At 61.3% G+C, this 135,871-nt stretch overlaps 6 protein-coding genes and 1 long non-coding RNA gene across 10 annotated transcripts in view; 5 read left to right on the top strand and 2 right to left on the bottom strand.

The window, feature by feature from the left end:
* The window catches only part of CABP5 (calcium binding protein 5), a 3,652-nt gene extending 2,698 nt beyond the window's left edge, over nt 1-954 (bottom strand). The window contains exons 1-2 of the mRNA XM_048853095.2: nt 659-954; nt 358-388 (exon numbers count right to left, since the gene is read on the bottom strand). Coding sequence (XP_048709052.1) covers nt 358-388; nt 659-721 — 94 coding nt within the window. The 5' untranslated portion in view covers nt 722-954. The remainder of the gene's footprint in view (nt 1-357; nt 389-658) is intronic.
* A 2,059-nt stretch (nt 955-3,013) lies between these two features.
* Nucleotides 3,014-12,129, bottom strand: LOC125637966 (ADP-ribosylhydrolase ARH1-like). 2 transcript variants are annotated; one of them, XM_075129105.1, is made up of 8 exons: nt 12,011-12,129; nt 9,621-9,844; nt 8,476-8,574; nt 8,054-8,159; nt 7,742-7,821; nt 7,200-7,383; nt 6,606-6,820; nt 3,014-4,682 (listed from the first exon to the last, which is right to left on the bottom strand). In XM_075129105.1, exons 2-8 carry the CDS (start codon nt 9,811-9,813, stop codon nt 4,519-4,521), a joined length of 1,041 nt encoding a protein of 346 aa, XP_074985206.1. In that variant the 5' UTR covers nt 9,814-9,844; nt 12,011-12,129; the 3' UTR covers nt 3,014-4,518. The 2 variants fall into 2 exon arrangements, with proteins under 2 accessions (XP_074985206.1, XP_048709031.1); XM_048853074.2 differs by lacking the exon at nt 12,011-12,129 and adding an exon at nt 10,059-10,311.
* Nucleotides 4,614-12,171, top strand: LOC142072434 (uncharacterized). 2 transcript variants are annotated; one of them, XR_012668783.1, is made up of 3 exons: nt 4,614-4,702; nt 11,439-11,667; nt 12,055-12,171. It is a non-coding gene; the product is annotated as an uncharacterized LOC142072434 (long non-coding RNA). The 2 variants fall into 2 exon arrangements; XR_012668782.1 differs by lacking the exon at nt 4,614-4,702 and adding an exon at nt 8,557-9,000.
* Nucleotides 12,172-19,283: 7,112 nt separating this feature from the next.
* LOC125637976 (programmed cell death 1 ligand 1) lies at nt 19,284-22,121 on the top strand. Its single transcript, XM_075129106.1, has 4 exons — nt 19,284-19,412; nt 19,947-20,145; nt 20,490-20,822; nt 21,570-22,121. The coding sequence occupies exons 2-4, from the start codon at nt 20,091-20,093 to the stop codon at nt 21,734-21,736; spliced, it is 555 nt and encodes a 184-aa protein (XP_074985207.1). The 5' UTR covers nt 19,284-19,412; nt 19,947-20,090; the 3' UTR covers nt 21,737-22,121.
* A 16,828-nt stretch (nt 22,122-38,949) lies between these two features.
* On the top strand, nt 38,950-100,434 carry LOC125637961 (signal-regulatory protein beta-1). The gene is made up of 6 exons (XM_075129042.1): nt 38,950-38,998; nt 87,894-88,220; nt 92,132-92,431; nt 96,195-96,494; nt 97,187-97,291; nt 97,708-100,434. The coding sequence occupies exons 1-6, from the start codon at nt 38,950-38,952 to the stop codon at nt 97,749-97,751; spliced, it is 1,125 nt and encodes a 374-aa protein (XP_074985143.1). The 3' UTR covers nt 97,752-100,434.
* Nucleotides 41,215-63,757, top strand: LOC125637958 (uncharacterized). Its single transcript, XM_075129104.1, has 8 exons — nt 41,215-42,711; nt 49,056-49,172; nt 49,487-49,684; nt 50,131-50,556; nt 54,274-54,627; nt 60,776-61,087; nt 61,379-61,732; nt 63,244-63,757. The coding sequence occupies exons 1-8, from the start codon at nt 42,108-42,110 to the stop codon at nt 63,246-63,248; spliced, it is 2,370 nt and encodes a 789-aa protein (XP_074985205.1). The 5' UTR covers nt 41,215-42,107; the 3' UTR covers nt 63,249-63,757.
* A 19,270-nt stretch (nt 100,435-119,704) lies between the features above and the next one.
* LOC125637960 (CD276 antigen homolog) lies at nt 119,705-135,432 on the top strand. Of its 2 annotated transcripts, XM_048853063.2 has the most exons (7): nt 119,706-119,830; nt 121,067-121,396; nt 121,697-121,996; nt 122,730-123,020; nt 132,797-132,901; nt 133,232-133,585; nt 134,063-135,432. In XM_048853063.2, the coding sequence occupies exons 1-7, from the start codon at nt 119,773-119,775 to the stop codon at nt 134,095-134,097; spliced, it is 1,473 nt and encodes a 490-aa protein (XP_048709020.2). In that variant the 5' UTR covers nt 119,706-119,772; the 3' UTR covers nt 134,098-135,432. The 2 variants fall into 2 exon arrangements, with proteins under 2 accessions (XP_074985200.1, XP_048709020.2); XM_075129099.1 differs by lacking the exon at nt 122,730-123,020 and having other exon boundaries at nt 119,705-119,830.
* The last annotated feature ends 439 nt before the right edge of the window (nt 135,433-135,871 follow it).

Genomic DNA, 135,871 nt, shown 5'->3' with positions numbered 1-135,871 from the left:
GTCCTGAGCCCCCTCCATTGGGGGGAACCTGCAGTGCTGAGTCCCCCCTGCCATGCTGAGCCTGCTCCGTGGGGGGGAACCCGCCGCCCTGAGCCCCTGGGGGGGAGAACCCAGGAGTGCTGCCCACTCCCCACCGCAGCCCAGGACCCAGGAGACCTGGGATTCCTGCAGCACCTGTGTTCCTCTGGGGTTGGGGCTAGTACGGGGGGCTCCTGCGTCCCGGCACCTGTGTACCGACCTACTAGACCCCTCTCCCCTTTGCGCTGCAATGAGAACCCAGGCGTTCGGGCTCACAGCCCCACCCCTCCTTCCCTGCTTTAATCACTAGATCCCACTCCCCTCCCATGGGCGTCTTACCTTCAATTTCGTCTGCTCCCAGCTCCCGGTGCTGGAATAAAGAGACACACTCAGGGACCCAGCCCGGTCCTGCTGGGGAGAGAACTCAGGTGTCCGGACTCTCGGCCTCCTCCCCCAGATCTAACCCACCAGCCCCCCATTCCCCTCGCAGAGCCGGGGAGAGAACCCAGGTGTCCTGGCTCCCAGCACCCACCCAGCTCTAACCCACCAGCCCCCACTCCCCTCCCAGAGCTGGGGAGAGAACCCAGGCGTCCTGGCTCCCAGCCCCCCTGCTCCCCTCACAGAGAACCAGGTGTCTGACCCCATGCTTCTCGGCGATGCCCTTGCGCAGGAAGATGCAGGCGGGCCCCAGGGCGTTCTGCATGGTGCCGGCTGCCGCCCCGGAGCCGGAGCCGTGGCTAGAGGAGGGGGCGGCTGTGCCAGGCTGGGGTGGGGGTTTATGGTTGCTCCCACGTCAGGGGATTATCCTCACCCCCACGACCTATCACCATCCCAACCAGGACAGCTGCTGAATAAATCCGCCCTGCCAACATCTGCTAGCTGGCACAAGGGCTGGGAGCCCGGGCTCCTGGGTTCACTCCTGGCTCTGGGAGGGGAGTGGGGTCTGGTGGTTAGAGCAGGGAGGGCTGAGAGCCAGGACTCCTGGGTTCGCTCCCAGCCCTCAAGGACTTGGTGGGGTGGAGAGGAGTGGCGTTAGGAGTGTAATATAATATCACACTGAAAGGTGACAGGGCCAGAAAAAGTTAATTAACTCCCAGACTGACCTGACCCCTGGCCGAACTTTAGAGACTGGTTAGGAAGAGATGGCAATGGAGAGAGCTGTGAAATGCAGCCGGCCTTGTGAGAGAGAGAAGGGGGCTGTGTGCTCAGGCCTTGTGGTGTCAGCAAACGAGTCTTGTCTATTACCACGGCTTTGATTCATTGAGGAGGACGCTGGAGTGACCCGATGTGAGGCAGCAGGAAGGGGGGAGTGTTGACCTGGGACTGTGCCCTGGGGAGGGGAGACCTGAGAGCCTGTCCCCTGAGCCGGGAGGGGGAGGTAACACCTCTGCCCGGGAATGTGAACAGAGGCTGCAGGAGGGGGCCTGCTGGGGGGGTTTAGTTTCAGTTTGGGGCTGGGTGGAGGTGTCACGGAGTCCCTGGGCGATGCTCTGGAACTGCTCCCCATGAAGCCAGTCAGGACTCTGGGGTAGTCGCCTTTCTGTGAGCAGCCTGTCTTCAGGACACGCAGCTCACACAGCTTCCACCTTCCTGGGTCTGACCTCGGAGCATTCAGCATCCTCTGCCCCTCCGTGCGCTTCCCCCAGCGAGTCCGCTCAGGCGGGGCTCCTGGGGAAGCCAGAGGGTCCTGCACCCCAACTCCGCAGTCAGACGTGACTCTCAGCCAGCCAGTAAAACAGAAGGTTTATTAGACGACAGGAACATGGTCTAAAACAGAGCTTGCAGGTGCAGAGAACGGGACCCCTCAGCTGGGTCCATTCTGGGGGGCAGTGAGCCAGACAACCACGTCTGCACTTCACTCCATGTCCCAGCCAGCCTCAAACTGAAACCCCCTCCAGCCCCTCCTCCTCTGGGCTTTGTTCCTTTCCCGGGCCACAAGGTCACCTGATTCCTTTGTTCTCCAACCCTTCAGCTCTCACCTTGCAGGGGGGGAAGGGCCCAGGCCATCAGTTGCCAGGAAACAGGGTGTCGGCCATTCTCTGTGTCCAGACCCCTTCACACACCTGCCCTCTAGGGCTCTGCAATGATCAGACACCCTTACTCCACCCCCTAGATACTTAAGAACTGCCTAGGGGAAACTGAGGCACCCCCACACTATTCAGAGGAAACATTAAGAACAGTCCCACTTCGTCACAGGAGGAACGCAGGGAACCCCAGGGCTGGGGTCTGAGCTCCCTGCTCCCCCAGAAGGACTTGACTGAGAGGTCCTGGGGGTACGCACAAGCTCTGTTTTGGACTGTGTTCCTGTGGTGCAATAAACCTTCTGTTTTACTGGCTGGCTGAGAGTCTCAGGGAATCCCAGGAAGAGGGGTGCAGGGCCTGGACTCCCCCACACTCCATGACACCCAGGTCATTGTCTGGTCCCTGGGAGGGTTGTGGTGGCCTGTGTCCAGACTGGTGATGGGTAAGTGGCCCTGGGCTAATTGCCAGCCTGTTTGGGAGAAGGGAAGTCAAGCCGGGTGTTTCCTCAGGCCTCGAGGCTGCTGGAAATGTCTCCGGACCCTGGGACACGATCCTTCCTCAGCGCAGGTCTGCCTTGGGGCTCAGGAGGGGAGACCCTGAGCCGTAAGGATTGAGACCCCCAGCCGCTGACTGGAGTCGCCCTGAACGTGGACATTGGGCTGTAACCTCTGGACTGTTTCCAAACGGACTGCTCCAGGCTCGTCTCTGCTGGACCTCAAGAATTGAACTCAAGCCTGTCTGGGTATCGATCTTTTCTTTTTTAATAAATGTTAGTTTAGTTAGTAAGAATTTGGGGTAAGATCTAAGTTATCATTGGACCTGGGTGTGTGGCTGATCCTTTGGGATTGGGAGGACCTTCTCTTTTATATGATGAGAGAAGATTTTCTGTAATCGTCATCACATCCGACAGGTTTCCGAGGGGCAGCTGTGTTAGTCTGTATCAGCAAAAACAACGAGGCGTCCTTGTGGCACCTTGGAGACTAACGCATTTATTTGGGCATAAGCTTTCGTGGGCTAGAACCCACTTCATCGGATGCACGGAGTGAAAATACAGGAGCAGGTATAAATACACGATGGGGGTTGCTTTACCAAGTGGGAGGTCAGTCTAATGAGATAAATCAATTAACAGCAGGATTCCATGGGAGGAAAAATCACTTTTGAAGTGGTAAGAGAGTGGCCCATTACAGCCAGTTGACAAGAAGGAGTGAGTAACAGTAGGGGGAAATTAAGTTTAGGTTTTGTAATGACCCAGCCACTCCCAATCTCTATTCAGGCCTAATCTGATGGTGTCCAGTTTGCAAATTAATTCCAGTTCTGCAGTCTCTCGTTGGAGTCTGTTTTTGAAGTTTTTTCGTTGAAGAATTGCCACTTTCAGGTCTGTTACTGAATGACCAGGGAGGTTGAAGTGTTCTCCGACTGGTTTTTGAATGTTATGATTCCTGATGTCAAATTTGTGTCCATTTAGTCTTTGGCGTAGAGACTGTCCGGGATGTCTGGATGGAGGCCTGAGGCCGGGCACGTTACAAGAACTGTGGTGTTTGGACTCCTGAGTACCCGGGGAGGTCAGACAGAGGCTGGTTTGGGCTGGCTGGGGAAATCTAGGTCCTGGAATATCCCCCAGCGTGTGGGGTCTGTCTGCCCTGGTCTGTTCGCAGCTCACCCTGATTGAGTGACCTCAGCGGGCTCGTGTGCTGATCGGAGCCGGGTTAATGGCTGATGGGGCCCAGCCGGGTGGGGCGGGGCTGAGCACAACACTGGGGGTGGCAGGCCCCCCTGGGGAGGCTGTAACAGGTTTGGGAGCAGAGCCCTTGGAGCAGAGGGGGGCCTGGGTTCCCGGTGGGCTGGCCCCCAGCAGCCGGGACCTGGGGGCAAAAGGCCTGTGGGCAGGTGGCCCCAGGGGGGTTGCGGAGCCGGGCCAGGGGGGTACAGCACAGCAGGCAGCCGACGTGGGGGACTCGGGGGGCCCTTCCCTGGCAGGCAGTGCTGGGATCAGGGATGCGCTGCAGGGAGCAGGACTCCTGGGTTCCAGTCACTCCTCCCCTGCACGCCAGCCTCGCCCAGCCTCCGGGGGTGCCTGCTCCTTGGCATGGGCCCCGGACCCCCCCGAAATGACCCCTGCCGGCACGGGAAGGCAGGAGGCAGGAGGGTGACCCAGGAGACCCTGGAGGCAGGACCCTGAGGTCCTGGAGGCAGCAGTAGGAGGTGCTAGTGGTTGGGGCCCTGTGGCTCATGGGGGGCCAGGAGGGTGCACTGGGGGGGATGGGAATTTGTTGCCCCTCCCCCACATGTCTGGGGAATGGGGGACCCCCCAAATCCAGCCCTGGCCTGCAGTGGGGTTGGCTGTTGAGTGCAGGGTGAGAGGCTGGGGTGTCAGAGGCCGGGGGGGTGGAGGGTGGGGTTAAGAAAGAACCCAGGTGTCCGGGCTGAGAGCAGTAGCCAGTGCCGGGGGAGTGGGGCGCTCGGGGGGGGTCTCCCCGCTCACGGGGCGCTCTCCCCCCAGGCCAGGGTGTGGATCCGGTCGGCGGCTGCCTCCATGCGCTGCCGGTACTCCAGGTGTCGGTGATTCCCCTCGGGGACCCCGGCCATTCCATATGCCAGCCCCCAGCAGCACCCCGCAATGACGCCTGTCGAGTCGCTGTCTCCTGCAGGGAGATGGGCACAGGTGAGACGTGGCCCCCCTGGAGTGGGGCAGGGCACCCAGGGGCCCCCCTGGGGCGGGGCAGCTCCTCGCCCGGAGCTGGGATGGGGCCCCTCTGGGGTGGGGGCGGGACACCCAGGGATCCTGCAATGGGCTGTTTGCCCCACATGAGCCCTGCGTGGGTCAATGTGGGTCAGACGGGGCCAATTAACCTGCCATGCCCCAGCTGTGGGGGAGGTCTGGGGGGGTGCAGTCCCTGGAGGGGGCAGGGAGGTTGGCCGGGAAGGAGAATGAGGTCAGGGGGTTGCCCTGGGCCCTGCCCTGGCTGGGAGAGTCTGGCTGGGGTCAAGCGGGGTGAGAGAGCCAAGGGGAGTGGAGGAGTCTCTGGGGCCACGAGCTGTGTATACTGGCATCGGGATGCAGCTGGCTCTGGGGCAGGGTGCCGGGGGCTGTGTATACTGGGGCTGAGATGCGGCTGGCTGTGGGGCAGGGCACAGTGTATGGGGGGGGCTGTGGGGCAGGGAGCTGTGTATACCGGCATCGGGGCCAGGATGCGGCTGGCTCTGGGGCGGGACGCGGGGGGCTGTGTATACCGGCATCGGGGCCAGGATGCGGCTGGCTCTGGGGCGGGACGCGGGAGGCTGTGTTTACTGGCATGGGGGCCGGAATGTGGCTGGTTTGGGGCGGGGCGTCAGGAGCTCTGTATACTGGCCTTAGGGCTGGGATGCAGCTGAGTCTGGGGTGGGGCGGTGGGAGCTGTGTACACTTGGCATCAGGGTCAGGATGCGGCTGGCTCTGGGGCGGGGTGCTGGCAATGGTGTGTGCTGGGAGGTTCACTCCACCGCTCACCTCGTGGGTCAGGGTCGCTGGGCCGGGGGGACTGGCTGGCTTGGCCCAGGCTGGAGCCCCGTGCCCGCAGGGCAGGAGCAGGCGCAGGGTGAGCTGAGTGCGGGCGGCAGGGGCAGCCGCGGTCCCTCCCCAGCCGCAGGGCACCCCCAGAGGAAGCCGTGGGGAACCAGCAGCCCCCTGGCAGGGCGCCCCCAGAGGACGGGGTGGGGGAAAGCCTGATGCTGGCGAAGCAGGACCGAGGATTGGGACTGTGCAGGCCTGGGCGGGAGCCAGTTGGGTCCCGGGGCTCGGCCGGGTTCCCCACCAGCCCCGAGGCCGGATACTGCACGTCCGCCCGGGCCAGCAGCAGGAGGGGGCGTCGGACCTGGGGGGCGTCTGTCCCCGGAGCAGCCAGAGGGAGGCGCCCTCCCCATGGCCGCAGGGGCTGGTTTTATGAAGATCAGCATGTGAATGGCTCTGGGACAGGACAGAGGGGGCTGATTATACAGGGAGCAGAGTTTGGATGCAGCTGGCTCTGGGGCATGTCGGGGCCGGGGATGCGGCTGGCTCTGGGGCGTGGCAGAGCTCTGGGGCGCGGCGCCGGGGCCGGGGATGCGGCTGGCTCTGGGGCGTGGCAGAGCTCTGGGGCGCGGCGGGGCCGGGGATGCGGCTGGCTCTGGGGTGCGGCGCCGGGGCCGGGGATGCGGCTGGCTCTGGGGCGTGGCAGAGCTCTGGGGCGCGGCGGGGCCGGGGATGCGGCTGGCTCTGGGGCGCGGCGCCGGGGCCGGGGATGCGGCTGGCTCTGGGGCGTGGCAGAGCTCTGGGGCGCGGCGGGGCCGGGGATGCGGCTGGCTCTGGGGCGCGGCGCCGGGGCCGGGGATGCGGCTGGCTCTGGGGCGTGGCAGGGCTCTGGGGCGCGGCGCCGGGGCCGGGGATGTGGCTGGCTCTGGGGCATGTCGGGGCCGGGATGCGGCTGGCTCTGGGGCGTGGCAGAGCTCTGGGGCATGTCGGGGCCGGGAATGCGGCTGGCTCTGGGGCGTGGCAGGGCTCTGGGGCGCGGGGCCAGGGATGCGGCTGGCTCTGGGGTGGCCAGACTCACCCCCGTGGAACATGGCCCGGCTGCAGAGCTCGTCCCAGCGGTCGCCAGAGCCCAGCAGCGCGTCGTAGGCGATCATGGGGGCATCGTGCCCGCTGCGCCCCGCCCAGCCCTCCAGGCTGAAGGTCTGGTAGATGCCGTCGCGCTCCGCCGGGCCGTAGCGGGGGGGGAACCGCGGGGGGCCGTGTCCTTCGGCCAGGCCCCGCTCAGCCAGGTACCTGCGGGGGCAGGGATGAGACCAGGCCGCCGACCCCACCCCCGGCCTCGCCCCCCTTTCCCGTCCCCCACCCTGCGCCTGGTACCTCGCTTGGCCCCCCCCGGGGGTCTGCGCCCCCCTTTCCCATACACCATCCTGGGCTGGGCCCCCCAGACTCGCCCGGGGGTCTGCACCCCCCCTTTCCCATACACCATCCTGGCCTGGGACCCCCCAGACTCACCCGGGGGTCTGCGCCCCCCCTTTCCCATACACCATCCCGGCCTGGGACCCCCCAGACTCGCCAGGGGGTCTGTGCCCCCCCTTTTCCCATACACCATCCTGGGCTGGGCCCCCCCAGACTTGCCCGGGGGTCTGCGCCCCCCCTCGCCCCCCACACTCACCAGGCCCATTTCTGGGGGAAGTACCCCCAGGCGCCCAGGTTGGGCTCCGTCTCGACGCCCGCGTCCCGCACGTAGCTTTGGGCCAGGGGCAGCGTCTGCAGCAGGCCGGCCCCCCACTGCGCCAGGGGGAGCCCCCGCACCGCGTAGGCCGTGAACAGGGCCGAGGCCAGCGCCCCCAGGTACCCTGCAGCGGGGCAAGGGTCCGTCAGTGCCCCGCACGGAGCCCCCGGTACTCTACCCCCCATCCCCGCGCCTGGGGCCAGAGCCGCCGCTCAGAGCAGGACCCCCCCAGTTCCCCCCAGCGGGGCACGGCATCGGGGGCTGGGACCTCCCACAGCCCTTCCATAAACCCCAATGGGAGATGGGCGGGGGGATGGCCTCCCACACTGTGCCCCACCCCCCTGCAATGGGGCACAGCATTGGGGGCTGGGAGATGGGGGGGCTGCCCCCCTGCAAGGGGGAGGGGGATGCCAGGGGTGGGAGTGTGGGACTATTTTCCCCTCCAGCCCCCTGGCACAGTGCCAGCCCCTCGTGCCCCTTACCTGTGGGGTGATGGTGTGTCATGCGCCCACTCTCCACGCTGATCCGGATCAGGGTCGGTAGCTCTGTGGGGTGCGGGTACCTGGGGGGGCAGGGGCAGTGCAGGGTCATGCCCCCCAGCCCGGTGCCCCTCCGACACTGGACCCCCCCAGCGCCCCCCTGGCATGCAGCCGCCAGACCCCCGAGACCCAGGGCCCCCATCTTCCTGGACACTCTGTCCTCTGTCCTGACCCCCCCCAGTCTCCTCCTGGTGCCCCCAGCTCCGACCCCCTTCCCTGGGGTGCTCCATGGCCCCTGGGGGCCCCGGCCCCCACCTGAGCCCGATGGCCATGGAGCGCATGGCGGCCCCGCAGCCGGTGGCGTTGGGGTTGAAGGGGATCCGGTACCCGGCCGGCTCACCCGGGCGCAGCTGGGATGTCCCTGGAGGGAGAGAGGGTGGGGGTCACACGGGCACCCCGCAGAGTCCCTGAAATAGCACCCCCCAAGCCCGGCCCAGGTATGCACAGCCCATGACCCCCCCCCACGTGTCCTGGGGACCCCCCATGCTCCCCCCCATGTCACAGGCGTGTGGGGCTGGCGGGCTGCGGGGGCTGCTGGGCTCGGGGGGGCACATGGGGCAGCTGGGCGGGGCAGTGGAGGGGGCCCCAGGAGGCAGCTGCAGGCTGGGTGTTGGTGGGCATGGGGGGGGGCCAGTGCCCAGGGGGTGCCAGGCATGGGGGGGGCATCTCTACCCTACCCAGGATGCTGGTGGGGCCGGGTTTCCTGCCCTCCATGTCTCCCATGGCTGCCACGTAGCCTCGCGCCAACTCCTGCAGCAAGGGCTCCCCTTCCAGTCCTGGGGGGCAGAGAGAGGGGTCAGTCTGGGGCCCCCCCAGCCACCACAGGGACCCCCAGCCAGTCCCCTTCCTCCCCCAACACCCCAACTTCTCTGGGTCCAGCTAACCGGCCCAACCTGATCCCTGATTTATCCCCGCCCCGGTGCCCCCCATTGCCCCCGGGTCTGCGCCCCTGGGGCGTTCGGAGGGTAACGGAAGGCCCCCCGGCCAGGTGACCGGAGCCGTGCTCGGAAGGGACGGAGGTGAAGACGAGGGAGCGAGACGGGCTGAGCGCTCGGGGCTGGGGGTGGGAGCCGACGAGTCTCGGTGATGGCGGGGCTCGGATCCCAAGAGGGATATGGACACTGAGGAGGACGCTGGAGCGACCCGGGTCATTGTCTGGGCCCTGGGAGGGTTGTGGTGGCCTGTGTCCGGACTGGTGGTGGGTAAGTGGCCCCCAGCCTGTCTGGGAGAAGGGAAGTCAGGCCGCGAGGCTGCTGGAAATGTCTCCGGACCCTGGGACACGGTCCTTCCTCAGCGCAGGTCTGCCTTGGGGCTCAGGAGGGGAGACCCTGAGCCGTAAGGATTGAGACCCCCAGCCGCTGACTGGAGTCGCCCTGAGCGTGGACGCTGGGCTGTAACCTCCGGACTGTTTCCAAACGGACTTTTGGCCGCTCCAGGCTCGTCTCTGCCCTCAAGAAGGGAACTCGAGCCTGTCTGGGGATCGACCCCGTCCCCAGCTCTCCGGCTTTTCTTTGCCAACCCTCCTCCCCCTGACAGGGGTGTCTGGATGGAGGCCGGAGGCCCGGCAGGTCAGGGGGACGGTGTCGGTGCCCGGGGGGCCGGACAGAGGCTGCTTCGGGCTGGCTGGGGGACCCTAGGTCCTGGGATGTCCCCCGGCGTGTGGAGTCTGTCTGCCCCGGTCTGTTCGCAGCTCACCCTGATTGAGTGACCTCAGCGGGCTCCCACGGGCAGCCCCGTCACCCCCCCCTTTTCTCTCCCCCCCGGATCTGTGCCCCCCCATTTCCCCCTGGATCTGTGCCCCCCAGACCTGTGTCCCCCTCACCGGTGGCCAGGGCCTCGGCGGTTGCCAGGTGCAGGATGGTGTCGTCACTGACGGGCCAGTCGGGGAGCGCGGCCTGGATGCCCCCCAGCCCCCCCAGCTGGGCCAGCTCGGCGTGGATCTGGGGGCCCGAGGGGCAGTACTCCCAGCGCTGGTTCCGGTAGCCCAACGCGTCGCCCGCCCCGCTCAGCACCATGGCCGCTCGGTACGCTGCCCGGGGAGGGGCCCTGGGGGGAGACGGGGGTCAGGACTCCGGCCCCCCAAGCATCAGCCCCCCGCCGCTCCCCCCCGCCGCTCAGCGCCCTGCTGGCTGGGTAAAGGTGTGGGGTGGGTCAGGGGTCTGGCCCCCCAACCCCACCCCCCAACTCTTCACCCCCCCCCCCCACTCAGCTCCATGGCTGGGGCTGGGGACAGCCTGGGGTGGGGGAGGGGGGCACTTACGTCCCCTCCATGGAGCCTCCAGCTGGCCGGGGGCGTCTGGCCCACCTGCGTCCGTCTGTCCCTGCCGGCCCCTGCCCGTCCCTCTGTCTGTCTGTCTGGCCGTCAGTCTCTGCGGGGCCCTGCGTCCCTCCCTGCGTCCGTCTGTCCCTGCCGGCCCCTGCCCGCCCCTCTGCAAGGGCCTGGCCGGCCGGCCGTCCCCCCGTCTGTCTGTGCCCGTCCCTGCAGGCCCCTGTCCCTGGGTCCCCCTGTGTCGCCCCCCCCAATGCTGGCTCAGCGAGTCCTGTCTCTAAACGCGGCCTTGGCGCGGAGCCAGCTCCAGCCGGCCGCCCTTAAAGGGGCCAGAGAAACCAGAGCCCGCGAGGAGGGGGCTAGATGGGGGTGTGGGGCCGGGGAGCTGGCTTGGGGGGTGGGGGGCTGGGTAGATGGGGCTGTGGGGGTGGAGCTGGGAGTGTGGGGGCAGGTGGGAGCTGGGTAGATGGGGATGTGGGGTGGGGGCAGGGGGGCTGGCTGGGGCTGTGGGGGTGGGGAGCTGGGTGCCTGGGGGTGTGTGGGGCTGGCTAGATGGGGCTGTGTGGCTAGATGGGGCTGGGTAGATGGGGCCGGCTGGGGTTGTGGGGCTGGCTAGGTGGGGCTGTGTGGGGCTGTGTGGCTAGATGGGGCTGGGGGGTGGGGGGCTGGGTAGTTCTGCCTCCCCCCAGCTCTCGCTGCCATTTCCTGCCATGCGCCCATCTCCGCATCACAGCCCACAGCTCGTCCGCTGGTCACTGCCTCCCGCCCGTTTCCTGCCCCCGGGGGCCCCTGGGCTCAGAGCCGTGCGCGGGCCCCACTGGGTCAGCCGGGCAGGGGGCAGCGGGAGCCGGCCCCACGGGGGGAGCTGTCGGGCCAGGCTGGCTGCAGACTCAGGCAGGCGTCGCCGCTCCCCCGGCCGGGCGTCGCCAGGGCCGGGGCAGACCCTCCCCAGGGGCTGCGTGTGGGGCGGGCGCTCGGTTGCGATGCGCCTGGTGCTGTGGGTCGCCCTCCTGCGGCTGGCGGCCAGCTCCCGGCAGCGTGGTAAGGGCAGGGGGCGAGGCCTCCGTGTCAGACGCATGGAGCTGGCAAGATCCAGGGGGCAGCAGCTGGTCCTTGCTCTGTGTGTGGCTGCGTGTGCAGCACCTGGCACCCGGGCCCCGACCTCGGGTGGGGCGGGGGGGCTGGGTGGCGAGGGGGCCCAATCTCAGGCGGGGCGGGGGGGCTGGGCGGCGAGGGGGCCCGATCTCGGGCGGGGCGGGGGTCTGGGTGGCGAGGGGCCCGATCTCGGGCGGGGCGGGGGGCTGGGCGGCGAGGGGCCTGACAGGTCCCCGCGCGGGCGTCTCCCAGCTCTGACTCTCCTGCCCCTCCCAGGTCACTGCCTGGGGGGCTCCGAGTCCTGGGTGCCCGGCCCGAGGGGGCGTCCCTGGAGATGAGCTGCACCGTGGACCCCCCCCCCCGCTGCCCGGGGCCCTCCACCAGCGCCCTGAGCATCCGGGCCCTGCGAGGCCACGACTCGGGCGTCTGTCGCTGCCACCTCGTCCTGCTGCTCTTGGGGCAGCCCTGCCTGCTGCTGGGGCCTGGGACCCACTCGTCGTCACAGGTACCCTGCCCCCCGGCAGTCCTGCCCTGCCCCCGTCTTCCCCTTCCCTGCCCCCCAGCAGTCCTGCCCTGCCCCTGTCTTCCCCTTCCCTGCCCCCCAGTCCTGCCCTGCCCCGCCCCCGTCTTCCCCTTCCCTGCCCCCCAGTCCTGCCCTGCTCCTGTCTTGCCTTCCCCGGCCTGCCCCCCAGTCCTGCCCTGCCTCCATTTCCCCTTCCCCCAGCTCTGCCAGTGCCCCTCACTCCCGACCCGCAGCCCCCTGCTAGCCTGGCCCTGCCCGCCCCGGGTCTGCCGGTGCCCCTCACTCCCGACCCGCAGCCCCTCAGATTTGCCCAGACAGAGCTGACCGGGAGGAGATCTCAGGATGTCTCTCTCTTTCTCTCTCTCTCAGGTCCCTCTGCTCAGAACACGACCTGGCCCGGTCTGCAGGAGAACACAACCCGATCCGAGCCCAGACGTCGAGGACTGTCCCCACATCACTGGACCATCCGGCTGCTGGCGCTGGGAGCAGGACTCGTTCTCACGGCTGCCGTTGTGCTTTGCCTGCCCAGGAGGAGGGGAAGGGAGAACCGGGAATGAAACCCGCTCGACTCGGCTCCTCTGGGAGTTTGCCTCATTTCTGCTGGGCTGAGAGGAGCCTCGTTCAGAGCTGAAATGGCACTTTCAACCCGGGATCCCTCCTGCCCTATCACCTTCTACTCCTGGGGGGATTCTGCGCCACTGTGCGCATAATTCATGGGCCGCACATAATTTCCTGCCCCCCGCAGAAAATAACTTATGCCTGCAGTTCCGCCTTTTGCCCACCAGGGGCCCCTGTGGCGCTAGAACAGAGCAGCTGCCCGGAAGAGAATTGGCTGCCTGCCCATGGGGCCAGGTCAGGAGACGGGATACGGGGGGATGGACGGTGTGGGGCACATGGAGCTGCTGGGGGCGGGTGTCACAGACTGGGGTTCCTAAGGGTTATTGGGAGAGGACAGACTGGGGCAGGGGCTGAATGGGAGTGGAGGGGCAGGGCCATGTGGGGGAAGGGAGGTGGCTGAGTTGGGGCACAGAGACGTGGGGACAGCGGGGAGGGGCTGCAGGGACACAGACAACGTGGCGTGAGCTCTGCCTAGCCTGCTGGGTGGCCCATTAAGGACGCTCAGCCACACAACTGACCCACTGAGAGAAGGCAGAGACGCCTGGGGACTCAGCCAGGTGTGCAGGGCCCTGCCTAGGGACAGAGCTCTGAGCTGTTCCCAGGCCATGGGATGGGCAGCTTGTCCTTGGGACACAGAAAGCAGAGACCACACGGCAAGAGACTATAAAAGGCAGCTGCTGCTCCTCCATCTGGACTTCAGTCCTGCCTCTGGCCTCTGGAGGGACTTTGCTACAAACTGAAGCTCTGAACGAAGGACTGAAGGACCCGTCCCAGCTGGGGATGTTCTCCAGAGACAGGATTTGAACCTGCCGTTTATTCCATCCCTGCTGCAAGCCTGAGCCGAGAACTCTGACATCACTGGGTGTCATTGATTCCATTGAACCCATTCCAGCTCTCGTCTCTATTTCTTTCCTTTTATGAATAAACCTTTAGATTTTAGATTCTGAAGGACTGGCAACAGCGTGATTGGTGGGTAGGATCTGATTTGTACATTGTGTCACGGAGTGTGGGGGAGTCCAGGCCCTGCACCCCACTTCCTGGGATTCCCTGAGACTCTCAGCCAGCCAGTAAAACGGAAGGTTTATTGGACAACAGGAACACAGTCCAAAACAGAGCTTGTGGGTGCAACCAGGACCCCTCAGTCAAGTCCTTCTGGGGGGCAGGGAGCTCAGACCCCAGCCCTGGGGTTCCCTGCGTTCCTCCACCCAGCCCCAAACTGAAACTAAACCCCCCCAGCAGGCCCCCTCCTGCAACCTGTCTTCACATTCCCCGGCAGAGGTGTTACCTCCCCCTCCCCCTCCTGGCTCAGGTGACAGGCTCTCAGGTCTCCCATCCCCAGGGCACATTCCCAGGTCAACACTCCCCGATCCCTGCTGCCTCACATCCTCACATCTCTCCCCCCTTCGAGACTGAACTGAGCGGGGTCACTGTGACCAGTGACCTGGGGAAGTTCGGGGCCCCCTCTCCGGGACAGCGCGTCCGCTATCAGGTTGGCCCTTCCCTTCACATGACCACGTCCATGTCGTAATCCTGCAGGAGCAGGCTCCATCTCAGGAGCTTGGCGTTGGCTCCTCTGATCTGGTGCAGCCAGGTCAGGGGAGAGTGGTCGGTGTAGACGGTGAAGTGTCGCCCAAAAAGATAGGGCTGTAGTTTCTGAAGGGCCCACACCATGGCCAGGCACTCCTTCTCGATGGCCGCGTAGTGTTGCTCCCGGGGTAGCAACTTCTTGCTCAGGTACACGATGGGGTGTCTCTCCCCCTTTCCGTCCTCCTGCATTAACACCACCCCCAGTCCCGTGTCAGAGGCGTCGGTGAACACCACAAAGGGCTTGTCAAAGTCTGGGTTTGCCAGAACTGGGCCACGGACCAGAGCCTCCTGCCATATAACAGTTCGAAAGGCGAAAATCCGGTCGATTCCTGGGGCACCTCCCGGTACGCGAACAGCAGGTGAGGTAAGTACTTGTCCCAGTCCTGCGGGTGCTGGTTCATAAAGGTTTTCAGCATCATCTTTAGCGTCCCGTTAAACCTCTCCACCAGCCCATTGGACTGGGGGTGATAAGCTGAGGCCCAGTCGTGCCGGACCCCACATTTCTCCCACAAGCACCGGAGCGGGGCCGACATGAAGTTGGAGCCTTGGTCTGTCAAGACTTCCTTGGGGAACCCCACTCGGCTGAAAATGGTCAGGAGCGCATCGGCCACGGTGTCTGCTTCAATGGAAGCTGAGGGCACTGCCTCGGGGTAGCGGGTGGCAAAATCTACCACCCCCAGAATGTATTTCTTCCCCGACCGGGTCGTCTTGCTGAGAGCCCATTCTTGGTCCAGGAACCCCTTCTCCCACAGGAACCTCTCCTGGCAGCCTCTCCTCATGGTCCGTCCCACACCGAGGTCGGCCAGGTCCCTGAGCTTCCGCAAGGAGGGATCTTTCCTCACCTCGGCCTGGAACTCAGCGGCTGGGGAAGGGATGGGGCCCAGTTCCCCCTCAGTGGCCAGGTCTGAGGCCTCCTGTCTCTGAGCCGTGCCCCTCGGCCCTCCCTCCCCACCAGGGAAGGGTCCTGCACCTCCGGTGTGGTACCCTCCCCGAGGTCAGGGAGCAGTGCCCCTCGCCGGCTCTGGCTACGGGTCACAACCAGGGCGGTCTGGGGCTTGCTTGGCCAGTCCTCTAGGTCTCCCCCCATCAAAACTTCAGTGGGCAAAGGGTGGTGTACCCCCAAATCCTTGGGGTCCTCCTTCACCCCCCATTTCAGGTGTACCCTTGCCACGAGCACCTTAACTGGGGTCCCGCCCACCCCCGTCAGGGTCAGGTAGGTGTTGGGCACCACCCAATCTGGGGCCACCACCTCGGGCCGGGCCAGCGTCACCTCCGCGCCCGTATCCCAGTATCCATTGACCTTCCTCCCATCCACCTCCAGGGGAACAAGGCACTCTCTCCGGAGGGACAGCCCCGCGCCCACCCTGTAAACCGAGCACCCTGAGTCCAGAGCCTCCAGCCCTCTGGTGGAGCTGGCCGGGGGTACTCTTCCCTCCGGGGCAGGTGGTAAACTGGTAGCCCCCCTTTCCTGGGTCGTCTGCCCCTCGTCCAGCTGGGTCCCTACCCAGTTAACCCTGGGTAGGTTGGGTCTGCTCAGTCTGTCCCTGAGCCTGGGGCACTGGGTCCGTACGTGGCCTCTCTGGCCACAGTGATAGCAGCTCAGGTCACGTTGGTCCCCTCGAGCGGGTCGGAGGGGCCCGACGCCAGGCGTTCCCCTTGGGAGGGGGTTCTCCCTATTTCCCCGCTGGGGGGTCCCCTGGTGACTCTCTCTCTCTGAATCGGGGGGGGGCCTGTTGTTTTGGGACTCCTCCCGGCTACCCCCTGACCGACTGTTCACAAACTCGTCGGCCAGCTGCCCTGCGTGCTGGGGGTTCTCGAGCTTTTTGTCCACCAGCCACAGCCTCAGGTCGGAAGGGCACTGTTCATACAGCTGCTCCAGTACGATTAGGTCAAGCAGGTCCTCTTTAGCTTGGGCCCCAGCTGTCCACTTGCGGGCATACCCCTGCATCCGGTTGGCCTGTTGTAGGTAGGTGACCTCAGGCGTTTTACGCTGACTCCGGAACCTTCTCCGGTCAGGACTCTGGGGCAGTCGCCTTTCTGTGAGCAGCCTGTCTGCAGGACACACAGCTCACCCAGCTTCCCCCTTCCTGGGTCTGACCTCGGAGCATTCAGCATCCTCTGCCCCTCCGGGCGCTTCCCACAGCGAGTCCGCTCAGGCGGGGTCCTAGGGAAGCCAGAGGGTCCTGCACCCCAACTTCGCAGTCAGACGTGACTCTCAGCCAGCCAGTAAAACAAGGTTTATTTGACGACAGGAACATGGTCTAACACAGAGTTTGTAGGTGCAGAGAACAGGACCCCTCAGCTGGGTCCATTTTGGGGGGCAATGAGCCAGACAACCCCGTCTGCCCTTCACTCCATGTCCCCAGCCAGCCCCAAACTGAAACTCCCTCCAGCCCCCCCTCCTCTGGGCTTTGTCCCTTTCCCGGGCCAGGAGGTCACCGGATTCCTTTGTTCTCCAACCCTTCAGCTCTCACCTTGCAGGGGGGAAGGGCCCAGGCCATCAGTGGCCAGGAAACAGGGTGTCGGCCATTCTCTGTGTCCAGACCCCTGCACACACCTGCCCTCTAGGGCTCTGCAATGATCATACACCCTTACCCCACCCCCTAGATACTTAAGAACTGCCTAGGGGAAACTGAGGCACCCCCACACTATTCAGAGGAAACATTAAGAACAGTCCCACTTCGTTTCAAAGGGCCAGGGTACATAAATGGCCGACACCCTGTTTCCTGGCCACTGATGGCCTGGTCCTTCTGTGACGAAGTGGGACTGTTCTTAATGTTTCCTCTGAATAGTGTTGGGGTGCCTCAGTTTCCCCTAGGCAGTTCTTAAGTATCTAGGGGGTGGAGTAAGGGTGTATGATCATTGCAGAGCCCTAGAGGGCAGGTGTGTGCAGGAGTCTGGACACAGAGAATGGCCGACACCCTGTTTCCTGGCAACTGATGGCCTGGGCCCTTCCCCCCCTGCAAGGTGAGAGCTGAAGGGTTGGAGAACAAAGGAATCAGGTGACTACCTGGCCCGGGAAAGGAACAAAGCCCAGAAGAGGAGGGGCTGGAGGGAGGTTCAGTTTGGGGCTTGCTGGGACATGGAGTGAAGTGCAGACGGGGTTGTCTGGCTCACTGCCCCCCAAAATGGACCCAGCTGAGGGGTCCCGTTCTCTGCACCTGCAAGCTCTGTTTTAGACCATGTTCCTGTCGTCTAATAAACCTTCTGTTTTACTGGCTGGCTGAGAGTCACGTCTGACTGCGAAGTTGGGGTGCAGGACCCTCTGGCTTCCCCAGGAGCACCGCCTGAGCGGACTCGCGGTGGGAAGCGCACGGAGGGGCAGAGGATGCTGAATGCTCCGAGGTCAGACCCAGGAAGGTGGAAGCTGAGTGAGCTGTGTGTCCTGAAGACAGGCTGCTCACAGAAAGGCGACTGCCCCAGAGTCCTGACTGGCTTCATGGGGAGCAGTTCCAGAGCATCGCCCGGGGACTCCGTGACAACTGGTGGCAGCGGTGGGATGTACTGCACCCCGTGGATGGCGCTTCCTGCAGTAAGTGACTGGGGAGCAGTAACACGAAGGGGGATTGCCGAGGACCAGGCCTGCTGAAGGCTCAGAGAGGAGCGGTTTCGGGGGGCGGTTAACCCCTGGGAGTGTGTGACCAGTGAGAAGGACTGTGCAGTAGCAGGGTTCCCCTGGGGATTGCAGCGAGCAGTCCAAGGGGCGGAGGAGTCTGCAGCTCGACCCTGGCAAAGAGGTGGTGACCTCGAGAAGGGCTGGCACACTAGGGGTTCTCCCTGGAAACCGTGGGGAGCTGAGAACACATGGGCCTGTGAGTCCACGACAACTTGGGAGGAGCGGAGTGACGGCCTGTCACCGTCTCCTTAAGAAGGACATTGTAACCCTGTGCAAACAGAGAGGGTTGAGTGTTGGAAAGTTCACCAAAGCAGAGTTAATCGTGCAGCTGGAGGAGGATGACCGCTCTAAGGAAGGTTTCAGAGGAACAGCCGTGTTAGTCTGTATTCGCAAAAAGAAAAGGAGTACTTGTGGCACCTTAAGGTGCCACAAGTACTCCTTTTCTTTTCGCTCTAAGGAACAGATTTCTGACCCCAACTGGGGCTATAGCAGGATCTGGGAGCAGCTGAAGCGGGAGCCAGGCACCCCCAAGACTCCTGTCCCCGACCAGACGAGGGTCTTCACGATCGGGTTCCCCATCGGGGGATCGAGACGGACGGGATTGGAGCTGAGTCTGAGAGAGCAAGAGGACCCTGGGAGACAGCGAGAGCCCGAGAAAGAGCTGCAGAAGCAGCAGCAGCATGAACTGGCGTTGGGGGAGCGGAGAGGCCTAGGGGACCTCCCAGGGGTGAGTGGGGGATAGACCCCGGGGGGCCAGTTCCGCAGGGAACCTCGAGACTAAATTGCTGCCCCTGGTTAAGGAGGGGGGGTGTGTGGATGCCCACCTCACTGCCTTTGAGCAGGCTGGCGATTTGAACCAAGGGGACCCTGCGGAAAAGCCCCGGTGTCTAGCTCCCTTGCTGGGTCCCAAGGCCATAGACTCCGTCAGCCAGATGGGTGGGGAGGTGGACAGGCTCCCACTCCTGACCCCAACCTATATGTCTGTGTGGAGTTTCCTGGGGCCAGGCCCCTCGGACCTCCAGTGGGAGTAGAAAGTGATGGTCAATGGGGAGACATTCTTGGGGTGGCCAAAGGGCATGGGCTGCATAAACCTTCCCACATGCGGCCTGCGAGTGCTATCGACCACCCCTGACCTAAGGGAGGGCGTGAAACTGGAAGGGCCTGGTGTAACTCCTACCAAGGAATGGGAGAGATGCTGGGGCATCCATGGGAATGTTGGTGGCTTCGAACTTCCCCAGGTCACCGGCTAAAGTGACCCCGCTCAGTTCGATCTCGAAGGGGGGAGAGATGTGACGAAGTGGGACTGTTCTTAATGTTTCCTCTGAATAGTGTGGGGGTGCCTCAGTTTCCCCTAGGCAGTTCTTAAGTATCTAGGGGGTGGAGTAAGGGTGTATGATCATTGCAGAGCCCTAGAGGGCAGGGGTGCGCAGGGGTCTGGACACAGAGAATGGCCGACAACCTGTTTCCTGGCAACTGATGGCCTGGGCCCTTCCCCCCCTGCAAGGTGAGAGCTGAAGGGTTGGAGAACAAAGGAATCAGGTGACCTCCTGGCCCGGGAAAGGAACAAAGCCCAGAGGAGGAGGGGCTGGAGGGAGGTTCAGTTTGGGGCTGGCTGGGACATGGAGTGAAGTGCAGACGTGGTTGTCTGGCTCACTGCCCCCCAGAATGGACCCAGCTGAGGGGTCCCGTTCTCTGCACCTGCAAGCTCTGTGTTAGACCATGTTCCTGTCGTCTAATAAACCTTCTGTTTTACTGGCTGGCTGAGAGTCACGTCTGACTGCGGAGTTGGGGGGCAGGACCCTCTGGCTTCCCCAGGATAACGCCTGGGCAGACTCACTGTGGGAAGCGCACAGAGGGGCAGAGGAGGCTGAATGCTCCGAGGTCAGACCCAGGAAGGTGGAGCCGGGTGAGCTGTGTGTCCTGCAGACAGGCTGCTCACAGAAAGGAGACTTTCCCAGAGTCCTGCCCGGCTTCGTGGGGAGCAGGTCCAGAGCATCGCCCGGGGATCCCGTGACACCCCTGCCCTGGGGCACAGCTGGGGGGGAGGGGGTGCCCGGACCCTTCTCTGGCAGGGCTGGTGCTGCCCCAGAGAGGCCCCGGCTGCCCCCGGGTCAGCGGGAGCCCTGGGCTATGAGCCCTGTTGCCTCCCTGTGCCCGGGCCCTGGCCGGACGGGCACCGGCTTTGCACAGACCCGCCCGGTCCGGACAGTTTGGGGGAGCTGACAGACACTGCCCCAAACGGGGACTCGGCAGCCAGTGCAGGGGGCAGGGCAGACAGAGACCCAGGCTGGGGGGGGGCAGGGCGGACACAGATGCAGGTGGGGGGGCAGGGCTGACAGAGACCCCAGACTCTCTGGGGGGGATCAGCACAGTCCCAAGCCGGGTGCCGTGGGGCACGTGTCAGCGAACGATCAACACAAGCCTTATCTCCGGGGTCCAGCCGCGGCTGGGCCGCGTCTCCCGCCCATCACAGAGCCGTTGGCTGCTGCCCCCGATAACGCTGCCCCCGGCCGAGCTGGGGCCCGGGGGCTGCCAGTCGGAGCCGGACGCCCTGCGGAGCAGACACGGACCGCCCAGTGTCGCCATGAGCCGCTCCCCGCTGACCCTCCTCCTCGTCCTCGGCCTCCTCGGGGGCTGCGGTGAGTGGCTGGGAGCCCGCCCTGGACACGGGGAGCCCCGAGGGGTAACAGGTCCCCCAGCTGCAGGGCAGAGCCTCCTGGGCAGGGCGGGGAGGGCTCCATCGGGGGGCCTGGGGGACCCCCGTCGCCAGCCCCCGCTGGCTGGGCCGGGAGCTGGAGGGAGCAGGGCAGAGACAAACACCCCCCCGCCCCCCCTTCTGTCCCCGCCGCGGGTACCCCACGGCTTTACCGGGGCCGCTGCTCCCCGGCTGAGCGGCTGTCAGCGTCCCCCCCAGACCAAGCCAGCCGCCGGCTCACCCCCTCCCGGGCCGCTGACCCGCCCCTGCTCTCTGTGCCCGGTGCAGCCGGCAAGCTGGCGGTGGAGACGGACGCCTCCCCGGTGCGAGCCAAGGTGGGGGACGACGTGGTGCTGAAGTGTCAGTTCTCCGTGGCGCGGCCCCCCGTGGACCTGAGCCAGCTGGTGGTGCAGTGGTTCCACCGGGGCGGGCAGCTGGTGGAGTTCGACACCGTGGTGCGCGGGAGCCGGCCGGGCGCCAACCTGAGCGTGGAGGGGCTGCAGAGGGGCAACGCCGCGCTCTACCTGAGCCAGGTGACACCGGAGAGCGCCGGCAACTACCGCTGCTATGTCACCTACGTGCCCGACGTGCGCATCAAACAGGTCGTCCTCCAAGTCGAGGGTAAGGCGGCCGGCCTGCCGGGGCCTGCTATGGGTCCCGCCGTGGGCCCTGCCGGGGTCATGCCACGGGGCCTGCCTTGGGGCCTGCCACGGGTCCTGCTATGGGTCCCGCCGTGGGCCCAGCCGGGGTCATGCCACGGGGCCTGCCTTGGGGCCTGCCACGGGTCCTGCTATGGGTCCCGCCGGGGGCCCTGCCGGGGTCATGCCACGGGGCCTGCCTTGGGGCCTGCCACGGGTCCTGCTATGGGTCCCGCCGTGGGCCCTGCCGGGGTCATGCCACGGGGCCTGCCTTGGGGCCTGCCACGGGTCCTGCTATGGGTCCCGCCGTGGGCCCTGCCGGGGTCATGCCACGGGGCCTGCCTTGGGGCCTGCCATGGGTCCTGCTATGGGTCCCGCCGTGGGCCCTGCTGGGGTCATGCCACGGGTCTTGCTATGGGGCCTGCCTTGGGGCCTGCCATGGGTCGTGCTATGGGCCATGCATGGGGCCCTGCCCTGGGGCCCTGCCACAGGCCGGCCAACACTCCCCTTGCTCTCCAGAGAGCTGGGAACTCCCACCCACAGCCCCGCTCCCACCCCATTCCCGCCCGCCCCCGACAGAGCTCCTGCCCCCTGCCCACAGCGCCCCCTGCTGGCCGAGGTGGGGGCTGCAGCAGCTGCAGCTGCTGGCCTGCTGATGGAGGCGGCTGGGGCCGCCGGGGCAGACGTGCACCGGTCGTGGTGACGGGTGTCCCCGGTTTGTGCCCCGCAGACCCCTCGAAGCCGCCCACGGAGGAGCCGGAGGCCGTGGCCCCTCACGCCTGCACCCCCGACCCCGACCCCCTGGTGCTGAAGAAGCTGGACCAGGTGCTGAGCATCCTGCAGCAGATCAGCCGCAAGCTGGGAGCGGCGGGTGCCGGGGCTGGGGGGGACGCCTGAGCCCAGCCCCGACTCCAGGGGACACCCGGGCTGCACGGGGATGATCTCGGCGCTGTGGGGGCATCTATGGGGCCAGTTGCGGGGGGGGGGGGGGGAATGAAGAGAGCAGCAGGGGAGGCATCGTGGAGGGAAAGAGCCAGGGAGCTGCTGGGACAGGATAGGGGCCGGGGGGGCAGAGGGAGTAGGGGCTACACATTGGGCGAGGGGGAGAGGGCTTTGCTTGGTGCTGCATGTGGGGGGATGTAGCAGGAGGCTGTGCATTGGGGGGGATGCTGTGGGGGGCTGTGCACTGGGGGGAAGGGGGTTCAGCTTTAGGGTGGTCCCATTGGGCCGCACCGGGATGCAGATTGTGAGCTGTTGTCTGAATAAAGCCGGTGGTGATGCACGGTCCGTGTCCTCGTCCGTGATGTGGGGGTCGGGGGGGTGAACCCCGCCGCTGAGCCTCCATCCCGGCCCCACACTCTCTGTGTCTGGGGCAGTGGGACAGGCCCCCCAGAAGGGGAATGGGGGCTGCCCCATCCCAGGGGGTGCAGGGTCCGGCCCCTCTCCCTGATGGGACGCTGCCCTGGAGGGAGGAGAGGGTGTCCCGTGTCCAGGGCATTGACTGAGGCCTGGCTGGGCTCGGCCCGTGCTGCCCCCGGGAAGGGGCGACTATAATCCGAGGGGAGCGGAGCCCAGAGCCGGGTGGGGGGTGAACCACCCCCAGGCTGGGGTCCCCACGCCGACACAGAGCAGGCCTGGGGCAGGGAACCGCCCCCCATGCCTGGCTGGGACAGTCCGACACGGGTGCCACGGGAAGGGGACACGGGTGTCCTGGGGGTACTTGGGTCCTGGCCCCACGAGGCCACCGGCTGCCCCAGGATAAAAACAATCCAGGCAGACGGCACCGGCGTGCCTGGGGGGACGGGATGGGACGTCCCAGCCAATCAGGGGGCTGCTGGCCACGTTCGGGGCTTATCGGGGCCCTGCCCCATGCACGCACCCCCAGAGATGTGTCTGTGTGGGGCCGTGCTGGCCCTGTGCTGCATGGCAGCTGGTGAGTATGGGGCCAGTCCCGCCGCAGGTCCCCCGGGGTCTCCCCGAGACTGGCCCCTCGCTGCCCCGGGGTTCCCCTGTGACCTCCCCGAGACAGGGCCCCTTGCTGCCCCAGGGTCGCCCTGAGACTGGCCCTTCGCTGCCCCTGAGTCTCCCCGACACTGACCCCTCGCTGCCCCGGGATTCCCCTGTGACCTCCCTGAGACTGGCCCCTCGCTGCCCCTGGGTTTCCCCGAGACTGGCCCATCGCTGCCCCTGAGTCTCCCCGACACTGACCCCTCGCTGCCCCGGGATTCCCCTGTGACCTCCCCGAGACAGGGCCCCTCGCTGCCCTGGGTCTCCTCGAGACTGGGCCTCCACTGCCCATGGGGATTCCCCTGTGACGTCCCCAATACTGGCCCCCCACTGCCCCTGGATCTCCCTGAGACAGGCCTCTCATTGCCCTGGGGGGTTCCCCCTGGATCTGCCCAAGACAGGCAGGAGGGTGAGGGGGGCAGGAGCCAGCTCAGGGGGGAGATGAGAGCTACCCCTGCTTCCCCAAAGCGGAAGGGCCAAGCAGTTCCCCTCATCACTCCAGGGCAGGGTGTGGGGACCCCAACAGAGCTGGGGGGCAGGGCCAGGTGGCTGGAGAACGGCCCTGCCTGGGGAGATTCAAGGCCCATCCAAAGCTGTGGGGGCAGTGGGAAGTGTCCTGCAGGGAGCAGGGGTAACTCCACCCCAGGAGGGGTTCCCCCACCCCAGAGCATGCTGGGAGTCAAATGGGGTGCCCTCCTGTGACGAAGTGGGACTGTTCTTAATGTTTCCTCTGAATAGTGTGGGGGTGCCTCAGTTTCCCCTAGGCAGTTCTTAAGTATCTAGGGGGTGGAGTAAGGGTGTATGATCATTGCAGAGCCCTAGAGGGCATGTGTGTGCAGGGGTCTGGACACAGAGAATGGCCGACACCCTGTTTCCTGGCCACGGATGGCCTGGGCCCTTCCCCCCCTGCAAGGTGAGAGCTGAAGGGTTGGAGAACAAAGGAATCAGGTGACCACCTGGCCCGGGAAAGGAACAAAGTCCAGAGGAGGAGGGGCTGGAGGGGGGTTTTCAGTTTGGGGCTGGCTGGGACATGGAGTGAAGTGCAGACGTGGTTGTCTGGCTCACTGCCCCCCAAAATGGACCCAGCTGAGGGGTCCCGTTCTCTGCACCTGCAAGCTCTGTGTTAGACCATGTTCCTGTCGTCTAATAAACCTTCTGTTTTACTGGCTGGCTGAGAGTCACGTCTGACTGCAAAGTTGGGGTGCAGGACCCTCTGGCTTCCCCAGGACCCCGCCTGAGCGGACTCGCTGTGGGAAGCGCACGGAGGGGCAGAGGATGCTGAATGCTCCGAGGTCAGACCCAGGAAGGTGGAAGCTGTGTGAGCTGTGTGTCCTGCAGACAGGCTGCTCACAGAAAGGCGACTGCCCCAGAGTCCTGACTGGCTTCATGGGGAGCAGTTCCAGAGCATCGCCCAGGGACTCCGTGACAACTGGTGGCAGCGGTGGGATGTACTGCACCCCGTGGATGGTGCTTCCTGCAGTAAGTGACTGGGGAGCAGTAACACGAAGGGGGATTGCCGAGGACCAGGCCTGCTGAAGGCTCAGAGAGGAGCGGTTTCGGGGGGCGGTTAACCCCTGGGAGTGTGTGACCAGCGAGAAGGACTGTGCAGTAACAGGGTTCCCCTGGGGATTGCAGCGAGCAGTCCAAGGGGCGGAGGAGTCTGCAGCTCGACCCTGGCAAAGAGGTGGTGACCTCGAGAAGGGCTGGCACACTAGGGGTTCTCCCTGGAAACCGTGGGGAGCTGAGAACACACGGGCCTGTGAGTCCACAACAACTTGGGAGGAGCGGAGTGATGGCCTGTCACCGTCTCCTTAAGAAGGACATTGTAACCCTGTGCAAAAAGAGAGGGCTGAGCGTTGGAAAGTTCACCAAAGCAGAGCTAATCGTGCAGCTGGAGGAGGATGACCGCTCTAAGGAACAGATTCCTGACCCCAACTGGGGCTATAGCAGGAACTGGGAGCAGCTGGAGTGGGAGCCAGGCATCCCCAAGACTCCTGTCCCCGACCAGACGAGGGTCTTCACGATCGGGTTCCCCATCGGGGGATCGAGACGGACGGGATTGGAGCGGAGTCTGAGAGAGCAAGAGGACCGTGGGAGACAGCGAGAGCCCGAGAAAGAGCTGCAGAAGCAGCAGCAGCATGAACTGGCGGTGGGGGAGCGGAGAGGCCTAGGGGACCTCCCCGGGGTGAGTGGGGATAGATCCCGGGGTGCCAGTTCCGCAGGGAACCTCGAGACTAAATTGCTGCCCCTGGTTAAGGAGGGGGGTGTGGATGCCCACCTCACTGCCTTTGAGCAGGCTGGCGATTTGAACCAAGGGGACCCTGCGGAAAAGCCCCGGTGTCTAGCTCCCTTGCTGGGTCCCAAGGCCATAGACACCGTCAGCCAGATAGTTGGGGATGTGGACAGGCTCCCACTCCTGACCCCAACCTATATGTCTGTGTGGAGTTTCCTGGGGCCAGGCCCCCCGGACCTCCAGTGGGAGCAGAAGGTGATGGTCAATGGGGAGACATTCTTGGGGTGGCCAAAGGGCATGGGCTGCATAAACCTTCCCACATGCGGCCTGCGAGTGCTATTGACCACCCCTGACCTAAGGGAGGGCGTGAAACTGGAAGGGCCTGGTGTAACTCCTACCAAGGAATGGGAGAGATGCTGGGGCATCCATGGGAACGTTGGTGGCTTCGAACTTCCCCAGGTCACCGGCTAAAGTGACCCCGCTCAGTTCGATCTCGAAGGGGGGAGAGATGTGACGAAGTGGGACTGTTCTTAATGTTTCCTCTGAATAGTGTGGGGGTGCCTCAGTTTCCCCTAGGCAGTTCTTAAGTATCTAGGGGGTGGGGTAAGGGTGTATGATCATTGCAGAGCCCTAGAGGGCATGTGTGTGCAGGGGTCTGGACACAGAGAATGGCCGACACCCTGTTTCCTGGCAACTGATGGCCTGGGCCCTTCCCCCCCTGCAAGGTGAGAGCTGAAGGGTTGGAGAACAAAGGAATCAGGTGACCTCCTGGCCCGGGAAAGGAACAAAGCCCAGAGGAGGAGGGGCTGGAGGGGGTTTCAGTTGGGGGCTGGCTGGGACATGGAGTGAAGTGCAGACGTGGTTGTCTGGCTCACTGCCCCCCAAAATGGACCCAGCTGAGGGGTCCCGTTCTCTGCACCTGCAAGCTCTGTTTTAGACCATGTTCCTGTCGTCTAATAAACCTTCTGTTTTACTGGCTGGCTGAGAGTCACGTCTGACTGCGAAGTTGGGGTGCAGGACCCTCTGGCTTCCCCAGGAGCCCCGCCTGAGCGGACTCGCTGGGGGGAAGCGCACGGAGGGGCAGAGGATGCTGAATGCTCCGAGGTCAGACCCAGGAAGGTGGAAGCTGTGTGAGCTGTGTGTCCTGAAGACAGGCTGCTCACAGAAAGGCGACTGCCCCAGAGTCCTGACTGGCTTCATGGGGAGCAGTTCCAGAGCATCGCCCAGGGACTCCGTGACACCTCCCGCCCCAGAGGATGCTGGGAGTGAACGGGGCACCCCCCGCCCCAGAGGATGCTGGGAGTCAAATGGCTGCAGGTGTCCGTGGGCCCCTCGGCGGGGCGGGCGAGCCCCGGGCAGCGCGTGGTGCTGGAGGGCCTCTTCGGGGCCGGCGACCCGCCCCTGGACCCGGAGCAGCTGCAGGCGCCGTGGCGGCACGAGGGGCGCACGGTGCTGGAGCTCGCCGGGGCGGGGCGGGGCGGGCGGCGCGGGCGGGACTCAGCCTGGACGAGGACGAGGGAGGAGCGGGAACCTCTCGCGGGCGCTGCAGGGCGTCACCCCCACGACAGCCGGGCCTGGACCTGCTACGTCCTCTGCCCGCCGACCAGGCCCAGGGCAGCCCCACCCTGCGCGTGGCAGGTGAGCACGGGGCGGGGGGGAAACCGGCCACAGCGCCCCCTGCTGGGGGGCACCGACCCGCCCGCGCGGCCCGTTCTCCTGCCCCCACACGGCGCCCCCTGCTGGGGGGCACCGACCCGCGCGCGCGGCCCGTTCTCCTGCCCCCACACGGCGCCCCCTGCTGGGGGGCACCGACCTGCCCGCGCGGCCCGTTCTCCTGCCCCCACACAGAACACCCTGCTGGGGGGCACCGACCCGCCCGCGCGGCCCGTTCTCCTGCCCCCACACGGCGCCCCCTGCTGGGGGCACTGACCCGCCCGCGCGGCCCGTTCTCCTGCCCCCACACAGAACACCCTGCTGGGGGCACCGACCCGCCCGCGCAGCCCGTTCTCCTGCCCCCATGGCGCCCCCTGCTGGGGGGCACCGACCCGCGCGCGCGGCCCGTTCTCCTGCCCCCACACGGCGCCCCCTGCTGGGGGCACCGACCCGCCCGCGCGGCCCGTTCTCCTGCCCCCACACAGCGCCCCCTGCTGGGGGGCACCGACCTGCCCGCGCGGCCCGTTCTCCTGCCCCCACACAGAACACCCTGCTGGGGGGCACCGACCCGCCCGCGCGGCCCGTTCTCCTGCCCCCACACGGCGCCCCCTGCTGGGGGCACTGACCCGCCCGCGCGGCCCGTTCTCCTGCCCCCACACAGAACACCCTGCTGGGGGCACCGACCCGCCCGCGCAGCCCGTTCTCCTGCCCCCATGGCGCCCCCTGCTGGGGGGCACCGACCCGCCCGCGCAGCCCGTTCTCCTGCCCCCATGGCGCCCCCTGCTGGGGAGGTCCCACCTGCCCCACTACTCATAATGTCCACACCCGCCTTGCCAGCGCCCCTGCCCGCGGCTGAGGCCATGGCAGGAGTGGGGCAGGCTGCCGTGGGGCTGGGACCTCGCAGTGACCCTGACGCGGTGCCGTGCTGTTGTTGCAGACCCGTCGGCGCCCCCCGACGCCTGCCCCCTGGGCGGGGGCGCCCCACAGCTGCGGCAGCTGGAGGAGGCGATCGGGGGCTGCGTCCGCTTGGCCAGCGAGCTGCAGGGGCACCTGGCCCGGCTGGCTGCCGAGGTGAAGAGGTGTCTGGGCAGCCCGGAGGCCGAGGAGCGCCCGCCCCGGGCAGAGGCTGCGAGCACCAACCGGACGGCGCAGCCGTGAGCCCGCGGGTCGGAGGCCGGTCGTCCCCCCTGGCAGCGTCCCCGGGCACAGCTCCCGCAGCCATGGAGCTGGGATCCCCGCGGACGGATGGGGACACCCACCTCGTGGCAACGGCTTCGCGTCTGCAGGGCGTGACCACCACTCCGGGGGGCCGGGATCCTGCGCGCACATGGGGACACAGGCCCCGTCTCCCCTATGGGGCTCTGGGGTGACTTGAGCCGCTGGGGACGCCGGGGGCCGGACGTCAGATGGGGGAGGCCGGCTGGGTACAGGGGCTGACGGCTGGGCGTCCGTGGGGGGGTCTGTGTCCCTGCCCTGCTGGCTGAGCCGCTGGGAGACCCCGGGTAGCGAGCTGGGCGGGGACAGCGGGGTGGGGGCGTCCATGGGGGGCTGTTGTTCGGCGTGTCGGGAGGGGGCTGCGCGGTGTGTGATCCCTGCCCAGCGCAGCCCCCTCCCGACACGCCGAACAACAGCCCCCCCTGGACTGCAGCACACGGATAAGGAATAAAACGCTGTGTTGATCAATACAAAGTGACGCACACTGGAAAACATCATCCCAACGATAGATACAGGATGATGGGGCTAAATTAGCTGTCACCACTCAAGAGAGATCTCCGAGTCACTGTGGCGAGGTCTCTGAAAACACCCTCGCAGTGGGCAGCGGCCGTCACAAAAGCGACCAGAATGCTGGGAATCCTCAAGAAAGGGAGAGATGATAAGGCTGAACGTATCATGTTGCCTCTCTATTGATCCCTGGTTTGCCCACGTCTTGAACACTGGGTGCGATGTGGTCGCCCCATCTCAAAAAAGATAGACTGGAATTGGAAAAGGTTCAGAAAAAGGCAACAAAGATTAGGGGTATGGAGAGGAGAGATTAATCAGACTGGGACTTTTCAGCTTGGAAAAGAGACGACTAAGGGGGGATATGATAGAGGTCTATAAAATCATGACTGGTGTGGAGAGAGTGAATCAGGAAGTGTTATTTACTCCTTCTCATAACATGAGAACTAGGGGCCCCCCAATGAAATTAACAGGCAGCAGGTTTAAAACAAACACACAAAAGCATTTTTTCACACCACGCAGTCGACCTGTGGAACTCCCTGCCAGAGGCTGTTGTGAAGGCCAAGACTATAACGGGGTTCAAAAGGGAGCTAGGTAGATTCATGGCAGCTAGGGCAATCAATGGCTATTAGCCAGGATGGGCAGGGAGGGTGTCCCTAGCCTCTGTTTGCCAGGAGCTGGGAATGGGCGACAGGGGATGGGTCACTTGATGATTCTCTGTTCTGTTCATTCCCTCTGGGGCACCGGGTACTGGCCACGGTCGGGAGGCAGGACACTGGGCTAGGTGGACCTTTGGTCTGACCCACTATGGCTGTTCTCCTGTTCTTATGCTCATCACGCACCCTGTGTCCTGCTGCCAACTGGTGTCCGTGTGTCCTTATCCCTGGCGGCTCCGGCTCCAGCCCCCGTGGGGGGGTGTGCAGCGACTGGGTCCAAGTCTTCTCCCCACAGTCATTTGCCCTGGGCTTCACCCCCCAACGTCTCCCGATTCCCCACTGGGCCCTGTGCTGGAGTGGCCCCCTGCCAGGGTGGGCAGGTTTTGGGCTACGCTGAAGCCTGCTCTGGTCTGCCTGCCCCAGAGCCCCCCGGCGGCACCGGGCCCCTCCACCTGCTAGGGAAGGCGGTGCCGGGCGGTGGCGTCGTGGTGAGCAGAGGCGGGTAGGGCCGGTGCGAGCCGGGCATGGCTGAGCAGTTGCTGAGAGCTGTGGCCAATGCCTACGGGGGCGGTGGTGCCAGGCCGCCAGCGTGTGCTTAGCCCCACAGCGCAGGAGGGAGGAAATGCCGCATGCCCCACGGAGACGGGGGTGTCTCTGGTTACCCACGTTTCCCCTGGACTGTGGGGGTCCCGGGCCAGGCTGACTGCCCCGGGCCTCAGGGGACACCCCGTCTGCTCCCCTGGGGACTGGGGGGAGCTCCCCGCATGCACCTCCCCCTCTCCACCACATCCAGGGTGCCCTGGGCCAGGGCCTGCACCCCCCTTTGCACCCTGCCCCGGGCAGTGCCGCCTGCAGGAGCCCTCAGGGAGCGACGGCCCCCATGCCCACCGGGGGGGGCGGGGAGCTGCTGCCCCATACCCGGCTGGGAGGAGGGCCTGGACAGAGCAGGCCAGGGAGAGCGGGGGTCTCTGTGGGGTCGCCCAGGAGGTTGGCACCCCAGGGGACCCCCAGGGCCTGGACCCCCAGGCCTGGACGTGGAGCCAGACGAGGGCAGCGCTGCCCCCAGCCGGCCGGCCCGACCCCAGCTCCCAGCGCCGGGGAGCGGACACAGCCCTACCCAGAGGCGCAGCTGCCCTCACACGGGGCGGGGGGGGGGGGGTCCGGCCGTGGCTGCGGGGCGCGGAGGCTGCGGGGGCCCGGGGGGGGCCACGGCCAAGGGCTCCGAGCTGCCCCCCCCGGGGGCCGGGCGGGGCGGGAGCTGCCAGCAGCGAGGGGAGGCGCAAACATTTTGCGCAATTCTCCAGCTTTCGCTTTCGCTGCGCCCTGTCCGGGGGGGCAGCTCGGCCCTGCCGCTCACAGCCCCCCCTCCCGAGGTCAATGGCGGGGCAGGGGCAGGGGCAGGGCGGGGCGAGCAGCGGATCGGGGAGGGGGGGCTCAGTACGGGGAGGGGCTGGGGTCCCTGCGCTCAGGGGCTGCGGCGCTTCTGGCTGCGCAGAAAGTAAAGTCTGGGGCTAAGGCAGAGAAACGAGCCAGGACTCCTGGGTTCTTTCCTGGCTCTGGGAGGGGGTGGGGTTTGGTGGTTAGAGCAGGGGGGCTGGGAGCGAGGACTCCTGGGTTCCCGGCTCTGGGAGGGGGTGGGATTTGGTGGTTAGAGCAGGGGGGCTGGGAGCGAGGACTCCTGGGTTCCCGGCTCTGGGAGGGGGTGGGATTTGGTGGTTAGAGCAGGGGGGCTGGGAGCGAGGACTCCTGGGTTCTTTCCTGATCTGGGAGGAGAGTGGGGGCTGGTGGTTAGAGCAGGAGGTCTGGGAGGGGGTGGAATCTGGTGGTTGCAGCGGGAGGGGGGGCGCTGGGAGCCAGGACTCCTGGGTTCTCTCCTCAGTCTTCCAGTGATTTGCTGCAGCGCCTTGGGCTGATCTCCCAGCCTCAGTTTCCCCAACTGTGCAGTGGGGATAGCAGCAGTCCCCCTACCCCGCAGTGCATCAGGGAGGCCTGTCTATCCCCTGCAGCCTTCCCCGAGGTGAGATGTGGGGCAGGGGGTGATCGCTGGGGACCTCCCCCAGAAGCTGCTTGTCACGGAGTGTGGGGGAGTCCAGGCCCTGCACCCCTCTTCCTGGGATCCACTGAGACTCTCAGCCAGCCAGTAAAACAGAAGGTTTATTGGACAACAGGAACACAGTCCACAACAGAGCTTGTGGGTACAACCAGGACCCCTCAATCACGTCCTTCTGGGGGAGCAGGGAGCTTAGACCCCAGCCCTGGGGTTCCCTGCGTTCCTCCCCCCCGGCCTCCAAACTGCCAACTCAACCCACCCAGCAGGTTCCCTGCTCCAGCCTCCGTCCACATTCCTGGGCAGAGGTGTCACCTCCCCCTCCCCCTCCTGGCTCAGGTGACAGGCTCTCAGGTCTCCCATCCCCAGGGCACATTCCCAGGTCAACACTCCCCCCTCCCTGCTGCATCACATCATCACATCTCTCCCCCCTTCGAGACTGAACTGAGCGGGGTCACTGTGACCAGTGACCTGGGGAAGTTCGGGGCCCCCTCTCCGGGACAGCGCATCCGCTATCAGGTTGGCACTTCCCTTCACGTGGACCACGTCCATGTCGTCATCCTGCAGGAGCAGGCTCCATCTCAGGAGCTTGGCGTTGGCTCCTTTCATCTGGTGCAGCCAGGTCAGGGGAGAGGGGTCGGTGTACACGGTGAAGTGTCGCCCGAAGAGATAGGGCTCTAGTTTCTTGAGGGCCCACACCATGGCCAGGCACTCCTTCTCGATGGCCGCGTAGTGTTGCTCCCGGGGTAGCAACTTCTTGCTCAGGTACACAATGGGGTGTCTCTCCCCCTTTTCATCCTCCTGCATTAACACCGCCCCCAGCCCCGTGTCGGAGGCGTCGGTGAACACCACAAAGGCCTTGTCAAAGTCCGGGTTCGCCAGAACTGGGCCACTGCCCAGAGCCTCCTTCAGCGCCCGGAAAGCCTCCTGGCACTGCTCGGTCCAGACCACCTTGTCTGGCTTCCCCTTCTTGCATAGCTCAGTGATGGGGGTGGCTATGGCGCTAAAGTGGGGCACAAATCTTCGGTAGTATCCTGCCATCCCAATAAAGGCTTGGACCTGCTTTTTGGTGTGGGGAGCGGGCCAGTCTCTGATCACCTCCACCTTGGCTGGTTCCGGCTTTAGGCGGCCGCTCCCCACCCGATGGCCCAGGTAAGACACTTCCGCCATCCCCACCTTGCACTTCTCCGCTTTTACAGTCAGCCCAGCCCCCTGGAGTCGGTCCAGCACTTGTCTAACCTGGGACACGTGGTCCTCCCAGGTCTGGCTAAAGACACAGATGTCATCAATATACGCCACGGCAAAACTCTCCATCCCCCTCAGGAGCTGGTCCACTAGGCGCTGGAAGGTGGCCGGCGCTCCCTTGAGGCCGAAAGGCAGGGTCAGGAACTCATAGAGCCCCAGAGGGGTGATAAAGGCCGATTTCAGTCGGGCATCTGCATCCAGCGGCACTTGCCAGTAGCCCTTTGTAAGGTCCATGGTGGTGAGGTACCGAGCTCCTCCCAGTTTGTCTAGGAGCTCGTCCGGCCTGGGCATGGGGTAGGCATCAGATACAGTGATGGCATTGAGCTTCCAATAGTCCACACAGAACCGGACCGACCCGTCCTTTTTGGGGACCAGCACCACCGGCGAGGCCCAAGGGCTGGCAGATGGCTGGATCACCCCCAAAGCCAGCATGTCCCGGACCTCTCTTTCCAGGTCCTGAGCAGTTTTCCCTGTGACTCGGAAGGGGGAGCATCTTATCGGCGGGTGCGACCCGGTCTGCACCCGGTGGACAGTCAGATTAGTGCGTCCAGGCTGGTTGGAAAACAGCTGTCGGTACGGATGCAGCACCTCCCTGACCTCAGCTTGCTGGGCAGGGGTTAGCTGATCCGAGAGGGGGATTGTTTCCAGGGGGGAACCAGCTCTGGTCCCAGGGAATAGATCTACTAAAGGGTCATCTCCCTGCTCTTCCCACTGTCCACACACGGCCAACACCACATTCCCCCGGCATAATAAGGCTTCATCATATTCACATGGTACACCCGGCGGTGGTGCGCCCGGTTCGACAGCTCCACCACATAGTTTACCTCATTGAGCTGCTTGACGACCTTGAAAGGGCCCTCCCAGGCGGCCTGTAGTTTGTTCTTTCCCACGGGGATGAGAACCATCACCGGATCCCCGGTGGCGTAGGCACGGGCCCTTGCCGTGCAGTCATACCAGACCTTCTGCTTCTTCTGGGCTCTGGCCAGATTCTCCCTGGCCAGGCCCATGAGTTCAGCCAGTCTCTCTCGGAAGATCAGGACATACTCCACCACTGACTCTCCATTGGGAGTGGCCTTCCCCTCCCACTCGTCTCTCATCAGGTCCAGGGGGCCCCTCACCCTCCTTCCATATAACAGTTCGAAAGGCGAAAATCCGGTAGACTCCTGGGGTACCTCCCTGTACGCGAACAGCAGGTGAGGTAAGTACTTGTCCCAATCCTGCAGGTGCTGGTTCCTAAAGGTTTTCAGCATCATCTTTAGCGTCCCGTTAAACCTCTCCACCAGCCCATTGGACTGGGGGTGATAAGCTGAGGCCCAGTCGTGCCGGACCCCACATTTCTCCCACAAGCACCGGAGCAGGGCCGACATGAAGTTGGAGCCTTGGTCTGTCAAGACTTCCTTGGGGAACCCCACTCGGCTGAAAATGGTCAGGAGCGCATCGGCCACGGTGTCTGCTTCAATGGAAGCTAAGGGCACTGCCTCGGGGTAGCGGGTGGCAAAATCTACCACCACCAGAATGTATTTCTTCCCCGACCGGGTCGTCTTGCTGAGAGGCCCCACGATGTCCATGGCCACCTTCTGGAAAGGCTCCTCTATGATGGGCAAAGGTCTCAAAGCCGCTTTCCCCGTGTCCCGGGCCTTCCCCACCCTCTGACAGGGGTCACAGGATGGGCAATACTGCCGGACTGTGGTAAAGACCCTGGGCCAGTAAAAGTTCTGTAGCAACCTCTGCCGGGTGCGCCGGATTCCCTGGTGCGCTGCGAGGGGGATGTCATGGGCCAGGTACAGGAGCCTGCGGCGATACTTCTGGGGGACCACCAGCTGCCTCCTGATCCCACAGGACTCTACTTCCCTTGTGGGAGCCCATTCTCGGTACAGGAACCCCTTCTCCCACAGGAACCTCTCCTGGCAGCCTCTCCTCATGGTCCGTACCACCCTGAGGTCGGCCAGGTCCCTGAGCTTCCGCAAGGAGGGATCTTTCCTCAACTCGGCCTGGAACTCAGCGGCTGGGGAAGGGATGGGGCCCGGTTCCCCCTCAGTGGCCAGGTCTGAGGCCTCAGGCTCTCTGAGCCGTGCCCCTCGGCCCTCCCTTCCCACCAGGGTAGGGTCCTGCGCCTCCGGTGCGGTACCCTCCCCAAGGTCAGGGAGCAGTGCCCCTCGCCGGCTCTGGCTACGGGTCACAACCAGGGCGGTCTGGGGCTTGCTTGGCCAGTCCTCTAGGTCTCCCCCCATCAAAACTTCAGTGGGCAAATGGTGGTGTACCCCCACATCCTTGGGGCCCTCCTTGGCCCCCCATTTCAGGTGTACCCCACCTTAAATGGGGTCCCACCCACCCCTGTCAGGGTCAGGTAGGTGTTGGGCACCACCCAATCTGGGGCCACCACCTCAGGCCGGGCCAGCGTCACCTCCGCGCCCGAATCCCAGTATCCATTGACCTTCCTCCCATCCACCTCCAGGGGAACAAGGCGCTCTCTCCGGAGGGACAGCCCCGCGCCCACCCTGTAAACCGAGCACCCTGAGTCCAGAGCCTCCAGCCCTCTGGTGGAGCTGGCCTGGGGTACTCTTCCCTCCGGGGCAGGTGGTAAACTGGCAGCCCCCCTTTCCTGGGTCGTCTGCCCCTCGTCCAGCTGGGTCCCTACCCAGTTAACCCTGGGTAGGTTGGGTCTGCTCAGTTTGTCCCTGAGCCCAGGGCACTGGGACCGTACGTGGCCTCTCTGGCCACAGTGATAGCAGCTCAGGTCACGTTGGTCCCCTCGAGCGGGTCGGAGGGGCCCGACGCCAGGCGTTCCCCTTGGGAGGGGGTTCTCCCTATTTCCCCGCTGGGAGGCCCCCTGGTGACTCTCTCTCTGCATCGGGGGGGGCCTGTTCTTTTGGGACTCCTCCCGGCTACCCCCTGACCGACTGTTCACAAACTCGTCGGCCAGCTGCCCTGCGTGCTGGGGGTTCTCGAGCTTTTTGTCCACCAACCACAGCCTCAGGTCGGAAGGGCACTGTTCATACAGTTGCTCCAGTACGATTAGGTCAAGCAGGTCCTCTTTAGCTCGGGCCCCAGCTGTCCACTTGCGGGCATACCCCTGCATCCGGTTGGCCAGTTGTAGGTAGGTGACCTCAGGCGTTTTACGCTGACTCCGGAACCTTCTCCGGTACATCTCGGGGGTCAGCCCAAACTCACGGAGCAGGGCCTGTTTGAACAGTTCATAGTCCCCTGCCTCCGGCCCTGTCATCCGGCTGTACACCTCCACGGCTTTGGGGTCCAGTAAGGGGGTGAGGAACTGGAGCCTGTCTGCGGGGTCAACCCTGTGCATCTCGCAGGCATTCTCAAAGGCCGTCAGGAAGCTATCTATGTCCTCCCCCTCCTTACGCTGGGCCAGGAAGCACTTATCAAAGCTCCTTGCAGTCTTGGGTCCCCCCTCACTCACCACAGCCGGGGCCACACTGCTCTTCAGCCTGGCCAGCTCCAGTTCATGCTGTCTTTGTTTCTCCTTCTCATGACGTTCCCTCTCCTTCTCCTCCTGCTCATGTTGACGTTGTTTCTCCTTCTCCTCCTGCTCATGTTGACGTTGTTTCTCCTCATGTTGACGTTGTTTTTCATGATCCTCCAGCTCCCTCATTTTCATCTCCCTCTCCCATTCCAGCTGCCTCTGCTCCAGGGATGGGGAGCTCCGCCGGGAGGATCCCCTGCTGGGTGCTGGGGTCAGGGTGCCCTCGGTATTTGCTGGGCTTCCCCCAACCCCTCCCCCAGACATAGGTAGGAAGGGTCTCGGGATGTCCTCGGCAGCAGTCTAACCCCTCCCGGCCCGGTCAGGCCCCAGGGCCCACGCTGCGTCTGCCGGGCGGCTCCCCTCAGGGACAGGGATCTGGTCATCCAAGCGATCCCTCTCCTCCAACTGGGCAATCAGTTGTTCCTTGGTGGACCTCCCGATGCGCAGCCCCCTCTGCCTGCACAGCTCCACCAGGTCGCTCTTCAGGCGTTTAGCGTACATCTCCCTGCTGGCCACTCGCAGGCCGGGCAGCTTCCCACGGTTTCCAGGAAAAGCCCTTAGTGTGCCAGTCCTTCTTGAGGTCACCACCTCTTTGCCAGGGTCGAGCTGCAGACTCCTCCGCCCCTGGGACCGCTCGCTGCAATCCCCCGGGGGACCCTGTTACTGCAAAAGTCTTTCTCTCTGGTCACACATTCCCAGGGGTTAACCGCCCCCCGAAACCGTCTCTCTCTGAATCTTCAGCACGCCTGGTCCCCGTCAATTCCCCTTCGTTTTACTGTTCCCCAGTCACTTACTGCAGGAAGCGCCGTTCACGGGGTGCAGTAGATCCCACCTCTGCCACCAGTTGTCACGGAGTGTGGGGGAGTCCAGGCCCTGCACCCCTCTTCCTGGGATCCACTGAGACTCTCAGCCAGCCAGTAAAACAGAAGGTTTATTGGACAACAGGAACACAGTCCACAACAGAGCTTGTGGGTACAACCAGGACCCCTCAATCACGTCCTTCTGGGGGAGCAGGGGGCTTAGACCTCAGCCCTGGGGTTCCCTGTGTTTCTCCACCCAGCCCCAAACTGAAACTAAACCCACCCAGCAGGTTCCCTGCTGCAGCCTCTGTTCACATTCCCGGGCAGAGGTGTCACCTCCCCCTCCCCCTCCTGGCTCAGGTGACAGGCTCTCAGGTCTCCCATCCCCAGGGCACATTCCCAGGTCAACACTCCCCCCTCCCTGCTGCGTCACATCGTCACAGGGGGACACTGGCCTGCGGGGAGAGGGGACCCCGTTGACCGGACCAGCCGGGTCCAGCCAGAGAGGCTGGAGCACAGACAGCTCCCTGCCTCGTCCCTGTGCGTGGCGGGGGGAATAACGACTGACGGTGGGTGACGAGAGACGCTGCGGGTACGGGTGTCGCGGGAGTAAGGACCATGTGAGGCAGGGGAGATGCCTGAATAAACCGTCGCTAAGGAAATTAACACAAAACGGGGGAACCGCCGCTTACAACGGCCCAGAACCCTGAATCGCCCTGGTGATAGCCGTGTAACACCCCCGCGGCGCACGACGGGCCTGACCCGCGCCCGCCCAGTCACGAGGGCGGACCGCGCCACTTGTCCGCGCGCGCCGGCCTTTTCTGCGGCTGGCGGCGGGAACACGTGCTACGGTCCCCGCAACGGCGGGAAACCAGCTGAGGTGAAACGGCCTTTGAGATCGCCCCGTGGCGGTGTTGGGGACACTGGGCATGGCCACTAGGTAACTCGAGGGGGTGGAAGGCCACGAGTGTCGATGAAGCCCCCTCGCACTAGGCCCAGGTGTCCTTGGCCCCCGCCTGGAGGCCCTCGCAGCAGTTATGCTGAGGATCTGTGACAATATGCTGCGGAGTCAGACTGCCTGAAACTAAGCAAGGCCACACAGGGCAGGTAGGGAAGAACAATGCTGAATCAAGCAGCTTTATGTATGGTTTAACAGACGGTACAGAGAACCAGGGAACTAGCTGGATTGGCTGGCTAGATGGATCCTTAGGGCAGCTTGCTATTGGGTAAGGATGCTGAAGAAAGGACGTATAAAAGCCTGTGTAACTTCCTGCTCTGGGTGCAGGATTTGAGATTTTATTCTCCCTGGACCTTTTTGCAGCTTCCAATAAACTTTTCTGCGTCTCCACCCCGTTGTGATGATTGGGTGATGCACACCGGGTAACGAACCAACCCAGCTGTTGTTCAGCCTCTCGGCACTGGGTGCCGGCAACAGCGGGAAAAACCCGGTTTGACCCGGTCGTCCCCAGGCCGGGATGACGGGGGGCCAAGATGGAGGTTACGGAACGGTGGGCCAGGCTCCATTTTGAACGGCTGCGAGAGCCTTCCAAACGACACGCTGGGTTTAACGCGCGCGTATTTTACTGAGCTATAACAGTGTAACCCCTCACACCCCACAGAGGCCCCGGGGCCCAGAGCGAGGGGACTCCCTGAGGGGCCCACGGCAGAGACAGGCGGGCTAGGGCTCCGAGAGGTGCGGCTCCAGGAGACGGAGGGGCTGGAGCCCCGAGAGAGAGGACCCCCGAGAAGGGCTGTCGCACTGAAGGGGGTTCCCCCCGGAGACCGCACGCACGGGGCCAGGAGCCCGTAACAGCCCGTCACTCGGCCTCTCGGGTCCCCTCTGGGCAGTGGGGATAATAGCGCTGCCTGCCCCTCAGCGGGGCGAGGCTCTGACGGGGGGCGGGGACCAGAGACAGCCTGTGGCCCTGCAATCTACCGCCTCAGCAGGGGTTAGCCGGACCCAGCTGGCTCCCGGGGCAGACTAACGCCCCCGGGCCCGGTGTCGGGCTGGCCGTGCCCCCGCTGGACCCCGGGAGTGCTGGGGTGGGCGGGGGGCAAGGTCTGTCCCAGGGTGCACCTCTGAGCCAGCGCCGGGCAGGTGCGTCTGAGCCTCACCCCGCAACATCAGACGTCCTGATCGCCACCCTTTGCCCATTTTTATAGCCCTCCCCATGACCCACGGAAAGTGAAAGGGAATTCGCCCTTCCCCGGGAGCCCTGCCAGCCCCGGAGAAGGAGACAGGGAGGCTGCGGGACGGAGGGCAGGGACCATGGGGCTGGCAGATCTCCTTGTCCCACTCCTTTTCCTCGGGGTGGCCGGTATGTACAGACCCCTTGTGTCCTGGGGCAGGGCCCCGGGGCTCCCCGGCCGAGTAGAGTGCCGGGGATGGAGCCCAAGACTTGGCTCGGTCCTAGCGGGGCCCAGCTCTGCTCTGGGCCCCTGGGAATGACCCGGAGGTGCAGGGGATTGTGTACGTGGGAAAGGTGGGAAGGGACAGGCTGTGCCGAGGGGGGGACACACCAGGGCGAGAGGGAGAGCCGCTTTCTGGCTGTGGGTGCTGTGTGCAGGGGGTTCTGGCTATGGGTGCTGTGTGCAGGGGGGGTCTGGCTGTGGGTGCTGTGTGCAGGGGGGGTCTGGCTGTGGGTGCTGCGTGCGGGGGGTGTGTGTCTGGCTGTGGGTGCTGTGTGCAGGGGGGGCTGAGCTGGCCTTTCTGCGCAGATTGACCTGCCGGCAGCTCTGCTGTCTCTCTGGCCAGCTCCGTCCTCGGGACGCCAGGGCCTGTGCTGGGTGAGGGGCACAGCTGGGGAACGGCAGGATTTCACTGCAGGCAGAACCTGAGACCCCCTGGAGCTGAGCCAAGGGGAAAGGGCCCTTTGGGGGCTCGGTGGTGAGCGTGGGCAGGCACTCCTGGACCATGGCCGGAGGGGCAGAGACCTGCCTCACGGACAGAGACTTGGGGTCCGTCTGCACTGCAAGGAAAAGCCCGCGGCACTGATTCCCACAGCCCAGGTCTATTGCCTCGGGCTCGCGCTGCACGGTTGCCAATAGGCGCATGGGAAACGACCCGGGCGCTGCGATAACCCCGTGTTCAGTAGCAGGATCCCATGACTAGATTCCTCTCTGTCACGGAGGCCCTGGGCGATGCTCTGGAGCTGCGCCCCATGAAGCCAGGCAGGACTCTGGGGCAGTCTCCTCTCCGGGAGCAGCCTGTCTGTAGGACACACAGCTCACACAGCTCCACCTTCCTGGGTCTGACCTCGGAGCATTCAGCATCCTCTGCCCCTCCCTGCGCTTCCCACAGCGAGTCCGCTCAGGCGGGGCTCCTGGGGAAGCCAGAGGGTCCTGCACCCCAACTTCGCAGTCAGACGTGACTCTCAGCCAGCCGGTAAAACAGAAGGTTTATTAGACGACAGGAACATGGTCTAACACAGAGCTTGCAGGTGCAGAGAACGGGACCCCTCAGCTGGGTCCATTTTGGGGGGCAGTGAGCCAGACAACCACGTCTGCCCTTCACTCCATGTCCCAGCCAGCCCCAAACTGAAACTCTCCCCAGCCCCTCCTCCTCTGGGCTTTGTCCCTTTCCCAGGCCAGGAGGTCACCGGATTCCTTTGTTCTCCAACCCTTTAGCTCTCACCTTGCAGGGCGGAAGGGCCCAGGCCATCAGTGGCCAGGAAACAGGGTGTCGGCCATTCTCTGTGTCCAGACCCCTGCACACACCTGCCCTCTAGGGCTCTGCAACAATCACACCCCCTTACCCCACCCCCTAGAGACTTAAGAACTGCCTAGGGGAAACTGAGGCACCCCCACACTATTCAGAGGAAACATTAAGAACAGTCCCACTTCGTCACACTGTCTGCTCACTGGTGTGGGGGCTGTTTCGTTGCTGATATTTACCGGGCAGGGGTTTGTGAACTTGTTCAAACTTCCCAAAGAAACCGTGTGAACAAAACAGCCGGGTAGCTGTTCCCGCGGGGCTGGAGCCCTGGCTCGGAGACACGGAGAGGAGGGCAGGTCTCAGGGCCCAGGCTCCAGCCCGGTTGGGAACATTTTTAGCCCTGCAGCCCAAGGCTTCCGAGCCGGAATTAATAGAGCTGGGCCCACCTGGTGCTGTGGGTTTTCCTTTGCAGTGTGGATGTACCCCAAGGAGCTCAGTCTGCTCAGCTTAGCACAGAGAAAGTTCAGGGGGGAATGGCAGGACGCTGGTCTAGAACCACCCACGTGGGGAACAAAGGCTAGCAGCAGAGGGGCCTGTCCCCTAGCAAAGGCAGAACAAGAGCCAGTGGCTGGGGAGCTGAAACAGGACACGCTCAGGCTAGAAATACGTGACCGTGTTCAAGAGGGAGGGGAGTTAATTCCTGGAACAACTCTCCGGGGAGCAGGTGCTTCTCCAGCGCCTGGAGTCAGTGAAGTGCGATTGGGTGTCTCTCTGAAGGCACGGCTGGAGCTCTGCCGGACGTAGGACTCCCTGGAGCACTTCTCCAGCCTGGGCTATGCAACTGGCCAGACGGGCGGGGCACGATGGGCCCTGCTGGCTGTACCAGCTGGGATCCTACCGCAAGGCTGTAAACAGTCCACAGACATTTTGCAAGGGAGGGGCCCCTCGATTTTGCATAAACATGACAGCACCCACAGTCCACAGAGAGCAACGCCCGCCTCCTGCAAGTCCAAGCCCTTGGCTCGTTTCAGCGCCTCTCTCCACAGAATGACCATTTCGTATCTGAAAGGAAAGGTGCTGGGTTTCAGCTGAGAAACGCAGGGGTCCCCAGCTGGGAAGGGTCCCGAGCGGTGGAGCTGGGAGCTCTGCCCCGGGGCGGGGACATGCTGCCTGCAGGCCAGCTTGCAGCTCAGCTCTCTCCCACCTGGCTACAGGCACATTCCTTTGTCTCCCAGCCGTCCCTAATTGTTCCGAGCTCGCTGCACAAATCAATGTGTCCCTCACGCGCCGGAGAATGTTTGGACAGTTTCCTTCATTCCTAAAAGGGCCGGAAACAGACTCTGCAGCAGGATCCCAGACGCAAAGGGTCCTGCCTGAAGGCAGAGACAGTTCCCAGGACTGCAAACCTCTGTGGTTTATTTACCCGTTTCATTTTACAGGTGACCCACTGACGATATACACCCTGCCCTCCTCCTCGGCTGTGCTGGGCTCTGCAGCGTTGCTGAAATGCCGGTTCAACATCGGGGGGCCGATCAATCTAACCGCGCTGCAGGTGCACTGGTATTTCTCGGATCGCAGCGTGGCGCAGTACGACCGGGGCAAGGAAACATTTGCACCAGGGGTGAGCATCTCCAAGCAGGAGTTACTGATCGGGAACGCCTCCCTGGGGATGGAGAACGTTCAAGTGTCGGACGAGGGGCCGTACAAATGTGTGGTCGGGTACGGTGCGGAGTGGCAGCAGAGCGAGACGACCCTCCGTGTGTTCGGTAAGGATGGCACAGGAGTCCCGGCCGAGAAGCCGCCAGGAGTCATTGTCCCACTGCTGCTCGGGCTGGCAGGCCGGAGTGGCTCGCGTGCGTGCGAGCGAGGGGACGTGGAAGCCCTGGTGTGCCTGCGTGCGCACCGTGTGTGTGCAGAGTCGCCGAACGGTGCAGCCCATCGCGGACACAGCGTGTTCTACCCCAGCCGCAGGAAGGGGCCGGGCGCTGGTGCAGTGGCCACAGGGCTCAGCACCGTGCCAGACAGTGACGGTCGCTGAGCTAACGCTGCACTCACGTTCTCTGCCTCTCTTTCCAGCTGCACCCAGACTCTCCGTCCCCCGGCGAGCGGCCGGGAGAGACACAGCCAGCGCCTTCCCCTGCCACGTGCGGGGATTCTACCCCGCGGACGTCACCGTCGCCTGGCTGAGAGATGGGCGGGTTCTGACCGACGTCACCCCGTCTGCCCCCCAGAGGAACCCGGACGGGACCTTCAACCTCACCCTGACCTACACCTTCACCCCCACCGCGAGCGACTCCGGCAGCCTCTTCTCCTGCCGCGTCAGCCACGCGGCTCTGGCTCAGCCCCTGCGGGAGGGGTTCCCCCTGGCGGTCACAGGTGAGTCTGGGCTGCGGGAGGGCAGGATCCTGGGGTCCAGACCCTGCTTTATCGCTGACTGGGAAAGATTCACATTGTTCTTTGTCCCCTCCACGTCCCCTAAGCAGTAGGAGACTGACTCTGCTGGGATGCTTGGGGAGGGGGGGCAGGGGGGGCGTGCTGACACCTGGTGTGGGGCAGCGGGCACAAGGCACAACCCAGCCTGTCAGGGGTGAGTAGTGGGGAGGGGCTGGAGGAGCCAATGGGCAGGAAGATCCCTGTGCAGCCAAAATACCCAGAACATCCCCCCCACTCCCCGCCTGCCATCACAGTGTCTGCTGCCCAGGGATGGAGCCTTGGTAATGACTGATCCTGTCTATTACGGGTGCGCGGGTGGGTGGGTGGGGGGTCCCATTGTTTCAGGAGCTGCCCAGACACAGAGGAGGACACGGTCCCTGCCCTGAGCAGCTTCCAGTCAAACCAGAGCAGACAGACCCCGGGTGGGGGAAGGGGACAGCGCATCATTAGGGGAGTGGTAGGTAATGAAGAGGATCACTGGTCCCTGGTACAGAGCCATCTGGGTCACTTGGTCAGCTGGGCAGCAGTGACTGCGAAAGTGGAGGGGTTGCGGTGAATAATAACAATACTAAGTTATGCCATAAACACACCGACCCCTCTGTGATGCAGCTGGGAGGGGGGTGGATTGACCGGGGATGGCGTCTAGTTTTACGGGGACTATCTGCACGGGGGATGGGATAGCAGGGGATGAGCCTCTAACCTGAGCCGGGAGGAGGTTGGGGCCGGGTGACACCTTGGCCCGGGAAACTGGACAAAGGCGAGAGGAGAGAGCCTGCTGGAGGAGTTTTGGTTTCAGTTTTGTGCTGGGTGGAGGAACACAGGGAACCCCAAGTCTGGGGTCTAAGATCCCTGCCCCCCAGAAGGACTTGACTGAGGGGTCCTGGGTGTACCCACAAGCTCTGTTTTGGACTGTGTTCCTGTTGTCCAATAAACCTTCTGTTTTACTGGCTGGCTGAGAGTCTCAGTGAATCCCTGGAAGAGGGGTGCAGGGCCTGGACTCCCCCACACTCCATGACAACCGGTGGGAGTGGTGGGATGTACTGCACCCCGTGGACGGTGCTTCCTGCAGTAAGTGACTGGGGAGCAGTAAAACGAAGGGGGATTGATGGGGACCAGGCATGCTGAAGAGTCAGAGAGAGATGGTTTTGGGGGTGATTAACCCCTGGGAGTGTGTGACCAGAGAGAAGGACTTTTGCAGTAACAGGGTCCCCTGGGGGATTGCAGCGAGTGGTCCCAGGGGCGGAGGAGTCTGCAGCTCGACCCTGGCAAAGAGGTGGTGACCTCAAGAAGGACTGGCACCCTTGGGGTTCTTCCTGGAAACCGTGGAAAGCTGCCCAGCCTGCGAGTGGCCAGCAGGGAGATGTACGCTAAACACCTTAAAAGCGACCCGGTGGAGCTGTGCAGGCAGAGGGGGCTGCGCATTGGGAGGTCCACCAAGGAACAGCTGATTGCCCAGCTGGAGGAGAGGGATCGCTTGGATGACCCGATCCCTGTCCCTGAGGGAAGCCGCCCAGTGGATGCAGCGTGGGCCCTGGGGCCTGACCGGGCCGGGAGGGGTCAGACTGCTGCCAAGGGCATCCCAAGACCCTTCCTACCTAGGCCTAGGGGAGGGGTTGGGGGAAGCCCAACGAATACTGAGGGCACCCTGACCCCGGCAGCCAGCAGGGGATCCTCCCAGCGGAGCTCCCCATCCCTGGAGCAGAGGCAGCTGGCCTGGGAGAGGGAGATGAAAATGAGGGAGCTGAAGGATCGCGAAAAGCAGTGGCAGCATGAGGAGAAGCAGCGACAACGTGAGCTGGAGGAGAACGAGAAGCAGCATCAGCATAAGCTGGAGGAGAAGGAGAGGGAACGTCAGGAGAAGGAGAGGCAACGTAGGCATGAGCAGGAGGAGAAGGAGAAACAGAGACAGCATGAGCTGGAGCTGGCCAGGCTGAGGAGCAGTGTGGCCCCGGCTGCAGTGAGTGAGGGGGGACCCAAGACTGCAAGGAGCTTTGATAAGTGCTTCCTGGCCCAGTGGAAGGAGGGGGAGGACATAGATAGCTTCCTGATGGCCTTTGAGAATGCCTGCGAGATGCACAGGGTTGACCCTGCAAACAGGCTCCAGTTTCTCACCCCCTTACTGGACCCCAAAGCCGTGGAGGTGTACAGCCGAATGACAGGGGTGGAGGCAGGGGACTACGAACTGTTCAAACAGGCCCTGCTCCGTGAGTTTGGGCTAACCCCAAGATGTACCGGAGAAGGTTCTGGAGTCAGTGTAAAATGCCTGAGGTCACTTACCTACAACTGGTCAACAGGATGCAGGGATATGCCCGCAAGTGGACAGCTGGGGCCCAAGCTAAAGAGGACCTGCTTGACCTAATCGCACTGGAGCAACTGTATGAACAGTGCCCTTCCGACCTGAGGCTGTGGTTGGTGGACAAAAAGCTAGAGAACCCCCAGTACGCAGGGCAGCTGGCCGAGTTTGTGAACAGTTGGTCAGGGGGCAGCCGGGAGGAGTCCCAAAAGAACAGCCCCCCCCCCCCCCCGATTCAGAGAGAGAGAGTCACCAGGGGACCTCCCAGTGGGGAAATAGGGAGAACCCCCTCCCAAGGGGAACGCCTGGCATCAGGACCATCCAACCCACTTGAGGGGACCGACGTGACCTGAGCTGCTATCACTGTGGCCAGAGAGGCCACGTACGGACCCAGTGCCCCAGGCTCAGGGACAGACTGAGCAGACCCAACCTACCCATGGTTAACTGGGTAGAGACTTAGCCGGACGAGGGGCAGACGACCCAGGAAAGGGGGGCTGCCAGTTTACCACCTGCGCAGCAGGGAAGAGTACCCCCGGCCAGCCCCGCCAGAGGGCTGGAGGCTCTGGGCTCAGGGTGCTCGGTTTACAGGGTGGGCGCAGGGCTGTCCCTCCGGAGAGAGTGCCTTGTTCCCCTGGAGGTGGATGGGAGGAAGGTCAATGGATACTGGGATACGGCCGCGGAGGTGACGCTGGCCCGGCCTGAGGTGGTGGCCCCAGATCGGGTGGTGCCCAACACCTACCTGACCCTGACGGGGGTGGGCGGGACCCCATTTAAGGTGCTCGTGGCAAGGGTACCAAGGAATGGGGGGCCAAGGAGCGCCCCAAGGATGTGGGGGTACACCACCATTTGCCCACTGAAGTTTTGATGGGGGGAGACCTAGAGGACTGGCCAAGCAACCCCGAGAACTCCCTGGTCATAACTCGTAACCAGAGCCGGCGAGGGGCACTGCACCCTGACCTTGGGGAGGGTACCACACTGGAGGCGCAGGACCCTTCCCTGGTGGGGAGGGAGCGCCGAGAGGCACGGCTCAGAGAGGCTGAGGCCTCAGACCTGGCCACTGAGGGGGAACCGGGCCCCGTCCTTTCCCCAGCCGCTGAGTTCCAGGCCGAGTTGAGGAAAGATCCCTCCTTGCGGAAGCTCAGGGACCTGGCCGACCTCAGTGTGGGACGGACCATGAGGAGAGGCTGCCAGGAGAGGTTCCTGTGGGAGAAGGGGTTCCTATACCGAGAATGGGCTCCCCCAGGGGAAGTAGAGTCCTGTGGGATCAGGAGGCAGCTGGGGGTCCCCCAGAAGTATCGCCGCAAGCTCCTGTCCCTGGCCCATGACATCCCCCTCGCAGGGCACCAGGGAATCCGGCGCACCCGGCAGAGGTTGCTACAGAACTTTTACTGGCCCGGGGTCTTTACCACGGTCCGGCAGTATTGCCGATCCTGTGACCCCTGTCAGAGGGTGGGGAAGGCCCGGGACAAGGGGAAAGCGGCTTTGAGACCTTTGCCCATCATAGAGGAGCCTTTCCAGAAGGTGGCCATGGACATCGTGGGGCCTCTCAGCAAGACTACCCAGTCGGGGAAGAAATACATTCTGGGGGTGGTAGATTTTGCCACCCGCTACCCCGAGGCAGTGCCCTCAGCTTCCATTGAAGCAGACACCGTGGCCGATGCGCTCCTGACCATTTTCAGCCGAGTGGGGTTCCCCAAGGAAGTCTTGATAGACCAAGGCTCCAACTTCATGTCGGCCCTGCTCCGGTGCTTGTGGGAGAAATGTGGGGTCCGGCACGACTGGGCCTCAGCTTAACACCCCCAGTCCAATGGGCTGGTGGAGAGGTTCAATGGGACGCTAAAGATGATGCTGAAAACCTTTATGAACCAGCACCCGCAGGATTGGGACAAGTACTTACCTCACCTGCTGTTCGCGTATAGGGAGGTGCCCCAGGAGTCTACCGGATTTTCGCCTTTCGAACTGTTATATGGAAGGAGGGTAAGGGGCTCCCTAGACCTGATGAGAGACGAATGGGAGGGGAAGGCCACTCCCGATGGAGAGTCAGTGGTGGAGTATGTCCTGATCTTCCGAGAGAGACTGGCTGAACTCATGGGCCTGGCCAGGGAGAATCTGGCCAGAGCCCAGAAGAAGCCTCTGGGGCTCTACGAGTTCCTGACCCTGCCTTTCGGCCTCAAGGGAGCGCCGGCCACCTTCCAGCGCCTGGTGGACCAGCTCCTGAGGGGGATGGAGAGTTTTGCCGTGGCGTATATTGATGACATCTGTGTCTTTAGCCAGACCTGGGAGGACCATGTGTCCCAGGTTAGACAAGTGCTGGACCGACTCCAGGGGGCTGGGCTGACTGTAAAAGTGGAGAAGTGCAAGGTGGGGATGGCGGAAGTATCTTACCTGGGCCATCGGGTGGGGAGCGGCCGCCTAAAGCCGGAACCAGCCAAGGTGGAGGTGATCAGAGACTGGCCCGCTCCCCACACCAAAAAGCAGGTCCAAGCCTTTATTGGGATGGCAGGATACTACCGAAGATTTGTGCCCCACTTTAGCGCCATAGCCACCCCCATCACTGAGCTATGCAAGAAGGGGAAGCCAGACAAGGTGGTCTGGACCGAGCAGTGCCAGGAGGCTTTCCGGGCGCTGAAGGAGGCTCTGGTCAGTGGCCCAGTTCTGGCAAACCCAGACTTTGACAAGCCCTTTGTGGTGTTCACCGACGCCTCAGACACGGGACTGGGGGCGGTGTTAATGCAGGAGGACGAAAAGGGGGAGAGACACCCCATCGTGTACCTGAGCAAGAAGTTGCGACCCCGGGAGGAAAACTACGTGGCCATCGAGAAGGAGTGCCTGGCCATGGTGTGGGCCCTCAAGAAACTAGAGCCCTATCTCTTCGGGCGACACTTCACCGTCTACACCGACCCCTCTCCCCTGACCTGGCTGCACCAGATGAAAGGAGCTGTGATGAAGCGGGACTGTTCTTAATGTTTCCTCTGAATAGTGTGGGGGTGCCTCAGTTTCCCCTGTGTAGTTCTTAAGTATCTAGGTGGTGGGAGAAGGGTGTATGATCACTGCAGAGCCCTAGAAGGCAGGTGTGTGCAGGGGTCTGGACACAGAGAATGGCCGACACCCTGTTTCCTGGCCACTGATGCCCTGGGTCCTTCCCCCCTGCAAGGTGAGAGCTAAAGGGTTGGAGAACAAAGGAATCCGGTGACCTCCTGGCCTGGGAAAGGGACAAAGCCCAGAGGAGGAGGGGCTGGAGAGAGTTTCAGTTTGGGGCTAGGGGGTGGACGCAGGGAACCCCAGGGCTGGGGTCTAAGCTCCCTGCTCCCCAGAAGGACTTAACTGAGGGGTCCAGGTGGTACCCACAAGCTCTGTTTTGGGCTGTGTTCCTGTGGTCCAATAAACCTTCTGTTTTACTGGCTGGCTGAGAGTCCTGGTGAAACCCAGGAAGAGGGGTGCAGGGCCTGGACCCCCCACACTCTGTGACACCCTCCTCAGAGAAGGGCGGGGGCCGGGCTAAGAAATGAAGAGGTTTTGTTTGACTCAGCAGGGACCGGGTAGAGCGGTCACTGACCTTGTCACTTGTCTGCTGTGTGCTCTCGCCATGTGCCGCTCTGTGGGTGTGTGTGTGGAGGGGGGGCTGGTTGGCTGCTCCCTACGTTGTCCCCCCCCAAACCCCATGGAAAGGGAATCCCCGCCTGGGCGTGAGTGCCCCCTGGGTGGGGTGGGGGGGGTCTCCCTTGCACGGTTCTGAGTCCAGGGGTGCTGGGGGAGGGGTGGCTCCAGCTGGGCCCCATTTCACCCCCTCCCCCTGGTGCAGCACCCCCTGCTTTGGCTGCTTCTGCAGCTGCTCCCAGCAGCTGGAGTCTCCGTCCTCAGCACAGCAAACGGCCCTGGCGGGCAGGCTGGGAGCACGGCCCAGTCAGACCGTCCCGGGTGCCCCGTTGATACGGGGAGCCCGTTCTCCGGTGTGGGGCGGTGCCGTGAGCCGGGTCTGACTTTTCTCCCCTAGTCCCAAGGGCAGGAGCGGATCACACCAGCGCCGCGATCGGGGCGACCCTGGGGATCCTGGTCGCAGGGGGAGCTGCAGCTGCGTTAGCTGTTTACTGCCGGAGGAAGAGGCGGGAAGGTAACGGGGGACGGTGCCATTGGCCAGTGGGGGCGGGCGGGGGTGTCTGCATGGCCCCAGAGGGAGCAGAGAGTCTGGGGAGGCCGAGGGGACAGGGACACAGCCAGGGACACCCCAGGGGCTGCGGGGCTGGAGGGTCTCTCTACAGACTGAGCCCCCTGCAGCAGGGCCCATCCCCAGGGGAGGTTTCACCCTCCTGCTCTCAGGGATCCGCCGTTCCTGGCCCCGAGCTCCGGCCGGACGCGTCTCCCAGAGCCCCCGACACTGACCCCCTGTGTCGCTCTGACCCCGTGTGTCCCACTGTCTCTGTCTAGGTCCTTACAGTGCAGGGGAGACGCCCCCCGAGGACCCAGCTGGGAGCAGAGACAAGACGCGCGGCGAGGACACGGTGCTGATGGCGAATGACGGGGTCAGCGATGCCGGGAAGGGGCCTGAGCAGCAGCCGCTGTTACCTGCTCAGGGCCAGGACCAGAGCGAGATTCAGGAGCAGGAGGACAGGGCGCGGGTCACAGGTGAGGGGCAGGAGAGGAGGGGTCACGCTATGGGGTCGGTCACCTTCCGCTGCGTGTGCGTGTAGATCCCACAGTGGGAGGATGGGGGGACACTGCATGGGGGGGGGGGGTTGATGGGGTCACGTGGGGCCAGCAGTATTCACCAGCCCCCATGGCTCAAGCCCTATGCCTCAGGCCCCCCCAGAATCAGGAACTAGCTTAAACCCATTTCAGTTCTCGCAATGGAGGCCAGGAACCTAAACACTGGTGAGAGTCTGGGCCTAAATATCAGGAGATGGGGACGGATGAACTGGCCAGAGGCTCTGGGGCCTGAATTAACCCTTTGTACCCAGGCAGGGCTGGGGCAGCCTGTGGCCCCCCAGGCTCAGGGTAACCCGGGGGCTCTGGTTCTGCCAAAGCAACTGACCCCGTGGGGCCCCTCGGTGACACCCCCCCCCCCGGCTCAGTTTGTTTCCCAGAAAGTTCCAATTCTTCTGGATCAAAAGCGTCTGACGTGGGCCCAAGGGCGTCATCCTGGATCACGCAGGGGGGCCCAGAGGCAGAGGGGCCATCCCCGAACGCGGAGCCACTGGGGGAGACGGAAGCCCAGGATGAGGAGCGAGCGGGGGCAGCCTCCCCACGGACACGGCCGGCGGTGGAGGCGACATTCCCAGCCCAGCACAGTGCGGCTGGGGAGGAGGGAGAGACAGATCTGAACCAGCACAGTGGGGAGGCGATGGTGCCCACCAGCCAGCCCAAAGCAGGGGATCAGGGGGCGCCCGGCAGTCAGACCAACGAGAAGGATCAGGGGGTGCCTGACAACCAGACCAAAGCGGCTGCAAACACGGTGTCGGATCCTGCACAGGAGGAAGATGCCCAGGGAGAGGCAGGAGGTAACAGTGAGTGTTTGTGTGTGTGGGGGGGTAACATGGGAGGGAAGGGGCCCATGTCAACTGAACATTGTTCAACGTGCAGCCCACCAGGGACAGGTGCTGGAAGCTCTGTGAGACGTTCCCAGCAAGCCTCCAGCCGGTCAGCAAAGGGCCAGATGGCAAGTGCCCCATCCCTGGTGGGGTTCTGCCAGCATGGGCAGAGTCACTCCGAGGGGGCACAGTCCATGTGAAACAACCGAATGGTAACCCATTGACAGCTGGGGAGCGCCTCAAAGGAGGGGCTGTGTCTTTCCTCTGCACGGAGAGAGCCCAGGACACTCTGGGTGCTGTTCAAATAACTTTAAGTGCAGATGTTGGCACCTCCTAGAGCTACAGTTGCCCGACACTTCCCATTGTAAGCACCTGTTTTTGGTTGCTTGTAACTTTGCCAAACTTTAACTGCTGAGGCTGAAATTTCCCAGGCTGGGTGTCTGCCTCGAGCTCTTTTGTCCTGGAGTGCGTTTGTGTTTGTGGGTGTCATGGAGCGTAGGTCTGATGCTCTGGAACTGTTCTCTCTGAAGCCAGCCAGGACTCTGGGGTGGCGTGTCTGCCCGCAGGGCTCGCTGCCCAGGTCAAACAGCCACCTCGGCTCTGGCCTTCCCAGACTGACCTTGGAGCATCGAGCATCCCTGTTCACCGTATGCCTCCCCTTGGCGGGCCCACCTGGAGGGGACCCCCTGGGGAAGGCAGAGGGCCCTGCACCCCGACTTTGCAATCCACCGTGACTCTCAGCCAGCCAGTAAAATGGAAGATTTATTAGTTGATCAGGACACAGCATAGCATAGATCTTGTTAGCACAGAAATCAATGACTTTTAGCCTAATCCATCTTGGGGCAAGGGAAGCCCAGAGCCATGGCCCTGAGCTCTCTCCCTGCATTCCCAGACTGCCAGTCCCCTTCCAGCTGCCTCCCCAGCCACACCCGTCAGCCCTCCCCCAGGAAAAAGGTGTTGGGCTCAGGTTACGAAGGGCTCCAGTGTTTACGTGCAGGCAGCTGGGCAGCCTTACCATCTAGGCATTGGTGTAGCACCCAGGGAAACTGAGGCACACACAGAGTGTTAGTATACAACAGTCGGACTTACATGCAACATAACAAGGTAAATAGGACCCCATTTCGTCACAGTGCTGGGGGGGGGGTTCATCTAAAATGGTTGGGCTATTTCAATGAACATGTTTAGGAAAAATACTTTGTTTTGCTGAAGTCAAAAAATTCTTACAACTGCTGCACTGAGAAACTCATAGAAACATGGGTCTGGAAGGGACCTGAAAGGTCCCTCCCTGTGCTGAGGCAGGACCATGTAACCCTAGACCATCCCTGAGAGGGGTTTGTCCAACCTGTTCTCAAAAACCTCCAATGACGGGGCCCCCACGACCTCCCCTGGACGCCTGTTCCAGGCTGAGCTCCCCGCAGAGCTAGACACTGTTTCCTGATATCGAACCTAGAACTCCCTGGCTGCAGACGAAGCCCGTTGCTGCTTGTCCTGCCATCAGTGGACATGGAGAACAATCGGTCGCTGTCTTTAATACAGTTCCTGTCCCATTGGAAGACTGATCAGGTCTCCCCCTTACTCACCTTTTCTCAAGATTAACCGCACCCCGTGTTTTTAACCCTTCCTCGCAGGTCAGGTCTCTAAACCTTTGATCAGTTTGTTTCTCTCCTCTGGAGTCTCTCCAGGTTGTCCCCAGTTTTCCCAAAGCGCAGCACCCAGAATGGCACACAGTACTGCAGCTGGGCCCCCCCTGTGCCGAGCGGAGCCGGACAATGAGCTGCCGTGTCTGACGTCCGACCCTCCTGTTAATACACCCCTGGCTGATATTAACCTTCATGCACCTCCCTGCTTAGGAGTGGGGGCTGCAAATTTGGCAGGAGGGTCATTAGGAGTCAGAATTAGCTTTTGCCACCTGTGTGAAAATTGGTCCAAATTTAGCCCTGCTGTGCACCACTGACAATCACCATTGACGTGCTCAGGAGAAGCACGTGAGAGTTTGGCAGCTAAGTTCTCTGCACCGTCCATCTGCACCCAGCGTGCTCCGCGACCCCTTGCTCTCAGAGCGTGCTCTGGGCCAGGGCTGAGCGGGGCTTGCTCTGTGCTCCCACTGGGCGCAGGAACGGAGAATAGGGAGATTGTCTCCCCACTGTATTTTCCACAGTGAGCATCTGATGAAGTGAGCTGTAGCTCAGGTGAGCTCATGCTCCAATAAATTGGTTAGTCTCTAAGGTGCCACAAGTCCTCCTGTTCTTTGTGCAGATACAGACGAACACGGCTGCCACTCTGACACCTGTCTCTCTTGTGCTTTCAATGCCCCCCACCCCCAAGCTGGCACCCAGGTGCCGTGGAGAAGGGGAGGAGCAGTGAGGGAAGGGCTGGGCTGGGGGGATAGAGACAGAAAGGACCGGCTGGGCTGGGACATGGCTGTGAGGCACTGGGAGACATGAGCAGAAGTGTCGGCAACCACTAGACGACGCTCCCCTGCCGAGCCTGCAATGGAACAGGTCACGGAGCAGGGAGCGGGCGGACTGACCTGGGAATGTTGCGTGGGAGTTTTGCAGGTACCCGCTGCGTTGGGGATGGGGATCTCCGGGGGTGACTTCACCGGAGGGACGATACCTGAGCCTGTAACCTGAGCCCAGGATGGGGGTTGGGGCCAGGTGATGCCTTTGCCAGGGAAACTGGACAAAGGCTGGAGAAGTGGGGGGGTGAGGCTGGGTGAGACGGCTGGAGAGGGTTTCAGCTGGGAGTTGCCTGGGGAAACAGAGGGAGCCCCAGGGCTGGGGTCTAAGCTCCCTGCCCCCCAGACGGACCTGACTGAGGGGGTCCTGTTGTCTGCACCTACAAGATCTGATTTGGACTGTGTTCCTGTCGTCTGATAAACCTTCTGTTTTACTGGCTGGCTGAGAGTCACGGGGAATCGCAGGAAGAGGGGGTGCAGGGCCCGGACTCCCCCACACTCCGTGACAGATCCCAAGAGTTCTGTGTCTCCCCCTTCCTCTGCTGTCAGCGGGTCGCTGTGACGCTCTTGTCCCCCATAGGGGCCGACTCCGGGGGTGCGCTGGGGCTCAGGCACCCCTGGGAAAAAGTAGGGGGTGCTCAGCACCCACCAGCCACAGCGGTACTGGGGCCCCAGGCTGGCCACCGATCAGCTGTTGGGCTGCCTCCAGAGGGGGCCAGTGGAGCAGCGAGCGGCTGGCAGGAGGCGCTCGGGTGAGGCAGAAGACAAGCAAGTGGCCGGCGTGCAGGGGGTCCTTGGGGGAGGGGGCAGAGCAGGGGCAGGGCCTCTGGGAGGGGGTGGTGCAGGGGCAGGAAGAGGCAGAGTGAGGGTGGGGCCTCGGGGCAGAGTGGGGGTGGGGCCTCCACTGGGGAAAAAAATTCAGCACCTGTGTCACCCCCCTGTAGTGCCTGATCCACACAGAGGATAACAGCCTACTGCTGCTCCACTCACCCCCACCATCAGGGCAGTTGTGGCCCCACACCGACTCCTGACCCCTCTCCCGGGTAACCCCAGCACCCCTGAGGTTGTGTGTGTCACAGGAGTCATCCAGGGGAGCTCTCGCTGGGTGAGGGGAGGGCCTGGCAGAGGCTGCTGGGGACATGGGGCCAGGTCAGACCAGATGGTGATGGGGAGCGTGTGTCAGATCTCCAGGTGCCGTAACTATAACGTGCAATTTCCACATGTTCTAGACCCACGGGCTCCAGTTCTGTACGAGATCTCCCAGTCAGACGTCCTGGCTCCCGGGAAGCAGGTAACACTGAGCTGCCAAATATCCAGGTTCTACCCCAAGGCGCTGAGCGTGACCTGGTACCGACAGAAAAGAGGAGAGCCGGTGTTCCGGTGCTTAGACACTCTGGGCACCCACAGGATTGTCACCCCAGACCCCACAGCCGCACCAGACGGGAAATCCTACAGCGTGACGTCCCAGCTCCGCTTCACCCCCTCGGTGCCCGAGGACGACGGGGCAGAGTACCTGTGTTCCGTGGAACATCAAACCCTACCGGAGCCTGAAGGGAAATCCACTGGGCTGCTGGAGCTCCGAGGTACGAGCGAGCGGGACCGGGCAGAGCCGCGCTGACGCTGGGGTTGTTGTGGCTGAGGAGGTCTCTGCTCTCAGGCACCTGGGGTGTTCAGCGTCGCTTTGGGCTGAGCCTCTCCCGCCGGTTCCCAGCACGTGGGGCGGGTCCTGGAACGTTTGGGGACTTGCCCGTGGGCTGCTCGCAGGCTCCCCCCGTGCTGGGGAAAGAGGGTTCTCAGGTCTGGAGAGAATTGATGGGCGGGTGCAGCAGCCCCTCTGTTTAAAACAGGGTTCAGTTTTCCACTTGAGGCAGGGACTCACCCTGATTGTTTCTCAGGAGGAGAATAGTGTGTCCTCCCCAAACTCACGGCCCAGGGTCTGAGGGCAGAGGAGGAATTTTCTAGGGAATTTCAACTAAATCTGGGATCTGGTTCGGGAATGGGACCTTTGAGAAGGTTTTACCTAAAGCATCTGACCTTTGTTGACACTGTTTGCTAATAACAGCTGGGTCTGTCTCCTTCCCATGGTTGCCATGATTAAACCCCACTGACAACCAGCGGCAAAGGGACAGGCGAAGACATTAAGCTGTAATTAAGCAAAGCGATTAATGGTGTACCCAGTCCTTGCTCTTATGCTCACAACTGACCCTTGCCCAGGGGAGCTGCTGCTCCCCACACCGTGCCGTGGGGCTGACGCCACCTCCTGGGGTTGAAGCTACTCAAACCCTCAGCAGGGATGGTCCCTTTTCCACTCCCGAGGCCGCCCTCAGTAAAGATGGCTGCTGTCTCCTGTTGCTGGCTCTACCGGCTGCCCTCAGGAAAGGTGGCTGCCCGTCCCAAAGATGGCCACCATCTCCCATGGTTTCCATACACCAGTAGCCAGGCTGCCCTCACAGGAGAGCCCCATCCCCACCCCCCACGCTCCTTGGCTGGGAAACGGGGCAGGAAATTGTGAGGCGACATCTGTGCCGTGAGCCCCAACGAGACCACAAGCTCCATCGCAGGAGTGAAGGCGCCCGGCCAGGGTTACTGCCCACGAAGCACGGTCCTAGTGCCCGGCTCAGCGGTTACAGGGGCACCAACACACGTGTGCCCGTCGCTACTGTCACGGAGTCCCTGGGCGATGCTCTGGAACTGCTCCCCATGAAGCCAGTCAGGACTCTGGGGCAGTCGCCTTTCTGTGAGCACCCTGTCTGCAGGACACACAGCTCACCCAGCTTCCACCTTACTGGGTCTGACCTCGGAGCATTCAGCATCCTCTGCCCCTCCGTGCGCTTCCCACAGCGAGTCCGCTCAGGCGGGGCTCCTGGGGAAGCCAGAGGGTCCTGCACCCCAACTTCGCAGTCAGACGTGACTCTCAGCCAGCCAGTGTCACGGAGTTCCTGGGCGATGCTCTGGAACTGCTCCCCATGAAGTCAGTCAGGACTCTGGGGCAGTCGCCTTTCTGTGAGCAGCCTGTCTTCAGGACACACAGCTCACACAGCTTCCACCTTCCTGGGTCTGACCTCGGAGCATTCAGCATCCTCTGCCTCTCCGTGCGCTTCCCACAGCGAGTCCGCTCAGGCGGTGCTCCTGGGGAAGCCAGAGGGTCCTGCACCCCAACTTCGCAGTCAGACGTGACTCTCAGCCAGCCAGTAAAACAGAAGGTTTATTAGACGACAGGAACATGGTCTAAAACAGAGCTTGCAGGTGCAGAGAACGGGACCCCTCAGCTGGGTCCATTCTGGGGGGCAGTGAGCCAGACAACCACGTCTGCACTTCACTCCATGTCCCAGCCAGCCCCAAACTGAAAAACCCCTCCAGCCCCTCCTCCTCTGGGCTTTGTTCCTTTCCCGGGCCAGGAGGTCACCTGATTCCTTTGTTCTCCAACCCTTCAGCTCTCACCTTGCAGGGGGGAAGGGCCCAGGCCATCAGTTGCCAGGAAACAGGGTGTTGGCCATTCTCTGTGTCCAGACTCCTGCACACACATGCCCTCTAGGGCACTGCAATGATCATACACCCTTACCCCACCACCTAGACACTTAAGAACTGCCTAGGGGAAACTGAGGCACCCCCACACTATTCAGAGGAAACATTAAGAACAGTCCCACTTCGTCACATCTCTCCCCCCTTCGAGATCGAACTGAGCGGGGTCACTTTAGCCGGTGACCTGGGGAAGTTCGAAGCCACCAACGTTCCCATGGATGCCCCAGCATCTCTCCCATTCCTTGGTAGGAGTTACACCAGGCCCTTCCATTTTCACACCCTCCCTTAGGTCAGGGGTGGTCGATAGCACTCGCAGGCCGCATGTGGGAAGGTTTATGCAGCCCATGCCCTTTGGCCACCCCAAGAATGTCTCCCCATTGACCATCACCTTCTACTCCCACTGGAGGTCCGGGGGGCCTGGCCCCAGGAAACTCCACACAGACATATAGGTTGGGGTCAGGAGTGGGAGCCTGTCCACATCCCCAACCACCTGGCTGACGGAGTCTATGGCCTTGGGACCCAGCAAGGGAGCTAGACACCGGGGCTTTTCCGCAGGGTCCCCTTGGTTCAAATCGCCAGCCTGCTCAAAGGCAGTGAGGTGGGCATCCACACCCCCCCCCTCCTTAACCAGGGGCAGCAATTTAGTCTCGAGGTTCCCTGCGGAACTGGCCCCCCGGGATCTATCCCCACTCACCCCGGGGAGGTCCCCTAGGCCTCTCCGCCCCACCACCGCCAGTTCATGCTGCTGCTGCTTCTGCAGCTCTTTCTCGGGCTCTCGCTGTCTCCCACGGTCCTCTTGCTCTCTCAGACTCAGCTCCAATCCCGTCCGTCTCCGATCCCCCGATGGGGAACCCGATCGTGAAGACCCCCGTCTGGTCGGGGACAGGAGTCTTGGCGATGCCTGGCTCCCGCTTCAGCTGCTCCCAGATCCTGCTATAGCCCCAGTTGGGGTCAGGAATCTGTTCCTTAGAGCGGTCATCCTCCTCCAGCTGCACGATTAACTCTGCTTTGGTGAACTTTCCAATGCTCAACCCTCTCTTTCTGCACAGGGTTACAATGTCCTTCTTAAGGAGACGGTGACAGGCCATCACTCCGCTCCTCCCAAGTTGTTGTGGACTCACAGGCCCGTGTGTTCTCAGCTCCCCACGGTTTCCAGGGAGAACCCCTAGTGTGCCAGCCCTTCTCAAGGTCACCACCTCTTTGCCAGGGTCGAGCTGCAGACTCCTCCGCCCCTGAGACTGCTCACTGCAGTCCCCAGGGGGACCCCATTACTGCACAGTCCTTCTCGCTGGTCACACACTCCCAGGGGTTAACCGCCCCCCGAAACCGCTCCTCTCTGAGCCTTCAGCAGGCCTGGTCCTCGGCAATCCCCCTTCGTGTTACTGCTCCCCAGTCACTTACTGCAGGAAGCGCCATCCACGGGGTGCAGTAGATCCCACCGCTGCCACCAGTTGTCACGGAGTTCCTGGGCGATGCTCTGGAACTGCTCCCCATGAAGTCAGTCAGGACTCTGGGGTAGTCGCCTTTCTGTGAGCAGCCTGTCTTCAGGACACACAGCTCACACAGCTTCCACCTTCCTGGGTCTGACCTCGGAGCATTCAGCATCCTCTGCCTCTCCGTGCGCTTCCCACAGCGAGTCCGCTCAGGCGGTGCTCCTGGGGAAGCCAGAGGGTCCTGCACCCCAACTTCGCAGTCAGACGTGACTCTCAGCCAGCCAGTAAAACAGAAGGTTTATTAGACGACAGGAACATGGTCTAAAACAGAGCTTGCAGGTGCAGAGAACGGGACCCCTCAGCTGGGTCCATTCTGGGGGGCAGTGAGCCAGACAACCACGTCTGCACTTCACTCCATGTCCCAGCCAGCCCCAGACTGAAAAACCCCTCCAGCCCCTCCTCCTCTGGGCTTTGTTCCTTTCCCGGGCCAGGAGGTCACCTGATTCCTTTGTTCTCCAACCCTTCAGCTCTCACCTTGCAGGGGGGAAGGGCCCAGGCCATCAGTTGCCAGGAAACAGGGTGTTGGCCATTCTCTGTGTCCAGACTCCTGCACACACATGCCCTCTAGGGCACTGCAATGATCATACACCCTTACCCCACCACCTAGACACTTAAGAACTGCCTAGGGGAAACTGAGGCACCCCCACACTATTCAGAGGAAACATTAAGAACAGTCCCACTTCGTCACAGCCAGTAAAACAGAAGGTTTATTAGACGACAGGAACATGGTCTAAAACAGAGCTTGCAGGTGCAGAGAACGGGACCCCTCAGCTGGGTCCATTTTGGGGGGCAGTGAGCCAGACAACCACGTCTGCACTTCACTCCATGTCCCAGCCAGCCCCAAACTGAAACCCCCTCCAGCCCCTCCTCCTCTGGGCTTTGTTCCTTTCCCGGGCCAGGTGGTCACCTGATTCCTTTGTTCTCCAACCCTTCAGCTCTCACCTTGCAGGGGGGAAGGGCCCAGGCCATTAGTTGCCAGGAAACAGGGTGTCGGCCATTCTCTGTGTCCAGACCCCTGCACACACCTGCCCTCTAGGGCTCTGCAATGATCATACACCCTTACCCCACCCCCTAGATACTTAAGAACCGCCTAGGGGAAACTGAGGCACCCCCCCACTATTCAGAGGAAACATTAAGAACAGTCCCACTTCGTCACAGCTACGGACTAGCTCAGGGAATGGCGGGACTTTCCATTCCCCACTCAGCTGGCCAAGGACACCCCCTCTGAGACCCCTCTGTATACACCGATACAAACACGATGCGCGTCGCCCCTCGGACCGAGTTAGTTCCCGCCCGCCACCTTGTACACGTTGGTTCGGTCAAACCATCGCTATCCCTCACCCCGTCAGCCTGACCTTATCTTTAGGAGGGGTCAGTGTGTTCTCGTTACCTTTGGGGGGCTGCTGGTGAGCGAGGGGGGTGGGGGGGAGGGGAGGAGCTGATGGGGGGCTGCTGGTGAGTGAGGGGGGTGGGGGGGAGGGGAGGAGCTGATGGGGGGCTGCTGGTGAGCGAGGGGGGTGGGGGGGAGGGGAGGAGCTGATGGGGGGCTGCTGGTGAGCGAGGGGGGTGGGGGGGAGGGGAGGAGCTGATGGGGGGCTGCTGGTGAGCGAGGGGAGTGGGGGGGAGGGGAGGAGCTGATGGGGGGCTGCTGGTGAGTGAGGGGGGTGGGGGGAAGGGAAGGAGCTGATGGGGGTGTCACGGCGTCCCCGGGCGATGCTCTAGAACTGCTCCCCATGAAGCCAGGCAGGACTCTGGGGCAGTCTCCTCTCCGGGAGCAGCCTGTCTGCAGTACACACAGCTCACCCGGCTTCCACCTTCCTGGGTCTGACCTCGGAGCATTCAGACTCCTCTGCCCCTCCAGGCGCTTCCCCCAGCGAGTCCGCTCAGGCGGGGTCCTGGGGGGGCAGAGGGTCCTGCCCCCCAACTCCGCAGTCAGACCTGACTCTTAGCCAGCCAGTAAAACAGAGGTTTATTAGATGACAGGAACGTGGTCTAAAACAGATCTTGTAGGTGCAGAGAACAGGACCCCTCAGCTGGGTCCATTTTGCGGGGGCAGTGAGCCAGACAACCCCGTCTGCACTTCACTCCACGTCCCCAGCCAGCCCCAAACTGAAACTCCCCCCAGTCCCCCCCCCTCTGGGCTTTGTCCCTTTCCCGGGCCAGGAGGTCACCTGATTCCTTTGTTCTCCAACCCTTTAGCTCTCACCTTGCAGGGGGGAAGGGCCCAGGCCATCAGTTGCCAGGAAACAGGGTGTCGGCCATTCTCTGTGTCCAGACCCCTGCACACACCTGCCCTCTAGGGCTCTGCAATGATCATACACCCTTACCCCACCCCCTAGAGACTTAAGAACTGCCTAGGGGAAACTGAGGCACCTCCACACTATTCAGAGGAAACATTAAGAACAGTCCCACTTCGTCACAGGGGGCTGCTGATGGGTGCTCAACATCCACCATTTTTTTCCGTGAGGGCTGCAGCCCCAGAGCCCCCTCGGAGTTGGCGCCTATGTGCCCAGCACGTGGCCTGGCAGCCTGAGAGCTCTCTGCCTCGAGGCGTAACACAGGCCTTGCTGACTCATGAGGTGTAGTCCCCGGCTCCGGTCTGTCCCTACCCACCCCTTCCCCATCGGGGTCTGACTCAGTTCTCTGGGGAGACACGTTCCAGGTCTCCCCCTTACCAGCCCCTGCTCTCACTGACGCTCCTGCTGTCTCCCTGCAGCCCAGCCACAGGTGTCCGAGATCCAGGTGTTACCGCACTGGGAGCCCCGGGAGGAGGTGCCGTTTGCTGTCCAGATGCAGAACTTTTACCCCAGGGAGATTCACCGGATCCAGTGGAGCTGGGACGGGGCAGGGAGCGGGAGAGACGAGACCCCAGAAGTCAGCCAGAACCCGGATCTCACATTCAGCGCTACCAGCGTCTGGAGAATCCCCAGCCGGGGACTGAACCGTCCGGAGCTCAGAGTCCGAGTGTCCATTCAGCAAAGCCCCCGAGAGCCCCCGATCGAGAGAGAGATCAGAGCCGGGGACACAGGTGAGGGGGGCTCCTTGGGGTCGGACGGGGAATGAGCAGGAATCGCTGCCCCCACAGGGTCCCTGAGGCATGAATGAGGTTTGGGAGCTAATATTCCTCGTCCCCCTTTCCGGCTGGAGACGCCGATGGGTCGGGGTGTAACAGAGTCACACCCGGGGGTGATTTTATGGGGTAACAGCCCCACGGAGGGGTCAGATCTCTCCCGCCTGAAGGGAGGGGGAAGCAGCCCTCACCAGGCCCCATCTCCCCCTTGCAGGGCCTGTAACTGTCTCTGGATGTTTCATTCCCCAGGTTTCCTGCGGCCCCCGGAGGTGTCGGAAATCTCCCAACCCGAGTCAGTGACGGCGGGGGAGGAAATCACCCTGAGCTGCCGCGTGGCGGGGCATTTCCCTGGGGTGCTGTGTGTGACCTGGCTCAGGAGGAACAGGGGGGCTGGGGCGGCTGTTCGTATACTGAACTCAGCCGAGTACAGAATCGAGCCCGGAGCTCCCCACACACAGGACGGGAAAAGCTTCCAGCAGGAGACGAGACTCCGCTTCACCCCCTCGGTGCAGAGAGACCAGGGGGCAGAGTACGTCTGCCGGGTGGGACACGTCATCCTACGGACCCCAGTGGAGAGACGCAGCAGGGAGCTGCAGGTCACAGGTCTGATCTTTCGTCTTGAAAAGCCTGCAACTCGTACAGGATGTTAGGAATTTCCCAACTGGAGCAGGCCAGGGCCCCTCTAGCGCAGCACCTCCCCCTTGACAGTGGCCAGGGCAGCTGCCCCAGAGGACAGGACAAACCCCTGCCGTCGGGGGCTACAGCCTAACGCAGGTGGTTACCCCAGCTGGTGGGGACTCAACATGGTGTGTTGCACACACGCACCCCTTGTGAGAGCGCTTCCTGGCTGCACCTTTCCTGGCTGTTGTGTGGGTGACCCACTTCCCTGGGCCCCGTGTGCTTTAAGCCTCCAGAGTCTGACCAGAGTCCAGCCACAGCCCAGGGCTTGGGCTCTCTTTGCCTACTTGTGGGGTGCAGATCCTCTGCCTTGCACCCCCCCCCCCCGAGAGCTCTGACCCTGTGCTCTCGCCGCCTAGCCCCAGGATCAGTGATGCCCCCCCAAACCCCACTTCCTCCCCCTGTATCTCAAACACACCGTCGCCAGAACTCCCGCTGGGTGGGCGCTCTGGGGTTACAGTTTCCCTCTTAAGCAGCATAACAGGGCGACTTGCCTTGGGCTGGGGGGGAAGCTCTCCAGGCAGGGAGCCTGGCAGAGACCCTGGCCAAGAAGCAGGGCAGAGTCTGACAGACACACCCTTGGGGAGGAGGGGGCTGGGCCCAGCTGAGAGGGGTATAAAGACTGTAGGAGTTTGTGCTTTGTTTTTCAAATACTTTGGGCTGCTGGGGGAGAGACTGACCTGGGGTTGGGGCTGAGGGGCCTGGAAGACTAAATAAATGGGATCCCTTGTGGGGTTTGTTTGAACTTCTATTTGAACTGGGTGAGTTCTTAAAGGGGCCCCGAACAGGGGGAAACTGAGGCAGGAGATGCAGCGTGACTCCTGGCCACGCGGGGACACCCAGGAGACAGCTGTCCCCACTCCAAGGGACAAGCGATAGTGAAAGCCAGGGCACACAGATTTGCACACTCCATATTTAGCAGCGTGAGAAACACAGATCTAGACCAAAGCAATAAACCGTACATGTGTTTCCCTGCCTCAGTTTCCTCACCACTCTGGAGCATTCCTTGGGCTGGAGTCAGAGTCCTCTGGGGGCATGTGGGATGGTTTTTCTTCTGAATCCTGGAGTCTTCTCTAGCCCCACAAGCCGTCTCTGGCCCTAGCTGGTCTATGCCCATCCTCTTTCCTGCTCAAAGCTGCCTCTTCCTGTCCCAGTGAGTCTCCTGAGTTTTTACATCCCATCAAAAACCCCTGGTTCCTTTGTTTTCCTGCTGGTGATTTCCCACTCTCTCCACTTCCCCAGCCCCCTGAAGAGAGGTAGGATGAAAGTGGCTCTTCTAGGCTTGAGCGTACCTTAGGGAAGGGCTGGAAGGACTGACGCAGACCAGAGCCCTTGGGGAGGTGGGGAGGAGGGGTGATGCCTGGTAAGTTGATTAGCCCGCGTGTAGATACTTTGGTTGTTTTAATGTGTTTTCTCTCGAATGCTTTTACCTCCAGAATAAAGGGGCCGGCGTAGAAGGGCTGGGTGGTACCTGGCCTGCACCGGTTACCGTCTCTGAGGAGAAAAGCAAAGCAGAGCCGCTGGTGGCCAGGCGGTCCGACTCTCCTGGGGAGCTCACGGCGTAGGCAGGGTGCTGGGCAGCCTGGAAATACGCCGGTCAGGAGGGAGAGCCATGCAGATCCCCACCCAAGAGAGGTGACGGCTGAGAGCGGGTGCTGTTGCTGGACCACGATGCGGGACACAGGTGAACTGGGACGTACATGGTGGCTGGGCAGCCCACCTGGAGAAAAGTATAAACTCAGGGACACTGGCATCACCACGGCACCTCTTCTCCCCCGCCCGCTCACTGAAGGCAACAGGGTCGTCTGAAAGACAAAGAATCATTTGAAATGGGGGGGGGGGTCCTAACGGGAAAAGCTTTCCAGTTAGCACCGGCTGCTGTCGGTTTTTGGGGAAGAGAAACCTTATTGCTCCAAATTTGGCTCAGCTGGATAAAGTTTAAAGAAATTAGACTGTGGTTTTATCTTTTATTTCTTTTTGTAACCAACTCTGAACTTCTATGCTTATACCACTTACAAGCCCTTAACATCTCTCTTTCTGCAGTTAATATTGTTATTTTAATGTTTTATCTCAGCCAGTGTGGTTTCCACTGAAGTTTGGGGAATTACTCTGGTTACAAACGCTGGTGCGTATTCGTACCCTTTGATGGTATGATGAACTAATTAACGAGCTTACGCTGATCCAGGGGGGTCTGGAGCTGTGCAAGGGGCACATTCCTGGGGGGCCAGGCTGGGGCTGGGGGATGTGCAGGTGTCTCCCTCTACACCGTGCAGGAGGGGCCGGCAGAGCCTGTGTGTAACTGTGCGGGTTGTATGGACACAGGCTAATGGCTGGGGGAGAGCCAGGGCTGGAGGGACTGCTGGTCACTGGCAGAGTCGTGGGAGAGGTGCCCTGGGCTAGAGAGTTAAGGGGGTACAGCAATTGCAAGTCCAGGTTGTACCCCAGGCCATATCACACCCCCTCTACCTCCATTTCCCCCTCTCAGTCCCACTTTAACCCCCTCCCCTCAGCCCTCACCCCAAAATACTTTCACCCCCCTTCTCATACAAGCCCACAGTCCTGTCTCCCCATGGCCCGTCCCCTGCAAACCACCCACCCTGCCCCCTGGCCTGGCCTGGCCTGTTGTCCCCCAACGATCAACTCAGTTCCCATTTTTCCTCTGCCCCCACAACTCCCCCACCCCGAGCCCCGAACTGTCCGTGGACCCCGGGTGGGGCCTGGGCTGTAACATCCGCTCTGGCCTCACGCATCCTGCAGAGCTCTTCAGCTTCCCGCGCTCGGGGCCACCCCCGGCACTGAGCCCAGCGCTGTCCCCACGACAGGGGTGGCCCTGGCTTCTCCGGGCAGGATCCCCCTGAGGTCCCGGGGTGGGGCCTGGCTCCCATGGGCAGTGCGGGGTGACTGGCAACATGCTGGGAAGGGGCGTCTGTGAGGGGCCAGCTCTGGGGGACCCTCACCAGCTGGGGCAGCATGTGGAGCGGGGCTGGGGGGACGCAGGCCTGTCCCTGGGAAGCAGGTCTGCTCTCCGTGGGGTGCATCGACCGGCCTTACACCGTGTTTCAACCCTGCAGCATCCGCACCCTGGCTCAGGGCCTCTCATCCCCCCTGGGGCGCTGGGCATGGGCTGGGCACACAGGGTAACTGGGCAGAGGCTTGTGGGGCTGGGGCCTGATCTAACTCTTCATCCCAGGCAGGGCTGGGGGCAGCCTGTGGCCCTGCCAGGCCCAGGGTGACCCCGCAGGCTCCGGTTCTGCCAAGGAACTGACCCAGCACAGCCAGAGCCCCGCCAGCCAGCACCACCCGCTGTGTGAAACGCGGGCAGCCGCCAGCGCCCGGCTCGGGGCCAGGCCCTATGGCTGCGCTGCCAACGGCTGGCCTGGGCCTACGCACCCACCACAGCTCAGACCACGCCGCCAATTAATTAGTTTGTTAATTAAAACAAAGCATCGCGAAGCCCCGCGGCTCCCCCGTCCCTCCCCCGGCTCCTGTCACACCCTGGGGCATTCACACGGGCTCAGGGCAGACTCGGCGGCTGAGGCTGGGCAGAGCTGGGCAGTGACTGACCCACCTGTACCCAGGCCCCCTTCTCTGGGGTTCTGCCCCCTGGGAGCACCCCCACACTCTGCCTCTGGGTCTCCCCTTCCTGGGGAGCCCCCAACCCACTATCCCCACCTTGCCGCAGTCTGGGCTACTGCCAGTCATCACCAAGCCCCCACGCCCTGGCGCAGACTGCCGTGTAAAGGCCTCTCATCGTAGGTGTAACCCTTCTGCCCGTCAGAGTTGGCAGCAACAAGGGCCGGGTTCAGTATCTAGGGGATCCGTTCCAATAACACAATGCAAACCGGCTCGAGCCCCCACCCAGTGACCTGGGGCAAATATATACCACCCCCGCTGGGCGCCTCCAAGAGGCAATACTTCGCCTCTCGCAAACACAGAGTCTGAGTGTGGCAAAAAGCCTTTTAATAACAGAGAGAAACAATGCGGCATTACGTTGGGGAAACACCACCAACAGGATCCATAACACAACCCATGAGCAAAAACCCACCCCAAGCAAACTGGGGCGTGCCCTTTCCCTTTGGTTCTGGAGTCCAGCAACCCCAAATCACCCAAAGTCCCAAAAGTCCAACGACCCAAAAGTCTCTGTCCCTGGTCAGGGCAGCCCCAGAGTTCGAAAGTTTATCTGCCGAGTTTTACCTCCCAACCTGGGTGGAGATGCGGGGGGGGGGGGAGAGGGGGGGAGAGAAGAGGTAAGGGGCACTGTGACGAAGTGGGACTGTTCTTAATGTTTCCTCTGAATAGTGTGGGGGTGCCTCAGTTTCCCCTAGGCAGTTCTTAAGTATCTAGGGGGTGGGGTAAGGGTGTATGATCGTTGCAGAGCCCTAGAGGGCAGGTGTGTGCAGGGGTCTGGACACAGAGAATGGCCGACACCCTGTTTCCTGGCAACTGATGGCCTGGGCCCTTCCCCCCTGCAAGGTGAGAGCTAAAGGGTTGGAGAACAAAGGAATCCGGTGCCCTCCTGGCCCGGGAAAGGAACAAAGCCCAGAGGAGGAGGGGCTGGAGGGAGTTTCAGTTTGGGGCTGGCTGGGACATGGAGTGAAGTGCAGACGTGGTTGTCTGGCTCACTGCCCCCCAGAATGGACCCAGCTGAGGGGTCCTGTTCTCTGCACCTACAGGCTCTGTGTTAGACCATGTTCCTGTCGTCTAATAAACCTTCTGTTTTACTGGCTGGCTGAGAGTCATGTCTGACTGCGAAGTTGGGGTGCAGGACCCTCTGGCTTCCCCAGGACCCCGCCTGAGCGGACTGGCTGTGGGAAGTGCCCGGAGGGGCAGAGGAGGCTGAAGGCTCCAAGGTCAGACCCAGGAAGGTGGAGCCGGGGGAGCTGTGTGTCCTGCAGACAGGCTGCTCCCCGAGAGGAGACTTCCCCAGAGTCCTGCCCGGCTTCATGGGGAGCAGGTCCAGAGCATCGCCCAGGGACTCCGTGACAACTGCGCACCCTCAATCACCGTGTCTGAAGCGCCTTCCTACATCCTACTGGGGTAAAACCTCACAGGTGACCCGCGGTGTTTTGTGCACCAGAACAATAAAGATTTATTGCTGGTGGGACATGGGGATATCTGTATAATTTAGCTCAGACTGGCTCATGGGGGTAACCCAAAATTATGACGTATACGTCCAGACACGGCCCCAGGACTGTCTCTCTCGTTCCAGGTGCTCCGCAAGTCTCCATCCCCCGGTGAGCGCCCGGGAGAGACGCAGCGAGCGCCTTCCCCTGCCACGTGCGGGATTCTACCCCGGGGACGTCACCATCGCCTGGCTGAGAGACGGGCGGGTTCTGGCCGACTGTGACGAACTGGGACTGTTCTTAATGTTTCCTCTGAATAGTGTGGGGGTGCCTCAGTTTCCCCTAGGCAGTTCTTAAGTATCTAGGGGGTGGGGTAAGGGTGTATGATCATTGCAGAGCCCTAGAGGGCAGGTGTGTGCAGGGGTCTGGACACAGAGAATGGCCGACACCCTGTTTCCTGGCAACTGATGGCCTGGGCCCTTCCCCCCCTGCAAGGTGAGAGCTGAAGGGTTGGAGAACAAAGGAATCAGGTGACCACCTGGCCCGGGAAAGGAACAAAGCCCAGAGGAGGAGGGGCTGGAGGGGGTTTTTCAGTTTGGGGCTGGCTGGGACATGGAGTGAAGGGCAGACGTGGTTGTCTGGCTCACTGCCCCCCAGAATGGACCCAGCTGAGGGGTCCCGTTCTCTGCACCTGCAAGCTCTGTGTTAGACCATGTTCCTGTCGTCTAATAAACCTTCTGTTTTACTGGCTGGCTGAGAGTCACGTCTGACTGCGGAGTTGGGGTGCAGGACCCTCTGGCTTCCCCAGGACCCCGCCTGAGCGGACTCGCTGTGGGAAGCGCACGGAGGGGCAGAGGATGCTGAATGCTCCGAGGTCAGACCCAGGAAGGTGGAAGCTGTGTGAGCTGTGTGTCCTGAAGACAGGCTGCTCACAGAAAGGCGACTACCCCAGAGTCCTGACTGGCTTCATGGGGAGCAGTTCCAGACCATCACCCAGGGGCTCCGTGACAGAAGGGACCTCAGGAGGTCATCTAGTCCAACCCCCTGCTCAAAGCAGGACCAATTCCCAGTTAAATCATCCCAGCCAGGGCTTTGTCAAGCCTGACCTTAAAAACCTCTAAGGAAGGAGATTCTACCACCTCCCTAGGTAACGCATTCCAGTGCTTCACCACCCTCCTAGTGAAAAAGTTTTTCCTAATATCCAACCTAAACCTCCCCCACTGCAACTTGAGACCATTACTCCTTGTCCTGTCCTCTTCCACCACTGAGAATAGTCTACAACCATCCTCTTTGGATCCACCTCTCAGGTAGTTGAAAGCAGCTATCAAATCCCCCCTCATTCCCGCAGACTAAACAATCCAGCTCCCTCAGCCTCTCCTCATAAGTCATGTGTTCCAGACTCTGCAGGACTCTGGGGCAGTTGCCTTCCTGTGAGCAGCCTGTCTTCAGGACACACGGCTCACCCAGCTTCCACCTTCCTGGGTCTGACCTTGGAGCATTGAGCATCCTCTGCCCCTCCGGGCGCTTCCCACAGTGAGTCCGCTCAGGCGGAGTCCTGGGGAAGCCAGAGGGTCCTGCCCCCCAACTTCGCAGTCAGACGTGACTCTCAGCCAGCCAGTAACACGGAGTTTTATTAGACGGCAGGAACATGGTCTAAAACAGAGCTTGTAGGTGCAGAGAACAGGACCCCTCAGCTGGGTCCATTTTGTGGGGGAGTGAGCCAGACATCCCCCTCTGCCCTTCACTCCATGTCCCAGCCAGCCCCAAACTGAAACTCCCTCCAGCCCCTCCTCCCCTGGGCTTTGTCCCTTTCCCTGGCCAGGAGGTCACCAGATTCCTTTGTTCTCCAACCCTTTAGCTTTCACCTTGCAGGGGGGAAGGGCCCAGGCCATCAGTTGCCAGGAAACGGGGTGTTGGCCATTCTCTGTGTCCAGACCCCTGCACACACCTGCCCTCTAGGGCTCTGCAGTGATTATACACCCTTACCCCACCACCTAGATACTTAAGAACTGCATAGGGGAAACTGAGGCACCCCCACAATATTCGGAGGAAACATTAAGAACAGTCCCACTTCGTCACACCCAGCTCCCTGTTCACCCTCGGAACCCCCTGCCACAGGACGCTCCACCGGCGAGCAGCTTAGTAAAGCTTAGTTCCAACTGCAACGCTGCCAGCTCTCCACCCCCACGCTTCATGACCGTGGCTGGGTCAGGGAGGAATATGTCGCCCCACACGGCCTTGCAGGGAGGTGCATTGTGGGAGACGAGCTACCTCAAGCTGCACAGGAGCTATTGGGAAAGGGATACCGGGATGGATGGGCCCATTGGCCTGATCTGTGGGGCAGGACCCGGGTGAAGTGGCCACCAGAACATCACCCCCAGGGGGAGTGAGACGAGCCCACACCTAGGAACCCGGAGCCCCACAGCCTGGGTGCCTCCTGTCACGGATTCCCCGGCCCGGGGCTCTCTTGGCTCCGTACGGCCCCTGGGAGGAACCCCCCTGTGTGACAGCTCTTCACAGGGGTCCACTGTCTCTGGGGTTAGGCCCTTTGGCCTCGCCGCCTCTTGGGACTGCACCTCTGAGCCCCCAGCAGCCTGGCTCTGCCGTGGGCCCCTCAGGGAGTCCCCTCGCTCTGGGCCCCTGGGGTCCCCACCCCCAGAGGGAGCAACGCCCCCTGATCTCTAGCTGCAGGGACTCCCCGTTAGTGTTTATTGAACGTCTGGACCCAGCCCGGGCAGGTCTCTGGGGCCTGGGGCCTGGCCAGTCTCAGCCCCGGCCAGCTGAGTCTGTCCCCGTCCCCATGGGCTCTGGCTGCTCCTTGTCCCCAGCCCAGCCCCCTCCTTCCAGCTGAGCCCCCCATATACCCTCCCCCTCTACCCTTTGTCTTCAGTCCCAGGTGAACAGGCCGCCTTGGCCCCTCTCTGCAGTCCTTTGTTCCCCCCAGCTGGTCAGGGCCCCAGGCCCCTCTCTCCTCAGCCCATTGTCCCCCAACTGGCCAGAACCAGCTGGCTCCCAAGCTGGGGGGTCCCCTGATCACCAGTTGCTGGGTGCCCAATCTCCAGGCCAGTGTCTGGGGTCCCAACTAGTAGTCGAGGTCACACCTGGTCCCCTGCAACAACAAACCCCCTCTCCCACCCCCTTGTTACACACGCAGCACACAGGGAAACTGAGGCACGCACAGTCACTAAGAACCCCCCCACTTTGTCACACCTCTCCAGCCCCAGGCCGAGGGATGGGAGCTGGCATGGGCTGGGGGTGCCTCTCTCCTTGCCTTAACAATGAGGAGTCCTTGTGGCACCTCAGAGACTAACACATTTATTTGGGCATAAGCTTTCATGGGCTAGAACCCACTTCATCAGATGTATGGAGGGGAAAATACAGTAGCAGGTATATATACATAGTACATGAAAAGATGGGAGCTGCCTTACCAAGTCGGGGGTCAGTCTAATGAGACAACTCAATTAACAGTGGGATACCAAGGGAGGAAAAATCACTTTTGTAGTGGTAATGAGGGTGGCCCATTTCAAACAGTTGACAAGAAGGTGTGAGTAACAGTAGGGGAAAATTAGGTTTTGTAGTGACCCAACCACTCCCAGTCTCTATTCAGGCCTAATTTGATGGTGTCCAATTTGCAAATTAATTCCAGTTCTGCAGTTTCATGTTGGAGATGGTTTCTGAAGGGTTTTTTTTTTTGCCACTTTTAAGTCTGTTATTGAGTGACCAGGGAGGTTGAAGTGTTCTCCGACTGCTTTTTGAATGTTATAATTCTTGATGTCAGATTTGTGTCCATTTATTCTTTTACATAGGGACTCTCCGGTTTGGCCAATGTACACGGCAGAGGGGCATTGCTGGCACATGATGGCATAGATCACATTGGTAGCCATGTGGACCCCATTAAATTAGGCCTGAATAAGACTGGGAGTGGTTGGGTCATTACAAAAACTGATTATCCCATACTAATTTCCCCCTACTGTTACTCACACCTTCTTGTCAACTGTTTGAAATAGGCCACCCTCATTACCACTACAAAAGTTATTTTTCCTCCCTTGGTATCCTACTGTTAATTGAATTGGTTCGTTAGCACTGACCCCCCGCTTGGTAAGGCAACTCCCATTTTTTCATATGCTGTGCTTTTATACCTCCCTACTGTATGTTCCACTCCATGCATCTGATGAAGTGGGTTTTAGCCCACGAAAGCTTATGCCCAAATAAATGTGTTAGTCTCTAAGGTGCCACAAGGACTCCTCGTTTTTGCTGATTCAGACTAACAAGGCTACCCCTCTGAAACCTGTGTTCCTGCCTTGCAACTCTGTGATTAAACAAACCTCCCCGCAAACCTCGCTCATGTGTCTGGGTGTCTTTGCTGCTCTCTGGGGATGTGAATCGTGCCCCTGAAACTAAGAAACATGCAGGACACCGTGTGCCAGGACAAGCCGGAAACCTGCCCTGGCTCCGGGCTGCCAAGGCAGGGTCAGTGCTGTGAGATTGCTAAGCAGCAGGGTGTCTAGGGGTCAGAGCAGGGGGCTGGGAGCCAGGACTCCTGGGTTCTCTCCCTGTCCCTTGGAGGGAAGTGGAATCTAATGGTTAGAACAGGGGGGGTGGGAGCCAGGACTCCTGACTCTGGGAGGGGAGTGGGGTCTAGTGGTTAGAGTGGAGTGGGGTTGGGAGTAGACAGCCACGCCAGGTGACTGATTATGGGGCACCAGCAGAGCTGTGGGGGGAAAGCAGGTGGCTGTGGGTCGGGATAAAGGGGCACCGGCAGAGCTGTGGAGGGGCCAAGGACTGGGCTGGCGGGGGGCTGCAGGTTGGGAGCGAGGGGCACCGGCGGGGCTGGGGGGCCCAGGGCTGGTCCGGCAGGGGGCTGCGGGTCGGGAGCGAGGGGCATCGGCGCCGTGGGCCGGTTCCCTGGTGTGGGGCCTGTTGTGCCTCCGTCCGCTCGATGACTCTGGCACAAATGAGCCCTGGCCGCACAGCTGGTTTCTTGGGTTGGTGGCCCTTGGCAGGCACCCAGCCGGGAACGCCCGGCCCAGCCCCTTCTCCCCGGGCCGCCAGCCGGGCGGGGTGCCAGGGCGGTGACTCCTACATGGCGTGGGGGGGATGTCGGGGCGCCCAGGGCCTGCGAGGGGTCTGCCTGCCATGGGCGGCCTGTGAACCGCTGGCTGGGGGAGGCCCCAGCCCCACCCCTTCCACCCGAGGCCCCTTCCGCACCCCCTGGAGCCCAGACCCCCCACCGTGGCTGCCGGCCTCCGCCCCAGGCTGGCTCGTGCCCGCAGCCCCCCCAGCCCCGGGAAGGGGGGCAGCGTGGCCCTGGAGCCCCGCGGCCCCACCGAAGCGGGGCCCTGGGGGTGGAGTGTGGGCAGGGCCAGGCCTGGCTGCTTCGGCCTCCCCTACCCCCGCCTGTGTGGCCTGCGTAACCCGGAGGACTTCACCGGTGACTCCGGTCTCGGTGTCCGTGGCAGCCGTGGTCCCTGCAGTGCCCCGGCCCCTGTGAGCCCCCCGGTGCAGCCGCCGCGCCCGGCGATCGGGGGCCTGCTCGTTACCGTGCCCTATCGCAGCGGCCCAAGTGCACACGGGTGGCCCCCGTCTGCCAGCGCCCGCAGCAGGGCCCCCTTGCTCTGGGCCCCGGGACCGAGCGGGCGGGGTGGGAGCAGGGCGCCTGCTTGGGGGCCGGACACCCCGCGACCGAGCTGGCCGGGTGGCAAGGAGCCGTGTGGCCTGGCCTGCCCTGCCCTGGGCTGGAGCTGGGTTTACCCTCAGCCCGGTGCTCCCCAGACCCCCCCAGCCCGGCGTGGCCCGGCCCTGACCCGGGGGCCTGTGGGGAACCTGGATGGACCCGAGAAGGGGGCACGGCCGGGCTTCACCCCGCGGATGGGCGGCTCTGCCTGCCAGATACAAACGCGGGCTGACTCCAGACCAGCCGGGAACACGCCGGCCACGCGGGCTGCCCCGGGACCCTGCGCGCGCTGGCAACGGCCCCGGGCTCGGCCTGGCGCCTCCCTGCCCAGCTCCCGCCTTGGCCGGCCTGTGTGCCCGGAGCCGCCGGCTGGGAGCGGGGCCGGGGCTCGGCGAGGTGGGCAGGGTGTTTCGGCCCCTCTCTCTGCCAGGGGGATATTGTGGGTCCTGACGGCTGCTCTGGGTCTCAGAGCGGCAGGGCAGCATCTCCTGAGGGGGTGGGAGCTCGGCCCCCTGCCCGCATCTCAGTGACTCTGCAGGGAGGGGGGTGGGGGGTCAGCAGGGGGCGGCAGGGAGCGGGGAGGGGTGTCAGTGGGGGGCGCTGTGCTGCAGGAAGTGGGGCAGGGGCTTAGTAGGGGGCACCCTGCTGCAGGGAGCAGGGTGGGGGGTGTCAGTGTGGGGTGCTGGGATCCCAGGAGGCCAAGGACGGTGGGTTCTTGTTTCATCAGGAATTTCATTATTTGAGGAGGGAAGATTTGCAGTTTGGCTGGGCAGGGGGAGAGGGAAACTGAGGCAAGGGGGGGCCAAGGCAGCGGCTGCATCTGAGCTTGGACACAGTCTCCCACTCCCAGCGCACTGGGGCTCATCTCTGCTCTCTAAGAAGGGGGGCAGCAAGAGGCTTTGCAGCGAGCCCTTCTGCTGGGCGCACTCAGGACCGCTGTGCTGTGTGTCATGGCCCCTGTACTGCCAGCAGCTGCCTCCATGCTTGGAAGCTCCGGGATTAAACAAACCCTGGACTGAGACCCTCAGCCGGGGCCACCAGCTTGGAGAGACTTGCCCCCCTCGGCCCGGGTTTCCTGGAATCAGCCCCGTGCTAGGAAAGGCTCCGGCTGCTTTCGGTTTCCATCTGACTGACGCGTTCAGGGGATTTTGAGCTGCCAGCCCCAGCTCATTCCCCCGCCCCAGTATGTGGGTTGGCAGCTGTCAGGGCTGGCACCAGGCGTCCTGTGCTGCAGGGAACGGGGGGCTTACTACCCCCTGCTCTAACCACCAGACCCCACTCCCCTCCAGAGCCAGGGAGAGAACCCAGGAGTCCTGGCTCCCAGCCCCCCCAGCTCTAACCCACCAGCCCCCACTCCCCTCCAGAGGCAGGGAGAGAACCCAGGAGTCCTGGCTCCCAGCCCCCCCTGCTCTAACCACCAGCCCCCACTCCCTCCAGAGCCAGGGAGAGAACCCAGGAGTCCTGGCTCCCAGCCCCCCCCTGCTCTAACCACCAGACCCCACTCCCCTCCAGAGGCAGGAACCCAGGAGTCCTGTCCCCAGTCCCCCGCTGGAGGAGGAGCAGAGGTTTCATGCCAGCAAGCGGCTGAGCTGGGCTCTGGGTGTCTTTGCCTGAGACTTTTTCTCTCACTTTCCAGACTGGCTGGGGCTGGTGACCAGGCAGGAAGATGCTGACGGACCTGAGGTCACCCGGCTTCAACGCTGAGAGACCAACTGGGGGAGCTGGCCTGGGGGGACATATCTGCCTTGCTGTGCCCTGGGGAAAGAACCCAGGAGTCCTGGCTCCCAGCCCCTCCCCACTCTAATCCACTAGACCCCACTTCCCCACCCCCCGAGCCGTGTATGGGGCCTGTCAGGGCATAGAGCTCTCACCCGCTCATTAGTGAGTTACCCAGGGAGGTCCTGGCAGCGCAAATGCTGGAGGACAGTTTAAGCAGCGGGATTGGCTGGTGTCACGGAGTCCCTGGGCGATGCTCTGGAACTGCTCCCCATGAAGTCAGTCAGGACTCTGGGGTAGTCGCCTTTCTGTGAGCAGCCTGTCTTCAGGACACACAGCTCACACAGCTTCCACCTTCCTGGGTCTGACCTCGGAGCATTCAGCATCCTCTGCCTCTCCGTGCGCTTCCCACAGCGAGTCCGCTCAGGCGGTGCTCCTGGGGAAGCCAGAGGGTCCTGCACCCCAACTTCGCAGTCAGACGTGACTCTCAGCCAGCCAGTAAAACAGAAGGTTTATTAGACGACAGGAACATGGTCTAAAACAGAGCTTGCAGGTGCAGAGAACGGGACCCCTCAGCTGGGTCCATTCTGGGGGGCAGTGAGCCAGACAACCACGTCTGCACTTCACTCCATGTCCCAGCCAGCCCCAAACTGAAACCCCCCTCCAGCCCCTCCTCCTCTGGGCTTTGTTCCTTTCCCGGGCCAGGTGGTCACCTGATTCCTTTGTTCTCCAACCCTTCAGCTCTCACCTTGCAGGGGGGGAAGGGCCCAGGCCATCAGTTGCCAGGAAACAGGGTGTCGGCCATTCTCTGTGTCCAGACTCCTGCACACACATGCCCTCTAGGGCTCTGCAATGATCATACACCCTTACTCCACCCCCTAGATACTTAAGAACTGCCTGGGGGAAACTGAGGCACCCCCACACTATTCAGAGGAAACATTAAGAACAGTCCCACTTCGTCACATCTCTCCCCCCTTCGAGATCGAACTGAGCGGGGTCACTTTAGCCGGTGACCTGGGGAAGTTCGAAGCCACCAACATTCCCATGGATGCCCCAGCATCTCTCCCATTCCTTGGTAGGAGTTACACCAGGCCCTTCCAGTTTCACGCCCTCCCTTAGGTCAGGGTGGTCGATAGCACTCGCAGGCCGCATGTGGGAAGGTTTATGCAGCCCATGCCCTTTGGCCACCCCAAGAATGTCTCCCCATTGACCATCACCTTCTACTCCCACTGGAGGTCCGGGGGGCCTGGCCCCAGGAAACTCCACACAGACATATAGGTTGGGGTCAGGAGTGGGAGCCTGTCCACATCCCCAACCACCTGGCTGACGGAGTCTATGGCCTTGGGACCCAGCAAGGGAGCTAGACACCGGGGCTTTTCCGCAGGGTCCCCTTGGTTCAAATCGCCAGCCTGCTCAAAGGCAGTGAGGTGGGCATCCACACCCCCCCCCTCCTTAACCAGGGGCAGCAATTTAGTCTCGAGGTTCCCTGCGGAACTGGCCCCCCGGGATCTATCCCCACTCACCCCGGGGAGGTCCCCTAGGCCTCTCCGCCCCACCACCGCCAGTTCATGCTGCTGCTGCTTCTGCAGCTCTTTCTCGGGCTCTCGCTGTCTCCCACGGTCCTCTTGCTCTCTCAGACTCAGCTGCAATCCCGTCCGTCTTGATCCCCCGATGGGGAACCCGATCATGAAGACCCTCGTCTGGTCGGGGACAGGAGTCTTGGCGATGCCTGGCTCCCGCTTCAGCTGCTCCCAGATCCTGCTATAGCCCCAGTTGGGGTCAGGAATCTGTTCCTTAGAGCGGTCATCCTCCTCCAGCTGCACGATTAACTCTGCTTTGGTGCACTTTCCAACGCTCAACCCTCTCTTTTTGCACAGGGTTACAATGTCCTTCTTAAGGAGACGGTGACAGGCCATCACTCCGCTCCTCCCAAGTTGTTGTGGACTCACAGGCCTGTGTGTTCTCAGCTCCCCACGGTTTCCAGGGAGAACCCCTAGTGTGCCAGCCCTTCTCAAGGTCACCACCTCTTTGCCAGGGTCGAGCTGCAGACTCCTCCGCCCCTGAGACTGCTCACTGCAGTTCCCAGGGGGACCCCATTACTGCACAGTACTTCTCGCTGGTCACACACTCCCAGGGGTTAACCGCCCCCCGAAACCGCTCCTCTCTGAGCCTTCAGCAGGCCTGGTCCTCGGCAATCCCCCTTCGTGTTACTGCTCCCCAGTCACTTACTGCAGGAAGCGCCATCCACGGGGTGCAGTAGATCCCACCGCTGCCACCAGTTGTCACGGAGTCCCTGGGCGATGCTCTGGAACTGCTCCCCATGAAGTCAGTCAGGACTCTGGGGTAGTCGCCTTTCTGTGAGCAGCCTGTCTTCAGGACACACAGCTCACACAGCTTCCACCTTCCTGGGTCTGACCTCGGAGCATTCAGCATCCTCTGCCTCTCCGTGCGCTTCCCACAGCGAGTCCGCTCAGGCGGTGCTCCTGGGGAAGCCAGAGGGTCCTGCACCCCAACTTCGCAGTCAGACGTGACTCTCAGCCAGCCAGTAAAACAGAAGGTTTATTAGACGACAGGAACATGGTCTAAAACAGAGCTTGCAGGTGCAGAGAACGGGACCCCTCAGCTGGGTCCATTCTGGGGGGCAGTGAGCCAGACAACCACGTCTGCACTTCACTCCATGTCCCAGCCAGCCCCAAACTGAAACCCCCCTCCAGCCCCTCCTCCTCTGGGCTTTGTTCCTTTCCCGGGCCAGGTGGTCACCTGATTCCTTTGTTCTCCAACCCTTCAGCTCTCACCTTGCAGGGGGGGAAGGGCCCAGGCCATCAGTTGCCAGGAAACAGGGTGTCGGCCATTCTCTGTGTCCAGACTCCTGCACACACATGCCCTCTAGGGCTCTGCAATGATCATACACCCTTACTCCACCCCCTAGATACTTAAGAACTGCCTGGGGGAAACTGAGGCACCCCCACACTATTCAGAGGAAACATTAAGAACAGTCCCACTTCGTCACAGCTGGCACCGGCAGGGGGCGTCAGGAATGAGCACAGACCCAAGCCCCTGCTGTGTGAAATCCTGACCCGATTAGGGCCCAGCTGGGGTGGTGTCATCTTGCTGTCACCGGCTGGCAATGTGCTGTTTAGCCTGCTCCCTTCAAGTGCTCCGGGGTCGCTCTGGCCTCTCTCACCAGGCTCTGACATCTGCCTTGTGCCCCACAATGGCATGGAAGAAGCACCAGGGCTGGGTGTTCCTGCTGAAATGATCAGCAGTGACACAGTTAACATGGCCATTGTTAGGTTCCAGCGGTAACATTATATTGCTACGAAAGACACAACTCACACTGGGGTCAGGCTCTCTGCAGACACAGGCAGCAAACCAGGTGTATTCAGGTCACATTGGGAAGGTTTTGTAGAGGCCCAGGGCCAGATTCTCACTGACACTGGGGCCCTGTTTGGCCTGGAAGTGGGTGAAAATATAACGTGGACCTCTTTGTACTTCCCAAGGTCTGTAAAAGGGGTCCTAGCACCAGTGAGAATCCAGCCCTGCCCCACAAGCCCTTGTGACTGCAAAGAAAAGTTCCAAATGTGACCTCTTCCGGGCAGGGTTTTCTGCCTGAATGTGCAGAGAGCCTGAGCCGAAAGCCCTGCGAGTGGCATGAACTGCCCTGTTTCTAGTGACCGTCTGCTAATGCTGAAACCCAATGACAACGTGATTACCTGTTTTGCTGATCGTTCCAGCTATGGGTTGGCCTGTGTCACGGAGTCCCTGGGCGATGCTCTGGAACTGCTCCCCATGAAGCCAGTCAGGACTCTGGGGCAGTCGCCTTTCTGTGAGCAGCCTGTCTTCAGGACACGCAGCTCACACAGCTTCCACCTTCCTGGGTCTGACCTCGGAGCATTCAGCATCCTCTGCCCCTCCGTGCGCTTCCCACAGCGAGTCCGCTCAGGCGGGGCTCCTGGGGAAGCCAGAGGGTCCTGCACCCCAACTTCGCAGTCAGACGTGACTCTCAGCCAGCCAGTAAAACAGAAGGTTTATTAGACGACAGGAACATGGTCTAAAACAGAGCTTGCAGGTGCAGAGAACGGGACCCCTCAGCTGGGTCCATTTTGGGGGGCAGTGAGCCAGACAACCACGTCTGCACTTCACTCCATGTCCCAGCCAGCCCCAAACTGAAAACCCCTCCAGCCCCTCCTCCTCTGGGCTTTGTTCCTTTCCCGGGCCAGGTGGTCACCTGATTCCTTTGTTCTCCAACCCTTCAGCTCTCACCTTGCAGGGGGGGAAGGGCCCAGGCCATCAGTTGCCAGGAAACAGGGTGTCGGCCATTCTCTGTGTCCAGACCCCTGCACACACCTGCCCTCTAGGGCTCTGCAATGATCATACACCCTTACCCCACCACCTAGATACTTAAGAACTGCATAGGGGAAACTGAGGCACCCCCACACTATTCAGAGGAAACATTAAGAACAGGCCCACTTCGTCACATCTCTCCCCCCTTCGAGATCGAACTGAGCGGGGTCACTTTACCCGGTGACCTGGGGAAGTTTGAAGCCACCAATGTTCCCATGGATGCCCCAGCATCTCTCCCGTTCCTTGGTAGGAGTTACACCAGGCCCTTCCAGTTTCACGCCCTCCCTTAGGTCGGGGGTGGTCGATAGCACTAGCAGGCTGCATGTGGGAAGGTTTCTGCAGCCCATGCCCTTTGGCCACCCCAAAACCCCAGGGGGTCAAACTGGGATTGGGTTTTCTCCCAGAGCTCCAGTCTGGAGGGCTGCAATTCGGGCTCTCTTGGTTAAGGGCCCCCATCTTGACCTGGGCCACATACTGTTCACTTACAGAACTAGCATGGAGACATCCCTTTCCCAACAACCTTGTCTCCCCAACAAGCTGGCCAAACACAGCCACTTGGTTATAGGACGGTATACCTTTCTTAATAGCTTTCACTCCATCTGAGACCTTCTCAAAGCTCTCCACACTGGATCTTTCAACAGGAAAGTCAGTGGATCCATTCACAACAGAAAATTTCTGGCTGTTAGGAACTGAAACTTTCTTGATTAAATCACTTTCACACCCTTCAGTGGCAGTAAACTGCTTGCAAAGACTCCATGAGGATTCCTTTCCCGAGGGCTTTTCTATGCAACAATTCACCCCCTCCCAGAAATTCTGCTCTTACCCTCTTTACCTAGGGCTTGCTCTAGGGGAACACTTTCCTGAGCAACTACAGACTCTTTCTGGGTCTCCCTTACATCCAGAATCACCTCTGGCCCATCAGGCGGATTCCTACACAATCCCCTTTCATGCAAACTTACAGACTTCCTAGATAAAAGGTTAGAAGCATTCTCCTTCCCTTTGCCACACACAAGTTCAGGAATCTTTTCCTTCTTGCTACAGGTTTCCACACCCTCAGTAGGTTCCACAATCACATCACCTTCCTGCTCTCCTTGTGCCCTGGCTAGGATCTCACCCTGATTAGACAGAGTTGCTACACCCTTTCCAACAACACACTAGCAACAGGCAAAATACAAGCACCAGAATTGTCTGGTCTCGGGGATTTTACATAGACCCTAACTGGATGCGACCTAGTTACAGGGCCATTCTCCCGAGCAGACAGAAACTTAGGACCCTTCCCTTCCTGGGCTTTAGCTGAATCCAGAACCAGCTCTGAGACAACTGCATGACCCTCAACCATCACAGGCTGAAAGGCCCCTTCTGTCTGCTCCACAGACCAAGAAGAGCCGGACACACTTTCTCCTTTACCAGACACACAGGTTGGGATCTCATTCCCTTTGTCCCAGCACACAAGGCTGGTCACAGACAACTGCTTGGAGATCAGGGTAGCTCCCTCCATAGGCAAGTCAATACCCCTGACAGACAGAGACCCATTTCCTTCACTGTCCCAATTCTCCACCCAGCTAACAGGTAAGGTCCAGGGACTCTCATCTTCCACTCTCCTCGCCTTCCCACCCTGCTGACTGGACACAGCCATCAGCTCACAAGGCTGCCTAGGCTCATCCAAACTTCCCTTACCAAGCACCTTGCCACTCCCCACAGATCCCCTGCCCTGCCTGTGTCTCCCCCCACTCAGCTGGGGTCTCAGCTCCCACTGTGCTCAGCACTGCCCTTGCTGTCCCAGTGGGGGCAGGCCACTGCTTTCCTCACTGCATCAGAGCCAGCGAGAGTCCCCAGTCTGGTGTGCAAGGGGGCAGGGAGCATCTCTCTGTCCCACCGAGTCCCAGGGGTCTGGTTACAGGCAGGCAGGTAGCCTGAGCCTAGCGGCTCCTCCCTGCTGCCAGCCAGGTCATCTGCATTTTCACTGACCATTTCCCTCTCCACCGATTGGTTCCCTGGATTCAAATTCAAACCCTCGGCAGTTACAGGAGCAGGGCCTGGATCCTGTCCCAAAGAGACACAGTCACCCCACAACAGGGTCTCGCAGCTGGTGTCCTGGGGCACCCCAACGGCCAGCCAGCCCCACCCCTCCTGGGTCTGCACAGGGATCTGGGCCATAGGCAGGGCGAGGGGCTTCGTCCCTGGGACCCTCACCCAGCTCACACAGGCCCTCAGCCTCTGAGGCTGCACCACCCAGGGTCTGACACCAGTTCTCTCTGTCCCAGGATCTCGCCACCCCAGGAATGTCTCCCCATTGACCATCCCCTTCCGCTCCCACTGGGGGTCCGAGGGGCCTGACCCCAGGGAACTCCACACAGACATATAGGTTGGGGTCAGGAGTGGGAGCCTGTCCACCTCCCCACCCATCTGGCTGATGGAGTCTGTGGCCTTGGGACCCAGCAAGGGAGCTAGACACCGGGGTTTTCCGCAGGGTCCCCCTGGTTCAGATCTCCAGCCTGCTCAAAGGCAGTGGGGTGGCATCCACCTCCCCCCCATCCTTAACCAGGGGCAGCAATTTAGTCTCGAGGTTCCCTGCGGAACTGGCCCCCCGGGATCTATCCCCACTCACCCCGGGGAGGTCCCCTCGGCCTCTCCGCCCCACCACCGCCAGTTCATCCTGCTGCTGCTTCTGCAGCTCTTTCTCGGGCTCTCGCTGTCTCCCACGGTCCTCTTGCTCTCTCAGACTCCGCTCCAATCCCGTCCGTCTCGATCCCCCGATGGGGAACCCGATCGTGAAGACCCCCGTCTGGTCGGGGACAGGAGTCTTGGCGATGCCTGGCTCCCGCTCCAGCTGCTCCCAGATCCTGCTATAGCCCCAGTTGGGGTCAGGAATCTGTTCCTTAGAGCGGTCATCCTCCTCCAGCTGCACGATTAACTCTGCTTTGGTGAACTTTCCAAAGCTCAACCCTCTCTTTTTGCACAGGGTTACAATGTCCTTCTTAAGGAGACGGTGACAGGCCGTCACTCCGCTCCTCCCAAGCTGTTGTGGACTCACAGGTCCGTGTGTTCTCAGCTCCCCACGGTTTCCAGGGAGAACCCCTAGTGTGCCAGCCCTTCTCGAGGTCACCACCTCTTTGCCAGGGTCGAGCTGCAGACTCCTCCGCCCCTGAGACTGCTCACTGCAGTCCCCAGGGGGACCCCATTACTGCACAGTCCCTCTCGCTGGTCACACACTCCCAGGGGTTAACCGCCCCCCGAAACCGCTCCTTTCTGAGCCTTCAGCAGGCCTGGTCCTCGGCAATCCCCCTTCGTGTTACTGCTCCCCAGTCACTTACTGCAGGAAGCGCCATCCACGGGGTGCAGTACATCCCACCACTGCCACCAGTTGTCACGGAGTCCCTGGGCGATGCTCTGGAACTGCTCCCCATGAAGCCAGTCAGGACTCTGGGGCAGTCGCCTTTCTGTGAGCAGCCTGTCTTCAGGACACGCAGCTCACACAGCTTCCACCTTCCTGGGTCTGACCTCGGAGCATTCAGCATCCTCTGCCCCTCCGTGCGCTTCCCACAGCGAGTCCACTCAGGCGGGGCTCCTGGGGAAGCCAGAGGGTCCTGCACCCCAACTTCGCAGTCAGACGTGACTCTCAGCCAGCCAGTAAAACAGAAGGTTTATTAGACGACAGGAACATGGTCTAAAACAGAGCTTGCAGGTGCAGAGAACGGGACCCCTCAGCTGGGTCCATTTTGGGGGGCAGTGAGCCAGACAACCACGTCTGCACTTCACTCCATGTCCCAGCCAGCCCCAAACTGAAAACCCCTCCAGCCCCTCCTCCTCTGGGCTTTGTTCCTTTCCCGGGCCAGGTGGTCACCTGATTCCTTTGTTCTCCAACCCTTCAGCTCTCACCTTGCAGGGGGGGAAGGGCCCAGGCCATCAGTTGCCAGGAAACAGGGTGTCGGCCATTCTCTGTGTCCAGACCCCTGCACACACCTGCCCTCTAGGGCTCTGCAATGATCATACACCCTTACCCCACCACCTAGATACTTAAGAACTGCATAGGGGAAACTGAGGCACCCCCACACTATTCAGAGGAAACATTAAGAACAGGCCCACTTCGTCACAGCCTGGGTGTAGTGCCTGAGGTTGGAGTCACTCATTGCTGGGCGGAAGTGGGATAAACGCTCCCTTTGCGTGCGCCTCTGGGGCGGAGCACTTTGGACACCAGCTGTTCACACACAGCCCGCTCTTCCTGCAGGGCTCTCTGCCGCTCCCTCTCTTTAGCCCGTGGCCATGGAGGAGCCCATGGTCCTGGTGGCGAACGGCGCCGACGGGGAGCTGGAGGTGAACCCCGCGGCGCTGGAGATCCTGCGTGGCGTGGCCCAGCTCGTGGTGGTGGTGGCCATCGTGGGGCTGTACCACACTGGCAAGTCTTATCTCATGAACTCCTTGGCCGGGAAGCAGAGAGGTTTCCCAGTCCCTCTTCCCGTTGGCCCCGGGCTGGAGCCGGGAACGAGGGGGCAGCTGCGCCCGGGCGCTGGGTCTCTCTCTCGTCTCCTCTCTCCCCAGGGTTCTCGCTGGGCGCCACCATCCAGTCGCACACCAAGGGCATCTGGATGTGGTGCCTGCCTGTCACGGAGGCCCTGGGCGATGCTCTGGAACTGCTCCCTCCGGAGCCGGGCAGGACTCTGGGGCAGTCTCCTCTCGGGGAGCAGCCTGTCTGCAGGACACACAGCTCACCTGGCTCCACCTTCCTGGGTCTGACCTCGGAGCATTCAGCCTCCTCTGCCCCTCCCTGCGCTTCCCACAGCCAGTCCACCCAGGCGGGGTCCTGGGGAAGCCAGAGGGTCCTGCCCCCCAACTCCGCAGTCAGACGGGACTCTCAGCCAGCCAGTAAAACAGGAGGTTTATTAAACGACAGGAACATGGTCTAAAACAGAGCTTGTAGGGGCAGAGAACGGGACCCCTCAGCTGGGTCCATTTTGGGGGGGGGGGCAGTGAGCCAGACAACCACGTCTGCCCTTCACTCCATGTCCCAGCCAGCCCCAAACTGAAACTCTCTCCAGCCCCTCCTCCTCTGGGCTTTGTCCCTTTCCCCGGCCAGGAGGTCACCGGATTCCTTTGTTCTCCAACCCTTTAGCTCTCACCTTGCAGGGGGAAAGGGCCCAGGCCATCAGTTGCCGGGAAACAGGGTGTCAGCCATTCTCTGTGTCCAGACCCCTGCCCACACCTGCCCTCTAGGGCTCTGCAACGATCATACACCCTTACCCCACCCCCTAGAGACTTAAGAACTGCCTAGGGGAAACTGAGGCACCCCCACACTATTCAGAGGAAACATTAAGAACAGTCCCACTTCATCACACTGCCCCACCCCTGCCGTGCCAGCCACACCCTGGTGCTGCTGGACACCGAGGGGCTGGGCGAGTGGGGGGTGTGACGATGTGACGCAGCAAAGAGTGGGGAGTGTTGACCTGGGACTGTGCCCTGGGGAGGGGAGACCTGAGAGCCTGTCACCTGAGCCGGGAGGGGGCGGGGGGAGGTGACACCTCTGCCCAGGAATGTGAAGACAGCTGCAGGAGGGGGCCTGCTGGGGGGGTTTAGTTTCAGTTTGGGGCTGGGTGGAGGAACGCAGGGAACCCCAGGGCTAGGGTCTGAGCTCCCTGCCCCCCAGAAGGACTTGACTGAGGGGTCCTGGGTGTACCCACAAGCTCTGTTTTGGACTGTGTTCCTGTGGTCCAATAAACCTTCTGTTTTACTGGCTGGCTGAGAGTCTCAGTGAATCCCAGGGAGAGGGGTGCAGGGCCTGGACTCCCCCACACTCCGTGACAGGGGGCGGTGGGAGGGAGCTGGGGGAAGGGGCCGTGCAGCCCTTGCCCGGGGAGAAGATTCTGAGACCCCAGGGCCAGAGGGACGCTGTGACCATCTAGCCTGGCCCCAGGGTTGGTCTATGGGGTGGGTGGCTGAGCGCCAGCCTGGAGTGCGGTATTCAAGGGGGCCCCATGCAAGTACCCAGTTCTGCTGTCTGGCTGCAAGTATCATTTTGGTATTTAAAGTTATAGGTATTGACTCTGTACCCATTTCAAATGTTGGCTCTGGGGGTAACGCCCAGGAATTGATCAGCCAGATAGGCCATGTAAGATATCTGCAAAAATGTTATAATTTGCCAGATAAGATCATCTTGTTTATATGTTTGTATCACCTTTGTATGATGAATTATACATCTGTCTGTATGTCTGAATTTCAAACCTGTGCTCTGCTTCCGGGGGACACCCCAGCCAAGTTGGGGTCAGCTCTGCCTAGCCTGCTGGGTGGCCCATTAAGGACGCTCAGCGACACAACTGACCCACTGAGAGAAGGCAGAGACGCCTGGGGACTCAGCCAGGTGTGCAGGGCCCTGCCTAGGGACAGAGCTCTGAGCTGTTCCCAGGCCATGGGATGGGCAGCTTGTCCTTGGGACACAGAAAGCAGAGACCACACGGCAAGAGACTATAAAAGGCAGCTGCTGCTCCTCCATCTGGACTTCAGTCCTGCCTCTGGCCTCTGGAGGGACTTTGCTACAAACTGAAGCTCTGAACGAAGGACTGAAGGACCCGTCCCAGCTGGGGATGTTCTCCAGAGACAGGATTTGAACCTGCCGTTTATTCCATCACTGCGACAAGCCTGAACCAAGAACTTGGCCATGACTGGATGGAATTGATTCCATTGAACCTGTTCCAGCTCTCATCTCTATTTCTTTCTTTTTATGAATAAACCTTTAGATTTTAGACTCTAGGGGATTGGCGACAGCATGATTGGTGGGTAGGATCTGACTTGTCTATTGACCTGGGGCTGGGGCGTGGTCCTTTGGGATCGAGGGAACCTTTGTTCTGTTCCCGGGGCATTGGTACCGTGGAGCCGGGGGGGTAACACTGCAGGGGCCCAGCCTGGGGCAGGAGAAGGGATTGCTGGCAGCCGGTGATGCTGGTTTGTCGTTTCTGTCCCGCAGCGTCTCTGACCCTGAGCGTGTCTCTCCCCCGCTGGGGGCTCTCAGCAGCGACGGGCCCCCAGAGTCAAACTCCTCCAGCCGGCCTGGGCAGGGGCTGTGAGGCCTGGATTAACCCTCAGTTCCCAGGCAGGGCAGTTGAGCACGCACCAGCAGCCCCCCCATCAGTTTCCCCCCCCCCCATGGCTCCTGCCCGCCTGTGGAGCCCGCCAATCACCGCCTCCCCTTCCCTTCCCGCACCTCCTGCCCGGCGTTTCAGTTTGGGGCTGGGTGGAGGAACGCAGGGAACCCCAGGGCTGGGGTCTGAGCTCCCTGCTCCCCCAGAAGGACTTGACTGAGGGGTCCTGGGTGTACCCACAAGCTCTGTTTTGGACTGTGTTCCTGTGGTGCAATAAACCTTCCGTTTTACTGGCTGGCTGAGAGTCTCAGGGAATCCCAGGAAGAGGGGTGCAGGGCCTGGACTCCCCCACACTCCGTGACACTGACCCTCTCTGCCCTGCTGTGCCCCCATTTTCCCCTGCCCCTTACTCCAGGGACACCCTCCCCCCCAGCTCTGTCCTGATTTCCCCAGCCTCTCGCTTCAGGGACTGATCGCTGCCATGCCCCCTTGTGCCCCGATTCGGCAGCCTCTGGATCAGCTCCTCCCAGCCAGGCAGGTGAGTCCTGGGGGTGGGGGTCCAGAGCAAGCAATGGAGCGGGGCGGACAGGTGGGATGGGGGGCGGGGCCTTGGGGGAAGGGGCGGGCCTCAGAGAAGGGGCGGGGCCGGGTTGTTCAGTTTTCAGGGATTAGCAAATTGGCAACCCTAGATGGGGTTAAACCCCCCACGTGCTACCCAAGCCCCAGAGTCCAGCACGGAGCTGCCTCCCCTCTGGGTGCTGGGAGGGGCGCAGGGGGCTGTTCTGGGTTGACCCCCAGCCAGCCAGCACGGGACGGGACAGGGGCTGAGCCCCATCACCATTCCTGGGGGGACCCAGCCCCCTCCGACCCCAGGGGATTCACCCCCAGCCCAGCGGGGAGGGGGTTATGGGTTGGGGGGCCTGGGCCCTTCCCCTGGCTGATCCGGCTCGGTGGGTGTCTGCGTGTGACGGGATCAGTAACTGTAAACTCTTATGTCTGCCGTTTTGCCGAGTGTTACAAAAAGTGAGTGAAAAGGAAAGTGAAAGGGAATTCGCTGGGAGCCCTGCCAGCCCCAGAGAAGGAGACAGGGAAGCTGGGGGACAGAGGGCAGGGACCATGGGGCTGGGGGGTCTCCTCTTCCCCCTCCTCTTCCTCGGGGTGGCTGGTAAGTCCAGACCCTCTGGTGTCTCTGGGGGGAGGGCAGAGCAGGGCCCCGGGGCTCCCCGACAGAGTAAAGTCCCGGGGATGGGCCCTGGGTACAGGTGGGTCAGTCACTGCCCAGCTCTGCCCAGCCTCAGCTGCCAAGTCTGCCTGGAGCCCGTGTGAATGCCCCAGGGTGTGACAGGAGCCGGGGGAGGGATGGGGGAGCCGCGGGGGATCCCGGGGGCAGGAGAGGGGGGTCGGGGTCTGAGCGAAGGTACGGGTACACTGCGTTCTCACACAGGGCACTGGGAACCTGCTGCCCCCCAATATCTTGGTGTCTCTCCGGGCACAACCTCTCAGCGGTGACCCGGCCAGTCACCTCCTCACCTTGCCCTGGGGACAGGAGCTTGGGAACAGCCAGGCCAGAGCATCCCAGCACCCCTCTCGTCTGGGTCCTGCCTCCCACAGCAGCTGGCCCCCGACATTGGGACAGGAACATCCATTGACTGACCTGCCCCTAGACGAACCCCCCCCCGCCGCCCCATGACGGCTCCGTTTGGGGCTGGCTCAGGCTCAGAAGGAAGCGGGGGGGTTAGAGCCCTTCTGCCGTAGCCCAGCAGGGAGTGCGCGTGTAGACAGGGGGGTGTTTATTACGCTGTATCGTCTAACCCGGCTCCGAGCCAGCTCTGCCCCAGGACTGTGCCCCCAGTGGGGTGAGCCAGGCTTGTGCAGACAGGGCCACGGAGATCGCTCGAGGGGCGTGAACAGGGCCGGAGCGAATGTGGGAAGAAGCCCAGAGCTATTTGCAAAACCTCCCTTTGACGCCTTGTCCTGGCTCTGAGGGAGCCCGTGTGGGACGGGTTGGGAAGGAGAACGGGGGGGCAGGTGCCTAGTCACTGACACACCCAGGGGAGCCAGAGCACAGCCGGCACCTGTCCCAGGTACCCCACCACCCCCTCTTCCCTGCGGGACCAGATCCCCTCACTGGCTCATCCATCCCCAGGCAGCGACCTCCCCCCGGCACAGCCCAGCCCTGCCCAGAGCCCCAGAGCGTGATTTTCTCTTTCCCTGTGCAGGTTCCCGGCTGCAGATAGTCACAGATCCCTCCTCCCGGGCCCTGCTGGGCTCTGGGGCGCTGCTGAAATGTCGGTTCGACGTCGGGGGGCCAGTCGATCTGCGCTCCCTGCGGGTTCAGTGGTTTCTGTTTGAGGAGAGGATCGCGCAGTACGGCCAGGGCAGGGGACAATCCCAGCCCGGAGCGAGCGTGTCGGAGCAGGAGTTGGAGACGGGGGACGCCTCCCTGTCGCTCTCCAGGGTGACGGTGTCGGATGAGGGGCCGTATAAATGTGTGGTTGGTTACGGTACGGAGCAGCTGCAGGGAGAGACGACCCTCCGTGTGCTCGGTAAGGACAGGAGAAGAGCTCGGACGTTCCCCGGCTGGGAACTCGGGACTGGCTGTTCCTGCTTTGGTCCCACAGTCCCGCGGGTGGGAGGAGCGGGTGGGGTGAGGACTCGTCTACACAGGGTTGCTCTGGTTTAATGAAAGGTGTGAATTGAAACCGAGTTCAGTAACCCAACACCAGCCCCCCAGTGCGGGCTGTGACCGGTGTCCAGCCGTTCAGGGCACGCTGAGAAGCGTCAGGTTTAAGGGAAGGTGAAACAGCGAAAGCTAAACCCGCGACAGGGTGTGTGTAGACGGGCAGGCGCGGGTGTGAACCCTGGCCCGGGCAGAGAGAGGCAGGGGTGGATTTCAGACACAGCCGGCTCTCCCACCGGCCGGCGTGACTGTGACGCTGGCAGACCAGGGGCCAGCTCGTGCCAGGTCCCCGTGTCTCAGCTGAACGCTGGCAGAGACGGCGCTGGAATCGGCCTGGCTCACCTGTGGGGTGATATCGGCAGGACAGTGAGTCCAGACCGGTCAGCAGCTGGGTCACCACCTGCCCTGCACCCTGGGGTGCCTCCCAGCGCTTCCTGCTGCAGCTCCCACCCCGGGCTCCTGAGAACCAGACCCACAGCTTGCAGGTCCCACCCTGAGTGTCTGTGTATAGCCACAGCCCTGGGCCAGCAGCTCTGACCCCGCAGCCTGTCAGCAAAGCCCAGCCACGCTCTGGCTGCCTCCAGACGTGGTCACTTACTTACAACATGCTCTCCATCCCCGATGTTCCCCCAGTAGTCTGTGTCCTGCACTGTCCAGCCCTCTCCTGGGCAGCCCCGACAGCTTAGGTCCGTCGCCCCTCGACAGGGACCGAGCTACAGCAGTCTGCTGCCGTACAGGGAGTTACCCCAACCATTCCCAACACTGGATTCATTTTAAATAGAGAGTAACCAAGATTATTTAACGACAACGAGAGAGATTTTAAGTGAGTACAAGTCTGAGGTGCTAAAGTCAGAAATGGCGACAAGAGAAATAAAGATAAAACGTTTTCTGAACGTAACAAACTAGACTTGGTTCAAGGTGAGGTTCTTCCCATGGGTTCCCCGTAACACTGCTGCCCAAATTCCCAGGCCAGGATCTGCTCCCAATATCTGGAGGCTGTTTCTTTTGTCTGCTTAGGTCAGACAGAGAGAGCTGGGTCGGGAACGAGAGCTTGGGGTGTTTGTGCCCCTCACGTGTATAGTTCAGTCACCCTTTGAGAGGCACTTCCCTGAGGGTCACCCCTGGTTAACGTTCAGACAGTAAAGAAGGTGACGTGTCTGGTGGGGAGGGGGGTGCATGTTGTTTCTTCTTATCTCTGTTTGCAGGTTTTCCCTTGTCTCCCGTCTTCCCCCCTCTCGCTGTCTGAGGTCCCTGTTTAGACCTTATATGTAAATGGAGGTAAACACACGTTCCTTTGTTAAAGACCTGCCTGTCCAGTCCTGTCTCATCGGGGCTACGTGGGCTGGAACGTGGCAACCAGCCTTATTTGGGGGATCCAGAACTTTGCATGTAATGTTGCTACACACATTTCACCAGGATATTATTGACCAGTGAGTTCTTAGTTTCCATATGACCTCCGCCCAGGCATATCCTGGACAAAGATTATTGCAGTGGGTCTGGGGTGTGAATACAGGGGTGCTTTCCGTCACCGATCGGTATTAGAAATCTCAGGAAGTGTTTGGTGTTTGGACTCTGTCCCATGCTTGAATCATAGAATCATAGAATCATAGAATATCAGGGTTGGAAGGGACCTCAGGAGGTCATCTAGTCCAACCCCCTGCTCAAAGCAGGACCAACCCCAAGTAAATCATCCCAGCCACGGCTTTGTCAAGCCTGATCTCAAAAACCTCTAAGGAAGGAGATTCCACCACCTCCCTAGGCAACGCATTCCAGTGCTTCACCACCCTCCTAGTGAAATAGTGTTTCCTAATATCCAACCTAAACCTCCCCCACTGCAACTTGAGACCATTACTCCTTGTCCTGTCCTCTTCTACCACTGAGAATAGTCTACAACCATCCTCTCTGGAACCATCTCTCAGGTAGTTGAAAGCAGCTATCAAATCCCCCCTCATTCTTCTCTTCTGCAGACTAAACAATCCCAGCTCCCTCAGCCTCTCCTCATAAGTCATGTGTTCCAGACCCCTAATCATTTTTGTTGCCCTTCGCTGGACTCTCTCCAATTTATCCACATCCTTCTTGAAGTGTGGGGCCCAAAACTGGACACAGTACTCCAGAGGAGGCCTCACCAATGTCAAATAGAGGGGGACGATCACGTCCCTCGATCTGCTCGCTATGCCCCTACTTATACATCCCAAAATGCCATTGGCCTTCTTGGCAACAAGGGCACACTGCTGACTCATATCCAGCTTCTCATCCACTGTCACCCTTAGGTCCTTTTCCGCAGAACTGCTGCCGAGCCATTCGGTCCCTAGTCTGTAGCTGTGCATTGGGTTCTTCCATCCTAAGGGCAGGACCCTGTACTTATCCTTATTGAACCTCATCAGATTTCTTTTGGCCCAATCCTCCAATTTGTCTAGGTCCCTCTGTATCCTATCCCTGCCGTCCAGCGTATCAACCACTCCTCCCAGTTTAGTATCATCCGCAAATTTGCTGAGAGTGCAATCCACACCATCCTCCAGATCATTTATGAAGATATTGAACAAAACCGGCCCCAGGACCAACCCCTGGGGCACTCCACTTGACACCGGCTGCCAACTAGACATGGAGCCATTGATCACTACCCGTTGAGCCCGACAATCTAGCCAACTTTCTACGCACTTTATAGTGCATTCATCCAGCCCATACTTCTTTAACTTGCTGACAAGAATACTGTGGGAGCTTGTGAGTTGCCGTCTGCATTAATCTCACATGGAAGTGCTGTATCCCGTATTGTGATGTGACGCTGAAGTGGGTCCAGTGTGAGTCTCTGTGGCCGTAAGAGTCGCCGGAGAGGGACGTTAGTGGGAAGAGCTGCTTTTACACAGACATTGTCATGGCCCTTCTGAAAGAGGAGACCCATCGATACCAGACAGGGCAGGGTTGGATCTCGCAGCTGGAAACTCCTTACACCTGGACTGAGAAACCATCCACAAAAGGACTAACGACTCTTTCTGTGGTTCTGCTCCCCGCCCCGTGAAGATGGGTCATGCACGTGGACTCCTCCCATCAGCGGAGTTTGCAGCTCAGAGCACATGGTCGGAGGGGGATAAAACCCCCCAGACTAAAGGAACTAAGGCCTGGGCTACACTGAAACGTTAGACTGACCCAGCTGTGTCACTCGGGGTGTGAGAAATAATGCCCGGTGCAGACAGCGCTAGGTCGATGGACAAATTCTTCTGTCCACGTAGCGACCACCTCTAGGGGAGGTGGGTTAACTACAGCGATGGGAGAACCCCTCCTGTCACCACAGGCAGTGTCCACATTACAGAGCAACCGCGGAGCTGCAGGGGGGCTCTCGGCGCTGGGCGTGCGGCAGGTCAGACTAGAGGATCATAATGGTCCCTTCTGGCCACAAAATCTATGAATCCTGCCTCCGGATGTAATTCCTCTAGGGGGGATCCAGCTGCCCAAAGTGCACCCAGACAGCTGAGTGCCGGGTTCGGCTGGCCGCTCTCTTCCTGCTCCGAATAGACGTGAGCCCGGGAAATTGTACCCCAGCCCCCTCCTGACCTGCCTGGCACGGACACCTTCTGTACTACGGACCCTCAATCACCGTGTCTGAAGCGGTTTCCTACATCCGACTGGGGTAGAACCTCCCCGGAGACCGGGGTGTTTCGTGCCCCACAGTACTGAACGGGGTATATCTGTGTATCTTACACTCAGATTGGCGCATGGGGGTAACCCAAAATATCACTCATTCGTCCGGACACAGCTCAATGACTGTCTCTCTCGTTCCAGCTGCTCCCAGAGTCTCCATCCCCCGGAAAGCAGGGGCGTTAAACGCAGCGAGTGCCTTCCCCTGCCACGTGCGGGGATTCTACCCCGGGGACGTCACCGTCACGTGGCTGAGAGACGGGCGGGTTCTGACCGACGTCACCCCATCTGCCCCCCAGAGGAACCCGGACGGGACCTTCAACCTCACCCTGACCTTCACCTTCACCCCCACCGCGAGCGACTCCGGCAGCCTCTTCTCCTGCCGCGTCAGCCACGTGGCTCTGGCTCAGCCCCTGCGGGAGGGGTTCCCCCTGGCGGTCACAGGTGAGGGGGGCTGGGCTCCCAGCTGCGTGTTGTGTGCTGAAGGGTGCAGTGCGTTGAGTCTGACAGGGGACCCCAGCAGAGACCCAGGATGGGGGTGGGGGGTGGGATGCTGGAGCCCCCAGGGCTGAAGGGGCCCAGTACCGTAGTGGGGGCCGGCAGGAGGCCGGAGGAGGGCTCAGGTCTGACTGTGGCTTTATAACACAAATGCCAGGGCAGCCGGCACCCTCTGACCCCCAGCTCCCGCCCTCCCCCACACTCCGCAGCCCCCAGGCTGGGGAGAGAACAAGACTCTAATTCTGCCTGACAAAATACTGACTCGTTGTTGCTGGGACATGGGTACTGTGACACGCTGTACCTTGGGGGAGCATCCTGTAACCCCCATAAAGCAGGCCTGGTGAGGCGTCAGGGGAAAGGTTATGACCTGCTGAAAGTCATTTCTCTACCCATAGATGTGTGTCATGAATGCAGTTATGAGATTGTGTGGTACGGTTGTCACTGAAACATGCTGTAAGTTGGGGAATCAGCCAGATATTAGCTCCCCCTGAGGTAACAACAAGGAAGGTAACCAGCGCCCGGGCGGGTGTCAAACAACCACCAGCAGCCATTGTCCAGCCAGGGAGCTGGGATGCAGTGACTCGCCTGCAGGAGGCCCTGTGAGGATGTCACTCAGCAGGGAGGGGGGGTGTTGACCTGGGACTGTGCCCTGGGGAGGGGAGACCTGAGAGCCTGTCACCTGAGCCAGGAGGGGGAGGTGACACCTCTGCCCGGGAATGTGAACAGAGGCTGCAGGAGGGAACCTGCTGGGGGGGTTTAGTTTCAGTTTGGGGCTGGGTGGAGGAACGCAGGGAACCCCAGGGCTGGGGTCTGAGCTCCCTGCTCCCCCAGAAGGACTTGACTGAGGGGTCCTGGGTGTACCCACAAGCTCTGTTGTGGACTGTGTTCCTGTGGTGCAATAAACCTTCCGTTTTACTGGCTGGCTGAGAGTCTCAGGGAATCCCAGGAAGAGGGGTGCAGGGCCTGGACTCCCCCACACTCCGTGACAAGGGGGAAGCCACATGCGTCCAGGTGGGAGGGTGGTTGAGACCAACTCCTGCCCTGCGGCTGGAGGTAACACCACATCGGGAAGGGAGGAGGGTGTAATGCCTGCCAGGGAGAGAACTGTCCAGGCTGTTAGCTGCCAGCAGGTCGCAGCTGAACCAGAGACAGACCCGGCTCCAGGGAGCAGAGAGCAATGTGGCCCAGAGGAGAGCCCAGAGAAGGGGCAGGGGATCTCAGAAACCACGGAGGTGGGTGAGGATTCCTGTGACTCTGTAACACAGGGAAGCAGGGTGCTTCCAAGTGTGGGAGGGGCTGAGATTAGCTCCTTTCCCTCAGAAGACAACATGCCCTCAGGCGCAGGGGCAGGAGAGGTGTGGCCAGGGATTAAGGAAACTCTACCAGTTGTTAGCTGGCAGAGTTCTGCAGATGAACAAGGGATAGATCCCTTCCTAGGGAGCACAGAGAAATGTGTCTTAGAGGGGGCCCCCCAGGAGGGAACTGGGGAAGGAATAGTGGGGGTACAGGGATGTCTCCTCACTGGTCACTTGGGAGAGGATGCCCAGGACTGAATGGGTGAGTCATCTGATCAGCCCGTGGCCCAGGGTTTGAGAAGGGACTGTCTGTCCGACCTCCTGGAGGGGAGCAGTCACACCGCTGACTTCTCAGGGACAGAGGAAGGGGTGGCAGAGGGTACCCCGATCCCGGTCCCAGCTTTTCAGGATGCTGTGTCTGATACGTTTTTGGAAAGTAATTCAGGTCACCAGTTGCTGGGGTATCCATTCTCCAGGCCATTTGCTGGCCCTCTGTAACCACAAACTCCCTCTCCCACCACCTTGTGTCATGGCGTCCCCGGGCGATGCTCGGGAACTGCTCCCTACGAAGCCAGGCAGGACTCTGGGGGAGCCTCCTCTCTAGGAGCAGCCTGTGAGAGTCCAGGGGAAGCCTACATGCCCCCAAAGGGCCCTGCAGCCCAACTCCGCAGTCAGCCGCGACCCCCAGCCAGCGTGTGACACAGGAGGGTTATTGGTTGTCGGGAGCACAGCATGGAACAGAGCTTGTTAGCACGGACATTAGAAGCATTCGGCAAAGTCCGTCTTGGGGGGATCCAGAGCCCAGGGCTGTGGGCTTCCCCCCACACCCCCGAGTCCCACACCAGGAGACTGACCACCTTCCAGCAGCCCAGCCTCCGTCATGCCCAGCTGCCCTGCCTCCGGGCTTTGTCTCTTTCCTGGGCAAACCGGTCACCTGCTCTCTTTGTTCTCCAACCCCTCCGGCTGGCTCCTTGCAGAGGATGGGCCCAGCCATCAGTTGCCAGGATACAGGGTGTCGGATGTTCTCTGTGCCCAGGCTGCCAGTCGCAGTCACACCTGCCCGCTCGGGGTCTCTGCAGCGATCACACACCCTTGTCCCACCACCTAGATACTTGAGTAACACGCAGGGGAAACTGAGGCGCACGCCGCATTCTGACAAAACATTAAGAACATTCATCAGAGACGCGCACCGCTGACACAAGGCGCGTAGCATGCACGTGCAAAAGCAACGTAACGACTGTGTTAGCTGTACGTGGATGTAATTTAGGTCAAGTTAATTGTATAGTGTAGACTTGCCCTCAGAACATATCTGACAGCCCCGCAGGCAAGTAACCAAACCGTCCTGTGAGCCACAGAGCCCAGCAAATCTCCGCGGCCCTGTGGGGTTACACCCCCTGTGGAGGCTGGTGTCACCTGGGTTTCCGCTTGCTGTTCCTGTCCCTTGGTCTGTCTGTCCCAGGCCAGGGCAGAGCTCCTGTGTCTCCAAAGGCCAGTTCTTATCCCCGCCTCCTGTCCCCTGGGTCCATTGTCCTCCCGCAGAGCCCTGCTGGGTTCACCCGCTCTGCCTGCTGGAATTGCCCGGGGGCAGGTGTCAGCTGTTCAGTCCTCAGGGCTCCCTTTGTCTTTGTGGACCCACCGGTTTCAGCCAGTCGTGTAATGACCCATTCATTTCTCCCCGCCACCCCTCCAGCCAGTTATGTGACACAAACACCTCAGGTCTCCTGCTTTGCCCCTGGAGCAGCTTTTTACCCAGCTGTGCCCACTGGGTAACAGTGCAAAGTACCCAGGGAAACTGAGGCACACATTGGACTCATAAATATAGTACAGAAAATTCCCACTTCGGCACAGAGGCACAAACGATCAGAGCTGATTAACTAGGGAATAACCTGACATAGGCCTGGCCAGAGTTCCCCAAAGCTCAGGTCAGATCCACACTCCGGGACGGCAGCTCCTGAGACCTTCACTGAAACTTTGTTCCCACCCTGCTGTCTCCTGGCAGCCGCTGCCTGGCGGGAGCCCCAGGACTTTTCTACAGCAGAATTGCCCATCCCGCCCCACGTCCTGCTGGGCTCTGGGGTGCTGCTGCTGGACAGCCAGCTGCTGTCGGGGGCGAGGGACCTGGAGTATCCAGCAGCTCCCTGGCGTTTGTGGGGCAGAGCCAGCAGCAGGCGGGGAGCAGAGGGGAGCTGTCGATCCCAGACTGATCACTGTGGAGAAGGAGCTACGGGGCAGGAACAGCTCCCTGCCGATCTCCTACAGGGCAGGATCGGTCGGGGGCCGCACAAATGTGTCCTTGGCCCAGCCAGGCCAACGGGCCTTTCGCTCCTGCAGGATCCCAGGGAGCTCAGACCGACCGGGGCAGTTTGACTCTCGGTGCATCAGATTCCAACTCTCCCTCTCTCCCTTATTTCCAGCCACTCCGAGGATCTCTGTCCCGCAGCGATCGGGAACGATCTTTAGAGCGAGCTCCTTCCCCTGCCACGTGTGGGGATTCTACCCCAGGGACATCGCCGTCGCCTGGCTGAGAGACGGGCGGGTTCGGACTGAATCCACATATTCTACCCCCGAGGGGAACCCGGACGGGACCTTTCACCTCACCCTGACCTACACCTTCACCCCCACGGCTTGGGACAGAGGCAGCATCTTAACCTGCCGCGTCACCCACTCGGCTCTGGCTCAGCCCCTGCGGGAGGAATTCGCCCTGACTTTCTCATGTAAGCCTCTGTCCAGGGGAAGGGTTTCCTTGGGGACCCCTCACCTCTGATCAGTCACTGTTCAGGGGAGACGCTTCCCTCGTCACACTGCAGGAGATGGGGAGATGCTGGAGCCCTCGGGGCTGATGCAGTGGGGCCAGTATCTGGGGGCTTGAGCTCTCAGGGCTCTAAGGGGCTGGTACAGTGGGGCCAGTATCGGGCGGCTGGGTCCCTCAGGGCTGGGGGGCTGGTACAGCAGGGTCAGTATCGGGGGGCTGGAGCCCTCTGCGCTACAGGGGACCAGTGGCAGTAGGAACTTTAGTGGAGTGAAGGGGAATTTTGTCTCCCCTCCCCACTTTTACTGGGGGAGGGGGCTCTGCAGTTACATCACAGCCATGCACACTGGCCAGTGGTTGGGGCCCCAGGGGTGGGACCACGCATAGGGGCCAGGTCTCGTGGTGAAGGGGGGTCAGGCCCACCTCAGCCCCCCAGGAAGTGGCTGGTGCCGCTGAGAGGGGCTGCGCTTTGAGGTGAGGGAGATTTATCAGCTCCCGCGGCTGGCTCCGCTCTGCTCCTGCCCGAGGCTTGCAGGGTGGGGGGACAGCACGGCCCCCGACCCCAAATTACTGCCATGTTAAACAGTGCACAGGCCATGCCCCCTCCTGGCGCTGAAGCTGGTAACGCAGCCTGACGCTCGCTCTCTCATGGCACAGGGTTGACAGGTGACATCGTCGTACTTGTCTCAGGGATGCTCCTCCTCTTCGCTTTCCTATTGCTGTTCGCATACCGGGTCTCTCAAGGGAAGACCTACCAGACAGGTAACCGACGTCAGTCCCATTGTCACGGGGGGCTACGTGGCCTCAGAGTTAGCTCAGAGTCTGGGTAGGGTTGAGGTGACAGAGACAAAGCGTGGGGTCACTCCCAGGGGCTATGGGGCACTGAAGTGGCCTGTCGGGGGCTGGAGTGCCCTGTAAGGTGGGAAACTGAGGCACACGTCCACCCAATTTAGGCTTAATCAATTTTTCACCTTTATAGATTTTCAGACAGAATCGTTATTTTTCGTTTCTGACCACATGCATCTGGTAGATAAACTAGATCAGACGGAACGGGTAGGGGCCCAAGTACCAAGTGCCGGGGCACCGGGAAGCTCTCCACTGCCTGAAGGTCGTCTCAGTCTCTGGAGCGTGTTCTCCAGTTTATGTCCGTGCTCACTTGTCTTTTTGTTCCTTTCCAGTTATGACGTTCCCTTCTGTTGCTATCCGGACCAGTGATCTCTAGGTTACTCCAATCCTTGACCCTGGGAGCCAGCCTTAACCTGCTCTGCTGTGAGGACCCCCACTCCTGGGCTGGTCACGCTCAGCCTCTGGCTTGTCAGCTGCTCCTTGGATGGTGCAACCGAATGACGCTAGTCAATATCTCCGGCCCCAGACACAACCCTGGGAACCTCCGTCTTGCAGTGTCCCGTTATGCCCGCTGGACGCTGCCAGCTGGGACAAAGTCCCGAGCCTGTATTGGTGGGTCCCGCGCTCCTGGGCGGATTCAGTGGCCTCAGAAACTCGATAAGGCCCCAAGGTGACCTCCCTTTCTCAGTGTAGCGGCCAGCGTCATAGCCTCCGGAGTTACTTTCATCACCGGGCAGTATGGGAGATGGGAAGGGGGATTACCCCACAGTCTCTGGTACTCCCTAGAGCTCAGTAGGTGCAATTCGGCCTCCTGCCTGGACCGAGTCCTGCTTCCCTTCTCCAGGGGATCTCTGTAGAGTATGGGGGGAGTTTGGTCTGTGCTCACATTGCTAAGGCAATTGGTTGGTATATTATTCTCAAGCCTCCCCAGGAAAGGGGGTGAAAGGGCTTGCGGGGATATTTTGGGGTGGGATAGGGCTCCAAGTGGCCTCTCCCTGAATGTTTGTGTAAATCACTTGGTGGTGGCAGCAATGGACCGTCCAAGGACAAGAAGGGATTTGTGTTTTGGGGAAGTTTTTAACCTAAGCTGGTAGCAATAAGCCTAGGGGGTCTTTCATGCAGGTCCCCACATCTGTACCCCAGAGTGGGCAGGGAACCCTGACAGGGGTGCTGGGTGTTCCCCCGAGGTACAGAGTATCACACTAGTTACACCTTGACCCAAACTGTCACCGGCTGGTTTTCTCTCTCCAGTCTGGGCTAGTCGAAGTCATTACCCTTACATCAGCGTTTGCTTGTACCATTCCACAGACACCACCCGAAACCATCCACATTAAACGAACAAAGCCCAGTCGATAGTTATCCCATTCAGCATCTTTCAGTACCACGCTTCAGTACATATGGAACATCCCAAATTATTCATTGGCGTCACCTTTACTAACTAAGGGGGGAGCATCTTGTAACCCCCGTATTCCTCAGCTGTATATAATGGTGATATTGCATATAAAGCAGGATGTGACAAAGTGGGACTGTTCTTAATGTTTCCTCTGAATAGTGTGGGGGTGCCTCAGTTTCCCCTAGGCAGTTCTTAAGTCTCTAGGGGGTGGGGTAAGGGTGTATGATCATTGCAGAGCCCTAGAGGGCAGGTGTGTGCAGGGGTCTGGACACAGAGAATGGCCGACACCCTGTTTCCTGGCAACTGATGGCCTGGGCCCTTCCCCCCTGCAAGGTGAGAGCTAAAGGGTAGGAGAACAAAGGAATCAGGTGACCTCCTGGCCCAGAAAAGGGACAAAGCCCAGGGGAGGAGGGGCTGGGGGAAGTTTCAGTTTGGGGCTGGCTGAGACATGGAGTGAAGTGCAGACGTGGTTGTCTGCTCACTGCCCCCAAAATGGACCCAGCTGAGGGGTCCTGTTCTCTGCACCTACAAGCTCTGTGTTAGACCATGTTCCTGTCGTCTAATAAACCTTCTGTTTTACTGGCTGGCTGGCTGAGAGTCACGTCTGACTGTGGAGTTGGGGGGGCAGGACCCTCTGGCCCCCCCAGGACCCGGCCTGGGTGGACTCACTGTGGGAAGTGCACGGAGGGGCAGAGGAGGCTGAAGGCTCCGAGGTCAGACCCAGGAAGGTGGAGCTGGGTGAGCTGTGTGTCCTGCAAACAGGCTGCTCCCAGAGAGGAGACTTCCCCAGAGTCCTGACTGGCTTCATGGGAAGCAGTTCCAGAGCATCGCCCAGGGACTCCGTGACAATGTGAGGTATCAGGGGAAAGGTTATGATCTGCTGAAAGTCATTTCTCTATCCATAGATGTGTATCATTAATGCATATGAAGTTATGAGATTGTGTGGTATGGTTGTCACTAAAACATACTGTAAGTTGGGGAATCAGCCAGATATTAGCTCCCCCGAGGCAACAGCAAGGAAAGTAACCAGCATCCAGGCTGGGTGTCAATCAACCCATCAGCAGCCATTGTCCAGCAAGGGAGCTACAATGCAATGACTCACCTGCATGAGGCCACACCAGAGGAATTGCTCAACCTGGCCTGGAGACTCAGCAATGCCCCCAGACATGCCTGGACTTGTGCTCTCCAAGCACGTGGGGCTGAGGGTATAAAACAGACACAGGGGCCCCATGCTGGGCCTTCCTCCTTCCCCCACCTACGCTGCAAGCAACAAGCACACTCTGAAGACTCCAACTGAGGGGACTGGCCCAGATTTCAAGGGTGAAATCTGTGTACTAGGATCCGCAATATCCAGTGGGGTGAGAAAAACTCCTTAATCTAGATGTTGGGCAGTCTAATCGGGTTGAGAGTTTAGGCTGCGTGCTGATATTTTATTTGATTTTGGTAACGAACTCTGACTTTTTGCCTCTCATTTAATATCACTTAAAATCTATCTTTTGTAGTCAAAAAAATTGTTTAATGGTTTATCCTTACCAGTGAGTTTGTACAAAGTGTGTGGTAAATCTGCTCAGGTTTGCAAAGGCTGGTGTACATCCACTTTCCACTGATAAAGTGGGGAACCAATTAATAAATCTGCATTGCTTGTCTTGAGCAGTGCAAGACGGCATATTCCTGAGGTACAAGTCTGGGAGCTGGGGGGATTTGGCTGGTGCCTTTCTCGGTGTGATTCAGGAGTGACTCTGGGAGCATTCATGCAATCCAGCTGGGCGTTGGGACTCCACATGCGGTTGTGCTGAGTGATCACTGGAGGGGTTTGCGGCTGGTCACTAGCAGGGCATTGTGAGAGACAGCCCAGACTGGAGAGAGATCAGGGGGCACACTGGTCCCACAGTCCCGGGCTGCATCCCGGGGATCCCGTCACTTACCCCAGGAACTGTGTACAACAGACACCTCTCCGAGACAGCACTACGCAATGGGAACTGTCTGACCCAGGTCACAGCAAAAGAGCTTTCCAGCAAGTGGGGAGAAGATAGAAAAGGGGGAAATGACATCATGTGTCATCCTCCCTCTCTCTACAACACCACACCTGGAAACCCCTGAGGGGCAAGGACTGAATGGGGGGAATTGATGGTCCCAGGCTAAAGGGATTTCTAGTCTGTGTATGAAAACCTGGAAAACGAAGGCAGCTTGTGCCTTAAGAATCTGCCAGCCTGTTTATCACTCAGGGTGAGAATTTGCTAATTTATATCCTACCTCTCTAGTGTGTTCAGCTCAGTTTGCAGTTTTATTTATTTGCTAGATAATCTGCTTTGAGCTGTTTGCTACCACTTATAATCACTTAAAATCTATCCTTTTGTAGTTAATACACTTATTTTATGTTTTAAGCCACACCAGTGTGCGTTTGACTAAGGTGTCTGGGGAAAATCTCAGCTTGGTTACCACAAGTGTGCATGGTTCTCGTCCCATTGAGGGTGAGGCGGACTGGGTGTTAAACCCATGTACTGGCCAGATTTGACCAGGGCAGGACGGTCCTGCTCTGGGGTCCTAGGCTGTGTCAAAGTTTGACTCAGACTCACAATTTATCAGACCACTCTGTTTTATTAGCAAAGCTGCTCTGCTAATACATTTAGAAGTGAGCCCCCAGAGTGGGGCTTGTGTCTCTTAATTTATACAGCTTGCTGGAGAACAAGTTACAGAGAAGTTACAGACAAAAGAAGAAAAAGATTTTAGTCACCACCCTTCGAGATCCCTGAGACCAGTCAAGTATCTTCAATTACCTGCCACCCTTAACAATCTCCTTTATCAGCTTCCAGTTAACTTAACTAATTGCCCTTCACCCCTTCCATTCTGATGCCTGCTTCTTAGACGTGCTGGCTCTATCTTAATTACTTCTCCATTCAAAAGCTAACTGTCCCTAGGTGTGCTCCCTCAGATACTTTGTAACATGTTTTGGCATGCCCTCTCATATACAATGTATCCAGCATGTCCCCTTATACAACGCTATACTTATACAATGTTATACTTCCACAGCTGGGAGGCTGCGTGTGGCTGCAGCTGGATGTGTCCCGACCTGTGTGAATGCTGGTGAAAGTGCGGCTGGGGGGCTTTGCAGCTTGTCACAGCAGCACAGTGTGAGAGGGAGCCCAGGCTGGTGGTCAGGGGGCTCTGTGGTACCCCAGTTCCAGGTCGCTCCCCGGGGGAAAACTCGTCACAGTGGGAAAAGGTTATTTACTCTCTGCAGAGACCCAGCTGTAAAGATGTGATTGACGCCAGCTGGCTGGGGCCTGGGCCCCCATGTCCATGGAGAGTCTGAGAAGACAATGACCACACCATTTACCTGGACATTTGGTACCTAGCAACTAATGACCATGGATGGCGCAGCTCACTGCAGGAAGCCAGCCGGGTTTGACTAGCTGGAGAACAAAGGACTGAGGAGGGGCGGGCACGGGGGGGGGGGTAGTTAATTGTGGGCTGCTGGAAGATGGAGATTCTCCTGAACAGGGACAAAGGAGGGGTCAGGGGGCGCTGGGCTGACCAAGATGGACCCTGCTGTAACTTTCTGTTCTCTGTGCTAACCAAGAACTTTCTGCGCGGTGTCCCAGACAGCTAATAAACCCAGCTGCTCTCACAGTCCTGTGGGGGTGTCCCTGCAGCTGCTGGGGGTGGGTGCGGTGCTCCCGTGGGGGCACAGGTCTCCCCCAGGTGCCCTCACTGCCGGGAGCTCGCCGTGTGAAGCGGCGACTGAAGGCTCGGAGGTTCGCTCCCAGGAGGTGTGAAGCCCAGGGGCCGACCCTAGTGACAGAGTGAGACCCCAAGGGAGGCGGGCGCACGGAGGGGGTCCAGCCAGGGACTGCTCCAGGACACCAGACCTATGGACAGCAGGGGGACTGGAACAGTGCGTATGGGGGGGGGCTGAGAGCAGTAAACCCTGCATATGATGGAAAGGCACTTCAAGCCAGGGGGTGCGGTAGCAGCCCCAGCACCCCCCGTTCCAGCACCGATGGTGGACAGGAGCACTGGGAGCTCCCCAGAAGTGGGTGGGCCTGCCCCCCACTCTGCCTCAAGGCCCCGCCCACCGCTCTGCCTCGTCCCCCCAGGCTCCGCCCTCACTCCACCCTCGCTCCGCCTCTTCCCCCGAACCCGTGCCCGCTGCTCGCGCCTCTCTGCCCCCTCCCCCTGTCGCTCATCCTTAAGGCTGGACTACAGTGATGGGGCCATGGTCCTCTGGGCCCCCCTTCCAGCGTCCCTCCCCGCGGATCCGTGACACTCTGCTCTAAAGTTTAGTGAGGAGCCGTGGGCGAGGCCTCAGGGTGGCTGCATCAGATTCCGAGCAAAAGATCAAAGACCTAAAGCCGGAATCTGGACGTGCTTCGATGCCCAGGTTCCCAGGAGTGTCAGTTCTTGGCCTGTGTGAGCAAGCGGGGATTTCCCCTTGTTATGTTGTATGTGAGCCTATGTGAGTCTTACTGTTTTGCATGAAGGCTGTGTGTGCCTCAGTTTCCCTGAGTATTGCACCAATGTCTAGGTGGTGGGAATAAGGGGGTGTGACTTTTACGGAGGCTGCTCCAGCTGCCTGCAGGGATGCTATGGCCACCCCTTCGTAACCTGAGACCCAGGAGGGGGATGCAATCAGGTGACTCTGGCCCAGGAAGCGAGACAAAGGCCAGAGGAGGAGCAAGGGGCAGGGCAGGGGCCAGTCAGCTGGAAGGAGTCAGTCTCGGCTGGCTTGGGGCAGCGGCGGGACCAGAGCCCTGGCTCTGCGTTCCCCTCCCCGCAAGATGGACTTGGCTGAAAGTCACTGATTTCTGTGCTAACAAGCTCTGCCTTACGCTGTGTTCCTGTCGTCTAATAAACTTTCTGTTTTACCGGTGGCTGAGAGTCGCGTCTGACTGCAGAGTTGTGGGGTGCAGGACACCCTGGCTTCCCCAGGACCCGGCCTGGGCGGACTCGCTGTGGGAAGCGCACGGAGGGGCAGAGGAGGCTGAATGCTCTGAGGTCAGACCCAGGAAGGTCAAAGCTGTGGAAGCTTCTTGCCCTGGCGACAGTCTGCTCAGAGAGAGGAGGCTCCCCCAGAGTCCTGCCTGGCTTCATAGGGAGCAGTTCCAGAGCATCGCCCGGGGACCCCGTGGCAACTGGTGGTAGCGGTGGGATGTACTGCACCCCGTGGACAGAGCATCCTGCAGTAAATGACTGGGGAGCAGTAAAATGAAGGGGGATTAGCGAGAGACAGGCGTGCTGAAGGCTCCGAGAGGTGCGGTTCCAGGAGGTGGAGGGGCTTATCCCCTGAGAGAGAGTGGACCCCCAAGAAGGTCTGTCACACTGAAGGGGGTTCTCCTCAGGGACCATACGCGGCCAAGAATGAGTCCGTGACACAGGACAAAGGGGGCTGCCAGTCATGAGAAAACCCCCCGTTAACACCTGAGATGGCTGCTGGATCTAACAAAGACTGTACCGGGGAAAGGACTGGGCCCAGACAAGGAAGGAGTCTAGTCTGTGAAAGAAGCTTACTGGAACATCTCTGAGGGTGAGTGTCACGGAGTCCCTGGGCGATGCTCTGGAACTGCTCCCCATGAAGCCAGTCAGGACTCTGGGGCAGTCGCCTTTCTGTGAGCAGCCTGTCTGCAGGACACACAGCTCACACAGCTTCCACCTTCCTGGGTCTGACCTCGGAGCATTCAGCATCCTCTGCCCCTCCGTGCGCTTCCCCCAGCGAGTCCGCTCAGGCGGGGCTCCTGGGGAAGCCAGAGGGTCCTGCACCCCAACTCCGCAGTCAGACGTGACTCTCAGCCAGCCAGTAAAACAGAAGGTTTATTAGACGACAGGAACATGGTCTAAAACAGAGCTTGCAGGCGCAGAGAACGGGACCCCTCAGCTGGGTCCATTTTGGGGGGGCAGTGAGCCAGACAACCACGTCTGCACTTCACTCCATGTCCCAGCCAGCCCCAAACTGAAAACCCCTCCAGCCCCTCCTCCTCTGGGCTTTGTTCCTTTCCCGGGCCAGGTGGTCACCTGATTCCTTTGTTCTCCAACCCTTCAGCTCTCACCTTGCAGGGGGGAAGGGCCCAGGCCATCAGTTGCCAGGAAACAGGGTGTCGGCCATTCTCTGTGTCCAGATCCCTGCACACACCTGCCCTCTAGGGCTCTGCAATGATCATACACCCTTACCCCACCACCTAGATACTTAAGAACTGCATAGGGGAAACTGAGGCACCCCCACACTATTCAGAGGAAACATTAAGAACAGGCCCACTTCGTCACATCTCTCCCCCCTTCGAGATCGAACTGAGCGGGGTCACTTTACCCGGTGACCTGGGGAAGTTTGAAGCCACCAATGTTCCCATGGATGCCCCAGCATCTCTCCCGTTCCTTGGTAGGAGTTACACCAGGCCCTTCCAGTTTCACGCCCTCCCTTAGGTCGGGGGTGGTCGATAGCACTAGCAGGCTGCATGTGGGAAGGTTTCTGCAGCCCATGCCCTTTGGCCACCCCAAAACCCCAGGGGGTCAAACTGGGATTGGGTTTTCTCCCAGAGCTCCAGTCTGGAGGGCTGCAATTCGGGCTCTCTTGGTTAAGGGCCCCCATCTTGACCTGGGCCACATACTGTTCACTTACAGAACTAGCATGGAGACATCCCTTTCCCAACAACCTTGTCTCCCCAACAAGCTGGCCAAACACAGCCACTTGGTTATAGGACGGTATACCTTTCTTAATAGCTTTCACTCCATCTGAGACCTTCTCAAAGCTCTCCACACTGGATCTTTCAACAGGAAAGTCAGTGGATCCATTCACAACAGAAAATTTCTGGCTGTTAGGAACTGAAACTTTCTTGATTAAATCACTTTCACACCCTTCAGTGGCAGTAAACTGCTTGCAAAGACTCCATGAGGATTCCTTTCCCGAGGGCTTTTCTATGCAACAATTCACCCCCTCCCAGAAATTCTGCTCTTACCCTCTTTACCTAGGGCTTGCTCTAGGGGAACACTTTCCTGAGCAACTACAGACTCTTTCTGGGTCTCCCTTACATCCAGAATCACCTCTGGCCCATCAGGCGGATTCCTACACAATCCCCTTTCATGCAAACTTACAGACTTCCTAGATAAAAGGTTAGAAGCATTCTCCTTCCCTTTGCCACACACAAGTTCAGGAATCTTTTCCTTCTTGCTACAGGTTTCCACACCCTCAGTAGGTTCCACAATCACATCACCTTCCTGCTCTCCTTGTGCCCTGGCTAGGATCTCACCCTGATTAGACAGAGTTGCTACACCCTTTCCAACAACACACTAGCAACAGGCAAAATACAAGCACCAGAATTGTCTGGTCTCGGGGATTTTACATAGACCCTAACTGGATGCGACCTAGTTACAGGGCCATTCTCCCGAGCAGACAGAAACTTAGGACCCTTCCCTTCCTGGGCTTTAGCTGAATCCAGAACCAGCTCTGAGACAACTGCATGACCCTCAACCATCACAGGCTGAAAGGCCCCTTCTGTCTGCTCCACAGACCAAGAAGAGCCGGACACACTTTCTCCTTTACCAGACACACAGGTTGGGATCTCATTCCCTTTGTCCCAGCACACAAGGCTGGTCACAGACAACTGCTTGGAGATCAGGGTAGCTCCCTCCATAGGCAAGTCAATACCCCTGACAGAGAGACCCATTTCCTTCACTGTCCCAATTCTCCACCCAGCTAACAGGTAAGGTCCAGGGACTCTCATCTTCCACTCTCCTCGCCTTCCCACCCTGCTGACTGGACACAGCCATCAGCTCACAAGGCTGCCTAGGCTCATCCAAACTTCCCTTACCAAGCACCTTGCCACTCCCCACAGATCCCCTGCCCTGCCTGTGTCTCCCCCCACTCAGCTGGGGTCTCAGCTCCCACTGTGCTCAGCACTGCCCTTGCTGTCCCAGTGGGGGCAGGCCACTGCTTTCCTCACTGCATCAGAGCCAGCGAGAGTCCCCAGTCTGGTGTGCAAGGGGGCAGGGAGCATCTCTCTGTCCCACCGAGTCCCAGGGGTCTGGTTCCAGGCAGGCAGGTAGCCTGAGCCTAGCGGCTCCTCCCTGCTGCCAGCCAGGTCATCTGCATTTTCACTGACCATTTCCCTCTCCACCGATTGGTTCCCTGGATTCAAATTCAAACCCTCGGCAGTTACAGGAGCAGGGCCTGGATCCTGTCCCAAAGAGACACAGTCACCCCACAACAGGGTCTCGCAGCTGGTGTCCTGGGGCACCCCAACGGCCAGCCAGCCCCACCCCTCCTGGGTCTGCACAGGGATCTGGGCCATAGGCAGGGCGAGGGGCTTCGTCCCTGGGACCCTCACCCAGCTCACACAGGCCCTCAGCCTCTGAGGCTGCACCACCCAGGGTCTGACACCAGTTCTCTCTGTCCCAGGATCTCGCCACCCCAGGAATGTCTCCCCATTGACCATCCCCTTCTGCTCCCACTGGAGGTCCGAGGGGCCTGACCCCAGGGAACTCCACACAGACATATAGGTTGGGGTCAGGAGTGGGAGCCTGTCCACCTCCCCACCCATCTGGCTGATGGAGTCTGTGGCCTTGGGACCCAGCAAGGGAGCTAGACACCGGGGCTTTTCCGCAGGGTCCCCCTGGTTCAGATCTCCAGCCTGCTCAAAGGCAGTGAGGTGGGCATCCACACCCCCCCCCTTAACTAGGGGCAGCAATTTAGTCTCGAGGTTCCCTGCGGAACTGGCCCCCCGGGATCTATCCCCACTCACCCCGGGGAGGTCCCCTCGGCCTCTCCGCCCCACCACCGCCAGTTCATCCTGCTGCTGCTTCTGCAGCTCTTTCTCGGGCTCTCGCTGTCTCCCACGGTCCTCTTGCTCTCTCAGACTCCGCTCCAATCCCGTCCGTCTCGATCCCCCGATGGGGAACCCGATCGTGAAGACCCCCGTCTGGTCGGGGACAGGAGTCTTGGCAATGCCTGGCTCCCGCTCCAGCTGCTCCCAGATCCTGCTATAGCCCCAGTTGGGGTCAGGAATCTGTTCCTTAGAGCGATCATCCTCCTCCAGCTGCACGATTAACTCTGCTTTGGTGAACTTTCCAACGCTCAACCCTCTCTTTCTGCACAGGGTTACAATGTCCTTCTTAAGGAGACGGTGACAGGCCATCACTCCGCTCCTCCCAAGTTGTTGTGGACTCACAGGCCCGTGTGCTCTCAGCTCCCCACGGTTTCCAGGGAGAACCCCTAGTGTGCCAGCCCTTCTCGAGGTCACCACCTCTTTGCCAGGGTCGAGCTGCAGACTCCTCCGCCCCTTGGACTGCTCGCTGCAGTCCCCAGGGGAACCCTGTTACTGCACAATCCTTCTCGCTGGTCACACACTCCCAGGGGTTAACCGCCCCCCGAAACCGCTCCTCTCTGAGCCTTCAGCAGGCCTGGTCCTCGGCAATCCCCCTTCGTGTTACTGCTCCCCAGTCACTTACTGCAGGAAGCACCATCCACGGGGTGCAGTACATCCCACCGCTGCCACCAGTTGTCACGGAGTCCCTGGGCGATGCTCTGGAACTGCTCCCCATGAAGCCAGTCAGGACTCTGGGGCAGTCGCCTTTCTGTGAGCAGCCTGTCTGCAGGACACACAGCTCACACAGCTTCCACCTTCCTGGGTCTGACCTCGGAGCATTCAGCATCCTCTGCCCCTCCGTGCGCTTCCCCCAGCGAGTCCGCTCAGGCGGGGCTCCTGGGGAAGCCAGAGGGTCCTGCACCCCAACTCCGCAGTCAGACGTGACTCTCAGCCAGCCAGTAAAACAGAAGGTTTATTAGACGACAGGAACATGGTCTAAAACAGAGCTTGCAGGCGCAGAGAACGGGACCCCTCAGCTGGGTCCATTTTGGGGGGGCAGTGAGCCAGACAACCACGTCTGCACTTCACTCCATGTCCCAGCCAGCCCCAAACTGAAAACCCCTCCAGCCCCTCCTCCTCTGGGCTTTGTTCCTTTCCCGGGCCAGGTGGTCACCTGATTCCTTTGTTCTCCAACCCTTCAGCTCTCACCTTGCAGGGGGGAAGGGCCCAGGCCATCAGTTGCCAGGAAACAGGGTGTCGGCCATTCTCTGTGTCCAGATCCCTGCACACACCTGCCCTCTAGGGCTCTGCAATGATCATACACCCTTACCCCACCACCTAGATACTTAAGAACTGCATAGGGGAAACTGAGGCACCCCCACACTATTCAGAGGAAACATTAAGAACAGGCCCACTTCGTCACAGTGAGATTTATCTGTAATCAGTTTCTTAATGTATTGGGCTTAGACTTGAGTGTTTTGTTTTATTTTGCTTTTTGACTTACTTTGTTCTGGCTGTTATTACTTGAAACCACTTCAATCCTACTTTTTATAATTTTTTAATACCTGGGGGAGCAAACAGCTGTGCATCTCTCTCTATCAGTGATATAGAGGGTGGACAATTTCTGAGTTTACCCTGTATAAGCTTTATACAGAGTAAAACAGATTGATTTGGGGTTTGGGTCCTATTGGGAGCTGGGTGTCTGGGTGCTGGAGACAGGTGACCTGCTGAGTGGTTTTCCGTGAAGTCTGCAGCTTTGGGGGCACGGTTCAGACCCTGGATCTGTGTTTGCAGCAGACTGGCATGTCTGGCTCAACAAGGCAGGGTTCTGGAGTCCCAAGCTGGCAGGGAAAACGGGCTCAGAGGTTATTTTCGCATGTCAGGTGACAGTCCCAAGCGGGGCTCTGTGACTGAACCCGACACAGGGTGACCCCACGGAGACTCCCACGTTCTCCCTGGCCTGTTCTGTCCACGCCTCCTGTCTGTCAAGCCCCCTCCCAGCCAGGTAAGGGGCAGCAGCTCCCCCCACAGTGGGCACAGGGGGCCATCGCTCTCTGAGGGCTCCTGCAGACACCACTGCCTGGGGCAGAGTGCAAAGGGGGGGGTGCAGCCCCTGGCCCAGTGCACCCTGGGTTTGGTGGAGAGGGAGAAGTGCATTCGGGGAGCTCCCTCCCCAGTCCCTGGGGAGCAGACAGGGTGTCCCCTGAGGCCCAGTGCGGTCAGCCTGGCCCGGGACCCCCACAGTCAAGGGGACATGAGGGTAACCGGAGACACCCCCGTCTCCGTGGGGTGTGCAGCATTTCCTCCCTCTTGCGCTGCAGGGCTAAGCACATGCTGGTGGCCCGGGCACCGCTGAGGTATGTGTTGGCTACAGGGCGACGGTACGTCCCGATTTGGCCAGGACAGTCCCTTTTGTAAGCCCTGTCTCGGTTGGCCTGACTTTTGGCAGAAGGAGGCAGTTGTCCTGTTTGCTCTGGCCGACTTGCTCAGTTGGGACAAATGCCCAGTTTTGTCAAAAAAAGTGGGGTACGGAGGAACCCGGGGGGAGGGGGCGAGCAGCGATGCCAGCCCTGCATGGGGGGAGGGGAGATGGCTCCGGCTAGCCCCACGCGGTGCCCCGTTTTCCCTTTGGTTCACCCTAGCTATGGCCTGTCATACTGGGCAACTGCTCGGCCATGCTCCGGCCTGCACCTGGCGTCCCCACCTCTGCTCACCACGGCACCACGGCCCGGCACCTCCTTCCCTAGCAGGTGGAGGGGCCCGGTGCCGCCGGGGGGCTCTGGGGCAGGCAGACCCAGCGCGGGCTTCAGCACAGCCCGAAACCTGCCCACCCTGGCAGGGGGCCACCCCGGGACGGGGCCCAGTGGGGAGTCGGGGGACATGGGGGGGGTGAAGCCCCAGGGCAAAGTGGCTGTGGGGAGAAGACTTGGCCCCAGTCCCTGCACCCCCCCAGGGGCCGGAGCCACCGGGGATAAGGACACGCGGCCGGCAGCAGGACACAGGGTGCGTGACGAGCGTTTTATTCCTTATCCGTGTGCTGCAGCTGGCAACGCGCTGGGCAGGGATCACACACCGCGCAGCCCCCTCCCGACACGCCGAACAACAGCCCCCCATGGACGCCCCCACCCCGCTGTCCCCGCCCAGCTCGCTACCCGGGGTCTCCCAGCGGCTCAGCCAGCAGGGCAGGGACACAGACCCCGCCACGGACGCCCAGCCGTCAGCCCCTGTACCCAGCCGGCCTCCCCCATCTGACGTCCGGCCCTCGGCGTCCCCAGCGGCTCAAGTCACCCCAGAGCCCCATAGGGGAGACGGGGCCTGTGTCCCCATGTGCGCGCAGGATCCCGGCCCCCCCAGAGTGGTGGTCACGCCCTGCAGACGCGAAGCCGTTGCCACGAGGTGGGTGTCACAGCTCCATGGCTGCGGGAGCTGTGCCCGGGGTCGCTGCCAGGGGGGACGACCGGCCCCTGACCCGCGGGCTCACGGCTGCGCCGTCCGGTTGGTGCTCGCAGCCTCTGCCCGGGGCGGGCGCTCCTCGGCCTCCGGGCTGCCCAGACACCTCTTCACCTCGGCAGCCAGCCGGGCCAGGTGCCCCTGCAGCTCGCTGGCCAAGCGGACGCAGCCCCCGATCGCCTCCTCCAGCTGCCGCAGCCGTGGGGCGCCCCCGCCCAGGGGGCAGGCCTCGGGGGGCGCTGACGGGTCTGCAACAACAGCACGGCACCGCGTCAGGGTCGCTGGGAGGTCCCGGCCCCACGGCAGCCTGCCCCACTCCCGCCATGGCCTCAGCCGCGGGCAGGGGCGCTGGCAAGGCGGGTGCGGACATTATGAGTAGTGGGGCAGGTGGGACCTCCCCAGCAGGGGGCGCTGTGTGGGGGCAGGAGAACGGGCCGCGCGGGCGGGTCGGTGCCCCCCAGCAGGGTGTTCTGTGGCCGGTTTCCCCCCCGCCCTGTGCTCACCTGCCACGCGCAGGGTGAGGCTGCCCTGGGCCTGGTCGGCGGGCAGAGGACGTAGCAGGTCCAGGCCCGGCTGTCGTGGGGGTGACGCCCTGCAGCGCCCGCGAGAGGTTCCCGCTCCTCCCTCGTCCTCGGCCAGGCTGAGTCCCGCCCGCCCCGCCCCGCCGAGGGGCCCACGGACACCTGCAGCCAGGCCGCTGCGGGGAGAGGGGCAGGGTCACCCCCCTGCCGGGGCTGGTCTGCCGGGGGCCTGCCCGCCGCACCGCCAGCCGGGGGTCCGTTCTCCCCCAGCATCCTCTGGGGCGGGGGGTGCCCCGTTCACTCCCAGCATCCTCTGGGGCGGGGGGTGCCCCATTTGACTCCCAGCATCCTCTGGGGCGGGGGGTGCCCCGTTCACTCCCAGCATCCTCTGGGGCGGGAGGGCACCCCATTTGACTCCCAGCATGCTCTGGGGTGGGGGAACCCCTCCTGGGGTGGAGTTACCCCTGCTCCCTGCAGGACATTTCCCACTGCCCCCACAGCTTTGGATGGGCCTTGAATCTCCCCAGGCAGGGCCGTTCTCCAGCCACCTGGCCCTGCCCCCCAGCTCTGTTGGGGTCCCCACACCCTGCCCTGGAGTGATGAGGGGAACTGCTTGGCCCTTCCGCTTTGGGGAAGCAGGGGTAGCTCTCATCTCCCCCCTGAGCTGGCTCCTGCCCCCCTCACCCTCCTGCCTGTCTTGGGCAGATCCAGGGGGAACCCCCCAGGGCAATGAGGGGCCTGTCTCAGGGAGATCCAGGGGCAGTGGGGGGCCCTGTCTCGGGGAGGTCACAGGGGAACCCCAGGGGCAGTGGGAGGCCAGTCTCGAGAAGACCCAGGGCAGCGAGGGGCCCTGTCTCAGGGAGGTCACAGGGGAACCCCAGGGCAGCGAGGGGCCAGTCTCAGGGAGACCCCGGGGCAGCGAGGGGCCCTGTCTCGGGGAGGTCACAGGGGAATCCCAGGGCAGCAAGGGGTCAGTGTCGGGGAGACTCAGGGGCAGCGATGGGCCAGTCTCAGGGAGACCTCGGGGCAGCGAGGGGCCAGTCTCGGGGAGACCCCGGGGGACCTGCGGCGGGACTGGCCCCATACTCACCAGCTGCCGTGCAGCACAGGGCCAGCATGGCCCCACACAGACACATCTCTGGGGGTGCGTGCGTGGGGCAGGGCCCCGATAAGCCCCGAACGTGGCCAGCAGCCCCCTGATTGGCTGGGACGTCCCGTCCCGTCCCCCCAGGCACGCTGGTGCCGTCTGCCTGGATTGTTTTTATCCTGGGGCAGCCGGTGGCCTCGTGGGGCCAGGACCCAAGTGCCCCCAGGACACCCGTGTCCCCTTCCCGTGGCACCCGTGTCGGACTATCCCAGCCAGGCATGGGGGGCGGTTCCCTGCCCCAGGCCTGCTCTGTGTCGGCGTGGGGACCCCAGCCTGGGGGTGGTTCACCCCCCACCCGGCTCTGGGCTCCGCTCCCCTCGGATTATAGTCGCCCCTTCCCGGGGGCAGCACTGGCCGAGCCCAGCCAGGCCTCAGTCAATGCCCTGGACACGGGACACCCTCTCCTCCCTCCAGGGCAGCGTCCCATCAGGGAGAGGGGCCGGACCCTGCACCCCCTGGGATGGGGCAGCCCCCGTTCCCCTTCTGGGGGGCCTGTCCCACTGCCCCAGACACAGAGAGTGTGGGGCCGGGATGGAGGCTCAGCGGCGGGGTTCACCCCCCGACTCCCACATCACGGACGAGGACACAGACCATGCATCACCACCGGCTTTATTCAGACAACAGCTCACAACCTGCATCCCGGTGCGGCCCAATGGGACCACCCTAAAGCTGAACCCCCTTTCCCACAATGCACAGCTCCCCACAGCATCCCCCCCAGTGCACAGCCGCCCCCCCGCAGCGTCCCCCAATGCACAGCCCCCAACTGGGTCGCCTTGCTGAGAGGCCCCACGATGTCCATGGCCACCTTCTGGAAGGGCTCCTCTATGATGGGCAAAGGTCTCAGTGGGGCTTTACACTTATCCCGGCCTTCACCCCCCTCTGGCAGGAGTCACAGGACCTGCCGGGCTGCTGGACAGCGTCAAAGACCCCGGGCCGGTCAAAGTTCTGCCCGGTGCACTGGATGCCCCGCAAGGGGGATACCGTGGGCCACGTACAACAGTCTGCGGCGGTACCTCTGGGGACTGCCTCCTGGCTTCCCACGGTTCACTTTTCCTGGAACCAGCCCATTCCTGGTACAGGAATCCCTTCTCCCCCTGGAATCTCTCCCGGCAGTCCTCCCGCTGGGATCCTGCACCGCTGTGGCCAGCCAGGGCCCTCACCTTCTCCAAGGAGGGATCCTCCTGCAACCCCGTCTGGAATTCAGCAGCTGGGTTTGAGGATACAGCCCTGGCTGGCGGTGCCTCAGTGTCCCCACCTTGGGGCGGAGGCTCCGGCCCGGCCCAGTCAAGCCCTGCCCCCGGTGTTTTAGTTCCCCCCTTTGGGATGTCCTGCATCCCTCGCTTGCTCTGGCTCCGGGTAAGGACCAGGGCGCTCTGAGTGCCCTCCAGCCAGTGCTCCAAGTCATTACCCATGAGCACCTTGGTAGGCAGGTGATTGTGCACCCTGACCTCTTTGGGTCCCTCCTTAGCCCCCCCATTTCAGGTGTATCCTCGCTGCCAGCACCTTGACGGGGGGCCCGAACACTCCCCTCAGGGTCATGTAGGCATTGGGCACTAGCTGGTCTGGGCCCACCGCCTCGGACCGCGCCAGCATCTCCTCACCACCCATGTCCCAGACCCCCGGGACGCTCCTTCCCCCACCTCCATGGGGATGAGGTGGCGATCGTCCCCCGGGGCCTGTCCCAGGCTCACCCAGAGGACGGAGTACGGGCGCTCCGGACCTGGAGTCCCACCTTCCCCTGCGGGCCTGGCCTGGCAGTCCCTCCCCCGGCACAGCCCTCTCGACTGCAGCCCCCGGGCCGGCGGTGCCCCCTCTCGGTGGGCTTCCACCCAGTTGACACCCCGCGGGTTCTGCTTGGCTGCCATTTCCTTCCTCTTCGGGCCTTGTGCCACCTCGTGTCCCTTTGGCCACAGTAATTACACTTCAGGTCCCTCAAGTCCCACGACGGGGGTCAGCCTGCCCCGGCATTCCCGGGCACCCCTCACTTGGGCTTCCAGGAATCCCACCTTGGAGAGGTCTCTGGATGACTCCCCTTCTGAGTCCCCGATGGGGGTCTCCCTCCTGCCCCCGATCTGCTTCCACAAACTCATCTGCCAGAGCCCTCGCCCTGCGCAGATCTCTGGGCTCCCGGTCCCCTAACCCCATCTTCAGGTCTTGGAGGGCAGATGTCCGACAGCTGCTCCAGCCCCACCAGGTGATACACGTCCTCTGCGGTCGTGGCCCCCGCGCCCTTCCCCCACTTGCGGAGATATTCCCCCAGCAGGTGGACAACCTCCTTGCAAGTGACCCCTGGGGTCTTGTGTACACCTGTCACGGAGTCCCTGGGCGATGCTCTGGAACTGCTCCCCATGAAGCCAGTCAGGACTCTGGGGCAGTCGCCTTTCTGTGAGCAGCCTGTCTTCAGGACACACAGCTCACACAGCTTCCACCTTCCTGGGTCTGACCTCGGAGCATTCAGCATCCTCTGCCCCTCCGTGCGCTTCCCACAGCGAGTCCGCTCAGGCGGGGCTCCCGGGGAAGCCAGAGGGTCCTGCACCCCAACTTCGCAGTCAGACGTGACTCTCAGCCAGCCAGTAAAACAGAAGGTCTACTAGACGACGGGAACATGGTCTAACACAGAGCTTGCAGGTGCAGAGAACGGGACCCCTCAGCTGGGTCCATTTTGGGGGGTAGTGAGCCAGACAACCACGTCTGCACTTCACTCCATGTCCCAGCCAGCCCCAAACTGAAACTCCCTCCAGCCCCTCCTCCTCTGGGCTTTGTTCCTTTCCCGGGCCAGGTGGTCACCTGATTCCTTTGTTCTCCAACCCTTCAGCTCTCACCTTGCAGGGGGGGAAGGGCCCAGGCCATCAGTTGCCAGGAAACAGGGTGTCGGCCATTCTCTGTGTCCAGACTCCTGCACACACATGCCCTCTAGGGCTCTGCAATGATCATACACCCTTACTCCACCCCCTAGATACTTAAGAACTGCCTGGGGGAAACTGAGGCACCCCCACACTATTCAGAGGAAACATTAAGAACAGTCCCACTTCGTCACATCTCTCCCCCCTTCGAGATCGAACTGAGCGGGGTCACTTTAGCCGGTGACCTGGGGAAGTTCGAAGCCACCAACATTCCCATGGATGCCCCAGCATCTCTCCCATTCCTTGGTAGGAGTTACACCAGGCCCTTCCAGTTTCACGCCCTCCCTTAGGTCAGGGGTGGTCGATAGCACTTGCAGGCCGCATGTGGGAAGGTTTATGCAGCCCATGCCCTTTGGCCACCCCAAGAATGTCTCCCCATTGACCATCACCTTCTGCTCCCACTGGAGGTCCGGGGGGCCTGGCCCCAGGAAACTCCACACAGACATATAGGTTGGGGTCAGGAGTGGGAGCCTGTCCACATCCCCAACCATCTGGCTGACGGAGTCTAAGGCCTTGGGACCCAGCAAGGGAGCTAGACACCGGGGCTTTTCCGCAGGGTCCCCTTGGTTCAAATCGCCAGCCTGCTCAAAGGCAGTGAGGTGGGCATCCAAACCCCCCCCCTTTACCAGGGGCAGCAATTTAGTCTCGAGGTTCCCTGCGGAACTGGCCCCCCGGGGTCTATCCCCACTCACCCCTGAGGGGTCCCCTAGGCCTCTCCGCTCCCCCACCGCCAGTTCATGCTGCTGCTGCTTCTGCAGCTCTTTCTCGGGCTCTCGCTGTCTCTCACAGTCCTCTTGCTCTCTCAGACTCAGCTCCAATCCCGTCCGTCTCGATCCCCCGATGGGGAACCCGATCGTGAAGACCCTCGTCTGGTCGGGGACAGGAGTCTTGGCGATGCCTGGCTCCCGCTTCAGCTGCTCCCAGATCCTGCTATAGCCCCAGTGGGGTCAGGAATCTGTTCCTTAGAGCGGTCATCCTCCTCCAGCTGCACGATTAACTCTGCTTTGGTGCACTTTCCAACGCTCAACCCTCTCTTTTTGCACAGGGTTACAATGTCCTTCTTAAGGAGACGGTGACAGGCCATCACTCCGCTCCTCCCAAGTTGTTGTGGACTCACAGGCCCGTGTGTTCTCAGCTCCCCACGGTTTCCAGGGAGAACCCCTAGTGTGCCAGCCCTTCTCGAGGTCACCACCTCTTTGCCAGGGTCGAGCTGCAGACTCCTCCGCCCCTTGGACTGCTTGCTGCAATCCCCAGGGGAACCCTGCTACTGCACAGTCCTTCTCGCTGGTCACACACTCCCAGGGGTTAACCGCCCCCCGAAACCGCTCCTCTCTGAGCCTTCAGCAGGCCTAGTCCTCGGCAATCCCCCTTCGTGTTACTGCTCCCCAGTCACTTACTGCAGGAAGCGCCATCCACGGGGTGCAGTACATCCCACCGCTGCCACCAGTTGTCACGGAGTCCCTGGGCGATGCTCTGGAACTGCTCCCCATGAAGCCAGTCAGGACTCTGGGGCAGTCGCCTTTCTGTGAGCAGCCTGTCTTCAGGACACACAGCTCACACAGCTTCCACCTTCCTGGGTCTGACCTCGGAGCATTCAGCATCCTCTGCCCCTCCGTGCGCTTCCCACAGCGAGTCCGCTCAGGCGGGGCTCCCGGGGAAGCCAGAGGGTCCTGCACCCCAACTTCGCAGTCAGACGTGACTCTCAGCCAGCCAGTAAAACAGAAGGTCTACTAGACGACAGGAACATGGTCTAACACAGAGCTTGCAGGTGCAGAGAACGGGACCCCTCAGCTGGGTCCATTTTGGGGGGTAGTGAGCCAGACAACCACGTCTGCACTTCACTCCATGTCCCAGCCAGCCCCAAACTGAAACTCCCTCCAGCCCCTCCTCCTCTGGGCTTTGTTCCTTTCCCGGGCCAGGTGGTCACCTGATTCCTTTGTTCTCCAACCCTTCAGCTCTCACCTTGCAGGGGGGGAAGGGCCCAGGCCATCAGTTGCCAGGAAACAGGGTGTCGGCCATTCTCTGTGTCCAGACTCCTGCACACACATGCCCTCTAGGGCTCTGCAATGATCATACACCCTTACTCCACCCCCTAGATACTTAAGAACTGCCTGGGGGAAACTGAGGCACCCCCACACTATTCAGAGGAAACATTAAGAACAGTCCCACTTCGTCACAACACCCCGGAATCGTTTCCTGTACACCTCGGGGGTCAGGTCAAACTCCAGCAGCAAAGCCGGTTTGACCGGGTCAGAGTCCCCCGTCTCAATACCATCCCTTTGGCTGAACCTCTATGGCCTTGGGACCCAGCAGGGGGGTCAGACAGCAGAGCCTGTCTGCAGGGTCAATCTGGTTCAGACCACAGGCCTTCTCAAAGGCTGTGAGACAGGCATCAATAGCCCCCTGTCACGGCGTCCCCGGGCGATGCTCTGGAACTGCTCCCCACGAAGCCAGTCAGGACTCTGGGGCAGTCTCCTCTCTGTGAGCAGCCTGTCTTCAGGACACACAGCTCACCCGGCTTCCACCTTCCTGGGTCTGACCTCGGAGCATTCAGCCTCCTCTGCCCCTCCCTGCGCTTCCCACAGCGAGTCTGCCCAGGCGGGGTCCTGGGGAAGCCAGAGGGTCCTGCCCCCCAACTCCGCAGTCAGACGTGACTCTCAGCCAGCCAGTAAAACAGAAGGTTTATTAGACGACAGGAACATGGTCTAAAACAGAGCTTGCAAGTGCAGAGAACAGGACCCCTCAGCTGGGTCCATTTTGGGGGGCAGTGAGCCAGACAACCACGTCTGCCCTTCACTCCATGTCCCAGCCAGCCTCAAACTGAAACTCCCCCCAGCCCCTCCTCCTCTGGGCTTTGTCCCTTTCCCGGGCCAGGAGGTCACTGGATCCCTTTGTTCTCCAACTCTTTAGCTCTCACCTTGCAGGGGGGAAGGGCCCAGGCCATCAGTGGCCAGGAAACAGGGTGTTGGCCATTCTCTGTGTCCAGACCCCTGCACACACCTGCCCTGCAGAGCTCTGCAACGCTCATACACCCTTACCCCACCCCCTAGAGACTTAAGAACTGCCTAGGGAAAACTGAGGCACCCCCACACTATTCAGAGGGAACATTAAGAACAGTCCCACTTCGTCACAGCCGCCACTGGCAGAACTGACTGCCAAGCTGGGCCTCCTGGTCATCCGTCGCTGGGGTCTCCGTTCTCCAGGACATTGGCCGGGGTCCCAAGTTCCCTCACCGGTCCTCTGCACCAACAAACTCCCTCTCCCATCCCCTCGTTAAACCTGTAACACCCAGGGAAACTGAGTCCCACCCCCTCTGCATGCAAACCAGTGAAAAAAAACAAGGAAAACTCAAGAAAACCCCCCACTTCGTCACACTTCTTGACCAAAATGACAATTTTTCACCAAATTTAAATTTTCCACTTTGTCATTTAAATCATGGTCAAACTTTCTGTCGTCAATAAAACTCTTTGATTTCGGAGACCAGAAGACATTCCAGCAGCAGGGCAGGTTCCCGCTGTGGGATGAAAAGCCAGGAAAGGTTTGCAGGAAATTTTTAAAAAGTTCATTCCCCGTGAGAAGTGTGTGGCATTTTCTGTCCCTCTCTGCTGAGGGGTGCACGGCCGGCCAGGGGAACCGGGGTGCTCCTGGCTCTGACACCCCCGGGCGCTTGAACCAAGCCCACCTGGGCAGGTTTCCAGGTGGGGCAGGGGCGCTCTGGGCAATCACTTCGCCACCCCCCGACGGGCCGAGCTCAGAGCCCCTCGGAGCCGGGAGCCGGGCCAGCGCTGAGCCAGTACCCACCTCCGGGCCGGGCCTGACCCGAGCCAGACCCCAGAGCAGAGAGACGCTCGCTGGGCCAAGGGACACCGAGGGGGGCTGGAGCAGCGAACTCCAGCCCGAAACACACGGGGGACAGGTGGGAGCTGTCGTACGCACAGGTAATGGGGGGTCCCCCAGCCCCCCAACCTATCCCGGGGGGATCCCGCCAGCTCCCCCATTGCTCGGCTCTCCCCCCAGGCAATCCCGCTCCCCACGACGGGTCCTCCCCGGGGTCCCTGCCCTGATCTCGGAGCCCCGAGCTGTGGGTCCCGCCCAGCCCCGCGTCCTGCCCTTATCTCGCCCGCCAGCCACAGGCTGCAGAAGCGAAAGTAACCGAGGCTGGGGCCGCCGCGCCCCGCCCTGCACCACACGATGCCCCTCGCCCTGGCGCCCGGCCTCCTGCTCCTGCTGCTGCTGGCGAGCGGGGCCCGTGAGTAGCCGCCGGGGCCGCCCCTGCTCCCCGGGGGTCGCTTCTCTGCTCCCCGCCCCAGACCCTGCCCCAGAGGGGCGGCGTGGGCAGGAAACCCGGCCCCGGCTTCCCCCCCGCGGCCCCGGGGCCGGGGGGGCCAGCCCGGGCGGTGCCCTGGCGGATGGGGGGCGGGCTGGGCGCAGGGTCCCGCGGGGGGTCTCCGAGCCGGAGGGGCTGGTGGGTGAAAGTGGGAAGCTGGGAACCAGGACTCCTGGGTTCTCTCCCTAGCTCTAGGAGGGGAGTGGGGTGTGGTGGTTAGAGCAGGGGGGCGCTGGGAGCCAGGACTCCTGGGTTCTGTCCCATATTGGCACACCCCATGGCCAGGCCCCACCGCAAACCCACATCGCGCTCCCTCTGGGCTGTTCCTGTCCCCCAGCCCCCTCGCACCCATCACCCGCAACCTGCCCTGGGGTTCTGGAGCTAAATCTGCCCCCCTCCACGGGACCAGCCCAGTGCTGACGCCAGGGCCCTGGGGCCTCCACCGAGGGGCTGGCAAGGGGGGTGTCATGGCCACAGAATTGGTTCACGCTGCTGGGGGGTGCCCAGAGCCCTGACCAAGTCAGGCCGGAGAGCTGCCCGATTAGTAAGAAGGCAGGTCGGGCAGGTGGTGCTGGCTTTGGGGGTGGGGTGTGGTGCTGACGTGGGGGTCAGACACAGGGCAGGGGTCCTGCTCCCCACCCCACCCCTGCATGGGAACAGCTGGGGTGAGGGTGGCCCCTGAGGGAAGCTTGAAGTAGGAGGCTCAGGCTGGAGGACAGTGGGGGCTGGGCCGGGGGCAGGTGGGGCCAGGGGCTCAGGTTGAGGGGCAGAGGGGGCGGCTGGGGGGCTGGGGCAGGAGGCTCAGGCTGGGGGGCACAGGGCAGGTGGGGGCAGGGGCTGGGAACCATGTAAGGGCCACGACACCAGCTGCTGCGCAAACAGGAAGCTTCTCACTTCCTCTGCCTGAGGCTTGGGGCCCCCACGGGAACCCAGCGCCCGGCCCACATGGGACACGAGGCTGCCAGGCCTCAGCCTGGGGCCCCCACCTTCCTCCCTGGGCTCTGACTGGCCCTCGCAGAGAGGATGTGGGCTCCCATGGTGCTGAGGGGCTGGAGGGGGGCCCAGTCCCTGGGAGGGGGTGGGGTCTCCCCCCAGGCTGCCCCCCCTGCCCCCATGCCCCACAGAGCGGCAAATAGCCCTGCCTGTCTGTCTGTGCAGGGGGTGCCCTGGTGGTCTCCGTCCCCAGCTCCCGGGTGCAGACCCAGCCGGGCTCGGACGTGCTCCTGGGCTGTCACTTCTCCCTGGGGGTGCCCGTGGAGCTGATGGAGCTGGTGGTGCAGTGGAAGCTGGGGAACAGCCTGGTGGCCGAGTTCGATAACGTCGCATCGTACCGCAGGCCCGGGGCCAGCCTGTCCCAGGAGGGGCTGCAGGTCGGCAACGCCTCCCTGCTCCTCCCGCGGGTGGGGGGCACCGATGCCGGGCTCTACACCTGCGTGGTCATCGTCCCCCCGAGCCGGGAGAGTCGGCAGGTGGAGCTGCGTGTGGAAGGTAACTGTGGGGGGCAGGGTCCCAGGGCAGAGCCCAGAGGGGCATGGCTCCAGGGTTGGGTCTGCCCCCCTAAGCCACCTCCCCAGCGGGGCAGCAGCTGCCCCCTAACCCATGGCCCGGCCAAGTCTCCGTGGGCAGCACCGTGGCAGGGCGGAGGAGGAGGTGGGGGGAGGAGGAGGAGGAGATGGGGAATGGATTGGGGTGGTTGGGGCGGACGGGGAGATGGGGGGCAGATGAGGGTTGGTAGGGGGCGGACAAAGGGGTCTGGGCCCCACTGACTCTCCCCCTCCACCCCCTCAGTCCCGCCCCATGTCTCAGTGTGGGGCACCGAGGTGAGGGCCGGCGAGCAGAACCTCGTGACCTGCAACGTGAGCAACTTCTACCCCGGGAGCGTGAGCGTCACTTGGCTGCGGGACGGGCTGGTGGTGGGGGGCTCCAAGACGGCCCCCAGCCAGCTGGGCCCCACCGGCCTGTACAGCACGACCAGCATCCTCCCGCTCGTGCCCAGCATCCCCGAAGCCAGCGTGAGCTACGCCTGCCACGTGCAGCACGTCGCCCTGGGGGCGCCGATCCAAGAAGCCTTCCGGCTGAGCGTGCTCTGTGAGTCACCCCACAGCACCCCCCACTGCCCATCCCCCACCAGAGCCCCGTCCCCCCACTGCACTTCACCCCCCGCTGCACCCCCACTTCTCTACATGCCTCCGCAGCACCCCCCACTGCCCATCCTCCACCAGAGCCCCGTCCCCCCACTGCACTTCACCCCCCGCTGCACCCCCACTTCTCTACATGCCTCCGCAGCACCCCCCACTGTCCATCCCCCACCAGAGCCCCATCCCCCCACTGCTCCCCATCCCACAGAACCCCGTCCTCCCCACAACACCCCATCCCCTGCTGCACCCCCCAGCACCCCATCCCCACCAGACCCCCATCCCCCCCACAAAACCCTGCCCCTCCCCTCACAGCACTGCCCATCCCCCACCAGACCCCCACCCTCCCCACTGCACCCCATCCTCCCCACAGCAGTGCCCATCCCCCCTACACCCCCCCACAGAATCCCACCCCATACTGCACTCCAACAGCACCCCCATCCTCCCCACAGCACCCCCATGCCCCTACAGCACTGCCCACCCCCTGCCAGAGCCCTGTCCCCTGTACAGCACCCCATTCCCACGCAGCGCCCCCTGCTGTGCTCCTGGGGGCCCCATTCCTTCCACCTGCCCCCCCCCCAGGTGCCTGTTCCCCTGCCTAGAGGGCCCCCCCATGAAAGTCCCCTCTTGGGGCCCAGAGCCTGGGGAGGGAGCCCAGCGCCCTGACCCTGTTTCCTGCCCGGCAGCCCCGCCACGGCTGACCCTGCTGCCGCCCCTGGTGACGCTGGAGGGGCAGGCCACTCTGCAGTGCCGGGTGAGCGGCTACCACCCCGCCGAGATCACGGTGCAATGGCTGCGGGACGGGGTGCCCCTGCTCTCCATGGTGTCACCCCCCATGAAGGAACCCGACGGGTCCTTCGCCCTCCGCAGCAGCTGCATCCTCGACCGCCCGGAGAGCAGCGCCCAGGCCAACTTCGCCTGCCATGTACAGCACCCGGCGCTGGCCGCCCCGCTGGAGCGCACAGCCGTCTGGATAGGTCAGTGTGGCGGGCTGAGGGCCAGAAGGCATAGGCATCGACTTTCCCTCTGCCTGGCGGGGGCTTGACCCCTCCCCGCCCCGGCCCACCTCTTCCCGCCCCTGCACCGCCCTTGCCCCGCCCCCATCCCAACCCTTCCCCCAAGTCCCCACCCCTGCCCCGAGCGGCGACATCTCTGTTCCTCCCCTTCTCTCCCGGAGAGTCCTAATTGCCGCCAAACAGCTGTTAGGTGGCAGGAAGTGTGGGGAGGAGCAGGGATGCAGCGCGTTGGGGGGGGGAGGAGGTGAGGTGGGGGGCAGAGGGAGCTTGGCTGCCGGTGGGTGCAGAGCACCCGCTAATTTTTCCCCGTGGGTGCTCCAGGCCCGGAGAACCCATGGAGTCGGCACCTATGCCAGAAGCGGGAAGTGGTCTTACCCCCTGTTACGGAGTGTGGGGGAGTCCGGGCCCTGCACCCCCCACTTCCTGCAATTCACTGTGACTCTCAGCCAGCCAGTAACACAGGAGGTTTATTAGATGACAGGAACATGGTCTAACACAGAGCTTGTAGGTGCAGAGAACAGGACCCCTCAGTCAGGTCTGTCTTAGGGGAGGTCAGGTCCCTCCATTTCCCAGCCAGCTCCAAACTGAAACTCCCCAGCCCCTCCTCTGGCCTGCGTCTCTCTCCCGGGCCAGGAGGCCACCTGATCCCTTTGCTCCCCAACACCTTCCGCCTGCACCTTTGCAGAGGAGGGGCCCAGGCCATCAGTGGCCACGAGACAGGGTGTCGGTCAGTTTCTGTGCCGACATCATCACACTGGCCCTCTAGGGCTCTACAACAATCACACCTCCTGATCTCACCACCTGGATCCTTAAGAACTGCATAGGGGAAACTGAGGCACGCCTATAGTATTCAGAGAGAACATTAAGAACAGTCCCACTTCATCATCCCCTGCCCCTCCCAGCCCAGCCGGCCTCAGCATCGCTCCCGGCTGCACTGCCCCCTTCCCTGGTGTCACGGAGTCCCTGGGCGATGCTCTGGAACTGCTCCCCATGAAGTCAGTCAGGACTCTGGGGTAGTCGCCTTTCTGTGAGCAGCCTGTCTTCAGGACACACAGCTCACCCGGCTTCCACCTTCCTGGGTCTGACCTCGGAGCATTCAGCATCCTCTGCCTCTCCGTGTGCTTCCCCCAGCGAGTCCGCTCAGGCGGGGCTCCTGGGGAAGCCAGAGGGTCCTGCACCCCAACTTCGCAGTCAGACGTTGTCACGGAGTGTGGGGGAGTCCAGGCCCTGCACCCCTCTTCCTGGGATCCACTGAGACTCTCAGCCAGCCAGTAAAACAGAAGGTTTATTGGACAACAGGAACACAGTCCACAACAGAGCTTGTGGGTACAACCAGGACCCCTCAATCACATCCTTCTGGGGGAGCAGGGAGCTTAGACCCCAGCCCTGGGGTTCCCTGTGTTCCTCCCCCCAGCCTCCCAACTGCCAACTAAACTCACCCCGCAGGTTCCCTGCTGCAGCCTCTGTTCACATTCCTGGGCAGAGGTGTTACCTCCCCCTCCCCCTCCTGGCTCAGGTGACAGGCTCTCAGGTCTCCCATCCCCAGGGCACATTCCCAGGTCAACACTCCCCCCTCCCTGCTGAGTCACATCGTCACATCTCTCCCCCCTTCGAGACTGAACTGAGCGGGGTCACTGTGACCAGTGACCTGGGGAAGTTCGGGGCCCCCTCTCCGGGACAGCGCATCCGCTATCAGGTTGGCACTTCCCTTCACGTGGACCACGTCCATGTCGTAATCCTGCAGGAGCAGGCTCCATCTCAGGAGCTTGGCGTTGGCTCCTTTCATCTGGTGCAGCCAGGTCAGGGGCGAGTGGTCGGTGTACACGGTGAAGTGCCGCCCGAAGAGATAGGGCTCTAGTTTCTTGAGGGCCCACACCATGGCCAGGCACTCCTTCTCGATGGCCGCGTAGTGTTGCTCCCGGGGTAGCAACTTCTTGCTCAGGTACACGATGGGGTGTCTCTCCCCCTTTTCATCCTCCTGCATTAACACCGCCCCCAGTCCCGTGTCGGAGGCGTCGGTGAACACCACAAAGGCCTTGTCAAAGTCCGGGTTCGCCAGAACTGGGCCACTGACCAGAGCCTCCTTCAGCGCCCGGAAAGCCTCCTGGCACTGCTCGGTCCAGACCACCTTGTCTGGCTTCCCCTTCTTGCATAGCTCAGTGATGGGGGTGGCTATGGCGCTAAAGTGAGGCACAAATCTTCGGTAGTATCCTGCCATCCCAATAAAGGCTTGGACCTGCTTTTTGGTGTGGGGAGCGGGCCAGTCTCTGATCACCTCCACCTTGGCTGGTTCCGGCTTTAGGCGGCCGCTCCCCACCCGATGGCCCAGGTAAGACACTTCCGCCATCCCCACCTTGCACTTCTCCGCTTTTACAGTCAGCCCAGCCCCCTGGAGTCGGTCCAGCACTTGTCTAACCTGGGACACATGGTCCTCCCAGGTCTGGCTAAAGACACAGATGTCATCAATATACGCCACGGCAAAACTCTCCATCCCCCTCAGGAGCTGGTCCACCAGGCGCTGGAAGGTGGCCGGCGCTCCCTTGAGGCCGAAAGGCAGGGTCAGGAACTCATAGAGCCCCAGAGGGGTGATAAAGGCCGATTTCAGCCGGGCATCTGCATCCAGCGGCACTTGCCAGTAGCCCTTTGTAAGGTCCATGGTGGTAAGGTACCGAGCTCCTCCCAGCTTGTCTAGGAGCTCATCAGGCCTGGGCATGGGGTAGGCATCCGATACAGTGATGGCATTGAGCTTCCGATAGTCCACACAGAACCGGACCGACCCGTCCTTTTTGGGGACCAGCACCACCGGCGAGGCCCAAGGGCTGGCAGATGGCTGGATCACCCCCAAAGCCAGCATGTCCCGGACCTCTCTCTCCAGGTCCTGAGCAGTTTTCCCTGTGACTCGGAAGGGGGAGCATCTTATCGGCGGGTGCGACCCTGTCTGCACCCGGTGGACAGTCAGATTAGTGCGTCCAGGCTGGTTGGAAAACAGCTGTCGGTACGGATGCAGCACCCCCCTGACCTCATCTTGCTGGGCAGGGGTTAGCTGATCCGAGAGGGGAATTGTTTCCAGGGGGGAACCAGCTCTGGTCCCAGGGAATAGATCCACTAAAGGGTCATCTCCCTGCTCTTCCCACTGTCCACACACGGCCAACACCACATTCCCCCTGGCATAATATGGCTTCATCATATTCACATGGTACACCCGGCGGTGGTGCGCCCGGTTCGACAGCTCCACCACATAGTTTACCTCATTGAGCTGCTTGACGACCTTGAAAGGGCCCTCCCAGGCGGCCTGTAGTTTGTTCTTTCTCACTGGGATGAGAACCATCACCGGATCCCCGGTGGCGTAGGCACGGGCCCTTGCCGTGCGGTCATACCAGACCTTCTGCTTCTTCTGGGCTCTGGCCAGATTCTCCCTGGCCAGGCCCATGAGTTCAGCAAGTCTCTCTCGGAAGATCAGGACATACTCCACCACTGACTCTCCATCGGGAGTGGCCTTCCCCTCCCACTCGTCTCTCATCAGGTCCAGGGGGCCCCTCACCCTCCTTCCATATAACAGTTCGAAAGGCGAAAATCCGGTAGACTCCTGTGGCACCTCCCTGTACGCGAACAGCAGGTGAGGTAAGTACTTGTCCCAATCCTGTGGGTGCTGGTTCATAAAGGTTTTCAGCATCATCTTTAGCGTCCCGTTAAACCTCTCCACCAGCCCGTTGGACTGGGGGTGATAAGCTGAGGCCCAGTCGTGCCGGACCCCACATTTCTCCCACAAGCACCGGAGCAGGGCCGACATGAAGTTGGAGCCTTGGTCTGTCAAGACTTCCTTGGGGAACCCCACTCGGCTGAAAATGGTCAGGAGCGCATCGGCCACGGTGTCTGCTTCAATGGAAGCTAAGGGCACTGCCTCGGGGTAGCGGGTGGCAAAATCTACCACCACCAGAATGTATTTCTTCCCCGACCGGGTCGTCCTGCTGAGAGGCCCCACGATGTCCATGGCCACCTTCTGGAAAGGCTCCTCTATGATGGGCAAAGGTCTCAAAGCCGCTTTCCCCTTGTCCCGGGCCTTCCCCACCCTCTGACAGGGGTCACAGGATCGGCAATACTGCCGGACCGTGGTAAAGACCCCGGGCCAGTAAAAGTTCTGTAGCAACCTCTGCCGGGTGCGCCGGGTTCCCTGGTGCCCTGCGAGGGGGATGTCATGGGCCAGGTACAGGAGCTTGCGGCGATACTTCTGGGGGACCACCAGCTGCCTCCTGATCCCACAGGACTCTACTTCCCTTGTGGGAGCCCATTCTCGGTACAGGAACCCCTTCTCCCACAGGAACCTCTCCTGGCAGCCTCTCCTCATGGTCCGTACCACCCTGAGGTCGGCCAGGTCCCTGAGCTTCCGCAAGGAGGGATCTTTCCTCAACTCGGCCTGGAACTCAGCAGCTGGGGAAGGGATGGGGCCCGGTTCCCCCTCAGTGGCCAGGTCTGAGGCCTCAGCCTCTCTGAGCCGTGCCCCTCGGCCCTCCCTTCCCACCAGGGTAGGGTCCTGCGCCTCCGGTGCGGTACCCTCCCCGAGGTCAGGGAGCAGTGGCCCTCGCCGGCTCTGGCTACGGGTCACAACCAGGGCGGTCTGGGGCTTGCTTGGCCAGTCCTCTAGGTCTCCCCCCATCAAAACTTCAGTGGGCAAATGGTGGTGTACCCCCACATCCTTGTGGCCCTCCTTGGCCCCCCATTTCAGGTGTACCCTTGCCACGGGCACCTTAAATGGGGTCCCACCCACCCCTGTCAGGGTCAGGTAGGTGTTGGGCACCACCCGATCTGGGGCCACCACCTCGGGCCGGGCCAGCGTCACCTCCGCACCCGTATCCCAGTATCCATTGACCTTCCTCCCATCCACCTCCAGGGGAACAAGGCACTCTCTCCGGAGGGACAGCCCCGCGCCCACCCTGTAAACTGAGCGCCCTGAGTCCAGAGCCTCCAGCCCTCTGGTGGAGCTGGCCTGGGGTACTCTTCCCTCCGGGGCAGGTGGTAAACTGGCAGCCCCCCTTGCCTGAGTCGTCTGCCCCTCGTCCAGCTGGGTCCCTACCCAGTTAACCCTGGGTAGGTTGGGTCTGCTCAGTTTGTCCCTGAGCCCAGGGCACTGGGACCGTACGTGGCCTCTCTGGCCACAGTGATAGCAGCTCAGGTCACGTTGGTCCCCTCGAGCGGGTCGGAGGGGCCCGACGCCAGGCGTTCCCCTTGGGAGGGGGTTCTCCCTATTTCCCCGCTGGGAGGCCCCCTGGTGACTCTCTCTCTGCATCGGGGGGGGCCTGTTCTTTTGGGACTCCTCCCGGCTACCCCCTGACCGACTGTTCACAAACTCGTCGGCCAGCTGCCCTGCGTGCTGGGGGTTCTCGAGCTTTTTGTCCACCAACCACAGCCTCAGGTCGGAAGGGCACTGTTCATACAGCTGCTCCAGTACAATTAGGTCAAGCAGGTCCTCTTTAGCTCGGGCCCCCGCTGTCCACTTGCGGGCATACCCCTGCATCCGGTTGGCCAGTTGTAGGTAGGTGACCTCAGGCGTTTTACGCTGACTCCGGAACCTTCTCCGGTACATCTCGGGGGTCAGCCCAAACTCACGGAGCAGGGCCTGTTTGAACAGTTCATAGTCCCCTGCCTCCGGCCCTGTCATCCGGCTGTACACCTCCACGGCTTTGGGGTCCAGTAAGGGGGTGAGAAACTGGAGCCTGTCTGCAGGGTCAACCCTGTGCAGCTCACAGGCATTCTCAAAGGCCGTCAGGAAGCTATCTATGTCCTCCCCCTCCTTACGCTGGGCCAGGAAGCACTTATCAAAGTTCCTTGCAGTCTTGGGTCCCCCCTCACTCACCACAGCCGGGGCCCCACTGCTCTTCAGCCGGGCCAGCTCCAGTTCGTGCTGTCTTTGTTTCTCCTTCTCCTGACGCTCCCTCTCCTTCTCCTCCTGCTCATGTTGACGTTGTTTCTCCTTCTCCTCCTGCTCATGTTGACGTTGTTTCTCCTTCTCCTCCTGCTCATGTTGACGTTGTTTCTCCTCATGTTGACGTTGTTTTTCATGATCCTCCAGCTCCCTCATTTTCATCTCCCTCTCCCATTCCAGCCGCCTCCGCTCCAGGGATGGGGAGCTCCGCCGGGAGGATCCCCTGCTGGGTGCTGGGGTCAGGGTGCCCTCGGTATTCGCTGGGCTTCCCCCAACCCCTCCCCCAGACATAGGTAGGAAGGGTCTCGGGATGTCCTCGGCAGCAGTCTGACCCCTCCCAGCCCGGTCAGGCCCCAGGGCCCACGCTGCGTCTGCCGGGCGGCTCCCCTCAGGGATAGGGATCGGGTCATCCAAGCGATCCCTCTCCTCCAACTGGGCAATCAGTTGTTCCTTGGTGGACCTCCCGATGCGCAGCCCCCTCTGCCTGCACAGCTCCACCAGGTCACTCTTAAGGCGTTTAGCGTACATCTCCCTGCTGGCCACTCGCAGGCCGGGCAGCTTCCCACGGTTTCCAGGAAAAGCCCTTAGTGTGCCAGTCCTTCTTGAGGTCACCACCTCTTTGCCAGGGTCGAGCTGCAGACTCCTCCGCCCCTGGGACTGCTCGCTGCAATCCCCCGGGGGACCCTGTTACTGCAAAAGTCTTTCTCTCTGGTCACACATTCCCAGGGGTTAACCGCCCCCCGAAACCGTCTCTGAATCTTCAGCACGCCTGGTCCCCGTCAATTCCCCTTCGTTTTACTGTTCCCCAGTCACTTACTGCAGGGAGCGCCGTTCACGGGGTGCAGTAGATCCCACCGCTGCCACCAGTTGTCACGGAGTGTGGGGGAGTCCAGGCCCTGCACCCCTCTTCCTGGGATCCACTGAGACTCTCAGCCAGCCAGTAAAACAGAAGGTTTATTGGACAACAGGAACACAGTCCACAACAGAGCTTGTGGGTACAACCAGGACCCCTCAATCACATCCTTCTGGGGGAGCAGGGAGCTTAGACCCCAGCCCTGGGGTTCCCTGTGTTCCTCCCCCCAGCCTCCCAACTGCCAACTAAACTCACCCCGCAGGTTCCCTGCTGCAGCCTCTGTTCACATTCCTGGGCAGAGGTGTTACCTCCCCCTCCCCCTCCTGGCTCAGGTGACAGGCTCTCAGGTCTCCCATCCCCAGGGCACATTCCCAGGTCAACACTCCCCCCTCCCTGCTGAGTCACATCGTCACAGACGTGACTCTCAGCCAGCCAGTAAAACAGAAGGTTTATTAGACGACAGGAACATGGTCTAAAACAGAGCTTGCAGGTGCAGAGAACGGGACCCCTCAGCTGGGTCCATTTTGGGGGGCAGTGAGCCAGACAACCACGTCTGCACTTCACTCCATGTCCCAGCCAGCCCCCAACTGAAACTCCCCTCCAGCCCCTCCTCCTCTGGGCTTTGTTCCTTTCCCGGGCCAGGTGGTCACCTGATTCCTTTGTTCTCCAACCCTTTAGCTCTCACCTTGCAGGGGGGAAGGGCCCAGGCCATCAGTTGCCAGGAAACAGGGTGTCGGCCATTCTCTGTGTCCAGACCCCTGCACACACCTGCCCTCTAGGGCTCTGCAATGATCATACATGCTTACCCCACCCCCTAGATACTTAAGAACTGCCTAGGGGAAACTGAGGCACCCCCACACTATTCAGAGGAAACATTAAGAACAGTCCCACTTCGTCACACCTGGTATTAGCCCCTCCCTGCTCCCCTAACTGTGTTAAAATTACCAGCCTTCGCTTTCATCTGATCCCGCGAGCACAAGGGTGGGGGGAGCCTGTGAGCAGTCGTAGAATCAGAGACCATCAGGGTTGGAAGGGACCTCAGGAGGTCACCTAGTCCCACCCCCTGCTCAAAGCAGGACTGACCACAACTAAATCATCCCAGCCAGGGCTTTGTCAAGCCTGACCTTAAACACCTCTAAGGATGGAAATTCCACCACCTCCCTAGGGAACCCATTGCAGGGCTTCCCCACCCTCCTAGTGAAATCGTGTTTCCGAATATCCAACCTAGACCTCCCCCACTGCAACTAGAGACCATTGCTCCTCGTTCTGTCGTCTGCCACCCCTCAGAACAGCCGAGCTCCATCCTCTTTGGAACCCCCTTTCAGGTAGTTGAAAGCAGCTATCAAATCCCCCCTCACTCCTCTCTTCCGCAGACTAAACAATCCCAGTTCCCTCAGCCTCTCCTCATAAGTCATGTGCCCCAGCCCCCCTAATCATTTTTGTTGCCCTTCGCTGGACTCTCTCCAATTTGTCCACATCCTTCTTGTAGTGTGGGGCCCAAAACTGGATGCACTACTCCAGATGAGGCCTCACCAATGTCGAATAGAGGGGAATGATCACGTCCCTCGATCTGCTAATGCTCCTTCTAATGCAGCCCGATATGCCATTAGCCTTCTGTGACGATGTCACTCACAGGGAGGGGGGGAGTGTTGACCTGGGACTGTGCCCTGGGGAGGGGAGACCTGAGAGCCTGTCCCCTGAGCCGGGAGGGGGAGGTGACACCTCTGCCAGGAATGTGGACAGAGGCTGCAGGAGGGGGCCTGCTGGGGGGGGTTAGTTTCAGTTTGGGGCTGGGTGGAGGAACGCAGGGAACCCCAGGGCTGGGGTCTGAGCTCCCTGCCCCCCAGAAGGACTTGACTGAGGGGTCCTGGGGGTACGCACAAGCTCTGTTTTGGACTGTGTTCCTGTGGTACAATAAACCTTCTGTTTTACTGGCTGGCTGAGAGTCTCAGGGAATCCCAGGAAGAGGGGTGCAGGGCCTGGACTCCCCCACACTCCGTAACACCTTCTTGGCCACAAGGGCACACTGTTGACTGATATCCAGCTTCTCGTCCACTGTCACCCCTAGGTCCTTCTCTGCAGAACTGTGCCTAGCCATTCGGTCCCTAGTCTGTAGCGGTGCATGGGATTCTTCTGTCCTAAGTGCAGGAGTCTGCACTTGTCCTTGTTGAACCTCATCCAATTTCTTTTGGCCCAATCCTCTAATTTCTCTTGGTCCCTCTGTATCCTATCCCTGCCCTCCAGCATATCTACCTCTCCTCCCAGTTTAGTGTCATTTGCAAACTTGCTGAGAGTGCAATCCACACCATTCTCCAGATCATTTATGAAGATATTGAACAAAACCGGCCCCAGGACCGACCCCTGGGGCACTCCACTTGATACCGGCTGCCAACTAGACATGGAGCCATTGATCACTACCCGTTGAGCCCGACAATCTAGCCAGCTTTCTACCCACCTTATAGTGCATTCATCCAGCCCATACTTCCTTAACTTGCTGGCAAGAATACTGTGGGAGACCATGTCAAAAGCTTTGCTAAAGTCGAGGAATAACACGTCCACCACTTTCCCCTCATCCACAGAACCAGTAATCTCATCATAGAAGGCAATTAGATGAGTCAGGCATGACTTGCCCTTGGTGAATCCATGCTGACTGTTCCTGATCACTTTCCTCTCCTCTAAGTGCTTCAGAATGGATTCCTTGAGGACTGCTCCATGATTTTGCCAGGGACTGAAGTGAGCTGACCGGTCTGTAGTTCCCCGGGTTCTCCCGCTGCCATGCGGGGAGTTGGCCAAGGGAGCTGCCGGTTTCCTTGGTCTGTGTTTTGGGAGCTTGTGCGGTATCCGGGATTCCGAACACTGAGCCCCCTCGGCACCGTAGCCTCCCGGCAGGAGCCTGGTTAGCGCCCAGCTGCTCTGGGCGTGGGGCCGGGGGCGGAGCACTAATGCCGACTCTCTCCCCGGCAGTCCCCACGAGCTCCGAATTACTGGCATGGGTATTGCTGGGAATCTCGCTGGGCCTGCTGCTGCTGCTCCTCGCACGGGTCGTGTACCGGGGCTGCAACATCAGCAGTAAGTGGACCTGGACCCCATCCCCGAGCGGTTCCCCCCCGCCCCAACCCTTCACACTCTCCCTCCCCCCGCCCCACGCCCTCCTCCCGCTGCCTCCCCACGCCCTCCTCCCTCCGGCTCACGATCTCCCCCTGCCCCACGACCTCCCCCTTCCGGCTCACACCTTCCCCCCGCCCCACGACCTCCTCCCTCCGGCTCACGCCCTACCCACGACCTCCTCCCTCTGGCTCACGCCCTCCCGCTGCCCTGCCTGCCCCACCACCTCTGACTCACACCCTCCCCCTGCCCCACACCTGCTTACCCCAGCCTGACGGCTGCCTCTCCCCACAGTGTCCAAGATCCATCGGGGGCAGTGTGGGCCGGAGGGCAGCATCATCGTGCTGTGGTGCGAGGTGGAGGGCCGGCTCCGGGCCACGGACCAGCTGGCCTGGGCGAGGCTGCGCCCAGGGAAGGAGCCCGGGCGGCCCGGGGAGCTGAGTGAGCCCTTGCTGAAGGGGGAGTCGGAGCAGTACCAGATTTCGACATGGCGGTGCCCCCTCCGGCTGGGCAGGGAGCGGCTCATGTCCTGTCTGATCATCTGCTCGGCAGGGAGCGTCCACGGCCCCTTCAGCTGCACGTTCCAGCCGGGCACGGCCGGCAGGCGGGTTCAGGAGAGACACATCACCCTCTCCAGTGCGCAGGGAGGTAAGTGGGTCGGAGACAGGATTGCGGGGGGCAGATCGGGTGCTGGACAGAGGGCAGCAGGGGGCTGTGCGGCGCAGGGATTGGGGTGCCCTGGGGAGGCAAGGATATGTGGCGCATAGTCGGGGCACAGAATGTAGGGGGAGGGGATGGGGGTTCTGCAGGGTGGGGGGGTGCAGGGGAAGGGATATGGGGCACCGGATGCTCAGGAAAGGGGGTGAGGTGCAGGCGGAGGGGTGCAGGGTATATGGGGCGCAGTGGGGTGGAATATGGGGCACAGGAAGCAGGGTGAAGCGGGGGATGGGAAGGGTGCAGGATATATGGGGCACAGTGGGGCGGGATATGGGGCGCAGGACGCATAGCGAAGGGGTGGGCTCTGTGTGCTTTCAACTCCGTGGGGCCCCAGGCTATGCCCCCAACATGGTGGGGATTCTGCCCAGCCCTCCGGGAGCCATCTTTGACCCCCTCCCCTTCTTCCAGTCACGCCGGATACGGATCTCAGCAGCTGCCTGTGAGGGCCTGGAGCAGCGCGGGCGGCCCCACGCTAGGTGCCAGAGCCCAGCAGGATGAGGGCCAGGCTGCCAGCTCCACGCTGACAAATGCCCACCTGGACTCAGTGTGACGAAGTGGGACTGTTCTTAATGTTTCCTCTGAATAGTGTAGGGGTGCCTCAGTTTCCACCATGCAACAATTCACCCCTCACAGGAATTCTGCTCTTACCCTCTTTCCCTAGGGCTTGCTCTAGAGGAACACTTTCCTGAGCAACAACAGACTCTTTCTGGGTCTCCCTTACATCCAGAATTACCTCTGGCCCATCCGATGGATTCCTACACAATCCCCTTTCAGGCAAACTTACAGACTTCCTAGATAAAAGGTCAGAAGCATTCTCCTTCCCTTTGCCACACACAAGTTCAGGAATCTTTTCCTCCTTGCTACAGGTTTCCACACCCTCAGTAGGTAACACAATCACACACCTTCATGCTCTCCTTGTGCCCTGGCTAGGATCTCACCCTGATCAGACAGAGTTGCTCCACCCTTTCCAACAACACACTAGCAACAGGCAAAATACAAGCACCAGAATTGTCTGGGCTCTGGGATTTTGCATAGTCACTAACTGGATGCGACCTAGTTACCGGGCCATTCTCCCGAGCAGACACAAACTTAGGACCCTTCCCTTCCTGGGCTTTAGCTGAATCCAGAACCAGCTCTGAGACAACTGCACGACCCTCAACCATCACAGGTTGAAAGGCCCCTTCTGTCTGCTCCACAGACCAAGAAGAGCCGGACACACCTTCTCCTTTCCCAGACACACAGCTTGGGATCTCATTCCCCTGGTCCCAGCACACAAGGCTGGTCACAGACAACTGCTTGGAGATTGATAAGGAAAAGTTAGCACATGTGACTCCATTTTGGTTTGGGGCCCACCATTGTCTAAATGCCAGCACATCATACACCAGGAGGAGTGATCCTTAGATACTGAATCCCTGTGAAAATCCTCCTCCTTGTCTCCAGCCTGCCTTGACTCCCAGTATCTGGTTTTTGTCAGTCTGTAACTCCCTGTCTCTTGGCCTTGATGTGAGGCCTCCCATCCTGATAATAAAGGTTACTGATGCATGGCTTTAGGACCATGCTGTGTAATTAACATACTGGTTTAGCACGAGGAATGCACCAAGCAGGGATAGGTGGTAGATAAGACAAGGGTTTGTTTATTGGCTAAGGTTTCCAATGCAGGAGGGCAACATGCTTTGCTAAAAAGTATATAACCTTTGTATAATCTGCATTCAGGGTCCCCTCCTGGCTAGCAGGGGGGCACCACGCTCGAGCGTAATAAACTTAGTGTCTTTTGGGAACTCTGCAGTTGTGGACTTTGTTTCTGTGTATCAGCCTAGATTCGAACTGTGTGTGTCCTACCAGGTGTAATTCGCAGCATTGGTGTGTGTGTCCTACCAGGTGTAATTCGCAGCAGTTGTATGCGTGTCCTACCAGGTGTAATTCGTAACAAGATCAGGGTAGCTCCCTCCACAGGCAAGTCAATACCCCTGACAGACACAGGCACGTTTCCTTCCCTGTCACACTTCTCCACCCAGCTAACAGGTAAGGTCCAGGGAGCTATCGACCACCCCCAACCTAAGGGAGGGCGTGAAACTGGAAGGGCCTGGTGTAACTCCTACCAAGGAAAGGGAGAGATGCTGGGGCATCCATGGGAACGTTGGTGGCTTTGAACTTCCCCAGGTCACCGGCTAAAGTGACCCCGCTCAGTTCGATCTCGAAGGGGGGAGAGGTGTGACG

This window comes from Caretta caretta, chromosome 6 (assembly GCF_965140235.1).
Source record: "Caretta caretta isolate rCarCar2 chromosome 6, rCarCar1.hap1, whole genome shotgun sequence".
NCBI classification, from domain to species: Eukaryota; Metazoa; Chordata; order Testudines; family Cheloniidae; genus Caretta; species Caretta caretta.
Note: the sequence above shows the minus strand (reverse complement) of the source record. Positions and strands in the feature narration are given on the sequence as shown.

Coding starts and splice junctions, on each gene's coding strand:
- LOC125637960 (XM_048853063.2), top strand. CDS start 119,773: ATGCCCCTCGCCCTGGCGCCCGGCCTCCTGCTCCTGCTGCTGCTGGCG. Junction 121,997..122,729: donor CTTCCGGCTGAGCGTGCTCT/GTGAGTCACCCC, acceptor CCTGCCCGGCAG/CCCCGCCACGGCTGACCCTG. Junction 133,586..134,062: donor CCTCTCCAGTGCGCAGGGAG/GTAAGTGGGTCG, acceptor CCCTTCTTCCAG/TCACGCCGGATACGGATCTC.
- LOC125637961 (XM_075129042.1), top strand. CDS start 38,950: ATGGGGCTGGCAGATCTCCTTGTCCCACTCCTTTTCCTCGGGGTGGCC. Junction 92,432..96,194: donor GTTCCCCCTGGCGGTCACAG/GTGAGGGGGGCT, acceptor CCTTATTTCCAG/CCACTCCGAGGATCTCTGTC. Junction 97,292..97,707: donor AGGGAAGACCTACCAGACAG/GTAACCGACGTC, acceptor GTTCCTTTCCAG/TTATGACGTTCCCTTCTGTT.
- LOC125637976 (XM_075129106.1), top strand. CDS start 20,091: ATGAGCCGCTCCCCGCTGACCCTCCTCCTCGTCCTCGGCCTCCTCGGG. Junction 20,146..20,489: donor CGGCCTCCTCGGGGGCTGCG/GTGAGTGGCTGG, acceptor TGCCCGGTGCAG/CCGGCAAGCTGGCGGTGGAG. Junction 20,823..21,569: donor GGTCGTCCTCCAAGTCGAGG/GTAAGGCGGCCG, acceptor TGTGCCCCGCAG/ACCCCTCGAAGCCGCCCACG.
- LOC125637958 (XM_075129104.1), top strand. CDS start 42,108: ATGGCACAGGAGTCCCGGCCGAGAAGCCGCCAGGAGTCATTGTCCCAC. Junction 50,557..54,273: donor TGCCCAGGGAGAGGCAGGAG/GTAACAGTGAGT, acceptor CACATGTTCTAG/ACCCACGGGCTCCAGTTCTG. Junction 54,628..60,775: donor TGGGCTGCTGGAGCTCCGAG/GTACGAGCGAGC, acceptor GTCTCCCTGCAG/CCCAGCCACAGGTGTCCGAG.
- LOC125637966 (XM_048853074.2), bottom strand. Junction 7,384..7,741: donor GACACACCATCACCCCACAG/GTAAGGGGCACG, acceptor GCCCCGCTGCAG/GGTACCTGGGGGCGCTGGCC. Junction 4,683..6,605: donor CCGGGCCATGTTCCACGGGG/GTGAGTCTGGCC, acceptor ATCTCCCTGCAG/GAGACAGCGACTCGACAGGC.